Below are 123,750 nucleotides of genomic sequence, written 5' to 3'. Positions count from 1 at the left end.
GCTGTCCCGGTGGGTACGAGCAGGTACGCCTTTTATCTTGCATTTTATCGGAATATTTCACTAAAGAAACTTGAAAACCACAACAGCTTCCACCGGCCGTGCAGCACTGTGGTTGGGGGAGGCCCGCCAGAGCCAGGCCGCAAGGGTTCGAATCCCAGCTCTGCCACCTACGTGCTGTGTGACCTTGGACAGGTCGCTCTCCCTCTCTGGGCCTCAGTTCCTCGCCCGTAAAAATGGGCATGGTAATGGTACTGACCTCATAGACTTGTGGTGAGTAGTAGTAACTAGCACAGTGCCTGGCACACAGTAGGTGCTCAGTAAATGCTGACATTATTGCTGTTGGTGGTGGTGGCTTATTGAGTCGTAGGGACCGGGCTGGGTAATTTCTGGAAATTACTTCGCGGAACGTTCCGCCAATGGCTCTGTGGGGTTGGTGTGACATTAAGCCCATTGTGCAGACAGGGAAACTGAGAGCCGCATTCCCCACTCACTCACCCCGCAACCCCGTGAGGCCAGCTGTGGCTTTAATACCCAGTTCACAGACGGGCAGACTGAGGCCCCGGGCCCGGATGGGACCTTGTGGCTACTTTTTCCTTCTGGTTTTCTTAGCTTTGGGACGATGCAGCCACTCGAGGCCAGGAAGGGAGTCCCTTTCGTCCCTCTGTCACCAGCTGCCTCCAGCCCCCAGAAGCCCCCACCCCTAGGGCCCCTGGGCTCCCAACTGGGCTCTGGTCCCGCCTGGAGCCTGATTCTCCTGCCAGGCCCTCAATCCTGGGGCGGCCCCACGGGCAACTCATCCTCCTCTCGGTAGCAGGGGGAGCTTTCTAGAATTCCAGTCCGGTGTGGCCGTCCCGGGTGCTGCACCCGCTCCAAGTCGGGAGCGCCCCCAAGTCATGGCAACCATCCGTGTCTGCAGACACGTCCAAGTGTCCCCTGGAGGCAGAAGCACTCCGGTTGAGAGGTGCTGCTCTAAACCCTTCTATAGCTCCCCAGTGCCCTGGAACCGAGGTCCCAGCTCATCCCGTCCCTTCTGTCCCCAGCTCTGGGCATCTGCACATGCTCATGCTCTTCCCTCTGCCTGGGACCCGGCGGACACAGCCTTCGGGGCTCAGACGCCTCCTCCAGGAAGCCTTCCCAGATCGGCCCCCGGGCTGGCAGGGATGGCCTCCAGCTGCCCACAGTGCCTGTGTGTCCCCCGTGAGCGCCCGGCCGCCCTCGCCTGTAGCTGCCTGGTTGGCCGTCCTTCTCCCCACGGGGCTGTGAGCCCTGGACGGCAGGGCTGGGTCTGTCCTGTCCACTCGACTGTGCTCCCAGCACCCAGTGCCAGGCCGTATCCAGCAGGAGCTCAATGAATAACAAAGCCCTTTCGATGTGCCAGGCATTGTCATACGTACTTAAATTAACTCATTTAATCTGCACAGTACTCCGCCTCGCAAGGGGTGGATGCTCGAAACAGGCCCCTTATACACAGAGGGAAACTGAGGCACAGATAGGCGAAGTCGTTTGCCCAGAGTCAGGGAGCAGCAGGGCCTAAACTGGAACCTTCTCGGTTTTATTTATTTTGATGATAGCGCAGAACTGGGCTGGGTGCGGTGGCTCACGCCTATCATCCCAGCACTCTGGGACGCCAAGGATTGCTTAAGGCCAGGAGTTTGAGACCAGCCTGGGCAACACAGCAAGACCCCATTTCTACAGAAAAAAAATAGAAAAATTAGCTGGGCACGTTGGCGCGCACCTGTAGTCCCAGCCACTCAGGAGGCTGAAGCAGGAGGCTCGCTTGAGCCCAGGAGCTGGAGGCTGCAGTGAGCTGTGATGACGCCACTGCCCTCCAGCCCGGGCGACAGAGTGAGACTGTCTCTAAAAAATAAAACATTTAAAAAAATGCGATTTTTGCAGGGGGGTAGTCTAGACCACCTTCAGGACCTACCCGGATACCTGACTCCATTTTACCCTTGGTCTGGGTCGCCGGGGCCTGGGCGCTCCCGGGACCATCTGTTTCTCTCCGTGAAACTCGACGCGCCCCTGCCAGCAGCCGCCCGGCGCCCGCCTGCCCGGTGCGGCCCCGCCACCTGCCGGGCCGGCCGCCCTGCACCTGGCCACAGGGAGCCGCCACCCGCCCGGCACTGCAGGGGGGGCCGGCGCGTGCGCCCCACAGCACGCAGGGCTTTCTGTGCACCCACGTGTCCGCGTGCCCGTGGGGGAGGGGGCGCATCCCCGCAGCCCTGGGGACACGCCTGCGCGCCGTGGGGGCCGGAGGGGGCGGGACAGCCGGTCACAGAGCCTCCGCCTGACCCCAACTGCCGCTCCAACCCTGCGCGCCATGCCACTGCACAGATGGGGAGACTGAGGCTCGAGGCTGTGGGATGGAAAGGTCCTCAAGGTCACCCTGCTATGTGTCCCCGTCCTGGGAGCTCCCACCTGTCTGGGACCCTGGTCCACTCCTGGGGCTCCAAACCCAAACCCGTCTACACCCGACACGCCCACAGTCCTGTCCGCAGCGCCAGACTTGGGGCCCAGCTGCCCCCACATGGCCACTCAGGGGTCCCACAGGGCCTCTCCCTGAACCTCGCCGGGCCCCTCCCCTCCAGGGCCCCCCCGGCCTCGGTTCCTACGGCCCCGCCATCCTCTGTCATCCTCGGTGTGCATTTCCCACTGCCGGGCTGGCCCCGGCCCCGGCCCCCGCGCTCCGGGAGAGGGTTCAGGGCCAGCTTGCGAGTTCCGAAACAAGCAGCAAATACAGCAGAAACCTGCTGGCCCGCGCTGCGTCCGTAACGCAGCCTGGGAGAGTCCGGCTGATGGCCACGCCTGGGGTCCGTCCCCAGCTCTCTTCCCGCCGTTCCTGCGGCCTCACGGGCGACACCAGCACCCGCGAGTCCTGGGCGTGGGCCTTCGGATTTACCTGGAATCTCTCGGCTTCCCAGCCCGCACCCTGCCCAGCCCCATCGTGGCCCGCCTGGACCAGTCCTGTCCCCTCCGACCGGTCACTGGCTCCTGATCTCGTCCTCCCCGAAGCAGCCACCAGAGGGCGCCCGTGAGCACCGGAGTCAGGCTGGTCCCTCCTCTGCCCGCAGCCCTCCATGGCTCCCACCTCCCTCGGGGTCAAAGCCAGGTCCTCCCTGCAGCCCACCAGCCCCTGCACGACCTGCGAGTCCCCTCCCCGCCCTCCGCTCTGCTCACTCTGCCTCAGGGCCTTTGCACAGGCTGTGCCCTGGCCCGGCACGGCCTTCGCACAGCTACGCACAGAACCCACTTCCCCACTTCGGGTCTCTGCGGACCCGGCGCCACCTTCTCAGAGAGGCCCCTCTCGGCCTCCCCACGACCCTCGACACCCTCCCAGCCCGAGGTCCGCGCCTCCCGCCGCCTGCTTCCCCGCACTCGGTCCTCAGACCGACCCAAGGCTCCGAGAGGCTGTCGCGTCAGGACCGGCCTCGCCCGCCCGCCTGGCCGGGCCTTGCAGGTGGCCGCGGCGCTGCCCTGGCCGGCGACATGTCCCTGCAGGGGCTGGCATGCCATTGGCGCTCAATAATTGCTCGTTGTCCGTGAAGAGCGAATCGTCAGCATTGGGAGTTGAGTGAGCCCAGATGTGTCCCCCACAACGTTTCCCGCCTCCTCTGCGACACGCATGCACACGCGTGTCCGGCTGACCCCGCGCACACGGGCCCCAGAAGGCGGCTGCCTGGGCCCCTCCCCGCGCCCGAGCCTCCCCGCCCGCAGCCGGCCTCTGAGACCCCAGCTAACCGCGAACCACCTCCCCGCCCCGCCCGCCGGCCAGCTGGGGAAACTGAGGCCCAGACAGACAACGTGGCCAGCTGAGGAGCCCCCAGGCTGAGAGCTTTGACTCCAGAACCGCACAGCCTGGGTTCAAAGCCCGGCTCTGCCTCGTCCCAGACACGTGACCAACAGAGAGGCCCTCCCACTTTCCGGGCCTCAGTTTCCCCAGCTGTAAACTGTGGCGAGTGGAATGCCAACCTGAAAGCGTCGCGATTGAGGAGAACAGGACGTGACCTAAGCCAGCGCCATCGCACAGAAACCGCACGTGCACGCCCTCACCCCCTGCCGGGCGTTCCCGGTCCCACTTCCGGCCTGTGCTGGGCTGCCCCTCCGCCGGCCATCCCAGGATGGCCTGTCCACCACCCGGACGCAGGCATCGCACTCTCCGTCCTCGAAGCTGACCCTGCTCACCGGTCAAGGCCACGTGCGGAGGTCACCTCCCCCAGGAAGCCCTCTCTGGACCACTCAGGCTGTGCCTCAGTTTCCCTGCGTGCCCCCAGCCACGGCCCTCCCTTAGCCCCAGCCGACCTCGCCAACCTGGAAGCAACCGCGTCCCACCTGGGCCCTGGTGCCCCACGCTGGAAGCTATCCACTCGCTCACTTGCTCAGCACCTATTGAGCGCCTGCTGTGTGCCAGCCACCACTGTAGGCGCGGGGAACACGGCGGAGATGAGAAGGCCCCACAGCCCGCCCTCGGGGACGCCCGGTCCACAGGCAGACGCGGCACACGTGCCACCCAAGAACAGGACTCGGCGACTTCGGACGAGAGGCACCTCGGTGCAGACACAGAGAACGGCGGGAGTGTCCCCGAGGGGCTGCTGTGGCCGGGGCCGGGGCGTCCTGCAGGAGGGGACGTCGTGCTGGGGCAGGGCTGGCAGGGAGCCGCGTGGGGCGAGGCAGGCGCTCTGGGCAGGCAGCGCTCGGCGGCTGGGGCGGCCCACGGACGGCAGAGGGTCCAGGCGGGCGGGCAGCACGGGCAGAACGGGCCTGGGGTCTCCGCCTCCTCCGGAGCACACAGTGACCCTCGTTTTTTTTTTGAGACAGGGTCTCACTGTACGTCACCCAGGCTGGAGTGCAGTGGCATCATCACAGCTCACTGCAGCCTCCAACTCCTGGGCTACAGCGATCCTCCTGCCTCAGCCTCCCGAGCAGCTGGGACTACAGGCATGCGCCACCATGCCCGGCTAACTTTTCTATTTTTTGTAGAGATGGGGTCTTGCTGTGTTGCCCAGGCTGGTCTCAAACTCCTGGCCTCAAGCGATATTCCCAGCTCAGCCCCCCAGAGTGCTGGGGTGACAGGCGTGAGCCACCGAGACCAGCCTGAGCCTCGATTTTCTTGCCCATAAAATAAGGCACCAGAACGGGGTCCGGGGCACAGGCGTCTGCTTCAAGTTAAACCGCCTTGCTGTGTGGCCCCAGGCCAGCAGCTCGGCCTCTCTGGGCCTCCTTGTACCGTGATGAGGGACTCAGGGGCCTGAGCCAGGCCTGGAGCCGCCGTTTCTCCACCTGCCGCAGCGGCGAGGCCGGGGGCGGACGCCTGTCTCGTGTTCGCAGAAGGAGCCCGGGTTTCTGGCCCGGCTGCGGGGCCAGCGCCCCTGTCCCCGGGGGGATCGAGTGACCCGGCGGGGCGGCCGGCCCCTGCGCCACCCAGGTCTGGTTACGGGCTCTGCTTTCAGCGGCCTCCTCCAGCCGCCCCGCCCAGCGCCGGAGCCGGCCGGGCTGTCTAGGAACTTGGCAGGAAGGCCGGGGGGCCGGGCCGGCAGTCAGGGGCAGAGGGACGGCCGGTCCCTCGACGCCCGCCACATGCCGGCAACTCGTCCCTGCCCTGCCCGGGAGGCCCCACCCACGCCCGGCCCTCCTTCCCGAGCTCGCGCAGCCTCAGTTTCCCCATCAGGGAACCGAGTGAGATGACCCCTCCTCGGGTCCTCGAGAGGGGTAAACAAGCACAGCCTCAGTTTCCCCATCAGGGAACCGAGCGAGATGACCCCCTCCTCGGGTCCTCGAGAGGGGTACACGAGCACAGCCTCAGTTTCCCCATCAGGGAACCAAGCGAGATGACCCCCTCCTCGGGTCCTCGAGAGGGGTAAACAAGCACAGCCTCAGTTTCCCCATCAGGGAACCGAGCGAGATGACCCCCGCCTCGGGTCCTCGAGAGGGGTAAACAAGCACAGCCTCAGTTTCCCCATCAGGGAACCGAGCGAGATGACCCCCTCCTCGGGTCCTCGAGAGGGGTAAACAAGCACAGCCTCAGTTTCCCCATCAGGGAACCGAGCGAGATGACCCCCTCCTCGGGTCCTCGAGAGGGGTAAACAAGCACAGCCTCAGTTTCCCCATCAGGGAACCGAGCGAGATGACCCCCGCCTCGGGTCCTCGCGAGGGGTACACGAGCAGCGCCCCAGGGGCGCCTAACGAACTGTCGGGACTGCTGTGCCGTCTTGGGTTGGACGCTGCCCCCCTCTGGGCTTGCTTCTGCCTCTGGGTAGCAGGGGCGAGAGGACGGGCTCCAGGGCGAGGGGTCACCGCGTGTGCGTCCCCAGCACGCACGAGGCCCAGCTCACAGCCGTGCTCAGCAAGTCCCGGCCGAGCGAATGTCCCGGGAGGAGCCCCGCTCATGAAATGGTCGCAAGGTCGCCTTCGTCCCGACGTCTTGCAGACCTACTGCGCGCCGGCAGGGCGGGGGCCTGTGTGTCCAGGGCTCCCACAGAGCCCGCGTGCAGTAAGCGCTCCATTAATGCCGAGCGCCTCTTTTGAAGAGGACGGTGCTCAGAGCTGCCTTCCGCGCCCGACCCACGGCAGCCCGGGCCGGCGGGGTCCGCGACGAGATTTAGCAGGCCCACCTGCTGCGCGCCGGGCTCTTCACACGGACGAAGTCCCCATGCGCAGATGGAAGCGTGGAAGCTCAGAGAGGTTAAGCCACTGGGCTGAGGCTGCACAGCACGCGCGGGGGAAGCTGGGAGGCGCAGGCTACCCTGGCACAGGCGTCTGTCCTCTGCCCGTGGTGCGGCACAGCCCGAACGTCTTACAGAAAACCAAGAGAGGCTGCCCCTGTCCCCAGGCCACTCGGGAAACCAGAGGGGTGAGGCCAGGTGGCAGAGGCGGGACCTCCGGTGGGGACGAGGACGGTCCCGGGGGCCCCGGGGAAGGAACTCGAGGCACCGTCAGTAAACGGGCCGCCAGGAGCCAAGGGAAGGAAGCAGCGACTTGTAATTAGGAATGGGGCGGGGTCGCAACGACCACTCGGAGGAAACCGAAGTGTCACTCATGCCCGGTGGGGGCTGCGGGCCGGGTCGGGTCGGGGTCTGGGGCGGGCCTGCGCCTGGGCCGGTTTGGGGGGACAGAGAGGGGTCAGGCTCCGCGACAGGGAGGACAGAGAGAGACAGCCCCAGCTCTGACCTAGGGGCCCCCCTGCCAATGTGGGGTTCTGGGAGCCCCTCCCCCACCACTGCCCCGGGCCAGAAGCCACGCCAGGGGGACACGGGGGTCGCCCGGGGGGACCAGAGCAGAGCGGAGGCCCGGAGGGGAGGAAGGCGAGGGCCGCCAAGTGCTGCTGGGAAAGGGGAGACCCGGCGACGGGACTTGGAGAAGACAAAGGCGGAAACGGGTCCCAAGAGGAGAGGCCCTGGGGTCAGAGGGGACCGCAAGCCCTGGTGAGTCAGGGCTCAGGAATGGCCGGAGAGGCTGGCAGGGTGACGTGGAGCCGGGGGAGGGGCGTGGGAACTGTCCCGCAGTGGGGAAGGGGGGCAGGGGCAGGGCCCCGGCTTATGGGGTGCCTCAGGGAATCTGGGGCTCAGACCTTCAAAGGGGGAATAACGTCGAACACTTACGGAGCACCTGTGTGTGCCAAGCCCTGACAAGAAGTACCTGGCGTAGCCCAGTCCAGCCACGCGGGCCTCCTCGCTGGGCCTCCCACAGGCCAGGCGCCATCCTGCCCCAGGGCCTTTGCACGGCTGTGCCTCTGCCAAGATTGCTGCTCCTCCAGATCTCTGCATGACAGCCTGCTTCTCATCTCCCCCAGGTCTCCGCTCAAATGTCGCCTCCTCAGTGACACCCTCAACTAGAACCGCCCGGCCCTTCCCAGCCTCTTCACCCCGTCTTGCTGTCTCAGAGCGCTGACTGTACTTGATTTGCCTGGTGTATTTCCCTGGTTAGTGTCCCTGTCCCCACACTTGGCTGTGAATTTGACAAGGGCAGGACATGCAGTCTGGCCTCGGCCACTGCTAGGTCCCCAGCACCTGGCACATAGTAGGTGCTCATTAAACACTGGTCAACACATCGAGTAAGAGCAAACCCTCCCACCCTGTGGCCAGTTCCAAGTGGGATCAGAGCTTGCATCTTCTTGTTTAAATGATCAACCCTATGGCAGACAGAATAGCACCCTTGCTTTACAGGTGGGGAAACTGAGGCTCAGAGAGGGCATATGAGTGAGTGAGTACATGAAGAGATGGATTCCAACTCAAGGGAGTCTGAGTGCAGAGTGGTTATCTTAACTGCCCCAGGGGCTCTGACTCCTTGGCCTCCATGGAAGGGAGGAGGTTCTTATGCAACTATCAGAAAACATGCGTGAGGACTCTAGTGAACTCCTACACATCCGTCATGGCCCTACTTGCAATGCCCTTTCTCAGTGCATCTCTCCTGATCCATGTGACACAACGCAGCCTCCCCCAGCCCTAGTTGCTCACTCTGCCTCTGCCCTGACCCCTTGTAGCAAAGAGGGCCAGTGTCTGCCTCTGTTTCCCCTCCCCTAGCCTAGAAGCCCCTTGAGGGCCAACTAGGCACTGGGGTTGAGGTTCCCTCTCTGGGATCCCAGCATCACCCAGCACGGGGCACGGCACACAGCGGTACTGGCAGCGTTTGTTGACTGACTGACTGATCACGCTGTCTGCCCTGAACCAGGGCCCACCTGAGAACCCACAATCCTCCCCGGGGCTCCTGCATTGGGGAAGTCCCTTCCCAGGCCGGCCTGTGGAAGGAGGGCTTAGTCAGGCCACGGTGCATCCTGGGAAATGTAGTCCTGGGAAATCAGACCAGGCCGACCTCCCGGCAGGCCCCGGGCGGCCCCCTTTGCACCCGGGGCCAGATGGGGAAGGGACATCCAGGGTGGCTGGTGTGGGGGGGCATGTCTCTGCCCAAAGGGCCATAAGAGAGGCCCAGCCTCCAAGCCACGTCCTTGGGTCGTTCTAACGCCTGCCACTTTTCCTGACATCCCGGGAGGTGGCTTGGTGACGAGGTCTGTGGTTCAGGCCCCGCTGCCAGGGATCCCGGCTCTGGCAGCCCAGCCCGCACGGCTCGCCACGCTGGGGGTGACTGGGCCTCGGGTCTGTCCCGGGATCGTTCAGCCCCAGGGCCTGGGGCAGGGGGCAGGGCCTGGGCCCGGGCTGCACGGAGCCTCAAGTGTCCCACCGCTGCGGCACAGACAGCCAGGGGCAGGCACAGCCACGGTGGCCAAGAGAAAGCCGCCGCCCAGCCAAACCCCACCTGGGTCTTGGAGGCAGCCAAGCCCGAGAAAACAGCTCAGAGTTTCAGACGCTCGGTCTCCTAGACGTTCGGGAAACCTGCCGCACCTGGAAATCCAAACCCAAATCCAGAAGGTCACCTGGGTCTGACCCACAGCCTGATTATTCCCCCAGCATTCCGGAAAGATGGCTGTCCAATCCCCTTGCCTGCCTCCCGGAATGGGCAGCTCATTACCCCTGGAGCAGCGCACTTGGTTTCCAGGAGCCTGTCCCCTGGAAGCCACCGCTCCTCACAGCTGCTCAGGTCTGAGATGTCACTCACAGCCTGCCCCTACTCTCAAATCTTCCATGGCTCCCTACTGCCCTTGGAATAAAGTTCACTCCTCAGCTTGGCGTTCAAGGCCACTGTCCCCCTCTCAGGCCTCAGTGTCCTTGCCTCACATGCTTCAAATAGTGCAGCCACTCAGGGCTGCACCAACATGCCCCGCCATGGCCACCCTTGCCGTCCCCTCCACCAGGAATGCCTGTCCCCCTCGCCTCCTGGCCAAACCCTTCTCACCCTTCAAGCCCGGTGCCAGCGCCCCCTCCTCCAGGCAGCCTGCCCTGCTCCCACCTGTCCCGACCGACTGGCCTGGGATTTTCTCCCTCCAGAATCGCCCCCACTGGGCCCACAGGACAGGGCCACACCCAGGGTCAGCTGGGGACACCTTCCTTCCTGGGAGATGGGCAGTGACCGGCATATCCTTCAGTCCCCGGGGACCCAGCTCACCTGTCCGGCAGGCTGATGTCATGGTCACCTTTCCAAGGACAGTTTGATTTCTATCTTCCAGGCCCCGCCCCAGGTAACCCCAGCGAGTCCTGCCTCAGCCCTGGGTGGCCTCTGCAGACACCAAACCAAATCTCTAGCACCTTCTTCTCCCATGGGACAGAGGCAAGGACTAAGTAAGCTCCAAGGGGAAAGGGCCCCTCCCGGGTGACTGAGTGTCTCCACTCGGAGATGCCGTCTCACCTCGAAGCAGAGGTGGTGACAAGGACCCGTGGGTGCTCAGCCCCTGCAGAGGTAGGCGACAACCGGAGGAGGCAGAGCAGGGCAGCTACAGATCCAAGACAGGCTGCGTGCCCTCTCTCTGCCTCACTCAAGTCCCAGAGCCAGAAAGCATCTCCTGGAGACACTGCAGCCCAGAGAGGGACGGTGACCTGCCTGAGGCCACACAGCTAAGCCCCTCTTCTAAAGCTCGGGCTCTGATCCCTGCACAGCCCAGAGCCGAGGGGGAGGGGAGGAGCAGGGACTCCAGGGCCACCATCATCGGCTTTGGCACCCTGGGATGCGGAGAAGGGATGGGAGGGGCCTAGGTTTTAGCTGGCTCCCCGGGCCTCAGTTTCCCCATTTGCTTTTAAGAATGGGCCGGTTCCGGGTGGACGTGCTACAGTTTGATGAGGCTTACGCCAGCCTGCCGCCCGACTCCCAGCCAACTTCCTAGAGAGCTTGGGCCCCCTCCCCAGCGGGTCCTGACCCCAGCCTTCCTTGAACCCCCAGCCACCTCCCCACACCCCGCCCATACTGTCCCTGGACAGAGTTTAAAGCGATCGTATGGATACGTCCAGACATCCCGGCCCTGGGAGAAATAGGGTCTCCCAGCATGTGGGAAAAGCAGCAGGGGTGTCTATGGGGTGCGAGGGTGCCCCAGGGTCCTGACTTTTTATTTTGGAGAGGGAATTTGGACCTTTTGACAAGGTGAGTGAGCCCAGAAAAATATGAAGAAATGCACTTTGGCATCTGGGGCTGGGCGTCTCTTCCTTCTTCCCACTTAACCCCAAACCCAGACCCCCAAAGCTTGGGAGCGCCCCCTTAACTCCAAGTCCCAGTTCCGCCTTAGTCTGGGGGTCACAGATGACAACCGGAGGTGGACAATGTCAAAAAGACAGCCAGAGGGCCACGTGGGGGCGGGGGTAGGGGCATGCACCCCCCAACCCCAGGACTCTTGCAAACGCTCCTGGCTCTAGCATTTACCTCCCGGGCAGAGGTGGGGTTCGCTGCACTAGCGCCCCCTCTGGGAGGTGCCCCAACTCGGAGGGCGCCCGGAGGCGGAGAGCAGGACATGGGGGGGCACGTGACCCCCGCCCTGGGGACCAATCAGCGCCCGCAGGAGGGGGGCCACACTCGGCGCCCCCCACCCAGCCCAGCGCGCTTGGAGAGAGACGTTTTCTTTGTCCCTTTGTCAGCTCCTGGGGGGCTCCGAACCCTCAGGCCCCCACTGCAGCGGGGCGATCGGACTAGCTGGCCTTCTCCTCCCCCCATGCGGCCCCTCCCCCGCCACCAGGCCGGGGCCTCGTTCCGTTCTGGGCCGGGAGGAGGCCGGAGGGGACTCGGGCGCCCAAGGTGCGGCGCCTGGACCGCGGAGAGGGGCGGAGGGGCCCCGCAGCGCCGGGACCACCACGCCAGCCCCCGGCCGCCCTCGACTTAGCTCTGAGGGCCCCGCCCCCCAACACCGCCCCGGCCCCGGCCCGCAGGCCCCCAGCCTGCCCCGAACCCCCCACCTGGGCCCAAATCCAGCGCCCCAGCGGCGCAGCCGCGAGCCCCCATCCTTGTGCCTCCTGCCCCCCCCCTGGACAAAATCCCCGCCCGCTGCGGTGCCGACAGAACCCCCATTATAGCCTCGCACGCAGCCCCCGTCGCCGAGCCGAGCCCCCCCGCCCGGCTGCGGTGCCGCTGGACACCCCCATGATGGAGCCGCGCTCAGCGCCCCAGGCCAAAATCCAGCCCTGACGAGCGGTGGCGCCGGACCCCAGATGCCACTCCGCGCGGCGCCCCCTCTCCGAGCCGGCCCCTCCCCAGCCGCGCGGCGCACAGCAGCGCCCCCGGCCCCCTCCCGCCCGGTGCGCCCGCCGCTCCCGGCGGCAGGGCCCGCGGGCCCCCCGACCGCGCCGCGCCGCCCCCAGCCCGCGGCCCGGCCCGGCCGCGCACCGCCAGACCCCCGCGGCCCCGCGCGGACGCCCGGGCGCTTACCTCGGAGCGCGGCGGCCGCGAGTCGCGGGAGGGAGCGCGGGCGGCGGGGGGCGCGCGCACCTGTCCCGGCCGGGCGGCTCAGCCGGGCATCCCGGGCGGGGCGGGGGCTGGGGGCGCTCTCCCCGCCCCCGGGCCCGCGGCGCTGCGCTGGGGGAGGGGGTCAGCCCCGGCCCCCCGCGCGCTGGCGTCGGCTCCGGGGGGGGCGCTGCGCGGCGGCCGGACCGGGGGCGCGCCGCGGCCGCATCTCCTCCGCCCGCCGCGGCGGCCGCTGCGACTCGCGGCTCCGCCACCTCCGCCCCCCCTCGCCAGCAACCCCCCCACCGAAGCCGGGCTGGAGCCGCGCAAAACCCGGCCCAGAGCGGCGGCGGCGCGGAGCGGAGCGCGGAGCCGGGCGGGTGGCTCTCGGCGAGGGGCCTTGGGGGCGCAGGGGCGACCCAGGGGGTCTCCCTGCCTTTTCGTCCCGGTGTGGAGCTTCACTGGGCCGCCCCAACTCCCGTCCCCTCGGTCCGGCCTCGCGTCCCGGGTGCCCTTCCCTAATCAGATCACAGGCCCACGGGCTGGCGCAGTGCCAGGACCCCCGCGCTCCGGTGCCCCTTCCCAGATGGGGTCATTTACCCAACACGCAGGCACTCCAACCCACAGCACCCACTGGACGTGTGAGGAAACTGAGGCACGGGAGGCGGCTTGCCCGAGGCCTTGCAGTGAGACAGTGGTGGGACAGGGCTTTGACCCAAGCCAAGTAGCAGCAGGCGTCCCCGTGGTACCCCGTGCCCAGCGGGGCTGCGCCCAGAAAGCGGTTTCTTAGGGGCTGCACGACCCCCCACCTAAGGGGACCACTCCTGCCCCTGCCTCGAGACCCCAAGACAGAGCCCTTCCCCTCACCTCCCCGCCCCTCGCCTGAATTCAGCACAGCAGGGGCTGCTCCTGCCTCAGTGTCCCTCTCTGTCCCCCCACGTGCATGTGACCCTGTGTGTCTCCACCCCTGGGCTGGGTGCTGTCCTGGTCCCCCTGGCACCTCTGGTATGCACACAGTAGGTGCTCCATGAAGACTGTATTATTACGTACTTAGTGACTTTTCTTACAGCCTACCGTGTGCTGGGGCCACCAGGTCCCATGCCTGGCCCCCAACAGTCCCAGGGGCTCAGACTGGCTTTCCGCCAGCCACACAGCAGGGACGAGGGGTCAGGACTCGGAACCCTGCTCCCCCGGCTGGCCCAGACCTGGGCAGCCTGCAGGCTCCCTGGCACCCGTGGAGACAGGGGGGCCATGCTGGCGACCGCCACCTCCCAGAGCAGCCAGGCCTTCCTGCCGGTGGTTTTGGCCCTTTCACCACCTCCGGGCAGCCCCGCATGCCAGGCAAATGAGCCCGGCACCTGCCCGCGTCCAGCCCCCACCTTCTGTGCCCTGCCCGCTTGGGGACACTGAGGCCTGCCCCACAAGGGAGGGGCCGAGTCCCAGCAGCTGGGCATGGGCGCCAGGTTCTGCAGCCTCCCTCCCTGTGCTGTGCCCACCCCGTGACGTGCCCTCCCTGGCCTGTGGCCTGGGCTGTGCCCAGCTGGGCCGGGCTGCAACCCATTCATTCAACAAACATTTATTGAGCGCCTGTTGTGTGTCAGATGCCCGGCAGAGCCCTCGGATGTGGGCTGCCCGCTGTCTAGCCTGGGGGGCACAGAAGCCAGTGGCCGCGGAGCTCCGCAGACCCGCGCGCGGGGCGGGTGCGGCGGGTCCAGGAGGACCACAGGGATGTGATATGGGGGCCGCGGAGGGGCCACAGGCAGGTTTGGCGAGCGCAGCAGCGGGGACAGGGCTGTGTGGGGAGGGCACGTGAGGCTTGGACAAAGGCCCCGCGGGAGGCCCCACCCCTGCGCGCGGCTCAGCTGCCACCCAGGCTCCGTGGCCATGAATGGGTCTTTCATGCCCTGGACCCCGACAAGGTCAGGCCGGGCTGCGCCTCCCCCCGCCCGGGGCTCCGGCCTGTCTGAGCCCTGACCTGGAGCGGGTGGCAGAAGTTCACAGCGCGCCCTCCGGATGCGCCAGGGAGGCCCAGGCAGGGGCAGGGCCTCGCCGGGTGTCACCGGAGCCGGCAGCGCCCTCGGAACTGCGCGACTCTGGGAAAAGCCCCGCCCCGCTGGGCCTCAGTTTCCCCGTGCGGGCGTGCGCGTGGGCAGCGCTGCGCTCCAGTCCGGCTCCGGCCCAGCGGGCTCCGGGGCGGGTTTTGCGGGCGCCCGAGGCCACCGACACCTTCCCTGCGCGGCCGGGGCTGCGGTCCCGGGTCCGAGGGGGCCCTGGGAGACGCGGACGGGGTCGGGCGGCCTTGGGGGGGCCCCGCGATGGGGTGCGGCTGGCTCGGCGCCTGCGGGAAAGGAGGTCCCCGCCCCCTCCCTGCGCGCCCCCCAGCAGAGCTCCTCGCCCCGCCACCCCGCTGTGTGACCCCCGCCGGTCCCTGCCCCTCTCTGGGCCCGGCAGGAGCCAGGCCAGTGGGCAGCCGCTCCGAGAGGTCGCCTGGGTCCCGCCCCGTCGCCCATATGCCCCAGCCTCAGTTTCCCCGGCCAGGTGCGGGCCATCTTTAAGCCCAGGTTAGGGGTGGTCGCTCCTCGGTGGCGCCCCTGGTCCGGGCTGGGGCCGGGGAATCCCCCGGGGACTCTGAAAGGGCAGCTCCTATTGGCCGAGGCGCGTGTGACGTCAGGGCCTCCCCGACGCCCCCTCCCCCGAGGCACGTGGGGGCGGTCGCGGCGGGGGAGGGCCGGGGTCCGAGCGGGTGCGGGGTGTCCCCCAGCCCGAGCCGGCAGCTGGGCCGCGCAGACGCGCTGCTCCTCGGGCAGATTTCTCCTCGTCCCCACCCCCTCCCCCGAGCGGCAGCTGCCGCGGCGGCAGATGCGCCGCTAAATCCGCCCAGCTGGCCGCTCGGCCGGGACCGCGGGCCGGGCGGGGAGGGCGGCCGGCGGAGGCCGGGCCTCGCTCGGCGATCTCCGAGCCCTGCCTCTTGGCGCTGGCGTGGGCGCTCCTCTGGCGGGCCCTTCCTCAAGCCCAGATCTCCTCTCCGACTGCTGAGAGCGGGGGACCGGTGCCCAGAGAGGGTGTAGCCCTTTCCCGAGGCCACACAGCGCCCTGGGCCTGCTGCCCAGAAATTGCCCTCTGTTGTGCAGATTTTGATAATTATAACAATGATCTAACATATATTAGGCGCCTAGTCTATGCGGCCCCACCGTTCTAGGTGGGAATGGTGGAGCCAGGTTTTAACCCCAGTTTTTTGTTTGTTTGTTTTTTGAGGGGGGCAACGGCACAGAGCCTTGCTGTCGCCCAGGCTGGAGTGCAGTGGCATCGTCATAGCTCACTGCAGCCTCGAAGGCCTGGGCCCAAGCGATCCTGCCTCCTGCCTCAGCCTCCTGTGAAGCTGGGACTACAGGCATGCGCCGCCATGCCCGGCCTGAACCCCAGCTCTTAAGTGTGATGTGCTGTTGGCCTGGAAGAACTTCCAGGGACTCAGGGATCCCCTGGCTGGAGGGTTCTTAAGGCAAGCGGGTTGAGCTGTGACCTGGGACCAGTGAGTGGGGTCTCCTCAAGCTCCTCCCTGCCCCCTGCTTGGGTGCCCTGGAGCCTTGCATGGACCCGCCCTCCCTCGCTTCTCCAGCTCCCAGAGGATCCCGGAGGGCTTCCAGGAAGAGGAGGCAGCCGCATTCTGAAATGTCAGGCTACAACTGTATAGGGCCAGGCAGTGTCTCTGTGTGTGTAGTTTCTGTGCCAAGCCTGTCCTGCCCCAGGGCCTTTGCACTTGCTGTTTCCTCTGTCTGGAACCCTCTTCCCCCGGATCTCCCAGTGGCTCCCTTCCAGCTCCTCCAGGTCTCAATCCCAGCGTTCCCCCAACCTGCCCTCATTTAAATAATCCCCCCTCCTAGTCTGCCCTCACCCTGCTTTGATGGCTTTGCTGAACTTTTTGCCACCAGCAATTTCTCGAATCCATTTCCTTGTTTTTCTTCTCCTTCCTCTCCCAGGCCGTCAACTTTCTGGGGTGGGGCCTGGGTCTCAGATGTGTCCCGGGACTAAAACAGGGCGTGGTGTACAGTAGGCGCCCAACTAATGTGTCGAATGAATGAGAGAATGAATGAATGAGTGGGGGTCTGAGAGCTCGCCAGGGTCTGTCCTCATTGTATCAAGGGGGAAACTGAGGCCGGGCGCGGTGGCTCACGCCTGTAATCCCAGCTCTCTGGGAGGCCAAGGCGGGTGGATCGTTTGAGGTCAGGAGTTCGAGACCAGCCTGAGCAAGAGCGAGACCCCGTCTCTACTATAAATAGAAAGAAATTAATTGGCCAACTAATACATATATAGAAAAAATTAGCCGGGCATGGTGACGCATGCCTGCAGTCCCAGCTACTCGGGAGGCTGAGGCAGGAGGATCGCTTGAGCCCAGGAGTGTGAGGCTGCTGTGAGCCAGGCTGACGCCACGGCACTCACTCGAGCCTGGGCAATGAAGTGAGACTCTGTCTCAAAAAAAAAAAAAAGGGGGAAACTGAGGCCCAATTGAACAGGGGGTGAGCCCAGGGATACTGACTTTCCTTCTCAGCGAAACAGGGCATCATGGTGGCCACCCCACCCCCCAGGATGGAGCTGGGATGTCCAGTGAAATCATAACCCCAGGAGCACTTAGTAAGCACCTACTGTGTGCACTGTACAGCTCCAGGCACTTTGTACATTTTGAGTGGTTGGCAAGGATTCGAACCCCAGACGCCTGGCCCCAGAGTTTGCACAGAGCCCCCCTCCACGGCGCTGCCTGCCCCCCTCATCGTGAGAGGGGATGCGTATCGGAGGCCTGGGCACACAGTAGGCCTTCAGCCAGGCAGGCAGGGGGGAGAGGTTGGGGGTGCCCAGCCGAGACCCGCCCCCGTCTGCAGCCCCTGGGACCCTGTGTGTCTGGCAGGAGCTGTGCGCGCCACACTTGCACCGGGAAATATTAGATTAGAGACATAAGCAGCAGTATCCGCCGCCTGATTTGTAAGTGGAAATTAAAGAGCAATTATAGGGCTTCCTCCGGCTCAGAAATCCCCCAGAAAGGCCAGATGCCAGCTGGGTAATCCCAGAACCCCCTCCCGCAAGGTGTCATCTGCATATGCAAATGAGGCAAGTGGCATCCTGGTCCCCTACCAGGGAAGTGGGGTGGGGGAATCCAGGAATCTTCGAGCTCCCGTGGGTCTAGCCTTGGGTATGGACAGGAAACTGAGGCACAGAGGGCAGGAGGCGAATGTCACTTGGGTAGGAGGAGCTGTCACATTCTCTCTGTTCACAATCTCCCCTCCTCTGGGCTCCCCATCCCAGCTTAGTGAACAAAGGCCCTGCCGCAGGGCCTTTGCACTTGCTGTTCCCACTGTCTGGGAAGCTGTTCTCCACCAATGTCCCTTCCTCTGACTCTGTCCCCAATTTTGAAGGGACAACTCTTTCCTACCCCATTTTGTTTCCTCTAAGGCCGTCTTGCTCATTCATTTCCTCATCAGTGATGGAGTGGTGAGCCTCCCCTCGTCAGAGGCAATCAAGCAGGCAGGAGGATGCATGCGCTCTCTGCGGCTCACAGACTGGGGCCCAAACCCCGGCTTGGCCACTCGCCAGCTATGAGCAACTTGTTTCATTTTCAAAGATGCCAGGGCCTGGCATACAGTAGGTGCTTAATAAAGGTGGGTTTTCTTCTCTTCTCCTCCACTGGGAGGTTCTGAAATCCTGTTTCTTCCTCTGGGAGGCTTTTCCTGATTGTCATCCTCCCTTGAAGTTGCGAGAAGGGGCTTTGATGTCCCCGAGATTGTTTGGGGCGCTGTCAACAGAGATGGAAGCAGACGGGTGGGACGGACACATGTTGGCCGGTGGCGACAGCCCGACTGTCCACGGATAGATGGACGGACACACACGGCGCGGCCCAGCCACACGCTGGAATATCACGCAGCCATGAAAAGGGACGAGGCTCCGACGCAGGCCACAGGGTGGAGGGACCTCGAGGACATGGTGCTCAGTGAGAGACGCCAGACACAGAAGGACACGTCCCGTGTGACTCCACTCCCAGGAGGTCCCTGGAGGCGTCAGAGCCACAGGGACAGGAAGCGGGGTGGCGGGTGTGGGGGGGCCGGGGAGGGGGCGGGGAGTGAGTGTCTCGTGGGGACAGAGCGTCAGTTTGGGAAGCCGAGAAAGTTCTGGAGACAGAGGTGGCGACGGTCGCACAGCAGCAGGCCTGCGCTCCATGCCGCTGAGCTGTGCGCCTAGAAGCAGCTGAAACGGTGAATTTGATGTTATCTGTGTTTTGCCACAATTTAAAAAAGAAAGGTACAGAGAAAATCAGGAGTGTCACGGGGAAGGAACAACAGCAGCAGGAGCAGACAGCGGCGGTGGAGGGTGTGTGCGTGTGAATGACCTCAGCTAGCGGCACTCTGTCATTGCCACCAGGGCCGGCCACACAGGTGACGCTGACATCATTGTGCGGGGAGGCTGCCCGCGCTCTGAGCTCGCACCCCCGCGCCTCGCGCCCCACCGGGAACCAAACCTCCAGTGCCTTCAGCAAGCCTGGGTCTTCATCCCTGCCGGCCCATCTGTTCAGCTGACCTTACTGAGCACCTACTGTGTGCCTCCCGGCTCGTTCTGGCCACTGGGGACGCACAGCAGGGAAGACACAGATAAAAGTCCCTGGCCTCATGCCGCTGACATTCTGGTGGGGCAGAAGCAACATACACGGGAGAAATCGATTCCGGACCAGAGGATGCCATCAAGAAAAATGAAGCAAAGAAGAGGAGATGGGAGTATGGGGGCGGGGGAGACTTTACACAGGTGTCACCCCCCTGAGGAGGTTGCGGCTGAGCACAGAATTTGGAATTTATTCAATGACTCAAAGGCTCCAAGCTTTTGCCTGCCCCAGGGCCTTTGCACGGCCTCTGCCTACCTTTCCTTCCAGGTTTACCTGGTCAACCCCTCCTCCTTCATTCCCAAGGTGAACATCTCAGTTTGAATCCTACCTTACACCGGCCTGGGAGCCCCAGGGCAGGGACCCAGGACAGCCTAGGTCTCTAAATTTCCACCCCCATCCCCACCCACCACCTTTGGGAGCGTAGAGATTTGCTCACTTTGGGCAAACCCTGGAGGCCAGGGAGGAGGAAGGGGTAGGGAAGCCTCCGGATGCTCCCAGAAAGCTCCTCCTTAAGTGTGGGTGGGTCCCCAGGGGACTCGGGCTGAGACAGCTCCCCCCTGTCCCCAGCTTCGGGGATCCCGGAGGCCAATGGGAAATTTCTGGGGAGAAATAAACACACGTGTCATTTACATAAAATCTGCATCAATTAGCATATCGATTACGAGAGTCTACAGAAGCAGGCAGCAGTTCTCAGGGGAAATAGTAACTTTAATGACAAATGAGGCGGCGGCTTCCCAAAGGGAGCAACGTTTTGGATTCCCACCCCGGTTTACACGCGGGGAAACTGAGGCAGGGAGCCAGAGATGACAAAGGAGGTGGCAGCTCTGAGGAGGTGACGTTTGAGCTGAGACCTGAAGGAGGAGCAGGAGCTACTTTGGGGAAGAAATAGAGGAAGGGCAGAGGGCATGGCCTGTGCAAAGGCCCTGGGGCAGGAGACACAGCCAGGAGGCCCCAGGGGGAGGAGGGGAGGGCTGGGAGGGGACAGGGACATGGGGAAAAGTTTGCATTTGGTCTGAAGGGCACTAGGTAGCCATGGGAGGGTTTATAGCCAGGGTTCCGGGATCCCATGATTCGGACAACCTGGGAATGGTCCCCTGTAGCTTGGAATCTCATCTGCACCTCCCAGGGACAGCCGTGCCTGGTGGGGGAGGGGAGGGCGGAGGAGGTTGAGCGCACTGGGGGAAACTGAGGAGCCATTGGCTGTTCCCCTGCACTGCTTCCCAGTAAGGGGGTCCCCGGGGTCGGGGGGCTCCAGCCCTGCTCCTTGGGCGGGAGCCCTGCTGGGAAAGCTCTGCAGTGGGAGAGAAGGAAGACCGGGAGGGGCCAGAGAAGTGTCTATTTTTCCTCCTGCAACTGTATTTATAGATTCCCTTTGATGTCCCAGCGCTGGGCTGACCTGGTTCTTGGCTGCGGCAGGAGGAAGACAGGGTTCTCGGCGCGGCTTCTGGGAGTTGGACAGGGGTGGGTGCTTGGATGGCGAGAGCCAGGTGTGCGAGGACTGGCCCCCCCGGGCTTGGGAGGGGAGAGGCAGGGAGCTGGCCTCAGTTTCCCCATTTGCAAAATGGCGATGTCAACCTGAGGTTCTAGGAAAGTTGAAACCTTGACTCACCCAAATGTCAAGTAAACACGTGTCAGTGATTCATTAACTCGTTTAGGCAGCCAGTGAAATTGTCAGGCTGGCGTTAAGAGCGTTTGAGAAATTGGGTATCTATGGAGATTTTTTCTTTTCTTTTTTTTAAAAAATAATGTCAGAGGCCCGGTGCGGTGGCTCACGCCTGCAATCTCAGCACCATGGGAGGTAGAGGCAGGAGCATCACTTGAGGCCAGGAGTTGGAGACCACCCTAGGAAACACGATGAGACCCCATCTGTACAAAAAATAGAAAAAAAAACAAACACCAGCCAGGTTTGGTGGCGCATGCCTGTAGTCCCAGCTACTCGGGAGGCTGAGGCAGGAGGATCGCTTGAGGCCAGGAGCTGGAGGCCGCGGTGAGCTGTGACTGCACCACTGCACTGCAGCCCGGGCAGCAGAGCAAGACCCTGTCTCTAAAAATTTTAAAAAGAGTTAGGGTAAGATTAGGCTAGATAAAACTAGCTCCTGGTCTATACTGCAATAAAGTCATCACTGAGTCTCTCTTTTGTACACGACGGAAATGATCAAGTTGACGAGGCGTCTCAGGGCCGGGGTTCTCACCGGAGGTGGGAGCAAGTTCAAGTAGAAGCACTTTCTCCCAGAGCAAAGTCCCAGCAGAACTTTCTGCAGTGACAAATGTGTTTCGAGATCTGTAACGTCTAAGACAGTGGCCATCAGCCATGTGGCTCTTCAGTCCGGGAAACTGAGGCTAGTGCACGTGAGCAATTGAACTTGCGATTGTTTTCTCGTGTGGATCGATTTCAATTTCAATCTACATAGTCATCGGTGGCTGTGCCATCGGACAGCGAGGTGAGACGAAATAATCTGCGAGGGCTGTCAACACCCCAGCGAGGATTCGAACACCCCACGCCGCATCCTCTGCTACCCGATTTCTACGTTTCAGCTAAATTTTCTTTTACCAGGTGTAACGGTAACAACCACTGCAGCAACAGCGATCGAACTGACAGCCCCTCTTTGTGCAGTGCACGCCATGGGCACCACGAGCCCAAGAGACGTGCCCTGTTGACCCCACGGGTCCCTGATGTCCCACTGAATGGCTCCTGAGCCCAGCCCCTGGCCCACGATAAGCATGGAGGATGTGCTCGTCAGCTGGGATTGTTCTGGGTGGAAGTGACCAGAGAGGTTGACGACTTTTCCCAAGGCCACACAGCCAGGCAATGTCAGGGCTTAGGGGTCGAAGCGAGGTCTTGGCAGCTAATGCTGGGACAGTGCCAGGGCCTGGGTGAGGTCAAGAGACAGCAGCGTCGGGCCTCTGAGGACCCGGCGCTCAGGCTCCAGGGTTGAGCCCCTGCGGCAGCTGAACTTCCGCGGACCTGGCCCTGCGGAATCCCCGGAAGCGAGGCGTCAGGTGTTCCGGAACAGGGCCTCTCTTGACAGGCTGGGGGACACATGGTGGGACAGCTGGCCCAGGGCTGGCCGGCCAGGGAGGAGGGGCCCAGGGGAATGGGGGTGGCCTCGGCCAGAAAAAAAAAAGACGTCACAAGCTGCCCCATCCCACCTACCCCCAGACGGGAGCCACACACTTCCTCTGTCATGGTCATCTGCCTCAATGCCGTCACCAACAGCAGGCAAAACAATGTTTTTTAAGCGACAGGGTCTCGCTCTGTCGCCCAGGCTGGAGTGCAGTGGCGTCATCACAGCTCGCTGCAGCCTCCAACTCCTGGGCTCAAGCGATCCTCCTGCCTCAGCCTCCCCCAAAGTGCCGGGATTACAGGCATGTGCCACCAGGCCTGGCCCATGAGGTGACAAATATTTATTGAGCACCTACTATGTGGCAAGTGCCCTGTTGAGCCTTTTTGCCGAGCAATGTGTTAGGAGCGCCCTTTGCAGATGTGGAAAGTACGGCTCAGAAAGGCCCAGTCCCTTGTCCGGGACACACAGCAAATAAATGGCAGAAGTGGGACTGCCAGCCCAGCTGGCTCTTGCTCCTGCCCCAGGGCCTTTGCACTTGCTGCCTGGAACAGCCTCCCCCTCCCGCCCCTAACTCATTCCTTTAGCCGGAAGCTTAGCCGACAGCTCCAGTGGAAGGAAAGCCTTCCGGACCGCCAACCACCCGATCCCCCAGAGCTGCCTGTGCGCCCTGCCCCGCATCAGGGCGCCCCGACCCTCACCCACCGCGCCACACTGTGAGCCCCACGGCGGGGGGACGCTGGCTCTATCAGGGTCACTCCTAGATCCCCAGCCCCCAGCACAGGTTTGCAGACAGTAGGTGCTCACTAAATGTCTGTTGGATTATATGCAGGCACAGATGAAGGAATGAAGTCGGAATCTCTACGCCCCCCCCCAGCATTTCAAAGTTGGGGAGCCCCGGGCTCCTGTGGGGAAACCAGGCGGGGGGGGGGTACGCTGGGCTGTGAAGGGGGTTTGGGTTTGGATGGAGGAAGGCCCCCCTGCTGGCTCCTGCTCAGAGGAGCCCAGCCCAGGGCTGGCGCGTGGCGGAGGGGTCCCTGCGGATGTCCCCTGCGCCCGGAAAAGGCAGGGTCTGGGTCCCAGCGCCTCTGAGCCCCAGACTCTGAGGCCTGGCTGCAGAGATTCTAATCTGACTGTCCCAGAAGGGACACCCCTGAACGAGTGGGGTGACGGGGTGCTCAGCAAAGGGGTGGGGCTGTGGGGGGGCAGGGCTGGGGACAGGCGAGGCCTGGAGGGAGGGCCCCCCTAAGTTCTGTCCGCCCTGGGGTCCCAAGACGCCAGTCAGGAGTAGTGTCTCATGTCACTGGGTTTCTGTCCATCCCGAAACCTGACCGTGTCCCCAGGTTTCAGGGTTGCCCCCTACACCCTGTGCCCTCCCCACTCTCCCTTTTAGGTCCTCGAGGGTCCCTCGGACGCCCCCCCCCCATCAGCTGTGTCTGTTCGTATTTAGAGCAGCGCGCGACCGTGTCACTTCGCTTCCGAAAGGGATTGCGTTTGTGTTCCTGCCTGGAACCCCTACACCTGTTGTGGCCGGAGGGGGCGCGGTGCCCGGGGGAGGGGGCGTGGTGCCAGGGGAGGGGGCGGTTGCCAGGGGGAGGGGGCGCGGTGCCCAGGGGGAGGGGGCGTGGTGCCAGGGGGAGAGGGCGGTTGCCAGGGGGAGGGGGCGGTGCCAGGGGAGGGGCGTGGTGCCAGGGGAGGGGGCGGTGCCAGGGGAGGGGGCGCGGTGCCCGGGGGAGGGGGTGTGGTGCCAGGGGAGGGGGCGGTTGCCAGGGGGAGGGGGCGCGGTGCCCGGGGGGAGGGGGCGTGGTGCCAGGGGGAGGGGGCGGTGCCAGGGGAGGGGCGTGGTGCCAGGGGAGGGGGCGGTGCCAGGGGAGGGGGCGTGGTGCCAGAGGAGGGGGTGGTGCCAGGGGAGGGGGCGTGGTGCCAGGGGAGGGGCGCGGTGCCAGGGGACGGGGCGGTGCCAGAGGGAGGGAGCGGTGCCAGGGGAGGGGGCGGTGCCAGGGGAGGGGGCGTGGTGCCAGAGGAGGGGGCGGTGCCAGGGGAGGGGGCGTGGTGCCAGGGGAGGGGCGCGGTGCCAGGGGACGGGGCGGTGCCAGAGGGAGGGAGCGGTGCCAGGGGAGGGGGCGGTGCCAGGGGAGGGGGCGTGGTGCCAGGGGAGGGGGCGGTGCCAGGGGTGGGGACGTGGTGCCAGGGGGAGGGGGCGTGGTGCCAGGGGAGGGGGCGGTGCCAGGGGACGGGGCGGTGCCAGGGGAGGGGGCGGTGCCAGAGGAGGGGGCGTGGTGCCAGGGGAGGGGGCGTGGTGCCAGGGGAGGGGGCGTGGTGCCAGGGGAGGGGGCGTGGTGCCAGGGGGAGGGGGGCCGGTTTCCGGAGCCGCGGGGGGAGGAAGGGGCTAAACTGCGTCCCCTCCCCGCCGCCCCTCCCTTCGTGCACCCCCGCCTCCCCTGAGCCCCCCCAACTCGCCCCCTGGGGCCCGTCTCCGCACACTCCAGCCCCGCGCCTGGTTCCCAGGCCCCCAAAGCCCCCGAGCCCGCCGGGCCCCTCCTCCCCTGGCCGGCCCATTGTCGCGGGTCCCGCGGCTGGACGGGCAGGGGTCTGCGGGCGGGCCGGGAGCCGCCTGCTGCCCACGCGTCTCTGGGCAACGCTGGCAACCCGCGCGGCGGGACACAGAGGCGGCGCTGTTCGCTGGGAGGGGACAACGGGGGCAAGGTGACCAGAGAGACCCTAGGGCTCTCACGCAGGGGCGGCAGAGGCAGATCTAACTGCCCGCAGGTGGGAGAGAGGAGGCCATGGGAAACCTGTCCCCACGCTGTCCCCATTGCGACCCCAAGTCACTCAACGCCCCTCCTTCCTCTTCAGGCCCCACGAGGGTCCTCCAGGCCTGCCCGGAGGCGTTCGTCCTAACAGCCCTCTCGGCCGGGTTCTGCACCTAGACTCTCTTTACAGATGGGGAAACTGAGGCCGGGAGATCATTTGGCCACCGGAATAGTTAAGAAGCCTCATTTGGGGGGCCGTGAACTTGGCCTCAAGCCCTCTGTTTTCTCCCCAAATGACCCGCAGCCTCAGTTTCTGCATCTGCACAATGGGCTGACGGCAGCACCTGCTTCCCGGCTGTTCTCTCGGGACCCCTGGGTACCGCGTGCGCAGTGAGACGCTCGGCACAGACCAGGGCTCAGACTCAGGCTGCCATTTACCAGCTGGTAAATGCAACCGCCAGACCAGGTCGCCTCACCGTGCCTCAGTTTCCCCATCCACGAAATGGGGTTATAACAGTATCTGCTTTGTAAAGTCGAGTGACCCTAGGAGTTGGATCGTGTGTGCGCATGCGCTTGTAGGACGCCCGCAGTTCACGGAGCTGCTGCTGCTATTTCTCCCCCGGGTTTGTGCCTCCCGGGAGGGTCAGGGAGGCTGCGCGTGTGGGGGTCGTGGTCCCAGCTGGAGTGCAGTGGCATCGTCACAGCTCACTGCAGCCTCCAACTCCTGGGCTCAAGCGGTCCTCCCGCCTCGGCCTCCCAAAGTGCTGGGATCACAGGCGTGAGCCACCGCGCCCGGCAGGACTCTGTCTAGCTCTGTCCCATCAGGATTATCGGAGACGGGGCAGAGCCAGGCCCCCACCCCGGCCTGTGACTCGTGTGCAGACGAGCTGCAGGGTCTAAGCAGAAGTGGCAGCTTCTCCCTGCCCCCTCCACCTGCCCCAGTGGACTCCGAGCCGAGTGCTCCGGCCAGCTGCTTCCGTTTTGGAGGTCACCAGGCATCAGCCTGTGCCCCACAGCCGTGCCCTGCCTCCTGGGGGTACCCTAGCAACACGAGCAGCCCCTCAGCACTTACTGAACTGGACACACAGCACGTGGCATGTCATTCAATCCCCAAACGGTCCCCAGGGAGGCAGGCACTATTATGATCCCCATTTTACAGATGGGGAAACAGAGGCTCAGAGAGGTTCTGTCGCTTGCCCAAGGTCACACAGCAGGGGAGAGACACAGCAGGGATTCCAACTCCAGGCTGCGCTCTTAACCATGATGCGTTCCTGCCCGTCACTGCAAATTAACAGCAGAGTGTGGCCTGGGAGGTCTGTGTGTGATCCACCACGGCGCTGAGGAGGGAAGGAGGCCAGAGAGGGCGAGCGCCTGGCTCAAGGGCACAGAGCAACCTGGGGGAGGACGAGAGACAGACACAAGGCTCAGCCTGCTTCTGAGTGAATGAACGCAGGAGGTGGCAGGAAAGAATGCATGGATGGAGGGTGGTTACATGCATGGGTGGGTGGATGATGGATAGGTGGATGGGTAGATGGGTAGATGGATGGATGGGTGAGTGGGTGGATGGAAGGATGGATGGAGGGATGGATGGAGGGATGGATGGATGGGTGGGTGGGTGGATGGATGGGTGGGTGGATGGGTGGGTGGATGGATGGGTGGGTGGATGGATGGGTGGATGGATGGATGGGTGGGTGGATGGGTGGGGGGATGGATGGGTGGGGGGATGGATGGGTGGATGGATGGGTGAATGGATGGATGGGTGGGTGGATGGATGGAGGGATGGATGGGTGGGGGGATGGATGGGTGGATGGAGGGGTGGATGGAGGGGTGGGTGGGTGGAAGGAGGGATGGATGAGTGGGTGGATGGATGGAGGGATGGATGGGTGGGGGGATGGATGGGTGGATGGAGGGGTGGATGGAGGGGTGGGTGGGTGGAAGGAGGGATGGATGAGTGGGTGGATGGATGGAGGGATGGATGGGTGGGGGGATGGATGGGTGGATGGAGGGATGGATGGATGGGTGGGTGGAGGGATGGATGGGTGGATGGATGGGTGGATGGATGGGTGGATGGATGGATGGGTGGGTGGATGGATGGAGGGATGGATGGGTGGGGGGATGGATGGGTGGATGGAGGGGTGGATGGAGGGGTGGGTGGGTGGAAGGAGGGATGGATGAGTGGGTAGGTGGATGGAGGTATGGAGGTATGGGTGGGTGGAAGGGTGGATAGAGGGATGGAGGGGTGGGTTGGTGGGTGGATGAGTGGAGGGATGGGTGGGTGGGTAGGTGGGTGGATGGAGGGATGGGTGGGTGGGTGGGTGGATGGGTGGGTGGATGGATGGGTGGATGGGTGGATGGGTGGGTGGATGGGTGGGTGGGTGGATGGGAGGGATGGATGGATGGGTGGGTGGGTGGGTGGGTGGGTGGGTGGGTGGATGGATGGGTGGGTGGATGGGTGGGTGGGTGGGTGGGTGGGGGGATGGATGGGTGGATGGGTGGGTGGATGGGTGGGTGGGTGGGTGGATGGGCTTCTACCTTTCTCCTGTAGGGAGCTCTGAGTTTGGTCCACACTGAGATGCAGATGGCAGGAGTGGGCTGGGGATGGGAAGTGGGTGTGGTAGACTCTACGGGTGAGGGTTCCAAGTAGATCAAAAGCTTCTAGAATCAATTCCAGGACAGGATCTAGAAGAGCATCTAGCCATTCACTCCATCAAGAGACATTTATTGGTCAGGCGCGGTGGCTCATGCCTGTAATCCTAGCCCTCTGGGAGGCTGAGGCAGGAGGATCGTTCAAGGTCAGGAGTTGGAGACCAGCCTGAGCAAGAGCGAGAGCCCGTCTCTACTAAAAATAGAAGGAAATTAATTGACCAAGTAAAAAATATATAAACAATTAGCCGGGCATGGTGGCGCATGCCTGTAGTCCCAGCTACTCGGGAGGCTGAGGCAGGAGGATCGCTCGAGCCCAGGAGTTTGAGGTTGCTGTGAGCGAGGCTGACGCCACGGCACTCACTCTAGCCTGGGCAACAGAGTGAGACTTTGTCTCAAAAAAAAAAAAAAAAAAAGAGAGAGAGACACTTATTGAGCACCTGCTGCACGCCGGGTGCTATTCCAGACCGGGTGGGGGGGGGGGGATTGGCCGGGAACAGAGCAGACAAAGTTCCCTCCTTGGGGGCTGACACCCTCAAGGGGGCGCGGGGGTGCGAGAGCCCCCCGGAGTAGATTCAGGAGGGAACGGGGCAAGGGGAAGTGTAGACAGCAGGTGTAGACAGACGAATCTTGGAACTTCGCCGTGTGGAGAAGCAGAAGCGTGGGGTGGGCACGAGAGAGGGGCGCGGGGTCAGTGAGGGGTTCAGGAGCTGGGACGAGTCTCGAACGGCGCAAGCGCCCCCGCCAAGGGTGCTGCTGACTTCGCCTTAATTAGATAATAATTAGAATCATTATCCTAACGAAGCTTATTACCAGTTTGCGACGCGCCCGGGCGATTCCCGAGCGGCCCTGGAGTCTGTCGCCCCTCCAGCCCGCAAGGCACGTGGGGAAGTGACAGCAGGCGGCCAGGCACTGGCAGCCCAGGGCCCGGGGCTCCTGCCTGTTGCCCGGCAGTGGCGATGGGGCGGCGCGTCCAGGATGTCCGGGGGGACGGAACGCTGCAAGCGGCTTTCAGAAGTCGGGGGGCCGAGGCGGGAGCGGCCTGGCGTGAAGGCTGGGCACTGGGACCCCCGATCCCGCTTCCCGCAGCTTTACGCTCCCCACTTGCTTGCCGGCTGCACGAGGACAGGGACTGTGCAAGTTTTGTTCCCTGCTCTAACCGCTCGGCCTGGCACACGGCAGGTGCCCCATCAGCGTTTATAGCGTGGCCTGGGTGCGTCGGCTCACATCTGTATTCCCAGGACTTTGGGAGGCTGAGGTGGGAGGACTGCTCGAGGCCAGGAGTTCGAGACCAGCCTGGGCAACATAGTGAGACCCCAGCTCTGCAAAAAATAAAAATAAAAATGAAAAATACAACTTGATGAATGCATAAATAACAAGCACTCTAGAGCACCTAGCATGGGACAGACACCAGGTTCGGCGTTTCCTAAGTATGCATTTTTTTTTTTTTTTTGAGACAGAGTCTCACTTTGTTGCCCAGGCTAGAGTGAGTGCCGTGGCGTCAGCCTGGCTCACAGCAACCTCAATCTCCGGGGCTCAGCGATCCTACTGCCTCAGCCTCCTGAGTAGCTGGGACTACAGGCATGCGCCACCATGCCCGGCTAATTTTTTGTATATATATTTTTAGTTGGTCAATTAATTTATTTCTATTTTTGGTAGAGACGGGGTCTCGCTCAGGCTGGTTTTGAACTCCTGACCTTGAGCAATCCGCCCGCCTAGGCCTCGCAGAGTGCTAGGATTATAGGCGTGAGCCACCACGCCCGGCCTAAGTATGCATTTATTTGAAGACCCATGAGGAAGGTAGTAGTATTATTACAGACCCAGTTTACAGGTGGGAAAACTGAGGCATAGAGCCATTCGGTCCGAGCCCCGCCCAGGAGTCTGACACTGCCACGCTGCCTCTCCACCTGGACACCTGCGGGTTTGTCTGTGCGTGTTCGCAGCCCGACCAAGTGTACGATGGGATGGGGGTCACGCCAGCCCCCTGACTTTGAGCCCGCAGGTCAGGGGGTGCCCCAGTCCCGGGGGCTGGAGGCGGGAGCGCAGTGGGCGGCAGGTCCAGCCGCTGCGCCTCGCTGCTTCCCCTGGCTCGGTTTCCCTCCCTCCCGCCTCCGCCTGGATCCTGCCCAGCTGCCGACCTCGAGAACTTGAGTCCCCCTGGGGACGCGGCAATCAATTAGCATGGGCAGCGCCCGCCTAAGTAAAAGTCCTGCTTTAACGAGGAGGCCGCGGGGCCGCGGCGGGCGCAGGCTGGGGCAGCGCCAGGCGGGGGCCGGGGCTCCCCGGGGTCCAGCGGCCGCCTGCGCCCGCCTGCCTGTCAAATGGCCGGTCCCCTCTCCTGGCATCCTGTTCCCTGTCGTCCGGCCAGAGCTATTCACAGAGCCCGGCAGAGCAGCCTGAGCTCACACAAGCCGCAGACATTTATTGAGTGCCAACTGTGTGCCACAGCTTGTCCTGGATTCCAGGAAACAGCAGAGCAGGGGCGAGAGGCGCTCCCGTGGGGGGTAGAGGAGGCGCGAGGGCTTCCTGGAGGAGGCGGCGTTCAGGGTCAGATCTGAATGCATGCAGCCGGGGAGGGGACGGGAGTGTCGCGGCATGGCTAGGCATCCGTCCCCGTGCCCGGGTTGTCCGAAGCAGAATCACACGCAAAGCACCCGCTGCAGCTGGAATTCCACCTCGAGACCCTTAACCGCTTACGAGTGCAAAGACGCTATCTGCAAATAAGGTCATATTGGGAGGTCCGGGGTACACGCGATTATTTTTTTTTTTTACAGTGGGCGGCTTATTTGTGTCTGTTCCCCCTCCGGAAGGTCAACTCCAGGAGGACAGGGCTTTTGTCCATCCTGGGACATCACAGCGACCCCTGTGCCTAGATTCCTGCCTGGCACACAGTAGGCACTCCATAAACTCCATTCGTTCGGCAAACGATCACGAAGCGCCGCCGTGTTGGTCTTCCCACGCGGACGGGGGTGCGTCCCGTTCCAAGGGCCTGGGGCAGAGAGTGGAGTGGGAGGGGGAGCGCAGGGGAGCAGGACTTCTGGTTTTTCTCAGCAGCCCCGGGTGACAACGCGATGACAGAGCCCCTGCGGTGGGGCGGGGAGGTGCTGATGGGACTGGGACTTCGCAGCCGGACAGAGCCCCTGTGGGGACCGGATGCACCGCAGGGGCAGGGCGGGAGGGAAGGGGGCGGGCAGAAAATCCCACCCGAGCCCGGAGACCCCACCAGAGGGGCTGGCCGCCCGCCCCGCCCCAGCCCTGGCTGCCCCTCTGGGCCGGTGGGGACAGGCTGAAGCGGGTCCCTGTGTGGACCGAGGAGGGGTGGGGAGAACAATACAGAGGCTGGGAGGGAGGAAGCGAGGAGAGACAGAGAGAAACAGAGACAGAGAGAGACACACACACAGCAATGGAGCTGGGCACAGAGAAAAGGAGGCACAGAGAGACACACTTAGAGGGTGACAGAGAGACACGGACAGAGATAGAGATAAAGGGAGTCTCAGGCCCAGCGCGGTGACTCACACCTGTAGTTTGGGAGGCTGAGGTGGGAGGATCACTTGAGGCCAGGAGTTGGAGACCAGACTGGGCAGCATAGCAAGACCCCATCTCTATTTAAAAAAGAACTAAAGAAAGGACTATAAGGTGTATGATCTTGATACTCGTGTAGGAGCAGGTCTGGTTTGTTATTTTGAGGGCCCTTTGGGGTTTGTATTTGCCTGATAATTTTTTTTTTTTGAGACAGTCTCACTATGTCACCCAGGCTGGAGTGCTGTGGCATCATCACAGCTCGCAGCAACCTCAAACTCCTGGCCTCAAGCAATCCTCCTGCCTCAGCCTCCCGAGTAGCTGTGACTACAGGAGTGCACCACCACCCTGGGTTAATTTTTTCTATACAAGGTCTCGCTGCTACTCAGGGTGGTCTCGAACTCCTGGCCTCAAGCGATCCTCCCGCCTCGGCCTCCCAGAGTGCTGGGATCACAGGTGGGAGACACCACACTGACCTACCTGACAAAATCTTGTTCTATCCGTTGACTTTCAAACCTATCTGTGTCCTTCTTTTCTTTTTTTTTTTTTAACATTTTATTACAGGAAATTTCAAACATGTATCAAAGTAGAGAAAAGGATACAATGAACCCTTATGTAACTATTGTCAATGTCAATATCTATCAAGTCATGACCGATCTTGTTTCATCTCTCCTCCCACCCCTCCCCCATTTTAGTATTATTTTGAAGAAAATCACAGACATTTAAAAATTACAGTCATATTGTTATATTTTTACAGTTCGAAGCAGGATCCAAATAAGGTCCGCACATATATTAATAATTGGTTGATATGTCTTTAAGTTTCTTTTAGTCTGTAGGTTTCCATCTATCTCTTTCCCTTTTTTTCTTTTTTTCCTTGTAATTTATTTGTTGACAATGCATTGTTCTCCTTCAGGTGTGTGTCACTGAAAGGACATAGAGGCTGCCAGGTGCCGTGGCTCACTCCTGTAATCCCAGCACTTTGGGAGGCCGAGGAAGAGGGTCGTTTGAGGCCAGGAGTTTGGGACCAGCCTGGGAAACACAGGGAGACCCTGTCTCTACAAAAAACAAAAAACAAAAAAAAAAGAAGAAGAAGAACATAGAGATGGATTTTGTTTGTTCATTGCTGTTTCTATATATCCTATCCGAGAGTCCATGTCTTTTAACTGGTGAGTTTAATTCATTTATATTTATTGTGTTTACCAACATATTTGGATTTATTTTCATCATTCTCTGTAATTGTGTTTTATATTTAACATACTTTTCTTTTTCCTGTTGCTTCCTTTTCGCTTCCTCTTCAAACCTTTGCTGAATTCGTCGGATTTTCTTTATTTCCTGTTGTCTTGTCACTAATGATTTGGGAATCATTCATTCCATTGCTGTCCTTTGAGTAGTCACCCTCACACTCTTTGTCATGAACACTTAGCTTATCATAACAGAAAGTTAATCAGTGTCTCTTCCCTCCCCCCCGAGGAGACAAGGACTTAGGGCGTGTGCAGGGTGGGCCGACCCTTCCTCCACCCCGAACGTCACCCTCAGCTGGTATTTGAACGCCTCCTTGGCACACGCAAGGAGGGAGACATGGATGGTAAGGGAGGGTGGTTCGTGTGCCCAAGAGGGTCCCTGTTTTCCTGGAGGTTGGACAGAAGAGAGGCAGATGGATTCCGGAGACCCTCGCTCTCTTTGTGGCTTCATGCAGGTTCCACTTTGGGCCTCAGTTTCCCTGTTTGTAGGAAAGCACCGAGTCCCTCCAGTGCCAACAGCTGAGGGTCACAAGCCCCACCGCCCTGATCCCCACTGCCCCAGACCAGAGGCGAAAGACCCGCAGACAACCAGAGCAGCGGGGGACCAAAACGAGGGGGCCCCGCCGGCAGGCCGACCACAAAATGAGCTTGCGGAGGACGGACGCGACAGCTAATGTCATTACTTCCGCTGCTGAGCCAGATAATCTCGGGAAAGGTTCATCAGGGCCCGATAATCTGATCGGATTTCATGCACAATTAGGCCCTCAATGCCGAGGCGCCAGTCTTGAGCTCGGGGAAGATGCCAGACTCCCCGCCTGACAGGCTCGAGGTCGGGGGGCAGAGACGGGGTCCCCAGCCCCGGGGAGGGTCAGGTGTGCAGGCCAGAGGGAGGCCGGGGTCCCCCAAAGTCAGGGGGGTCCGGCCTGGGCTGGAGTTGGGGAGCCGCCAGGCAGAGTCAACTTGCCGTTGTTCATTTCTTGGTTGGTTTGTATCTGAAGAATTGTTTCTCAATAATGTAAAATTCAGAGAAGGAGATCACGGGAGGATCAGCCTCAGTGGTCGCGGTTAAATGTTTGGTCCCTTTTGCTCGAGATTTTTTTGTCCTTTTAACGTGAAAGAACTCGGAGTGATCAATTAATATAAAAGCGAAGTCAGAGCCAACCCTCCTTCCCTGCCCACAGCCCTCTGTGGCTCCCACCTTCCCCCATGTCAAAGCCCAGGTCCTCCCTGCAGCCCACCAGGCCCTGCACGACCTGCCCCGACCCCTCCCCGCCCTCCCCTCCTCCCTCCCCCTCCTCACTCTGCTCCAGCCACATCCTGCCCCAGGGCCTTTGCACGGGCTGTGCCCTTTGCCTGGGACGCTGTTCCCCCAGACATCCCATAATCAGCTCCTTCTCCTGTTGTAGATGTTAGTGTAACCGCCACCTCCTCAGAGAAGCCGTCCCTGACCATTAATGAACTAAACCCGGCCACACTCCGTGCCTCGACATCGCCTTGCTAAATTATCACGCAGGCCGGGTGTCCCTGATTCGAAAAAATCCAAACTCCAAAATGCACCAAAGTTAGGAACTTCCTGAGCACTGAAGAGAGAGCAAGAGAGATGCAGACACAGAGACACACTGAGGCTCTCTGTCTCAGGTCTCTGTGATCATCTCTCTGTCTCTCCTTATCTCTGTATATATCTCTGTGTGTCTCTGTCTCTCTGCCTGAGTCTCTCTGCTTCTGTCTCCCCTTGTCTCTGTCCCTCCCATGGGGCACCTGCTTCATTCACAGTCCCCCTCCCCTCCCCTGCCCTACTTTCTCCCTTCCCCCACGTCACCACGGATGGTGTCCCCCTCTGTCCCTCTCTGTCCCTGGCCACTGAGTGGCGGGGAGACAGGGCATGGTCTGACCTTCCTCCCTAGCCTCCCCCAGCCTCCCCCAGCCTCCCTCCCGCTCCTCTGACATTCTGTTTCCACCTCCATCCATTCGCGGATCTCAGACGAGCCAGTGCCTGTCTCCCGGGGGCTGTGGCGCCGGCCCCCCACGTCCCCTGCCCTCCTGGCACGGCGCCCCCTCCTCTAGCTCCAGGCCCCCCACCTGCTGCCAGCCTCCCCGGGGGGAGGGGGGGGCAGGGAGCTGCCAGATGGGATTCAGAGGCACCCTGAGGCTTCCCCTTCTCCCCGCCTGGCTGGGGGGACCAGAGAGGGGTGGGGGCTTCCCCAACGTCACACAGCCCCTGCCCTGGGACCCCGTGTCCTGCAGCGGGGGCGGGGAGACCCCACGGGCTTTGGATGTGAGCCCCGCAGCCACCGCTTGCTGTGCGGTGGGGGCCGTGGACTCTGAGTCTCTGAGCCCCCCCCACGTTGTGCAGGCAGGGACAATGACTTTGCCACCTCCCTGGCGACCACGAGGCAGGCTGACGCAGGAAGGGCGCTTCCGAGTTCAGAAGACGGGAAAGATGGAGCCACTGCAGACACAGCTGTCCCGAGGCGGGAGGGGCTGGCCGGGCGCGGGACCCCCTGCCCCCCATGCGAGGCCGCGCTGGGAAAGGGTGGCCCTGGCTGTCGCGGCGCAGGGTGGGGCCCCGGGAACAGCTTGTCTGTCTCAGCAAGGAAGGAGTGCCAACGGGGCGGGGGAGGCGCAGCATCGGGTTGCCTGGCAACGGGATGCAGCTGAGGGACGCAGGCCCCGGCCAGGGCGGGGGTGGCGGGAAGGGGCTGGGACGCCACATCTCGCGTTCTCTGGCCTGGGAGACCCCCTCCCCGCCGAACGCCGGCAGACGCTGCCCCAGCCTGGGGGGGGGGGCGTGGGGACCCCGGGGCTTAGCGGGGCAGGCGATTCGCTTGTGGGGGACGCAGTGGGGACCAGGACAGACCCGGCCCCACCTCTCAGCACAGGTGGGGAAGCGGACATCAAGCAAAAGAACCTGTATGTGTGGAAATTCATTCATTCCGTGGGCATTTAGCACGCCGAAGCCAGAAAGTCCCCGCCCTCGGGGGCTGACATCCCAGCCGCGGGGACGGCGCGGTCACAAGATAAATATGAAAGATGGAGTGGTGGGACGCGCTCTGGACAAAACAAAGTAGGGTGAGGATGGGGCGATTTCAGACAGAGAGTGGTCAGGGAGGGCCTCTCAGAGGAGGTGTAGACTTTGGGTGTAGCCTTGAAGGAGAAGAGGGAGGGAAACCGTGCAGAGATCTGAGGGCAGGGTGCTGGTGGAGGAAACAGCACGTGCAAAGGCCCTGGGGTAGGATTGAGGCTGGCATGTTGGGGGCACAGTGCGGAGGCCCCTGTGGCTGGAACAGAGGGAGGAGGGAAGGGCAGGGAAGGGGTGGGGGCGGAGGGGAAATAGAATTGACTCTACGGGGTCTGTAGGTTTCAGTGAGGGCCCTGGAATTATTCTCACTGCAATAGGGAGCCATGAGAGGCTGTTGAGCAGGAGGGCAAGGGGCTTTGATTTGCCATTTTGTTTCCATTAAGAGAAAGAGTCTCACTCTGCTGTCCAGGCTGGAGTGCCGTGGAGTCATCATAGCTCACTGCAGCCTCCAACTCCTGGGCTCACGTGATCCTCCTGCCTCAGCCTCCTGAGTAGCTGGGACTACAGGCATGCGCCACCATGCCCGGCTCATTTTTCTATATATATTAGTTGGTCAATTAATTTCTTTCTATTTTATAGTAGAGATGGGGTCTCATTCTTGCTCAGGCTGGTTTTGAACTCCTGACCTTGAGCAATCCTCCCGCCTCGGCCTCCCAGAGTGCTGGGATGACAGGCGTGAGCCACCGCGCCCGGCCTCATATATACATTTTTAAACAGTGACCAGATAACATCACACGTCAAAAGCTCCCTGCTCCCTTTTAACAGCTGCGTAATATTCCACTGCATGATCGCAAATGACATCCTTAACGAAGCCCCAATTCCTGGGCAGCCCGGTGGCTTACAAGCTCCTGCTTTTACCTCTGGGGCTGGTGGAGCTCCCTCGGAGGGAGTTGCCCGAGGACATGTGGCAGCCAGACTTCCGTGATGGCCCTCCAAGGCTCCCGCCTCCTGGCATTCAAGCCTTTGTGTCAGCCCCTCCAGCTGGCTGCGGGCAGCGCCGTGTCTCGCGGCTGACCGATAGAACACAGCGACAGTGACCGCCAGAATGCCAGCAACTCGCGCGGGCGTGCGTTCCCCAGCCGAGCCCGCCCCAGCCGAGCCTTCGGATGAGACCACAACCCCGGCTGCCTCCTCGGACCGCGGCCTTGGGAGGCCCCTTGTGAAATACGAAAAACATTTACGTGCTGCTTTGAGCCTCTGCCCTTGTGGGTAATTTGTTATGTGGGGGATGGGAAGGAGTCTGGATTTTCCGCTGGCCACTCTGGTCCTGGCTGCGGGGGGACCGAGCTCTCGGGGGGCGGTGACAGGGCGGGAGGAGGAGGAGGAGGAGGGACGGGCTGGGCGGGACCTGGCCCTGGGCAGAGCGGAGAGGCGGGGGCCGCGGGGGCGTGGGACCCATGGGGAGGGCGGGGCAGAGGCCAAGGGCCTGGCCACCCCCCCGTCCCCACCGCAGCGTGTCCCTGCGTGTGACACTTCGCCCACCCTCCCGAGTGCCCGGTCCCTCCCTGCCTCCGCTGCCCTTCACCGAGAACGGAATTGTATTTTCGCAGCTCCTTGTTTTTCCCCAGCCGAGTTCCGTGTGCACTCGGCTAAATTTAAGAAGCGGATGGATGTGTGGAGATTCACGTTCACTCTCACTCCCTGGGAAGGAAAGGAAGGAACACGCCGCTTCAGGTGCCGTTTCCCGTGGGGACGCCGGCGGAGGGGGACGGCGGGGTGGCATTTTGGCTCACCAGTGGCAGGGGCCGGAAGGGGAGAAACCCTACCTGGATTTCAGTCGCCTCCTCCCAGAAGCCTTCCCCGAGCCCTGCCTGAGACGGGGCCAGCTCTGCGGTCTTCCGATGCCCTGGGCGTTCCCTTGTCTCGGCTCTGGTCCCCTGTGCTGGAACCACCTGTTTCTATGCTTGTCAGCCCGCTCAGGGCTTTTCCCCTCACTGTTCCCTCTGCCTGGGACTCCTTCAGGTCTCAGTTCCAACATCACCTCCTCCAGGAAGCCCTCCCTGACCACCCGGCTAATGAAACTGCCCAGTCACTTTCTATCTCATTATCTGCTTGCATTTTCTCTAGAACACCTGTCACTGCCTGGAATTCTATTAGGCTAACGACGCCAATTCGTTAAGTACAAGGAAGACAACTGGATCTTGGCTTCCCAACCTCTCCCAAGTCCACACTGCAGGCTGGCAGAGGCCTTCCTTTAGCGCTCCCTATATAATCCAATCACCACTCAGCAGACACGTGGCTACTGCACCGGACCGTGTATCTAGTGGCTCCCAGCTCTGCTTGCATATTATAATCACCTGGGGAGTTGTAAAGTCCAGCCACCACCTCCCACCCCACCTCCGGGAGATCCCGAGTTAATTGGTCTAGAGCTGGGGCCTGGGTGCACGGCTGGAGCGTGCCACCGGGCCACGCGACAACTGCCGCGGGCTTCCTCGTTTTCCAAAGAGGCTGAGCTCACCGCTGCCTCCGAGACTTCGCTGGAGCTGGTACCTCCGCCTGGAACGCCTCCCACTTCCTCTCTACCTATTTAAATCCTCCTCGACTTTCTCTCTTTGTTATAAACATTTTTTTTTTTTTTTAATTTTGGGGAAAGTGAAAAAGAAAGTGCAAGACAAATATAGCAAACACCTGCGTAGCCTCTGCCCGGGCTCGGCAACGGGTAACACGTGTCGTGTCGGCTTCAGGTGTTTCTCGTTTCCTAAGTCGGAATTAAAACATTAGAAATAAAGGTAAAGAGTGTCGTTTGACCTCCACCTCGTTCACACATTTTTATACGTGTAGATATGTATTTATAAACCGTCACACCCTGATATCCACGAACAGCGAATAGTGCAATGTTGTGTGCTAAAAATATACCTTAATGTGCTCACAATCCTGCAGTTTGACATTTTCACTCGATATTTTATTTGTGCCCGTCTGGGTTGGAATCCAAGCTCTGCCACATCCAAGCTGTGTGACCTTGGGCAAGTTGCTTAACCTCTCTGATCCTCGGTGTCCTCATTAAGTATATTAGTCAGCCACTGCCAAATAGCAAGAGACTCCCCCAAAGTGCGGCTTAAAACAGCAACAGTTTGTCATCTCACGCCATTTTTGAGGGTGACACATGTAAGAGTGGATGATCTGAATGGGTCCGGGTCCTAAAGGCCCCCCTGGGGCTGGAGGAGGGGCTTCCACGGCGGTTCGTGGACCTGGCTGTCGGGGGCGGGCAAGGCTCCTCAGCACGTGGACTTCGCCACAGCGCTGCTTGGGCTTCCTCACAGCATGGCGGCCGGCTGCCCCAGACAGGAAGCCGCGGTGGCCTTCCGACCTGGTCTCAGAAGCCGCACACGGCCGGCTCTGCCCCGTCCTGCGGGTCAGAAGTGAACCACTCAGTCCAGCAGCCCACACTCGAACAGAGAAGAATTAGATGCCGTCTCTTAAAGGAACGTGCCAAAGGACGCGTGGACATATTTTAAATCCGCTGCACTTGGAAAATACAGGTGCTGATAGTTCCTGCTTCTTAGGGTGGGTGTCCCAGGAATTCTGTGTTGTCGCGCGTGGTGCCCGGCTCACACCAGGGGCTCAGTGAGTGCCACAAAGTGTTATTGCCGCGTGGATCTGATTACTTCCTTTGTGGTTGCGTGGCGTCATTCGTCGTATGAATATGGCTCCGTTGACTTGTACTTTCTCCTGTTGATGGACTTTGAGGTTAATTCCTGGTTTTCAATATTGCAAACACTGTTGCTATGAAGAGTCTTTACATCTCTCTCTCTCTCTCTTTTTTTTTTCCAAACTCCTGACCTTGAGCGATCCTCCTGCCTCGGCCTCCCGAGTAGCTGGGACTACAGGCATGCGCCACCATGCCCGGCTGATTTTTTCTACATATTTTTAGTTGTCCAGCTAATTTCTTTCTATTTTTAGTAGAGATGGGGTCTCGCTCTTGCTCAGGCTGGTCTCGAACTCCTGAGCTCAAACAATCCACTCACCTCGGCCTCCCAGAGAGCTAGGGTTACAGGCGTGAGCCACCGCGCCCGGCCCCCAAAACTGGTCTTGAACTTCCAGACTCCATCGATCCTTCCCCCTCGGCCTCCCAAAGTACTGGGACCATAGGCGTGAGCCGCCGCGGGTGTGCGCGGGCGTTAGCTGACTATTTCACACTCAGCCACTTTCCACGGTGGAAGCTCGCCTAATCCCACGTGTGCTGAACCCTCTGATTTTTCAGGGCGTCCCTCCACATTCCCGCAGTCTACTGTGGGCTTCTCGGGTCCTCCAGACTCCTAAATTCTGCCCCGTCGCCACCCCGCTGTGCCCCCACGGAGCTAGGCACCCCTACTCCCAGTGCCCCGTAACTCCCAGTGAGAGCAGAAAAGAACCCATTGACTTCGGCTTCAGACTCTTAGAAATTAGGGTTCATATTGTCCAGGAAATGGACTCGTCAAAATTCTTATGCCAGTAATTAAAAACAACCACCGGCTCAATAATATTAATAACAAAAAAAGGGAAAATTGCTGCCTAGAGTCAAGTGCAATCGAGACAGCTTCAGGTAGGGCTGGATCTAGGAGCTGAAAGGACATAAGGGATTTTTCTCTTGCCATCTCGCCACTCCACTTCCCTTGGGGTTGGCCTCAGGCCCAGGTGGGCTCCCTTTTCTTAGTGGAGACGCAAGGCTGCCCCTCCGTTGTCCAAGCTCAATGTCCTGGTTGGGGAGGAAGAAGATGAAGACCCTTCTTCTCATTCTCACTGGCTCAGCCCTGAACCAATCCCAGCAACCCCGAGGAGATGTAGTGCTCTGATTGGCCGGGCCAGCTGGGGGAGGGTGGAGTCAGCTAACTACTGAGACTGGACAGAGCAAAACCAGGAAGTTCAAGGTTAAAGAGATCTCAAATTCCTATCACCCACTGTCTCCGTGACCTTGGGCACAGCGTGTCTACCTCTGCAAACCTCCTGTGTAGAACGGAGCTCAGGAAAGCCACGTCCCAGGACTGTCACAGAGACACCTAGAACAGGACCAGCCTCAGTGAGCATTAGTCCTCCCCCCGTCCCTCCATCCATCGCCTCACCGGAGTTGGCACCACAGGACCTTTGCACATGCTGTTTCCTCTCCTGCGTATGTCCACACAGCTCCCTCCTCCCCTGCTGCAGGTCTCCCCTTAAATGTCACCTCTTTTCTGTGGATACCGGGTCCCCTCTCTGTCACTCCCTAGAACCTGCTTCATTTCTGCTTAGACCTCGTACCACCTGCCACTATGTTACACACCTTATTTGATCGTTTATTGCCTCCCCTCCCCGCTCCAGGAGGACAGGGATTTGTGTCTGTTTTCCTGGCTGCTGTCTCCCAGTCCCCAGAGCAGCGCCGGGCACGTGTGGGGGGGGTGCCCGGTGCCCAGGGGCCACCAGGGCTGGGCCGGGCTCTCCAGAGTCCTGTCGACGCCTCTGTCCCCCTGGGGTTCAGTCCTGACCCCTCTGAGCTGAAATGGAGGTGTCAGCAGGACTGCATTCCTTCTGGAAGCTGTAGGGGAATTCCTTCTAGGCTCTAGGGCCGGTGTCCTCAAACTACCGCCCGAGGGCCACATGCCGGCAGCTCGGCACGTGGCACGTTTATCCGGCCCGCCGGGTGCTTCTGCCGCTGCCTGTCCTGCTTAGCAGCCGTGTCCCGGCCCACAGTGCGCATGCGTGGAATGTGCGCCGCGCTCTCCAAAACTGGCCCCTGTTTAAAAAGTTTGAGGACCCCTGCCCTAGGGGGCCCCTGCATCGCTTAGCCCTCCGCCCCCTGCCGACACCCTCAAAGCCAGCAGAGGCTGATCGGATCTGTCTAAGCTGCGTCCCTCTGGTCCTTTTTTTTTTGAGACAGAGTCTCACTCTGTTGCCCAGGCTAGAGTGAGTGCCGTGGTGTCAGCCTCGCTCACAGCAACCTCAAACTCCTGGGTTCAAGCGATCCTCCTGCCTCAGCCTCCCGAGTAGCTGGGACTACAGGCATGCGCCACCATGCCCGGCTAATTTTTTCTCTACATATTAGTTGGCCAATTAATTTCTTTCTATTTATAGTAGAGACGGGGTCTCGCTCTCGCTCAGGCTGGTTTTGAACTCCTGACCTCGAGCAATCCTCCTGCCTCGGCCTCCCAGAGTGCTACGATTACAGCGTGAGCCACCGCGCCCGGCTCCCAGCTCGTCCCTCAGGTTCTTTGCTTCTGCCACGTGTCTCCCTCTGGGACTCTGACATTCCCGAGTCCTCCTGACAAAGGCCTCCGGGATTGCACCCAGCGGCTCCGGATGATCCGGGATAATCTCCCGCCGCGACGTCCTTAATCCCATCCGCCAAATCCATTTTGCCACATGCGCCCATCGGGGATTAGGACGCGGACGGCTTGGGGGCGGGGAGGGGCCATCATTCCGCCCAGCACGACCGTATGTGGACGTTGCATACGTCCGTTCCTCCCGCAAGCATTTATGGAGCGCCTACTGTATGCCAGCCTGTGCTAGGCCCCGAGAACACGGGACAGACGAACACCCGGGCTGCCGGGGAGCGCGACGTCTAGAGAGCGCGGCGGATAGGAAACGGGACCCACAAGGAACCGAAGCCGCGGCCAGCGCCCCCAAAGCCCCTCCCGCCTCTCGTCCACAAATGCCGGGACTTGGGGGGTGTTCATCGTGGGGCGGGACAACCTTGAACCTCACTTGCACGGTGACCCCTTTGAAGTGTCCTTTCCCTCTTTTTAGAGTCTTGGTTGGACCCTGGGGCTCTGCAAGTCCTCCCCACCTGCATGCCCCACCCCGGCTTCAGTCAGTCAGCACGACTCAGACCCCACCGCACCGTCACTGCCGTGCGTCCGCGGCTGGGGAGGCTGGTTTGCCTTTTACCCTTGTGGTTAAGGGTGGAGATCTCCAGGGAACCGCCCGTGCAAAGGCCCTGGGGCAGGACCACGCCTGCCGTGCTGGAGGCACAGCAGGGAGGCCAGTGGGGCTGGAGCAGCGAGGAGGGGGAGAGAGGGAGGAAAGGAGGGCGGGCAGGGGACGGGGCAGGGCAGGTCGCTCAGGACCTGGTGAGCCCCCCGGGGAGGACCTGGGCTTGGACCGCGAGGAAGGTGGGAGCCATGGACGCCTGTGGGCAGAGGAGGGGGCCGACTCGGTGTTCGCAGGCGCCCTCTGGTGGCGGCACAGAGAATGCGCGGAGGGCTGTGCCGGCGCAGAGAGGGCCCAGCCCCGGGCTGGACGCTGCGGCCCCGAGCACGCGGATCCCTCCCCGCTGCTTCCTTGCCCGCGGGCGGCGGAGCGGAGACCCGGGCGGGGGATGAGGTCAGCGGCGCCGTGCTCGGGCCTGATGACGCCACCGGGACAGCTGCTGGGTGCGAGGACAGGGTGGAAATAGATTTCCCGCCCGTGCTTGAGTGTGGTGCGCAGGAGCGAAGTGACAGGCGCATCGCGGGCGCCGGGCTGCAGCCCTCCCATAGCGCTGCCGAGGAGCCCCTCCTGCGGGAAGCCCTCCGGGATTGCCTTGGCCCTCTGGGGTCTCCCCGGACTCCGTTGAGGGTGGGGGTCTCAGGGAGATGGTGAGCGGAGAGGCTGGCCAGCCCTGGCCATGGGGAAAGGCGGCAGGGAGGACGGGGGAGTGCCCCGAGGGTGCGGGGAAGTCCTGAACCCAGACTCATGCGGGTCCGGGTTCGAATCCCGACTCAGGTTCCCACCTGCTTTGGGGGTAAGTCTGCTGCCCTCCCCGAGCCCTGGCCACAAACGGAGGCGAGAACTCTCATTTGATTGCTTAACACTGAGTGAGCGCCTACTGTGTGCCTGGCCCTGTCTGGGGAACCAGGGGCACGACAGGAACAAGGTAGGGTCTGCTCTCCCCTCCTAGGGCTCGTGGTCCGGTGGGGACGCAGACGTGTCACTGGGCTGTTAAACACAGGGCGATTATGGCTGCTGGGGCGCACAGGAGCATCCCCGGTTTCTAGGGGCAGGGCCGGATCCTCCTGCCCCCAGCTACACGCTCAGCCAGTACAGGGCCCGGCACAGCAGGTACTCACTTTACAGATGAGGAAGTTGAGGCTCAGAGAGTGCAAGCAACTCGTCTGGAGTCAAAGAATAGGTAACTGGTAGAGCAGGGATTTGAACCCATCTAGCGAATGTTTGTGGAGTGAATAAGTGATGGTGGGTTGATGGGTGGGATTCTACTTCTGCTGGAACCCTCTTGCGGCTCTCTTTCTGGTTGGGATTAAGTCTCAGGTCTTGATTTTCACAGGCCCTGAGGATCCTCCGACTCAAACCCCACTCCTCCCCCACCCTTCCTGCTCTCACCAACTCAGACTGGGAAACTCCTATTCAGCCATTGAAACCCCAACTCCAATAGCCCCTCCTCCATGGAGCCCACCTGGACTGTCACAGGTAAACTCTCACTCCCTTCTGCTCCCTGAGCCATGGGGACTCCCTTTCCTGGGAAGGCCTACATCAAACTCTACTTTCTCCCACCCAGACTGGGAGCCCCTTGAAGCCCAGGACTGCAGGATGAGGCAACTCTGGGTCCCTGATCTCCCAGCACGAGGCTGGTGCACAAAAGGGGAGGAGAGCTTAGGCCGTGAGCATGAAACATATAAATACAATTGTAAGGTGTTTTATTCTGGAGTTCTGTGGAGCTTTGAAACTTCTACCCTGCCTCCTACGAAGTGTTGTGAAAGAGATGTCCTTGCCTAGACCCAGAGGTTACCAGAGCTAGAAAGTCCAGGGGCTTCAGGCACAGCTTGATCAAGGGGCCTCAGGGTTCAGTCTCCCTCCAGGACTCAGCTCTGTCGTCCTCCTTTGGTGTTGGAAGAATCCCCCTCTTACACCGGCCCTTGGCAGAGCCCCAGCCGATATTTCCCCGGCTTAGGGCATCCTTCTCTGTGGTTCTAGAACAAGCCCTACCTGGGGCTGGCTCTCCGGAGCCCACGTTGGGCCGCGCTGCAGCAATTGCTCTGGGGAAGGTGGGGGATCAGCACCCCGTCCCCGCTGTCTGGCGGGGCCACTCTGCGTCCCGAGCCTCCCTGGCTGTCCGGCTCTCTGCCGCGCTCCCGGGCGGGCTCAGGTGCCCGTGTGGCCCGTCTCAGCTGAGCACGGGCGGCCTTGCGGTTCTGCCCCGCGCCAGGCCAAGCCCCGCGAGGCCGCGGCCAAGCGGCGCCCCCTCCCCGCGCGCCGCGCCGCCCGCGCGAACGCGCCACGTGTCGCCAGACGCCCGCCTCCCACGCGCGGCCGGCTGGCGACTCCGCGGCGACACCCTCCCCCAGCTCCTCCCCCCGCAGCAGGGGCGACGGCGGAGACTGAGGGGGGCAGGGCACCGGTTTGGGGGGGGAAGGGCACCGGTTTTGGGGGGAAGGGCACGTGCCCCACCCTAAGCCCAGAACCCCGACGGGACGGGGCAGGACGAATGACAGCGCCGCCCTCCCGGTGCCCCAGGGGAGGTTCCGTGAGAGCCGCCCACCCCATCCCCTCGGGCGGGCCCTGGGCAGGGGGGGGGCGGGGGGGTCCTGCAAGCTTCGCTCCCTCCTCCCTCCCACCACCCCGTTTCTCAGGCGGCCGCGGGAAGGGTCCTGCGGGGACAGACGATGGCGGGCACGCGGCAGTGAGTGGGCGTGGGGGAGGGGGCTGGGTTCTGGCCTCCAGGACCAGCCCCCCAGAGAAGGCGCCGGGCGGGGGAGGAGGCGCTCTCGGGGCTCCCGGAGGCCGCGCTGCCCCCCAGAGCCCCGGCCGCGGTCCCGTGCGCAGGTGCGCAGGTGCGCGGGCACAGAGAAGGGGGTCGCACGCTGCGGGTCACAGCCCGGTGGAGGTGCCAGGCTTGGTTTCGGGGTGCGGGTGCGGGGGACGCTGGTGGGTCCAGAGGCTGGGGCGACTTGGGCCCCCGGGGACCCCGCCCCGCACGCAGGTCCCGCCCGCCCAGGCGACCCGGTTCCCGGGAAGCGCAGCGCCGCCCGCCCGGGCTGTGGGCAGAGCGCGCCCCCTGCCGGGCACGGTCGGAACCGGCGCGGCCGCGACCCCGGACCCCGGACCCCGGACCCCGCACCCCGGACCCCGGACCCCGCACCCCGGACCCCGCACCCCGGACCCCGGACCCCGGACCCCGCACCCTGCACCCCGGGCGGAGCCCCCGCCTGGAGGGCCCGGCTGTACCCGGGACAGAGCCCCCAGCTCCGGGGCCCCCAGCTGAGCCCCGACTCCAGGTGAAGCACCCGACTGAGCCCCAGTATCAGCTGAGACCCCATCCCCGCTGACCCCCCACCGGGGTCGAGCACGAGCCGGAGCTGAGCCCCCAACCGTGGGTAGCGCCATGATCCTGCCCTGAGCCCCCAAACACAGCCGGGCCTGACCCTGGGTTGAGCCTCTGTCCCAGTGAGTGCCCATCGGGCTGGCCCCCCACCCCAGGAGAGCCCCCATCGCAGGGCTGAGCCTCGTCCAGGCTGAGGCCTGACCCTGGATAGAGCCGGGGACCCCAGCTGAGCCCCGTCGGGCCCTCGGCTGTACGACCCGGCAGAGCCCCACCCTGGGTTAGTGACCCGGGCTGAGTACCCCGACCCCGATGGGCCAGCCAGCGTCTAAGTCACCGTCATCCCTTCCCCACACCCCACACTCCCGGCTGAACCCCCAACCCTTCTGAGCCCCAACGTTCTTATCTATGCGTGGGCTTTTTTTTGTTTGTTTGTTTTTTAATCAAAAACTGCTTTGTTGAGATACAATTCACCCATTTAAAGTGTACAAATCAGTGTTTTTTAGCATATTGCATTATTACTTTTTAAAAAATTGGCCTGGTGTGGTGGCTCATGCCGGTAACCGCAGCATTTTGGGAGGCCAAAGTGGGAGGGTCGCTTAAGCCCAGAGTTAGAGACCAACCTGGGCAACATAGCAAGACCCCACCTCTAAAAACAATTTAAAAAATTTTACAATTAGCCAGGCACCATGGTGCCCACTTCTTGTCCCAGGTACTCTGGAGGCCAAGGCAGGAGGATCGCCTGAGCCCAGGAGTTCAAGATTACAGTGAGCTGGGATGACGCCACTACTGCAGCCTGGTGACCGTGAGACCCCGTCTCCAAAATAAAATAGTTACCATTTTGCCCATTTTTTAAGTGTACAGTTCAGTGGTATTAAGTACATTAACACTGCCGTGAGCCATCACCACCTTCCATCTCCAGAATTTTCTTATCTTTCTAAACTGGAACTTTGTCCCCATGAAACACTCACTCCCCGTCCTCCACCCCCAGCCCCCGGCACCCTCGAAGCCACGTCCGTCTCTAAGGATCTGCCTGTCCTGGACATTTCGTATAAACGGAGTCTCACGCTGTGTGTCCTCCTGTGTCTGGCGTCTCTCCCTGAGCACGACGTCCTCAAGGTCCCTCCACGCTGTGGCCTGTGCCAGAGCCTCGTCCCTTTCCGTGGCTGAGTCATGCTCCACGTGTGGATGGGCCGCGTGTGTGTCCACTCACCTGTGGACGAGCACCCAGGCTGTTCCTACCATTTGGTTACTGTAAATAATGCTGTTATTACGAACATGGGGGCACCAATGTTTCTTTTAGTCTCTGCTCTGGGTTCCTTTGGGTGTATACCTGGGATGGGATTCTGGGCTGCGAGGCTAAGTCTATGTTTAGCTTTTTAGGAGACCTGACCTCCTGAGCTCAAGCGATCCTCCCGCCTCAGCCTCCCAGAGTGCAGGGATTACAGGTGTGAACCACAGAAGCAGAAATTACCAGTCCCCCCCCAACAGTGACAGGCCCTGGGGCGGACAGAGGGCTGTAGGTGGGGGGAGGTGGGAGAGGCTCTGGCTGGGGGCAGGGAACTGCCTGCCAGTCCCGGGTTCGAATCCTGACTGCCACTGGTGCCTGCGTGGCCTCGGGCGAGTTTCTTCCTCTATCCGCTCCTCCGTTTCCTTCTCCAAAATGAAATAGAGACATTTTATTTATTTTTGCCTCCTGAGGCCTGTGCCAGGGTCCTTGTGGATCCCCAAGGCACAGGTCTGAACTCAGCGCACGACAGGCCCTCAACTAACATTTGTCGCCCGGCTTCCCAGAGGAGGCGGCCTGGCTGCCGGGCCCCTGGGCCCTGGCTACAACGCAGACCCGGAGTTGGGGCTGCAGGGAGGAAATCGCGCAGGGGAGCTGGGAGCCGCGCCAGGGCCCGGTTCCCAGGACTCACAGCTGCATCCTCTTGGGGGGCCGCAGCTGTCCCTGCTGTCCCGCCCGCTGGCAGCCAGCAGGCTCCTGTGTGTCCCGCCAGCTCAGTCCCACGGAAATCGGGGCTGGACCTGGGGGGAGGGCGTCCTCAAACCTCACCCCAAAGAGTTATCTACAACCCCGGGTCAGATTCAGCCCTTCTGGGGGCGCAGGAAACTGCATTTTCTAAGGGACTCCCAGGTGAGTCTCATGTGGAAAGTTTCCTGGGCTGCACTTTGAGAAACATGATTTTGCCCAAATTCCTATTACCAAGGTGGGTAAACTGAGTCCCAGAGGAGAAAAGGGCCACGTGGTCGGTCAGTTTTGCCTTTTGGCGGCCGGGGCTCGGCCCGTCAGGGTCTCTGCGTCTCCCCCTAGGAGTTTTAACTTCTTCCTTCTCTTCTCTGCGCCCGCGCCCCGCATCCGGCCGGGTCCGGATTCCGGAGGAATCCCCCCAGCGAGCCTCCAGGCCCCGCCCCAGGCTCCGCCCCTTTCCCCTCCTACCTCGGTGATCTGCTCCTATTGGTCTCTTCGTACATCGCCCGCGCTGCCATTGGCTGAGCCGAGGCACTCGGCACGCCCACCCCCGCCCGGCCTCGCTTTCGTTGTTTCCTGGTGGGCGGGGACGGGAGAGGGCGGAGCCTGTGAGGGGCGGGGCGGTGGGGCGGGGCCTATCGCCCCGCCCCAGCCCGGCCCTGGCCCGGGACCCGGCCCCGGCGCTAGTCCCAACACTGCGGCTGGACGGGTCCCGACCGGCGGACGCACCGGACTCCGGACTCAGGTGAGCGGTGGTGCCCATCTCGGCGCGCCCCGGGGGCCACCGGGCCGCCCTATGTCTCTCCCGCCCCTCATGCCCTGGTCCACCCAGGCTGTCGGTGTTCCTGCCTCAGTTTCCCTCTGTCTCTCTGTCACTCTCGCTGTGTGGGGCAGGCAGACACAGACTGGGTCCGAACTGCCCCTGCTGGGGTGGGGCCGTGCTCTGGGACTGGCGCCCGTTCCTCCATGTGGACTCTGCCCCTTTAACAGAGCAGGGGGCAGGTGCCCGGGCCAGATCCCAGAATCGGGCGGGGGTTCCAGGTGGCGGGCAGCCGGCCACCGTGTGGAGGTGGCAGTATGTGTGGCTGCTGTCTAGCCCGGGAGGCGGGGAGAGCCGGGGCCAGGCCCACCCAGACTGGCCACCAGCGAGTCCCGAGGTGGCCCCCAGGCCAGGCCTCCGTGTTGCCAGCTGTGGGCTGGGACCACCGCTGGGGCAGGTGGTCTGACCCAGATCTGTGGCCTCCTGTGGCCTTTTCTCTGGAGTCTACCTGGGCCCATTTCCTGGGAAGGTAAACTGAGGCCCAGAAGGGAGGTAGCGCTTGTCCAGAGAGGCGAGGACGGAGGCAGAGCTGGATCTGCTCCCACTCGGGACCGACATCGTGTGTGGCGGGGGAGGAGGGGCAGCGCAGCCCCCCACTTGCTTCCTGAGCCTGTCCCAGCGCAGCGGGGGCCGCGAGTGACCCGGGACGGGCTGAAGGCAGTTCAGCCCAGTAGTTGGGGACTTGGATACACCTGGGCTCTGGTTCTGCCAACCGCTGTGGCGCCTCAAACAAGTGACCCTTCTGAGCCTCAGTTTCCCTATGTGTAAAACGGGAGGGAATATAACTCCCTGGGTTGAGGGCTGGGGGGATTAAATGCAGGAATGTGGACACTGGTATCACCTCCCTGCTCACTCTGCAGGGCCACGGGGGTCTCCTCCTGGTCGTCCCACACTGCGGGCACGGGCCTGCCTCGGGGCCTTTGCACAGACTGTGCCCCCCCTGCCGCCGCCGCAGCCCAAGGCGCCAACTTTAAACCATAACAAGCGGCCTGGACGGGCCAGGACCTGCGCGGGCAGGGCAGGGCGGAGGAGGGGCCGGGCCAGGGACGCGGTACCTATGGAAACGGTGAACAAAGGCTGTCCCCGCCACACACACCTGGGCTGGGCTTCCCGCTCCACTGCCCAGGCGGATCGGGATCGGGAACTGGGCCGAGGCTGGCGGCCTGGGATGCCGGAGCTGCGAGTGCCCGACCCCTGGGGCGTGGGACGGGCCGAGCCCTGAGCCCTGCTGCGATGTGGGAACAGACTAGTCAGGCAGGTGCCCAGGGTAGGCCCGCGGTGTCCCCCTCCCGCTGGGTGCCCTGAGTACCCGTTCCATCACCTCAGTTTCCCCAGGCGGCAGCCGTCGCGGGCAGGCGAGGGGCCTTTTGGTTGCTTGACACTTCGATGTGGTGGGTTCAGGAGGCCTCAGTGTTCCTGTCTGTCAAATGGGCCCCAGAGAGGGTGCCTCGAGGACAAAACTCCAGCCCTTGCAGGGAAAGGGCCCCGCCGGAGAGAGGTGGACGCTAAATGATGACTCGCACCTGCCCAGGTGCGGCCCAGCTGCTGCAGACCCGCGGGCGGGGACCGGGGGAGGGGCAGGATGGGCCCAGTCACACCCGGTGCCCGCCCCTCCCCGCAGCCCCCCGACAGACGCCCTCCCTGGAACCCACCCACCTGAGCGGTCCCGAAAGCACCTCCGGCAGGGTTCTAGGGACCTTCTAAGGCCCTGCTGTCCAGGCCTCAGTTTCCCCATCTGTCCAGCGGGACTGGTCATCTCTTTTTTCTTCTGGAAAGGGGCCGAGCTACCCGGGGGCAAGAAGGGTACTTTGCAGGGTAGGGAGGATTCCGCAGGCCTTCACCACGAAAGGGGTTACAGGACACATTGCTTCTAGAAGCTTCCAAAAAGCTTAGACCATTCCCCTTCATGGTGCGCTCTCAGGGAAAGGAGAGTTGAACCCCAAATTTGAGGAAAGGATCACCCTGGGTTCAGGGCTGGGTTTGAATCCCGATTTTGCCCCATCATTGCTCTATAAACTTAGGCAAGCTCCTGGCCCCCTCTGACTCAGTTTCCCCTTCTGTAATAACTGAAAACTTGCAGGTCCATCAAGGGAATTTGGCAATGAAGCCCTGGAGGTAAAATGCCTAGCAGGTAGTGAGCGCTCCCTGCAAGGTAGCTGCAACACGTGACCTTGTGGTCGAGGCTGGGGGGTATCTGAGCCCCCCTCTGCCCAGGCAGGGCTGGCGCGGAGGGTTTGTGCTGTGCTACCACACTGTGACTTTGATGTATCTGTTTGTCTCTCTGCCTCAGTCTCCCCAGCTGGAAACAGGGCCTTTGCATGAGATCGCTGACATTATGCCTCTCTGGTGCTCGGAGGTCATTTATTCATTCAACAAACAGATACTGAGCCCCTACTGTGAGCCAAGCCTGGCACAGGGCACCAAGGACTCAGCAATGACGAAAGCTGATCTGGTGCCCACCCTCACTTGGCTCCCAGCCGGGTCGGGAGAGATGGACCTTGTTCATCTAGAAGAATCCTTATGCTTGGTTGTAATTGCATGAAGGTGATGGATGGACAGACAGACGGAGGTTAGTTTAGATGGGGGATCCGGGAGGGCCTCCTGAGGAGGTGGCGAGTGAGCCCAGGCCTGGATGAAAAGAAAGAAACAGCCACGTGGGGACCTGGGGAAGAGCATCCTAGACAGAGGGCACAGCCCGTGCAAAGGCCCTGGGGTAGGACTGCGCCTGGGATGTTGGAGGCACAGTGAGGAGGCCCATGTGGCTGGAGCAGAGTGAGGAGGGGGAGAGGGGACGGGGCAGGTCGTGCAGGGCCTTGTCAGCCCCAGGGAGGACTTGGGCTTTGGCCCTGAGGAAGGTGGGAGCCATGGAGGGCTGTGGGCAGAGGAAGGACGGGCCCTGACTCAGGCGCCCTCTGGCTCTTGTGGGAATAGACTGGGGGGTGAGGGCAGGACCTGGGGGGACCAGGACGGAGGCTATGGAGCGGTGAGAAGTGGGTCACTTTGGGACACCTTTAGGGGCTGCGTCTACACTCCTGCCAGGCCATCCCCACCTTCTGCTCGCTGTTCAACGTCTTTGGCCCGGGCTGAGAGCCGGGGCCTCTCCTGGCCTCTGCAGAGTGGAGGACCGCGGCCTCCCAACATCCATTTGTGGGCCCCGAGCCCTCTCCTCAGTGGAAATCTGACACGGTCGGAAATGTCCCGGCTTCCAGGGCAACCCGGCTGGTGGCCGGACCCGGCCCATCCTTAGGGTGTTCCCTGAGGGCTCTGGGGAGCCCAGTTTGAGAACCACAGGTGACACCACACCTTGGCCCAGCGGATTTCCCTCCATAACTAAAATGGTCGCTGCCCTTTTTGAGGCCTCAGTCATGTCATCGTAAAGGGCTGGAGTCGGCGGTGGGCACGGTCGGATGAGGACAGTGGGGGCGGGGGCCGTGGTGGGCGGAGACCCGAGGCCACCCCGGCTGCTGCAGCCAGACCGGGACCAGAGAGATGGCGTGGCCCTGCCGAGCGCGCCCATCAATTATTGACACCCTTTGTGTGGGGCATGAAGAATTCATGCGACGGGGCAGGGCCGCCAGGAGCCAGCTCACGGGAGCCACTCTCTGTGTCCCCGGGAACGCTGCCGTGGGCGGCTAAACACAGCCGTCACTTAAGGTGGCAGAACAGAGACGTGCAGCTGCACAGATGACGTGGGGCCAGCCACAGAAAGGCGCGAAGTAGGGAGCCATTCACCCTCTGCAGCGTGAGGGACCCTGAGGACGTCGTGCTCAGCGACAGACGCCAGACGCAGAAGGACACGCGGCATGAGACTCCGATTATAGGAAACGTCCAGAACAGGCCTCACGTCTGGCGTGGGAAGCGTAAGTCGTGAATCAACAGGCCGATAACAATTAATTGTCAAAAATCAACAAGGAAATTAAAAAATTAGCCGGGCATCGTGGCTCAGGCCTACGGTCCCAGCTACTCGGGAGGCCGAGGCAGGAGGATCGCTGGAGCCCAGGAGTTGGAGGCTGCAGTGGGCTGTGATGACTGAAGATGCCCCTGCACTCCAGCCCGGGCGACAGAGCGAGACCCTGTCTCTTAAAAAGATAAAGTAAAAACAGCCCACGCCTGTAATCCCAGCACTCTGGGAGGCCGAGGCGGGCGGATTGCTCGAGGTCAGGAGTTCGAGACCAGCCTGAGCAAGAGCGAGACCCCGTCTCTACTATAAATAGAAAGAAATTAATTGGCCAACTAATATATATATAGAAAAAATTAGCCGGGCATGGTGGTGCATGCCTGTAGTCCCAGCTACTCAGGAGGCTGAGGCAGGAGGATTGCTTGAGCCCAGGAGTCTGAGGTTGCTGTGAGCTAGGCTGACGCCACGGCACTCACTCTAGCCTGGGCGACAATGCGAGACTCTGCCTCAAAAAAAAAATAAAAAAATTCAGGAGCATTCCTGGAGTGCGGCCCCCGAGAAACTGAGTGAGACGAGCCCGGCGCCCGGGAATTTATAGCCGAGCGTCCGCTGAGCCGCGTCTTCCAGGACAGCTGGGCCCGAGCTTTTCAGGAAGGAAATTCTGTTTTAATGAGATGTGTGCAGAGTCCCCACTGTGCGCCTGGCAACCTGGAAGTGGTTACGAGTCTCCATTTGTGTCGCCCGTTTCTTTTCTCGTTCGCCTCACAGTTGGGGCCGAATCCTGACTTTTAATTTGTTCAATGTATTTATCCTTTCACATTTGTTTTATTTAAAAATGTATTTATTTTATCTATCTTTTTTCTTCTTTTTTTCTTTTGAGACACAGTCTCCCTCTGTCGCCCAGGCTGGAGTGCCGTGGTGTCAGCACAGCTCACTGCAGCCTCCAACTCCTGGGCTCAAGCTAGCCTCCTGCCTCAGTCTCCCGAAGAGCTGGGACTACCGGTGTGTAGCACCGTGCCTGGCTAAGTTTTCTATTTTTAGTAGAGACGAGGTCTCGCTATGTTGCTCAGGCTGGTCTTGAACTTCTGGCCTCCAGCGATCCTCCTGCCTTGGCCTCCCAGAATGCTGGGATCACAGGCGTGAGCCACCGCGCCCCGGCCAAAATCCACTGTTTTAGAGTACAGTTCAGTGGTTCACAAGGTTATGTGACCATCACCACTAATTCCAGAACATTCCATTACTCCAAAAAGAAACCCCATCCCCGTTACCAATCACTGTCCATTCTCCCTTCTTTCCAGCCCCTGGAAACACCACTAATCCACTTTGTGTCACTCTGGCTTTGCCGACTGGGGCCGTATCCCACGAATGGACTCACGCCACGCCTGGTCCTCTGCGGGTCACTGAGCGTGACGTCCTCGAGGCGTGTCCGCGTGGGGCCCGCGGCACAGCTTCTGTCCTTTTAGGGCTGAGCGACATTCCATTGTCTGCACGAGCACATTTTGTTTATCCGCTTGCCCTCGGTGGCCGCCTGGGCTGCTTCCAGGCGCTGGCTGCGGTTTAAGCTGCTCTCTGTGAGCGTCCGTGTGCGCGTTGTCACAGGGATGCGCAGTGTCACTTCTGCTAGACCCCGAGGGCGGCATCGCTGGGTCGCACGGTGACTCTAGCTGTTCGGGCAGCCGCCAGACTGTCTCCCCAGCGGCTGCCCGGCCACTCCCCGCCAGGGCGTCAGTGCCCCACGTGCCTGACCACACTTGGTACCGTCTGTCCTCGAGGTTCCGGCCGTCCTCGGGGGGACGCAGTGGCGTCTCACTGTGGTGTGGTTTGCATTTCCGCGATGGCCGACAGCACAGAGCATCTCTCCGTGTGCTCATTGGCCATTTGTATGTGATTTTGGGGGAAATGGTATCTTTTTATTGGGCTGTAATTCACACCCCATAAGGTTTGCCGTTTTAAAGCATCAAATTGCCTGGTGCTCGGTGTCGTGGCAGAGGTGGGCAGCCGTCTAGTTCAATGACCTCTGACATCTGCATAGACCCGGATCAAAACATGGAACATGGCGCGGTGGCTCACGCCTGTGATCCCGGCACTCTGGGAGGCCAAGGCGGGAGGATCACTTGAGGCCAGGAGTTCGAGACCAGCCTGAGCAAGAGCAAGACCCCATCTCTACTAAAGAAGTTTTAAAAAAAACAACAAAAGAAAGAACATGGAACATTCCAGACTTCCTTCCACTCTCCCTCAGGTGGTGATCTGTTAATCTGATTTTTTTTTCTTTTTTGAGACGGTCTCGCTCTGTCACCCAAGCTGGAGTGCAGTGGTGTCATCATAGCTCATTGTATCCTTGAAGTCCTGGGCTCAGAGGATCCTCCACCTCAGCCTCTCGAGTAGCTGGGACTAACTACAGGTGTACACGCCACCACCACCACGCCTGGCTAATTTTACAAACTTTTTAGAGATGGGGTCTTGCTGTGTTGTCCAGGCTGGTCTGAACTCCTGGACTGAACCAGCGATCCTCCTGCCTCAGCCTCCCAGGTAGCTGGGGTCCCTTTTGATTATCTCTGTATCCCTGGTGTCTGGTACACAGTTGGTGCCCCACAGATGCTCTTGGCTGGACTGCACTGAAGCGTCAGCAGGCTGGTTTTGCTTGAGATGACAGTGGGATGCCCTGGCATGTCGGGCAAGAACCAGCGACCCGGGGCCGTCCCTGGGAAGGTCCCTGCCTCGGAAGGGCCGATGCGGCAGGAAGGAAGGCCCGGGCTTATTTTGGTCCCTGGCCTGTCCCCTGAGACCGCAGTCATCCGCCTGTCCGGCCGCTGGACGGGGCAGTCTCTGCAGAACAATGGGCAGAGCGGAGGGAGGGCAGCGCACAGCTGGCCGCCTGGCCAGGTGTCGGCAGGGCCGGGCTGCCCTGATGTCTGGGAGCGTGGAGGCCACCGCTGCCCGGCCGCCCCTTTCCTGCGGCCTTGCAGGGCGGGGAGCCCAGGCCTTCCTGCCGCCTGGGCCGCCCTGCTGGGCCAGCTCGTGCCGCCTGGGGGCTTGCGCGGGGAAAGCCCCGGCTCCAGGGCCCCCGGGCTCCAGGGCTGGGCCTTCTCCTCCCCAGCCTCAGTTTGCTCATCTGTGAACTGGGGAGGCTGCACCGGGCGGCGTGGGATTCCCCTCGCGGTTCCGGCCGAGCCCTGGGCTGGACCGGCAGACAGGGCGCCGGCGGTGTAGACGCAGCCCCTGCCTGCGCGTCCGGCAAGGGAGACGGGCTCAGGGCTGCCAGGGAGGACGCCGAGGGCACCGTGGGAGCGCGGGGACACCGGGCCCTGCCTGGGGCATCCGGGAAGGCTTCCCGGAGGAGGTGGTGGCGACGTTGAGAATTGAGGGGTGGGCAGGGATTTGCCAGATGAGTAATGGGAGGGGGTCCAGGCAGAAGGAACGGAATAGATCGTTCTAGAAAAACTGGAGGGGCCTTGGGGGGCAAGGCTGGCGGCCTTTCTGTCTCACGGAGAACGTCACAGAGATAGAAGTGGGTCTGTGTGTCCGGGCGCCGAGCCAGGGGCTCGAATGTGGGATCCTAGGATGTGGACTCCAGCCTCTCGCCCAGGGGACACTCACAGCCTGGGGGACACTGGGGTCGGCCACAAGCTTCTGGCCCCGTACAAAGTTGCTTCTGATCTTCCCCATTTTACAGATGGGGAAACTGAGGCACGTGGTGGTATGTTGCTGGGAGCAGGCTTTAAATATCGGGTTTGGTTTTGTCACAGGGGACAGCTCCTGGCCCTCCAAGACCCCAGCGTGGGTAGTCATTGTGTTGCTGTGTGGCCTTGGGGAAGTGGCTCAGTGTCTCTGAGCCTTTGTGTGCTCGCCCACAAAACGGGCAGCCGGCCCAGTGCCCGGCGGGAATGACGAAATGGGCACAGGGCGCTGGCTCGGGGCCTGCCACGCGGCGCTGAGTCAACAGAACCCCTGTCCTGGCCCCGGCCTGTGCAGAGCCCGGGTCCGTGACCGGGCGGGGGCGGGAGGCCCCTGGCAAGGCCCGTGCCCGCCCTGGCCTCTGGGCGCAGTGGGCGCCGGGGCTCCCCCGGGCCTGAGCTCACACAAAGACAGGCTCTGTGGGGCGTCGGGGGTGGCGGGCGCCCACGTGACCTCGCGCCTGGCCGTTGGGCGGTGGGTGCTGACCGGGGCCGGGCATCGAGAGCCGGGCTCGTCTCAGGCCATCCCCTCCCGGTCTTCCAGGCTGTCCTCACTCACACAGAAGTCTCTGGAGCCTCCAAGGACACAGGGTAAGGAACCAGGTCCGTTCCCTCCCCACGGCCAGGGAAGCAAAGCAGTGAGGGGGACGCTGGGGATGCTGTGGCTCAGAGGAGGTGCCTCCCTGGCTGGCTCGGGAGCGCAGGGATGGCTTCCTGGAGGAAGTGGTGTCCGGGCTAAGAGTTATGAACGTGCAAGGAGAGGAGGCAGGGGTTTGGGGACCAGAGTATTGAGGGGTGTATAGGAGTCTACCAGGGAAGAGGCAGAGACTTGGGAGCCAAGGTGTGGGAGGTACAGGACTCCACTAGGGAAGAGGCAGGGGCATGGGGACCAGGGCTTTGGGGGATGCATAGGAGTTCACCAGGAAAGAGGCCTTGGGGTCGGAGTACTGAGGGTCCACCAGGGAAGAGTCAAGGGCCCAAGTGAGGCGTGGGGCTTGGTTCTAGAAGCCACAGGAGCTGTGGGCTGGTCCTGAGCAGGGAAGGGCTACGCCCAGCACTGCGATTTAGGAAAATTCTGGAGCTGCTGGAAGGAGGGGGTGGGGGGGAGGCCGCAGAGCTTGGGCAGTCCGGCAGACTGTAGTGGCAGGAAGGTGTGACAGGGGCAGAGGGACTGTCACTGTCCCGAGAGCTGGCCTGCCCTTCACCTTGGCACCTCCCCGGCCCCTCCCTGGACAGGAGCTGTGGCGAGTCAGTGTTTCCGTGTTGGAGGAATCACCGGAGTGACCTGTTTCCGGAAACCCCACGGATGTCGCCCACAGCCCGGGCCACTGTCCCTGGGGCTCATTCCCGGCCTAAGGCCTCGGGCATTTGCTGGAGGCCTGGTGGGGGTGGTGAGGCTGGGGGTGGCGAGGCTGGGGGCGTCGGTCATAGTAACCGGGCGCCTCCACCCCGAATGCCCAGGGCCTGGGCTCGACAGCCCGTCACGCAGAGCCGTGGGACGAGGGTGGGGCCAGGCTTAGGGCGATGGAACCCGGTCCCGACCGCCCTGGCCCGTTTCCAACTCCCGGCGAAGATGCGCTGGGTCTGGGGGGGCTGGTGTTGGGCCCCACAAATACTGGGATCCCGAGGGCCCTGCCTAGGTGGGGGTATAGCTCCGTGGCGGAGCATTCGACTGCCAGGTTTCACCATTACGCATTCATTCCTTTGACTTAACACACCTTTCCTTTAAAGAAACAAATTCCCCTTAGGTCCCTTCGGGTCTGTCGGGCTTTGTCCCTTGGGTGAAGGCCGTCTTCCCAGGAGCCTTCGCCGCACAGGCGTCCTGCCTGTTTGGGCGCTCTGGGCTGCGACGTCGGGGCGTGCCGGGCTCTCGGGTCGGGTGGGGAGGCCGCGGCGGCGCAGGGAAGGGGCGGGAGGGCGGGGGCGGGCGCTGACAGCGGGTCTGTCTCTGCCCGCAGGCCCGATGGACGGCTTCAGCACCAAGAGCCTGGCCCTGCAGGCCCAGAGGAAGCTGCTGGGCGCGGTGCCGCCCCGGGCGGTGGCGGCGCTGGTGGACGACGCGAGCAGCGCGGTGCTGGACGAGCTGTACGGCGCGGCGCGGGAGTTCACGCGCAGCCGCAAGGAGGCGCAGAAGCTGCTCAAGAACCTGGTCAAGGTGGCCGTGAAGCTGGGCCTGCTGCTGCGCGGCGGCCGGCTGGGCGCGGACGAGCTGGCGCTGCTGCAGCGCCTCCGCGAGCGCGCGCGCCGCCTGGCCATGACCGCCCTCAGCTTCCGCCAGGTGGACTTCACCTTCGACCGGCGCGTGCTGGCCGCCGGCCTGCTGGAGTGCCGCGACCTGCTGCAGCAGGCCCTGGGCCCGCGCCTGTCCGCCAAGTCCCACGGCCGCATCAGCCACGTCTTCGGCCGCCTGGCCGACGGCGACTTCCTGGCCGCGCTCTACGGGCCGGCCGAGCCCTACCGCTCCCACCTGCGCGGCATCTGCGAGGGCCTGGAGAGGCTGCTGGAGGACGGCAGCCTGTGACCCCAGCCGCTGTGGCCCAGCCGCTGTGGGCCGTGCCAGGGAACCCGCCGCCCCTCCTCTCCCCACCCTTGGCCGGTGGGGAGAACTCGGTCCCCTGCCTCTTCACGGCCACCTGCCGCTCCTGTCCCTGTCCCGCCCCGTGAGCCAGCGGGCCCCGTGTCAGCTTGATGTCAGCCAAAGGCCAGCGCGCCCCCCACGTAACCATGTCGCCTGGGTTTTGTGCCTTCAGACAAGGTCGTGGGGAGCTGTGGCCCCCACGAAACCTACTTGAGCACATCCAACCCCTAGAACCTTCTTCGGACTCATCTGAGTCACTGCAGATGTCACTAGCTCAGCTGATGTCCTTCTGGAGCAGGGCGGGCCCTAAGCCGATGGCTGGGGTCCTATGGAAAGGGACATTTGGACGCAGACGCGCACGCAGGGAGAACGGCGGTGACGGCGGAGCAGAGATGGGGCGACGCTCCCACAAGCCAAAGAACACCAGGGATGCGGCCACCATCAGCCCTGCCACACCTTGAGCCTGCGCTGCGGCCTCCGCGGCGAGCCAGGACAGACACTCGTCCAGGCCCCGGAGTCCGCGGACTCTGTCCCGGCAGCCCGAGTTCGAGAGGATTCCGGCGGATGCTGGTGACTTTGGCTGGAGACGCGCAGCCCCGCCTCGGGAGGGGACTGGGTCAGACCCAGCGACCCCCACGTGGGAGGGGACGGGCGTGGCCCGCTCAGGGGCGAGGGCAAAACCACGGCAGGCGCTCGCCACTTCCTTCCTTACGGCCGCATGCCTCGGGAAGCACGTACGTTTGACGGCGAGGATTTCAGGTCTCCAAAACCAGCCGCCGACCGCGTCGCTCTCGTAGGCGAAGCTCCACGCGTCTCCTCGGAACGCGCGGCAGCGCCCCACTCGGGCGTGCGGACGTGGGGGTCGGGGGGCTGTGCCGCAGGGCAGCAGGGTTCTGGGGCACCTGGCGGGAGGCGACGCAGCTCCACGGCCCTTTGGTGGACCCGGGTCTGCTGAGGGCAGCGGCCGTGCATGCCGGGAGCCCGGCGGCGTCCTGGGCGAGGAGGGAGGCTCGCTCGGCCCCACCCAGGATCTCAGACATTTGGAATTAGCTGCCAACATCTTAAAAAACGAGGAAATGGCACGTGCCGGCCTGGGTTTGGAGTTTCTCTTGAAAACCTGCCGGCTCCAAAGCCCTGGTCCGCCGGGAGCCAGCGGGCCCTGCCGCAGCCCCGCCTTCCAGGCACCTTCTCCCCACCTCGGGCGGCGTTCGAGAACGAACCCGTTCTGATTTTCCCCAGAAGACCCCCGCCCTCGGCTGTGGCGTCTTTTAGGCCCAAGCGCGTAACTGTGCCTCTCCGGGCTGGCCGTGCGTCCGGTCTGGACTCTTCCGTGAGCTTGAGGTGTAATCAAACCAAAGAGCAGCACCCAACTGTGTACACAGACCCGCACGCCTCCCGTGTGCGCGGTGCGCAGCGGCGCCCGGGCCGCCTGGCAGCCTTGCTCGGGCATGCCGGGCTCTGGCCTTTATAGCTCGGGTGCACGCGGGTGTCAGGCATCCGCGGCCCCTGCAGACGAGTTCCATTTCCAGATGGTAGACAGGAGGCTGCAGAGGACGGCGCCTGCGCGGCCACACGAGGGGCGGCTGCGGCCCTCGTCACAGCCAAAGGCGGCTTTGTCTCCGAGTTCCCTGAAAGCTACACTAAGGTGCGCGTGTGCGCCAGGCGCCGTGTGGCTCGCACCTGTATCCCAGCGCTGCGGGAGGGGGAGGGCCGCTCGGGCCCAGGAGCTCCAGACCAGCCCGGGCAACATGGCGAGATCCTGTGTCTGAAACCATTTAACTCTAGCCGGGAGTGGTGGCACGTGCTGTAGTCCCAGCACTTTGGGAGGCCAAGGCAAGAGACATTACTCGAGGCCAGGAGTTTGAGATAGGCCTGGGCAACATAGCAAGACCCCATCTCTAAAAAAAAAATTTTAAAATTAGCCAGGCATGGTGGTATGGGCCTGTAGTCCCAGCTACTCGGGAGGCTGAGGCAGGAGGATCGCTTGAGCCCGGGAGTTGGAGGCTGCAGTGAGCTGTGATGACGCCACTGCACTCCAGCCTGGGCGACAGAGCGAGACCCTGCCTTTGAAAACAAAAAGATGCTTCCTGTACACACCGACATCGGCGCAAGTGGGAGGCTTGTTTGTGGCCCTAGGTGCCCCGCATCCTGCCGCGTCTCTGGTGTCAGCCAGGGGTTCGGACGCGATGAGTGATTCTGGGCCGAACAGCAAAGGATCCCTCCCTCGGCCAGGTCCGGCCCACGTGCGGTTTCAAGTCTTCCCTGCGTGGGAGGCTGAGGGAGTGATGCCCACCCCCCCACCCCCACCTCCGGGCCCTGGCCAGCTGCCAAGGTGACGGGGGGGGGCTCCCGGCCCTGGGAGGGGTCCCTAGGGCACGCAGGTCACCGCGCCCCCTAAACCTCGGAGCCGCACCGTTCTTGGTCCGGGCCCTCCCATGGCCGCAGCCGTCAGGAACTTCCTCCCGAGGCTCAGAGTGCACGCGGGGAAGAGGTCGAGGCTGGTTGAGTACCTGGGGGCCCCGGCGCCCCTCTGGTCACTCTGGTTTCTGGGAACGGTCGTTCTCCTCCCGCACTTCTCACCCTGAAGGCGCGTCTGTGCCAGGGACGGCCGCGGGGACAGCAGGGCGCGGGCCTCACTCCGTTTCTTCTAGGGTGTGACCCCGGGCAGCAGGCCTGACGCCTCGGCCTTTCTCCTCTGGGAAGTTGGGGGGCAGCAGCGCCCCCTCCCAGGGCTGGCGTGGGAGGGTCCGGCAAGTGAGGGGTCCCCGCCAGCCCGTGCCCAGCGGCAGCCCCGCTGCGGGGCCAGGCGGGTGGAGCCGGGGGAGCTGGCCAAGGGCATATTTTATTTAAATATGAAAAATTGTTTCATCTCTTCCTAGTTCGTGTGAGAGGAGCCCGGGGCACCCTGTGCCCAAACAGTCCCAGAGGCCCACAGAGGTGGCCGCCGGGTCGGAGGGGAGCATGGTCCCGGCCGGCGGAGCACGCAGGGCGTGGGACCGGGGAGGGCGGGACGGCCAGGCCGGGTGAGCCCCGACAGGGTGACGTCGGCCTGGGCTGAGATCCGGGAGTTCCCCTAGAAAACCAGCAAGGGGCGCCCTGGGCGGAGATGACGAAGCACCACCTCGGCGGGGCTGCCGGTCACAGCTCGGTGCGGGACGCCCTGGCCACGATCACCAGCTTGGACAGCTCGGCCTTGAACGCGCCAGGCCTGTGGGCCACTGCGGGAAAGAGACACACAGTCGGGCCCTCACGCGCCACGGTTCCTCGGGGCCCTGGGGACGTGGGGTGGGGGCGCAGTCCCTCAAGCGGACGCCCACGTGGAAAGGCCCCAGGCTCCGAACGTCTTACGGGTGAGGGCCGGAGGAAAGTGGCATGGAGGGTGACAGGTCACTGGGGCAGCGAGGAGGCCTGAGATGGCAGGAGCCCTGGTCACTTGTGCCACATGGAGAGGGGGTCGGGGCAGGGTGCAGGCAGAGCCCAGGAGGGGAGCCCCACGCTGAGCAGGATGGGCGGGGCCAGGCCCACCACCTCCCACTGGCATGGACGCCTTCCCGCAGGGTCAGGTACTCTGGCTTGCTCTGCCGTCCCCAAGTCACCTGGCCCCACCTGCCACTCTCCTGCCTCCCACCCTTGCCCCTTGGGGGCTTTGCTGCCCTCTTTCTGCTCAGTGCTCCCTGTGCGTCCCAACCCCAACGTGGCTCTGACGTGGCGGGCTCAGGCAGCGCCCAGCCCCCACTCCGCACTGTGCGGTCCCCACCGCTAGGCCGCCCTGACACTGTCTACTTCTAAGCTGCTTCTAGTCACGGCGAGAGACAGCCCGGGGTGCAGGCGTTCCCTGTCCCCACCCGCCACCTCTGCAGCCCACACACTAAACGCCCTTATGGACACGCGGCTCTGGGCGTGAACTTTCCCGCTCTTAGATCTCCAACAGCGGTTAGCACAGTGGGGCCCACCGCCTGCTTTTGTGCAGCCCCTACGCTAAGGGTGGCTTGTACATTTTTAATTTTTTTTTTTTTAGAGAGGGGTCTCACTATGTTGTCCAGGCTGGACTCAAACTCTTAGGCTCAAGCGATCCTCCCTCCTAAGCTTCCCAAGCAAGCTGGGACTATAAGTGCGGGGGTAGGGGGGAAGTGTAAAGATAAAATCAAAGAAAAACAGTATTTTGTGATATGGAAAGCTTATCTGAAACTCACATTTTAGTGTTCATAAAATAAAGCGTTATTGGCACGGGGCCACGCCTGTTCACGGACGTACCGTCTACGGCTGCTTTTGTGCTACAACAGTGGACTTGAGTCGCTTAAAAAAGAGCCCGTATGTCCCACAAAGCTGAGAACGTTCAGCGTGTGGCGCTTGGCAGAAGCGGTTTGTGGGCGGACGCTGGTCTATGATCTCGGGGACCCCCAGGGGACCCCACCTCCACCTCCTGACTCCCACCACGTCGCCCCCCCGATGGGGACGATGCCACTGCCCTCGGCCGCTTTCTCTGCTCTGTGCCCACAGCCCAGGTTTCCATACCTGCTGTTTTGGTGACTTCGAACTCCTCGTTTTTCAGGGGGACGTCGCTTTCTCGTTCAAAGGCGGCTTTAGACTGAAAGGGAACAGGTGGGAGCTTCACCTAGCGCCATCGCATGGTTGAGAAGAGGACTCAGTCTGCTTCCCAGAGCAGCAGAGACTGACGCCACGTGCTTTTACTAAAGACGCGTTTCTAAGCCCGTGAAGAGCAGCGGTAGCAGCGGGCTGGCGCCTGTAGCCCAGAACCCATCAGCTGCCTTCGAACCTCAGGCCCCCACTGCAGATCCCGGGAGGACAGACCTGACCCGACTTTTCTCCTTTCAGTTAATAATTTATGGAAATAATATAAGCGCTGCAGCCTCTTAAAGGTCAGTTAAAAAAATCAGGAAGGCGGGCCTCTTATCTAAATGGTGAAAAGAAAAAAACCCATCAGAATTGTCTTTTTCTTTTTCAAATCAGCCAATAGAATAGTGGTTTTCCTGTGTTGTTTCTTTGAGACAGGGTCTCGCTCTGTCGCCCAGGCTGGAGTGCAGTGGCGTCATCACAGCTCACCGCAGCCTCCAACTCCTCGGCTCAAGTGATCCTCCCGCCCCAGCCTCCCAAATAGCTGGGACTACAGGTGCGCACTACCACGAGGCTGACTTTTACATTTTTTTCTTTTTTTTTTTTTGAGACAGAGTCTTACTTTGTTGCCCAGGCTAGAGTGAGTGTCGTGGCGTCAGCCTAGCTCACAGCAACCTTCAATTCCTGGGCTCAAGCGATCCTCCTGCCTCAGCCTCCCGAGTAGCTGGGACTACAGGCACGTGCCACCATGCCCGGCTAATTTTTTCTCTACATATTTTTAGTTGGCCAATTAATTTCTTTCTATTTTAATAGAGATGGGGTCTTGCTCTGCTCAGGCTGGTTTTGAACTCCTGACATTGAGCGATCCTCCCACCCTGGCCTCCCAGAGTGCTAGGATTACAGGCGTGAGCCACTGCGCCCGGCCTGATTTTTATAATTTTTGTAGAGACCAGCTCGCACTATGTTATTCATGCTGGTCTCAAACTCCTGGCCTCAAACCATCCTCCTGCCCCAGCCTCCCAAAGCTCAGGGACTACCAGCAGGAGTCTCAGAGCTGGGCTGGGACAGCCAGTTTGATGTGTCAACTCAGCGACGCCAGAGTCCCTGATCCTCCAAGCGAACGCCAGCAGGGGTGGCTCTGAAGGTATTTTGTGGATGTGGTTAAAGCCCATGGCCAGGGGACTCAAGGAAAGGAGGACACTATTCTGGGAGACCTGGGACATCCGGATTCAATCAGCTCGGGGCCTCTGGGCAGAGCGAGGCTCCCCTGAGGAAGACGTAGCCTATCAACAGTTCCTGGGCCGGGGCTGTAGGTGCCACACCTGCCTGGCCCCTCCCCGTGGCGTGAGCCCGGTCCCGCTATCAGTCTCCTAACACGCCTCTCCTCCCGGCCCTGCTTCTCTGGTTGCGTTTCCACAGTGTTTCTGACCCCAGTGTAGAAGTGGGGTGTCTGCAGTGTGCTCGGCTGGGCCCCCCACGGTGGAGGCTGCTCCTGCCTGTGCCAGGAGTGCAGAGGTCTGTCTGGCCGAGGGGCGCCGGGTCCTGTTCCCCACCAGCGAGCCGCCCCGCCTGCCCCTGCGGGTTGGCTCTGGCCCCCGCTGTCCCTGCCCACGTCCCAGGGGCCGAGCACCTCCTGGTGCCCTCACCTCCTGGTTCCTGGTGGCTTTGGCGGGAGACAGGCAGGGGGGCCGGGGTGTCAGGAGAGGAAGGCCAGGGTGTCCATCTCCTGCTCCACCCGCTGGGTCACTCGGGGTCAGCTTGGTCCCCCTCGGGACACCAGACACACCCTCCCTCGGCGCCTGCAGGCCGGGGAGGCCTCTGCGGTGACACTCCACGATCCTCCAAGTCACAAAACCTCCCTCTGAAGGGTCCGGCACCCTCTCTCCTCCCGGCCCCGTGGTCGGCAGGTGCCGTCTCAGGCAGGACATGGGGCAGCCGCGCCAGCTCGACAGCCCCCAGCAGCGCTACTCACGTAGGCCATGGCGTACTCGATCTCGGCGCCCCGCACCTCCGCCTTGAACTGGGTGAAGTACAGGTAGGACTTGCCCTGCGGCCTGCAAAGCAAGGGCAGCCGGGTCAGCCCGGGGCTGGGCTGCCCGTCTGCGTGGAGCCGCTCCCCAGCACCGCCCGCTCTGGGAGGGATGCGCGGGGTCTCTCGGGGCCTCAGCATGACGCCCTCCTTCCTCCCTGCTGGAACACCCTCCCGCTGGCTACTGCAGATGGGCCTCTCTCCCGTGGCCGTGAGCTGAGCCCCTCCCTGCCTGCTGCCGGGTCGCAGGTCGCAGTGGGGCAGGGCAACGAGTGGCCAGCGGAGGCCCCCAGCCCCGAGGCTGAGCAGTACAGGAGTTAACTAGGCAGTGGGGAAAGAGCTCTGCCCAGGTCCCCAGGAGGTGCAAACGTGGCATTTAAGGCACTGGAGTGGTGGAAGGTGCTGGAAGGTGCCAGCGGGGGACTGAGATGGGCGGTGGGGATGCAGGGGGAGGGAAGCGGCCATTTCTGTGGGCGCCCCGGCTGGGAGCATCAGGGAGCCTCCAGATCATTCTCTAAGCCCCAGTGGCTGCTCCAGGCCTGGCCGGTGGAGGGCCCAGGGGTCAGCAGGTCTCCGGGGCTGAACGTGTCCTTGGGGAGCCCCCAGGAGGGCAGGTAAGAGGGTTCGGGCACAGGCAGGGCCCACCCCAATCCTGGCCTGTGTCTGCGCCCCCGGTGCCACCCTCGCCCCGCGCCAGGCTGTGCTCTGCAGACGGGAGCTCGGACCGCGGGCTTCCCCGTGACAGGGGTGGCCGGGCTCGGACCCCTGCCCTGGCTCTCTCTGGGCTGGGACGCGGCACCAACAGGGTCCCCTCAACGCAGCTGCCAGTGGCCCCTGGGGCCTTGCCCGCCTGTGACGTGGCGGGGGTCGAAGGTCGGAACCCCCACCACTCGGCAACTCCTGCTGTTTGCGAGGCAGCCAGCAGGAGACTGCGACCACGCCCACACGCAGCGTGACATCACGCCCCGTCCTTTAATTAAACGCCGCCACTCGCTGCTCTCTCATCGTCTCTGCTGTGTTCCCTGCACCCGAGTCAACCAGGCGCCAGGACCGCGCCCTGGACGTTTGTCGAGGTCCCTCCCAAGCGCCTGCGCCGTCGGGCACAAGATAAAGGCCCCAGGAACAAGCAGCCCCGGCCGCGCGTTCCAGCTGCGAGGACGAGGACCGAGGACGGAGAGAAGGGCCGGACTGCTGGAGCTCCCCGGCCCTCTGCCCGGCGGACGCACCGCACACTCGGCGGGCTGTGCTCGCGCACGGGGACAAGGAGGAGACGACTGGAGCTGGGCAGGAACCTGACCGAGGAGGACGGGGGGCAGGACCCGGGTGGCTGGGTCCGCCTCGCACGAGGCCGCGCCACACAGGCCACACGTGGAGGGACTTCGGAGGGGCCGAGCTTGTGTGTGGATGCCGCGGGCCGGGCCGTGTGTTTGGGCATTTCAGGGACGGTGGGGCTGGGGGGCACACTTGCTGTCTGATTCCCAGGGCTGTGTGACCCACACAAGGTTGCAAGCCATCTGGCTCATCCTTCAGAGAGAATGTTCTAGTGGAAGAGGCGCCTGAGGGAAAGCAGGAACTGAGTGATCCAGTTCCTGGGGCGGGGAGGACGCTGGGGACCTCGCACGGTGCGTGGGTCCGTTTCTATGCAACGTCTGGGACAGGCAGAGCCACAGGGACAGGACGAGGATGCACGGGTGCGAGGGGTGGGGAGACGGACAGTGATGGCTAATGGGGGCCGGGCTTCCTTTCAGGATGTTGAGAAAGTCCTGGAACTAGAGAGGTGGCAGCACCACCCTGTGAGTGTGCCAAACACCAATGAACCGTGCACTTCAACAAGCTATGTTTTATGAGAATTTTATCTCGATTAAAAAAGTTGCCCCAAAGCCTTCTGGTGACTTTGTGCCCCCCTCAGGGCCCTCCGGGCCCTTGCGCTGGTGCTGGGCCCGCCCGGCACACGCTCCCGGGCCCCAGCCTCTCTGTCAATGTGCCTCCTTGGGGACACACCTGCCCTGTCCCAGGCGCAGTGTGGAGGCCCCTCCTGCCTGCACTTCCCGAGTCTGTGTGCTGCCCTGTGTCCCCTCCAGGGGTGCGGGGACCTGTCCCTGGCTGGCTGGCTGTCCTCTTCCTCTCTTTCCCCGCCTGGAGTGGGCGACACCACAGCAGCCGCTGTCCCTCCAGGCCCGTGCTCACCTCCAGATGGTGCAGGTGAAGTGCTGGTGGTCCTCGCTGGTCCCCAGGCTCATCTGCCACTGCTGGGGAGAGAAGACAAGCGCGGGTCAGCCCAGGACACGCGGGTCAGCCCAGGACACGCGGCGCTCTGGGAGAGTTCTGGCTTTGCCTCCCGTCCCGCAGAGCTGGCCGCGCCTCTGCTGTGCCCTGGCTCGGGGACCGCCACCAACCCCCCTGCCCTGCCCTCTCTGTGGCCCGCGGTTTGGTGTCCGTCTGTGCTGGGGGACTTGCCGGTCAGTCCCACGTCCTTGCCATCGAATGTGGAGCCTCTCCCGGAACCACCGCCTGGCTCCCAAGCACAGGAGAGCCGAACGGCTCTTCAGTACATGAAAAGATGTCCAGTTTCGTGTATTGAAAATGATCAAAAACTGAACTACAAGGAGGGGCGCGGTGGCTCACGCCTGTAATCCCAATACTCTGGGAGGCCGAGGGGGAGGATCGCTTGAGGTCAAGAGTTCGAGACCAGCCTGAGCAAGAGCAAGACCCCATCTCTACTAAAAAAATAGAAATTAGCTGGACAACTAAAAAATACAAAAAAATTAGCCGGGCATGGTGGCGCATGCCTGTAGTCCCAGCTACTCAGGAGGCTGAGGCAGGAGGATCGCTTGAGCCCAGGAGATTGAGGTTGCTGTGAGCTAGGCTGATGCCACGGCACTCTAGCCCTGGCAACAGAGTGAGACTCTTTTTTAGAGAAAAAAACCACACACAAAAAAACAAAAAACAAGAAAAACCCTGAACTACAGCGAGGCCCTTCTCTCTGAGGTCAGAGGGGCAAAGGCCCCCTGCTGGGGAGGGAGGTCGGGGGACACTGGGGCTGTCCCGTGTCATCAGCGGGGCTGTGACAGGTACAGCCAAATGGAAAATGCATGAACCCAAGGAGGAGGGAAGGTTGGCCCCATGTCCACATCGATGTCCTGCTGTGACAGTGACTAGCGTCACTGTCACTCCTGGGTGTCACCCCTGGGGAACCTGGGTCAAGGGTGCTTGGGACCTCTCTGCGTGATTCTTGACAACTGAACGTGACTCTGTAATAATCCCAAAACAGAAAGCTTAACGGAAGGAATAACAGACACTGGAGACCCGGAGGGGCGGGAAGGAGCGGGAAGGTGGCGGGGCTGAGAAGTCCCTTCCTGGGTACAATGTACACTGTTCGGCTGATGGATACAGTTTTTCCAGACTTCCACAGGGAGAGGAAGCACTTCAGGGAGGGTACAGAAAAATCCTCAGGATACAATGTTGCATAAAATAACAAAACCGAGCAGAACTGTGAGTTATCTCGCTTAAATAAACAAAGAAGGGAAAACAAAACAAACAAAATATGCTTTTATCCTTTGACCCAGGCACTGGGCTCCTACGTGTTAACCCCAAAGGAGCTGAAAACCCGTGCACGGATATTCATAGCAGCTTTATTCACAACGCCAAGAGCTGGAGCACCCAGGTGTTTCGGGAGGGGAGTGGGCAAATCAGTGGGGGGACATCGAGGCAGCAGGATGCTCCTCTTGCACTAAAGAGAAAAGAGCCGCCGGGCCACGCGAAGACGGGGAGGAGCCTCGAAGGCATGTCGCCAAGAGAAGGGACCAGTCTGGAAAGGCCACACGGCGTATGATGCCAATACAGGACACTCGGGAAAAGGCAAAACTATGGGGACAGTAAGAGATCAGTGGCTGCCGGGTGGGGGCAGGGGGAGGGAGGGACAGGCGGGCACGGGGAGGTCTAGGGCAGGGCAGGGGCACTGCTCTGAATGACGCTATGATGGTGGAGACATGTCACCGCACTTTTGTCCAAGCACACAGAATGATACCACACGAGGAGTGAACCTGGATGTCGACTATGGACTCTGGGTGAGGACGACACGTCCGTGCAGGTTCACTGATCGTCCCCAATGCCCCACGCAGAGCTGACAACGGGAATGCTACCTGTGGTGTGTGTGTCGGGGGTTGGCAGGTATGTGGGAATCCTGTACTTCCTGCAGAATTTTGCCTGAACCTACAACTACTCTAAAAATTAAACCCTATTAATAAAAGAATAAAAAGACAACATATTCACGCTTGCTTCTATGAACAAAAAGTCCTTGAACAAGACCAAGATTTTTCTTTTTTTTTAAGAGACAAGATCTCAATGTCACCCAGGCTGGAGTGCAGTGGCATCATCACAGCTCACTGCAGCCTCAAACTCCTGGGCTCAAGCGATCCTCCTGCCTCAGCCTCCCTAGCAGCTGGGATTAGAGGCACGTGCCACCACATCTAAGTTTTGTATGTTTTTTTTTTTTTTTTTTTTTTTTTGTTCAGTCTCCGTAGAGACTGTCTAAAATTGCCAATGCCGACTATATTTCAAGTCGTCATGGCGGGGTATTGGGAAAAGTTTTCAATTAGCAATAATCGCGCCTCGGATAAACCTCATTGGCTACGATACTGCCACTGCGCAAAGCTAGTTTTGTATGTTTTTTAGAGACAGAGGTCTCGCTGTGTTGCCCAGGCTGGTCTCAAACTCCCGGCCTTAAGTGATCCTCCCACCTTGGCCTCCCAAAGTGCTAGGATTACAGGTATGAGCCACTGCGCCTGGCCCAAAACACAAGATTTTAATAATCATAGTTACATGGAGAGTGCTACAAATGTTTTAATACTTAAACATTTTTTTTTTGAACAATGTGAGGTTTAAGATTAAATTTTTAAAAATTAAAATTTTAGTCTGGGCGAGGTGGCTCACACCTGTAATCCTAACACTTTGGGAGGCCGAGGCGGGAGGATGGCTCAAGGTCAGGAGTTCGAAACCAGCCTGAGGAAGAGTGAGACCCCGTCTCTACTAAAATAAATAGAAAGAAATTAACCGGCCAACTAAAAATATATAGAAAAAATTAGCTGGACACAGTGGTGCATGCCTACTCCCAAGTAGTCCCAGCTACTTAGGAGGCTGAGGCAGGAGGATTACTTGAGCCCAGGAGTTTGAGGTTGCTGTGAGCTAGGCTGACGCCATGGCACTCTAGCCCAGGCAAGAAAGTGAGACTGTCTCAAAAAAAAAAAAAAAAAAAAAAAAAAATTAAAATTTTAAAACAGTTCCAAAGCACACTATATCTTGATTTTCACAGGCCTCCGAAAACCTGGCCACATGGAAATGGAAAACCCACTGTAGTGTTCTGGGCTGCCCCTGGCAATTTTTAGGTTGTGCTAATAAAATGAGTTTACAGGCCTCTCCCAAGAGTAATAATGGACTCTGATTGCTGGGATTCCCGGTTTAACTTGGGAGCTTTTTCATTAACAGAAACAAGGCCATCTTTATGTTAATTATAATGGGAGTAAATGGTCACTTAGTTGCATTTTGCCTGGAAGCACAAATGTGGTCACCAATTATACTCCAATGACAAGGACAAGGGACAGCTACAGGGGATACCTGCCAACTCAACATATTTTTTTTTTAATTGAGAAACACCGGGCCATGGCTCCGGGGCCTCTGAGCACCACAAACAGCTTTATCCAGTGAGCTATATCTGCGAAGCTTTCCCACTGCTCTCAACGGGTTCCGGAACACAGGTCCAATATTTAAACATTTTTGAAAAAATTATGAATGCAAACAAATTAAAAGCCAGAATGTTTTTTTTTTTTTTTTTTTTTTTTTGAGACAGAGTCTCGCTCTGTTGCCCAGGCTGGAGTGCTGTGGCGTCAGCCTAGCTCACAGCAACCTCAAACTCCTGAGCTCAAGCAATCCTCCTGCCTCAGCCTCCCGAGTAGCTGGGACTACAGGCATGCGCCACCATGCCTGGCTAATTTTTTCTATATAGATTTTTAGTTGTCCAGCTAATTTTTTTCTACTTTTTAGTAAAGATGAGGTCTCACTCAGGCTGGTCTCAAACTCTTGACCTCGAGCGATCCTCCCACCTCGGGCTCCCAGAGTGCTAGGATTACAGGCGTGAGCCACCATGCCCTGCCTAAAAACCAGAGGTTTTTTTTGTTTTGTTTTGTTTTTGAGACAGAATTTCACTCTGTTGCCCAGGCTAGAATGTCAAGGAGTCAGCCTACCTCACAGCAACCTTAAACCATAGGTGTGTGCCACCATGCTAATTTTCTATTTTTTATAGAGACAAGGTCTCACTCTTGCTCATGCTGGTCTTTTTTTTTTTTTTTTTTTATGAGACCAGGCTAGATAGAGTGAGTGCCATGGCGTCAGCCTAGCTCACAGCAACCTCAAACTCCTGGGCTCTAGCGATCCTCCTGCCTCAGCCTCCCGAGTAGCTGGGACCACAGGCATGCGCCACCATGCCCGGCTAAATTTTTTTTTCTATATATATTAGTTGGCCAATTAATTTCTTTGTATTTATAGTAGAGACGGGGTCTTACTCTCGCTCAGGCTGGTTTCGAACTCCTGACCCCGAGCAATCTGCCCGCCTCGGCCTCCCACAGTGCTGGGATTACAGGCGTGAGCCACCGCGCCCGGTCCTGATATGATTTTTATTAGTTGTTGGTGACAAATACATATGCCTGGCAGTAGGCATCTGCCCCTGGGGGCATTCTAACACTTCCTAGCTATGGGAGCCGGGGCCTCACTCAGCTTCCGGGCCCCAAGTCCTCACGAGTGAAGTGGGGAGAGGAGCGGCGCGGCGTCGGCCTCGGGGTTGGGGTGAGGATGAAAGGTGTGCTCGGCTCTGCGCGGCCTGCGGCTCCCACGAAGCCCATGTCAGTGGTGCCACTGTGATTTTACTGTCCGAAACATCTGTTATCCACAGAAACTAAGATGCAGTTTGGGGCTGAGGCGTGGCAGAGGGCGCTCCTGGGGGACTGTCATCAGGGAGAATGTTCCACCACTGGGGGCACTGTCCCACAAGGGGGAGGAAGGTTTGGAGAGCTGTGAGGCCTGGAGGTATTTATGGAAAAGTGGACAATGGCAATATGCCCACTGCCCGGGGGCCAGGCAGATGGTCACAGAAGGGGGGTGACGTTCCACAGCAGAGCTATGACCCCTGGCGCTGCTGGGAGGGAGGCTGCTGAGGGTTTGCTGCATTTTATTAAAATATTGAACTTGGGAATTGCAATGGGCTCGATGTTTCTGTCCCCCTGAAACTCCTGTTGAAACCTAATCCCAGTCTCATGGGCTTAGGAGGTGGGACCTTGGGGAGGTGATGAGGTCATGGGGTGGGGGGGTAGGGCACTCGTGCTGGGATTACTGCCCTTAGGAAAGGGACCCCAGAGAGCTCTACTGCCCTCTTTCTGCCGTGTGAGGTCGCAGCGAGAAGGCGGCCGTCCACAACCAGGAAGGGAGCCCTCACCAGAACCAGACCCTGCTGCCACCCTCATCCCTGCCTCCAGAATTTCAAGGAAAAGATGTTTGTTGTTTGAGCCACCCAGCCACCTACGGTCATCTGTTACAGTGGCCCAAATGGACTGTGACTTTCATCTACAAAGTATACCTGAAATTTTTTTAAAAAGTGGAGTTCCCGGCACTGGAGCCCTGTGGTTTTGGACTGGCGTCCCTGAGGGGGCAGCTGGCAATGTCTGGGAACATTTTTGGTTGTCACAACTTGGGGGAAAGGGCGCTCTGGGCATGGAGAGCGTGGGGGCAGGGACGCTGCTCAGCGCCTGCAGGCCCAGGACGGCCCGCCCCAGCCCCAGTCCGCAGTGCCCAGGAGACGACCCGGCCTCAGAACCAGCCTGCACCGCTCTGAGAACGTTGCTGGCGGTGTCGGGGCTCCCACGCAGCCCGTCTCTAGACTACACCGCTATGGGACTCGGTGCCATGGGATGTTCTGCAGCTGGAGCATTTACCACCGTCTGGGTGTTGAGGAGGACAGCCCTTTTAGGTAAACGAAAGGTGTTTTTTCTGATTTCACAGCAACAGTTCGTCCTTTTCCTTTTGTTCTTTCTAATAATTCCAAGGAGAAGCTCTGTCTTGTGCTTCTTCTCAAACACTTGCTGCTCTTCTTCCAAACAAAAGCCAAGCAGTAGTACCTAGCTAGAATTTAACAAAAGTATTTCATTCACAGAGCACTCATTTGTCACGGTGTAGTCCCAGCTGCATCTGTTTTCTGCCGATGCGGTGTATTCATTGGGACTTTATACCACAGATTTGGTGGCTAACAACAGAAATTCATGCTCTCCTGGTTCCGGAGGATGGAAGTCCAAAATCAATGTGTCAGCAGGACCATGATCCCTCTGAAGGCACCAGAAGAGCTTCTGTTCTTGCTTCTTCCAGCTTCTGGTGGCCACAGGTGTCCCTTGGCTGTAGCTGCATCTCTCCAAGCTCCGCCTCCATCTTGGCATGGCTTTCTCCCTGTGTTTCCTTTTTTTGTAATTTTTTTTTTTTTTTTTGAGACAGGGTCTTCCTCTGTCACCCAGGCTGGAGTGCAGTAGCCTCATCATAGCTCACTGCAGCCTCCAACTCCTGGGCTCAAGTGATTCTCCCACCTCAGCCTTCTGAGTAGCTGGGACTACAGGCACAAGCCACCAAATCCAGCTAATTTTTTAACCTTTTGTAGAGAAGGGGTCTTGCTGTGTTGCCCAGGCTGGTCTCAAACTCCCAGCCTCAAGTGCTCTGCCCGACTTGGCCTCCTAGAGTGCCGAGATTACAGATGTAAGCCACCACGTCCGGCCTCTCCTTGTTTTTTCTCTGCTTCTGTCTTATAAAATGTCCTTTGCGAGTCTCTTATAAGGACACTTGTCACTGCATGTAAGGTCCACCTAGATAATCCAGGATGATATCTTCATCTCAAGATCCTTAACTAAATTACATCTGCAAAGATGCTTTTTCTAAATATGGTCACATGCACAGGTTCCAGGAATTAGAATGTGGATATATCTTTTGGGGGCTACCCTTCAACCCACTACACTCCATAACAAATTGCCACCTATTTAGTAGCTAAAAAATAATCCCCATTTAAGAGCTCCCAGTTCTGTAGGTCCAGCACGGCGCGGCTGGGTCTTTTACCCAGCATTCACAGGTTGGAATCCAGGTGTTGGCTGGGTTCTCATCTGGAGCTCGTGTGATTGTGGCAGAATTCATTTCCTCCAGGTTGTAGGACTGAACTGCTCACTTCCTTGCTGCCAGCCAGGGGCCGCCCTCAGCTCCTACAGGCCTGCTGCACTCCTGGCCACATGGTCCCCTCAAAGCCAGCCAACACTGCATGTGTTCTCACACTTCAAATCTTTGTTGCTTTTCGGTCACCAGCTAGAGAAAACAGCCAGCAAGGAAACAGGGACCTCGGCTCTTTTTTTTTTTGAGACAGAGTCTCACTTTGTTGTCCAGGCTAGAGTGAGTGCCGTGGCGTCAGCCTAGCTCACAGCAACCTCAAACTCCTGGGCTTAAGCAATCCTGCTGCCTCAGCCTCCCGAGTAGCTGGGACTACAGGCATGTGCCACTATGCTCGGCTAGTTTTTTCTATATATATTAGTTGGCCAATTAATTTCTTTGTATTTATAGTAGAGACGGGGGTCTCACTCTTGCTCAGGCTGGTTTCGAACTCCTGACCTCGAGCAATCCGCCCACCTCGGCCTCCCAGAGCAGGCGTGAGCCACCAGGACCTCGGTTCTTCAACCACAAAGAATTGAATTCTGCCAACCACCTGAAATTGCTTACAAGAGGACTCTTTCCCAGAGCCTCTAGCTAAGAGCCCAGCCCAGTGACACCTTGATCTCGATTTTATGAAACACCCAGCTGAGCTGACCCAGACTTCTCACCTACAGAACTGGGAGACAATAAATGGGTGTTGTTTTAAGCCACTAGGTTTGTGGTAATTTGTTAAACAGCACAGAAACCAAATACAACACCCTGAGCAGAGGCTCTTGGGAATGGTAGATTTATAGCTCACGTCCTTCCTTTTGTCCAGACACTTGCCCCCTCTGTGGAATAACGGTGGTGGAATCTGTGGTCACTTTTTAAGGTGAGCACTTTCCCTTTTATTGGTTAAGCGGGAATAGTTGAATACCTTGATGCATGCATGAACCAACTCCACTGTCTCCTGGAGAATGTCTCTGTATGACAATGAATACCGTCATAGTAAGCTAAGTGGAATTCTGAACGACTCACCTCATTGGTTCCTCCTTGAGAAGCGTACGTGAACTTACAAGTATACTTGTCCTAGAGAATGGAGAGAAAAGAGGCTTGGTAGAAGGTAATCCTTACTGCTAAAGGTACAGGGTCTTGGGACATCTAGACTCAATACAATCCCTCTGGCTGGTGACTCTGCAGCCCAGCCTGCAAGGCCTCTACGTCCCTGCCTGTCTCCCTCCTGTGGAGCTCCTGGGTCAGGACAGACAACCCACGTGGCTTCTGGGACACAAAGAACAGGAAAGGGGAGGTCACACCCCGCCAACACCCACCCCTCTACCCTCTAGGAACATGGGCTTTGGAAGCAGTGACAACTGGGGACCCTGAACAAGGGAAAACCTTTCAGAGCCTGTATTTCCTCATCTGTAAAACGAGTCTGACATACAAACAACTTGGCGCCGTATCTGGCTATAAGGAAGTAAGTACTCGACAAACAGCAGCTACTGACGCTACTGTGATAGGTGGTGAGAGGGAAGTTGGGAGAGGAAAGGACTTTGCTGACAAGCTGGGGACAGAGCTGGGGAACTACCCGTCAGCCTCCGTCGTTCTCCTCACTGGCCTCGCCCCACCTCTCGGGCTGCCCGGCAGGTGACAGGTGAGACGGGCGCTGAGGCTCCTGACCACGCCCCCTCAACTTCGCCAGCCCCCAGGACGCCCCGCCTGCTACCAGTGCAGCCACGACCCCACCCCCACAGTGCCGCACCCCCTCCTCAGGCCTCGCCCCTTCTTCAGCCTCCCTGGACCACCGACCAGCACCATCCCTCGCTTCCGATGCCCGGGACGGCGGTGGCACGTACCCCTGGGCCCACGTTCTGGGAGAAGGAGTGCACGACGCCGCCGGGTCGCACGTCAAACGCCACCGTCGTGGGCTCGGACACCGCCTCCGCCGGCCTCAGCGCCACGGCGGCAAGGAGCAGCACGGCCCACAGGATCTCGCCGCCGCCGCTGCTCCCTCCGCTGGGCGCCGCCATCTTGGAACAGCGTTCTCAGGGCAGGGGCGGGCGGACGGGGCGCGGCGAGGGACACGTGGGGCATGCGCCTGAGGCCACGTCGGCGTCGGCGGGGTGACGTCACCAGGCGCGCCCCGCTCCCTGCGTCCAGCGGGGACACCATACTGGGGCGGGGCTTATAAGGGGCGGGGCCTCCCTGTCCCAGGGAGCCCGGGTTCCCTGCAGTGTCGTCTTGGGTGGTCGCGGAGGTCGTTCCCGGGACTCAGGGGACCCTCGTCCCTCACTTGCCATGCGTGTCACCGAGTCTGAAGCTTTTCCAGTTAGTAAATGTAGAGGGAAATCGAAGGTCAGCTTTAGGCAAACATTTCACAATTGTGGGCTGAGATCTCTGGGTTGAAGTTCAAAATTAGTGGGGGAAAGTAGGATGAGAAACAGGATATTTGCATGGCCTCAAAGTATTTCCCCCAAGATACTTAGAAACTCTTTTTTTCTTCAGAAACGAGGTCTTACTCTGTCACCCATGCTAGGACTAATTAAAAAAACTTTTTTTTTTTGTAGAGGGGCCTCGCTATGTGGGCCAAGTTGGCCTTCAAATCCTGGCCTCCAGCCATCCTCCTGCCTCAGCCTCCCCAAGATGACAGGTGTGAGCCACTGCTCCCAGCCTTCCCCAAGATTTCTAGTAATTACAAAGAGGAAAGTAGACACCATCTTAGCCCAGTGAGCAAAGTCAATGTCACCGAAAACGAGAGTGTGACATTGTGGAACCACTGATAGGACGCAGTGGGAGAGGCACAGCACTTCAGTGGGATCCACAACCTCAGCCTAATCTTGAGCTAGTCACCAAGACAAACCCAAATTGAGGGACTTTCTACAGAATAACCGGCAGGACTCTTCAAAAGTATCATGTGAGACAGACTGAGGACCAGTCACAGGAGGAGAGGAAGACAGCTAAACGCCACGTAGGATTCAGGATTTGCTCCTAGGCCAGAAAAGGGACATGGGAGGGAGAACTGGCCACATCCTGTAGATTTTCTAGGAGTGTTAAATTTATTAAAAAACAAAACAAACAAACAAAAAACAGTTAAAAAGAAAACCATCCCTACCTTAAGGGGTTGTTGGGAGGGTTAAGTGAGGGGCTGCAGTTAAAGTTCCTGCCACAGAAGGAACCAGGTGAGAATTCTAATTACTAGCTGTTGCTCTCATTCGATCCCAAGCTTTCAACTGCAGAAGATGTCAATTTTTTTAAATCATAAAAGTGTTTAAATTTTCAAGAAAACGTCAATGGCCATATCTAGAGGGACAAGAATTGAGCCGGTGTTCCTACTCCTTCCTGACTGGAAAGCACAGAATCTCAGGAATATGTTGTAGGTTATCCCCAGACTGGGCTCTTTGTGGTTTTTTTAGGAAGTAAATCAGGTATTTCAATTGTGAGCTGTTGGAGCCTCCTGCTAAACACAGGCGTGTGTGTGTGTGTGTGTGTGTGTGTGTTTTCTTTCCAGAAAGACTTTGAGCCCCAGGCCTCTTTTGTTGCCTTTTTGCTTAGAAAGAAAAAAAAAAAAAACATTAGCACACTAAAGGGACTGAAAGAAAACCAACCTTCCTTCCAAAGAGCCTGCTTTCCAGGATCTGGCAGTCCTAAGGGAAAAGACTGGATCACACAAGTATGGCAGACTTTTCTCTCTATGGGCAAGACACCGTAAATGGGGGTGGATGGAAATATTAAAGGGCAGTGTGAAGGCGTTCCTTTGTGGTGAATAAACAGTTGTGTGTCTCGATTGTGGTGATGGTTACCAGAATCTGCGCAGGCGAGAATGTGGAATGGAATCACACACACACGGAGAATGAGTGTGTGTAAACGCTGGCAAAATCCAAATAAGGTTTGGAGTAGGGTTTTTTAAGAGATGAGGTCTTGCTATGTTGCCCAGGGTGGCCTTGAACTCCGGGCTCCAGTGATCCTCTCACCTCAGCCTCCCGAGTCACCGGGACTAGACATGAGCCTCCGCACCGAACAACAGTTGGGTTCATTGTATTGTTCCAGTGTCAAGTTTCCATGATTTGGCAATGAGACGTTAGCCTCCCTTTCCTGGCCTAGGTGTCAGGGGCAGGAATGCAAGTGACCTCGGTTTGGCCAGTGGATACTGTCTCATGACAATTTGAATCTTGACTCAGTGAGGCAGTATAGAAGGTTCTGGTGAAAGTTGCACGTGTCCGGCTACCAAGCCTCCTGGGGCAACCCCACTAACCCCTTTCCCACCTCTGTCATTCTGTGCTATCTGTCCTCTTTAGTCAGAGCCGGATTCTGTGGCTTATGGCTGGGTCTCCTGCTGTACTTGGTTTTACAGTGGATTAAGGGAATGACATTTTCTTGTTCTCGACAGAATGATTTTAAAGATTCACTGGCTGAGCTTCCTACCAATAAAATACATTGAGATTGGAAACATATTTCGATTTGTAACATGTATGACAAAGGACTGATTTCCTTCATATATAAAGAGCAATTACAAATCAATGAGACCAACAAGTCAAAAGGAAGGTGGGCAAAAGACTTCAACAAATGATTACCAGAAAACAGATGACTTAAAATGTGAAAAAGAAGATCCACATATGTAAGAGAAATGTGAGTTCAAAGTGCAGTGAGATGCCACATTTCTCTTGTATTTAATAAGATGGGCAAAGAAAAAACTGATAACACATAATACTGAGCACTTGAGAAATAGGTACACTTCTCTCTTGGTAGGAGTGTACTTTGAGGCATTCCATTTGGAAGGTAATTTGATATAATAATATTCTTCAAAATTAAAAGTGAATATGCCTTTTGCTAAATTCTAGGAATTTATCTTATGAATATATATGTATGCACCAAAAACACATATAAATCTATTTGCTGCAGGATCATTTATACAGGAGTGGGCCAAATCTGGCCAGCTGCCTGATTTTGTAAATAAAGTTTTATTGGCACACCCATTCATTTACATTTTATCTAAGGCTGTCTTTGTGCTACAATGGCAGAGCTGAATAGCTGCCACAGAGGCTGACCCACAAAATCGAAAATATTTACCATCAGGCCCTTTAAAATTTGCTGTTCCTGACTTACACTAACTAAAAATCCAGAATGGGCTGTGTATTAGGGACTGGCGAAATAAATGACAGCACATTTGCACAACGGACTAGAATGCAGGCATTAAAAAAAATAAGGCAGATCTAGCACAATAATGAGGCATAGCTACCAAGATATATTCAGCAAAAAAACCACGATATAGGTGAACACAATCATTACCTACCTGTGTGTGGACATACACGCGTGGGCTGTTCCTGGAAGAACATGCTAGATGGGGGGGAGAGGTTATCTCTAGGGAGGCAAAAAGATGTCTTTCCCCTAAATATCCTTTTTTGTACTGAGATTTATTTCTCTTTAAAACCCATTTTTTGTTTGTTTGTTTGTTTTTTGAGACAGAGTGTTGCTTTGTTGCCCAGGCTAGAGTGCCGTGGCGCCAGCCTAGCTCACAGCAACCTCATACTCCTGGGCTCAAGTGATCCTGCTGCCTCAGCCTGAGTAGCTGGGACTACAGGCATGAGCCACCATGCCCAGCTAATTTTTTTCTATATATATTAGTTGGCCAATTAATTTCTTTCTATTTATAGTAGAGACGGGGTCTCGCTCTTGCTCAGGTTGGTTTCCAACTCCTGACCTCGAGCAATCCGCCCGCCTCGGCCTCCCAGAGTGCTAGGATTACAGGCGTGAGCAACCACGCCTGGCCAAAACCCATTTTTTTTAAAGGGGAGCTTTCCAAAGGATGGAGAGAGTGGACTGGGTCGGGCAGTCCCTCCCTGCTGTCAGCAGCACAACTGCACGCCCTGAGTGTGGTCACCGGGGTCTCCCTTGTTGGTGTCTTGCTGTTGGGACAGATGTGAAGGGGGCTCGGCCTGCCCTTCCTGGCCGAGGCATTTCGTGATCCTGGAAGTGCTGGTGGCTGACGGGTGCTTCGGTTCCGGCTGTGCCGTGGCGCTGGGGGAGCAGAGACCACACCCGACATCCTGTGCTGGGTCCCTAGAGACCAACCGACCTTCTGGACCTCTGAGGACTCAAAATGCTCTCACCAGGACAGCTGGGACTGTGCTCCCTGGACCAGTGTGATCAGGGGTGGGGATCTGCTAGGGGCTGTGACAGCCCTCCTGGGCCCGTGCCAGGGCAGCCCCAGGTCCCCAGTGGTCCCTGGTGACTGCCAAGACCTGGGAGGTGGTGATCACTGCCTGGGATGCCCCTGCCACTCAGAGGAGCCCAGGATGTAGAAGGAACCTGAGGCAGGGGCACGTTTCCATCTGGAATCGTTTAATGAGTCTACTTCTTACACGCATAATTATAAAAGAATAAGAATTGACAAAAATATTTTCTTTCCATAATATGTAGAGGTGGTTTGTTTCTGTATTTTTTTTTCTTCTTCTTCTTCTTGTTTTTTTTTTTTTTTTGGCCCACCACTGGCAGAACTCTTGGTGGGAGGGAAAGGAAGGGGACAGTATAACCCTGAGGTGGGGGCGGTTCCAACTCCCAACCCCGGAACCCCTGGTGGGCATGGGCCGGACAGACATGTGGCCTGACAGCTGGGCTGGGGAGGGGACAGCGGCCGCTGACCAGCAGAGCGCTGAAGCTCGACGAGTTTCAGTCCCTGCCTGAAAGCTCGGGGGAGAGGCGGGCGTGGGAGGGTGCGGTCCTCCCAGCAGGCCCTGGCCGCTCCTCCTGCCGGGCCCTCACGACTCTCCGACTCTCCGCTTGGGCTTTGGGGCTCACCAGGGGCTGGGTTGAAACCCCACAGCGAGTCTAGATATAGGCACCCCTTGCTTTCTGTCTTTTAAATAGTTATGAAAAACACCCCCTAAAACAAACCACAAACATGAAGTGGGGGGCTGGTGGGGAGGACAGGCAATTGCATGCTTCTGTGCTGGGGACGGTGGCTGGCCGGGTCAGGAGACCGAGGGCCACCGGGAGTCACAGGTGGAGGGCCCTCCGCTCCTCCGAGTCTCTTCTGGCCGGGGTGGCCTGAGCTCCGGCTTCCCCCGTGCCCAGCGGCGGGTGGCTTCCTCCTTGCAGAAGGTGCGATGGCCGAGGCCAAGCCTCGGAGGGACCGGCCACCATCTCTCTGTCCTGACCACCAAGCAGTAGCAGGCAAAACCCAGGAGCAGTAAGAAAACGATAAAAGGCGTCAGGGTGGCGAAGGCGGCGGCTCCTCGGGGCAGCAGGGCTGGCCAGCGGGGTAGGAGAGGCGTCCCGTCCGGGCCCGTGGGGCCACTCGGTCCCTCCCGCCTGGTCCCCGGGTGGTGGTGGCGGCCTCAAAGCCACTTGTGCTCTGCTGTGACGGCTCCGGGCGGCGGGCAGGCAGCCGAGGCGGCGCGGCGGGCTCAGAGGTATTCTTGCAGAAAGTGCAGCAGCGTGACTTCGTAGTGCTCGCCCGACTCCGGGCAGCGAATACTGTGTCTCTCGTTGGGGTAGATCTGGGTGAGACACGAGGCAGGCTGGGGGTGCTGCGGGACCACCCAGGGCTCCCCCCCCACCAGGCACACGATGCCGACAGGAAAGGCTGAGGCCCGTGAACCTGGGTTCGAGTCCCACCTGTACCACTGACTCGCAGCGTTAACTCTAGCCCTTCTCAAAAACGACATGAGTGCGGACTCCACAGGCTCGCTGGGAGGATCTGGCAAGACAAGCTCTATAAAGTGCCACGCACCCGCCAAACCTGCCGAGGGACAGACCCGTCTCTGTGGAGGAGGCCGAGGCCAAGGCTGCAAGCCTCAGAGACACCTGGGGTCCTCGTCCTAATTTCCTTTCACCACAAGGCCATGTTTCAACTGCACTCGACAAGCTCTAGGCCCCCATGGCCGCCCCGCAAGCTTTGTGTTTTCTGGGTTCTCTTACCACCCAAGGGGGATTAAGCCAAAAGGGGGACAGTGACAGGGAGCTCCCTAGTGTCCTGGGACCTGGCCCAGTGACATCCAGGCCCTCGGGTGGAGGGACACGGAGTGCGTGTCCTGCCCCTGGCCGCAGAGCGGGGTCTCCCAAGGTGCTGATGGGCACAGGAACAGCGCCCCGCCCTCTGGGGGCTGGCGGCCGGACTCCCCCGGAGAACACTGGCGCGCCGGCAGCAAGGCGGGGCGGCCCGTGCGGCGGAGATGGGCTCTCTAGACATGCCCTGGCCCACGGCTGCCACCCTGGCCCGTTGGCCTGGGAGCGCACCAAGCCGCCCGCTGCTCTCCCCCTACACCCTTGCCTTCCTTATCTGGTTCCGGATGAATCTAGAGTTGGACGATATGGTCCCCAGCCTGTGCGAGACTGCGTCGGCCTGACATGGACCCATGGCCTGACTGGCCTCGGGTCCTGCAGCCCCTGCCACCTCACGGGCCCTGTCTGCCCCAGCCCAGGCACTGGCAGCACCCGGGACAGATCCCGTGAGCCCACCACAGCCATCGCTCATGCTGTGCCCGCACTGCCACGCCACCCTGGGTCCTGGCTGCTCCGTCACTTGTCCCTCCCCGAGCTGGGAGGGCAGAGGGAGGGGCTCGGGTCTCTCTACTGAACTCTCGGCCCCCAACCCAAGGCCTGGCACGAGGCAGATGTGATTTGCGAACAGAGAGGGCCTGTGGCTGCCAGCCGCCAGTCCAGCTGTTTCGGGGTGTCTGAAGCAAGGCGGGGTGCGCTCCATGCATCCCAAACACTGCCCTGCTTCCACCCCGGCCCCACCTCGTGTGCTAAGCGCTTTTCCTGCGAGGACTCATGTGGCCTCCAAGCACCCAGGAGGCAGGGTTACAGTGCCCATTTTGCAGATGGGGAAGTGCGGCCGGAGGCTGCTCAGAAGGGCCACCCGAGGTTCCGTCACAGATCCTCCTGACCCTGTCCCCACCTGCGCCTGTTTGTGAGGAACGTGCCTCCAGGGCAGCTTGGGATGTGGGGGCCCAGGGGAGTCCTGCTGAGGGTTCAGCTCTTCACCCCACAAGGGGGCCCTGCCACTTTAAAGAAGCCTCACCCGTCACCAAAGGCCCCGCCCCTCAATGAGCTCTGCCCCTTTAAAGCCACACCCCACCACTGAAGCCCCGCCTCACTGAGACCATCCCCATTCTGCAGAAGCCCCATCCTCCTAACCAAAGGCTCCACCCCTCATCCTCAAGGCCCACCCCCTTGCCACCGAGCCCCGCCCCCACAGCCAAGGCCCCGCCCAGCCAGCCCTGCCCCTTCCTCAGCCCCCTCTGGCTGGTCCCCTGTCAGGAAGCTGCTCCCTTTCCACGTTTCTGTGTCCACATGTGGGTCCCCAGCCCTGGTGCCTCCTCACTCACGCCAGAACCCTTAAATGTTACCCGCCCCGGGAGTTCCTCTAGGGCCACTGACCCCTTAGCAACGGTCTTGCTAGATGCCTTCAGCAGCCTGTGGTTGCTTCTAAGTTTGTGTCAAAATGTCAATTTCAGCGACCTCCCTCCCAGGCCCTGGGCTGGGACAGTGCACCCCACCCCCACCCTGTGCTCCCAGGTGTGATCCACCCACGACTGACAGATGAAGGGACCGTGAGCAGGGACGCTCAGGAGCGCAGGGCAGCAGTGTTGGGAGCAGGGACCCTGGAGCCTCTGCCTCTGGTGGGAAACACCTTGGACCAGGCTGCCTTGCCACGCCCGGGACCACCCAGTACAGGTGCCCCCAGGAGCCACCCACCTGGAGCTGGTAAGGTTTTCCCGCTCGGATCAGCTGCGAGACGAGGAAGTTTGTGTGGAAAAAGTGCACGTTTTCATCCAGGAAGCCGTGGAGGATGAGCAGGCGGTTGGGCCTGGAACGCAGTGAGGGTGAAGGGGGTGTGAGGCTGGGCTCGAGCCGGGGCAGGAGAGGGACTGGCGAGTCCAGAATTCCGCAAGCCCCGAGCGGCTCCAGCCACTGCCCATCGTCCCAACTGGGCTGAGTCTCTCCCCCGCCCCGGCTCCGTAAGCCTGGGCCACAACTGGCGGGTCTGGAAGACCCCCTTGCTCCCAGGCAGGGAGGGGACAGGAGCATGTGTCTGTGCGAACAGGTCCCTGAGCTACAGGAGAGGCTCCACAGCACGCTGGTCCACAGCACAGCCGGCAACAGAATGTTCTAGACTGGACCACCCAACGCTTGAAATGTGGCAGGAATGACTGATGAACAGAAATTGTTTTTGTTTTTGGGGACAAAATCTCTCTCTGTCACCCAGGCTGGAGTGCAGTGGTGTCATCATAGCTCAATGCAGCCTTGAACTTCTGGGCTCAAATGATCCTGCCTCGGCCTCCTAAACTGCTGGGACTACAAGTGCACACCACTGCATACAACTAAATAATCTAACTGTGGTAAAATTCACATAACCTAAACGTAACCAGGTAAAAGTACAGGATTCAGTGGCATTTGGTGCATTCACAATGTGCGACCACCACCTCTCCCTAGTTCCGGAACATTCCATCACCCTGAAGCCAAACCCTGTTCCCATTAGCAGTGACTCCCCATCCCTGGGCAGCTGCCAATCTGTGCTCTGTCCCAACGGATTCATTCGTTTAGTTGATCTGGATGAGTGTGGCGACCGGCTCTCACGCTGGACAGCCAGGTCCAGGGTGCTGAGTCCCGGGAGATGCCACGCTACCCTCGCCGGAAGCCCAGGCCACTCTCCAGACCCTGGGGAGAGCGACGCAGGGGGACTAAAGCATCCCCGCAACTGCGCAGGATCCCGGCTGACGCCAACCTGACGGAGACACCCAGGAAGTGGCAGTGCCCTTCTCTCTCCATCAGAAAGTGAGGCCAAGGCCAACGTCAAAGTGTGAAACAGGACATCTGAACTGGTCCCATAGCCCTGGACGCTGTCACCATTTAGGACACCACTTAGGACAGCCGGTGCATGACAAGGGTGTGGCTCCGGCTCCCTTCATCTTTCTGAGGGTAGGGCCAGGGCCTCCTCCCTCCATGAGCACCCTTGGGCGCCCCTTCCCGGGGGGGTGGTGAGGAAGGAGGACTGGCGGGGGGAGGGGATGGCGGCTTCAAGACACACACAGGCTGATGCCAAACCTGCCAAGGCCACAGGGCACCATGGGGGAGGTGTGAGGGTGGCCTGGGGTCCGTGGCTCAAGCCAGCTGGGGCAGAGGAGTATGCCCGATGGCTGGAGAAGCAGCAGGCCCCTGGGGTGGCGGGAGAGCCCTCGAGGGCTGCAGGGTGCGGTCCTTACTCGTTGGGCAGCTTCTCCACGTGCAGGGCCACGGAACCCGCCTCGTAGCCCTGCTGGTTGTTCTCTGGCACGTCCATGTAGCGCTCCGTGTACCCTGTGTCATAGGCCATCCAGACCGTGACTGGAGCGCCCGCGATGGCCACCTGAAGGACACAGCGGACGGGGACAGAGAGAGAGACGGGGCGTCGGTCAGGGAGCCTGTGCCCGCCGTCCCGGGGCCTCCCTGAGCACAGGAGCGGTCATGCACTTGGGGCTGGCGGGAGGGGCCCTCAGACCGTGTCCCCGTGGGCCGTGAGCTGCTCCAGGGCGGGCAGGGCACCACGGGCGGGTGGGGGCCCTGCTCCCCCTGCCCTTCCGCCGCCTCCTCCTCCTCATGGCCGCGCCCCGCAGCGCCCTGGCGGTGCCGCTGGCCCGGGGCCCCTCCCGCCGCTCCTCACACCATGCCCCACCTCTGCCCATCCGAGGCCGGGGTCCCGGGCTCAGCCTCCCACAGAGAGCTGCTGGCAGGGTTTTGCGCAGCCGGATGCCATCCTGGGGTCAGCGGTGGCGGGCAATGAGGAGGGGGGCTCGGCCCCGTGGGGCTGCTGCGGGGAGAAACAGCCACGTGGCAAGGCCCCTGCCGAGGCGCCTCTGGGGGCGGCGGGCGGGCACGGACGGGGAGGGGTGGGCGCGCAGCGGGCTGGCCGGGGGTGGGACCCACCTTGAACACCTGGGGCTTGTGGATCAGCCCCATGAGCGAGAGGAAGCCCCCGTAGGACCAGCCGTGGATGGCGACGCGGCTCAGGTCGATGAAGCCGTACTTCTCAGCCACGAACTGCAAGCCCTCCACCTGGTCCTCGATCTCCACCTGGCCCTGGGGACGAGGCCGGGCACCTCTCAGCGGCCTCCTCCCAGGCGTACCGCTGCAGTCCCACCTCTGTCTTCTCCCTCTGGGGTCACGAGTGGCTCTCTGGGGGCCACCTGGCTCCGCAGGGCCTGCCAGACCCGGCACCAGCCCTGCTCTGCCACCTCCTGGGCCAGCACCTCTGGGAAAGGCCCGTCCCCTCCCTGGGCCTGGTCTGCTCAACCCTGAGACAGGCACACTGACGTGGAGAGGGCGCCAGGGCGAAAAGAGACCTGGCGCGTCCTGGCAGGAGCTAGGGCTCAAAGACTGGCTGATGCCGTCACTGGCACCGTCACCACTACCACCCTCAGTGCCACTGCTAGGGCCTGGGCGTCTGCGTCCTGTCCGCAGCTCCACCCAAGGTCGCCACGAGGCCTTTGTCTTGGAAGCAGAGAGCCACCCCACCAGACACCAGCCCCGTTGGCACCTTGCTCTCGGACTCCCTGCCCACCCGAACCCCGAGAAATAAACGTATATCCCTCATAGGCCCCCAGCCTGGGCGTTTGTTGCAGCAGCAAAACCGGACTGAGACGGCAGCCATCGCCACCACTGCTATTAATGACACTGCTTCTATAGCCACCAGCCCAGCCCTCGGGACTTCCCGTGGACAGGGCCGTGCCGAGAGCTCAGGCACCGGATTGCACGCGTGTGTCCCCATGTCTCCACAGGGCACAGCTCGGAGCTGAGCAGCAGAGCAGATGCCCCCTTGAGTCCAAAAGGCCACCTCACTGTGCCCAGGCCACCCCGGCCGGCACTGCCCGCGCCCCACAGGAGCTGGGCCCGCGAGACTGAAGGGAAGTTACCATCTGGTTCTTTAGGGCCCCCTCGAAGCGCAGCCCCCGCTGACACGAGCCCCTGCCGTCGATCACGACCACGGCGTAGCCCAGCGACGCCAGCGTGTTGAGCCGCAAGTACTTGATGCCCTTGAAGGAGTTATTCACCAGCTGCACCTGCGGGCGACGGAGGACGTGGTGCTCTGGGCCCAAGGGACAAGTCCAGCCAGGGACCCAGCGGGACAGGGACAGGACAGGGCCTTAGAGCTCAATGAACGTGCCTATGCTTTGTCTTGAGGCTCTGGGGACACTCGGAGAGTGACAGGGTCGGAAGTGCCCTGGCCCTCCCTGGAAGCCACTTTGACTCCACTGATATGAGGGGCAGGTGGCTCTGTGGGGAGGGGCCGTCCTGGGCGCTGCAGGGTGCTGCGCGGTGTCCCTGTCTCCTGCCCCATGCCAGGAGCTCCCCTTCCTCAGCTGTGACAACCACCAATGTCCCCAGATGATGCCCAGTGCTCCCTGAAGGGGGGGCAGAGCTGCCCTGGGTGAGACGCCCCACAATCAACGGATCCACCTGCCTGGTCCCGGCCCTGCTCAGGGCAGTGGGCCCAAGGCCTCCTCTGTTCTAAGCTGGTGACAGGGGGCTTCCCAGAGGACAAGGGAGACCGGGCAGGCGGAGGGGGAAGGGAGGCCATCCGGGAGGGAGCCAGGGCTGGGGGGACAGACGCAGAGCAGAACGAGCGTGCTCAGGACAGAGCGGCGGGGAGCAGGGCGCCGGGAACGTGGCCGTCGCCTCCCGCTGACCCTCCCCCACCGGGCACCCACCTGCGGGCCTCCGTACACAAAGAGGACGGTGGGGTGCTTCTTGCCCGGCTGCACGGCGTGCGGCTTGTAGATCATGCCGTAGAGCCGCACGTCCGCGCGCGTGTGGAAGTGGAAGATTTCCGGGGGCACGTAGTCCGGGGGGCAGCCTGCGGGAGACGAGCGGCTGTGCTGTGGGGCCGAGGGCGCCGGGCGGCCAGGGCAGCCACGTCCGGCCAAACCACGTCCACCTGACCCCTCGCTCCGCGGCCTTGCCCCAGGCCTGGCGGGCAGACCCCAGCACCCACCGTCCGGCACTTCCCGGGGTGCAGAGGCAGAGCCCTGCCGTGCGGGATGCCGCCGCGGGTGGACGGCATGGAAGCTCAGACAGCGGTTCCCCAGGCCAGAAGGCGATTCCCCACCACTCTCTCCTGCCATCCTCCTCGCACCCCAGGACCAAGGACTGTCCTCAGCAGCCCTGATACCCGCAGGCCCCCATGGAGGTGCTGACGCCTCTGGAATTTGACCAAGAGCTAATCTGAAGTCGACTTCTCATGGATTTTTCCTTAGTTTCCTTAGGTAAATGCAGGTGAGTCAGTTTACAGGAAGACCAGTAAAGGGCAATGAGGTCTGAGGTCGGGAGCAGACTACTCTGAAGGCCAGAGAGCAGGCATCTTCGGCTTGGCGGGGCCGACGGGTGTCGTCTGCTACTATGGCCATACGCCACGTAAATGACTGTGTGGACGGATCTGGCCACAGTGTGCTGACTCCTGACACAGGTGGTCTTCAAACGCGGCACAGATTAGGAGTTTGCTGAAACCCAGGGTGCCCAAGTGCCAATCCCTGCCCCCATTCCCAGCCTCAGTTTCTCCATCTGTAACACCAGGGCCAGGCACTGGCCTGTCTCAGGGCTGACAGGGGAGTCGAGGAGAGCGCCAGTGGAGAGGGGCCCAGGATCCATTTCTGCTCCAGGTGGTGAGGGTATCATAAAATGCTCTCCAGCCCACAAAACAGCCCGTATGTGCCAGGGACTATTTTCTAGAATGTTCTAGAAACATACCAATAGAGTAAAGTCAGAACTAGGGTAGGTCGTCCTTTTTATGGAGTGATTTTGGGGCACCAGGCAGTATGTTGGCCATAGTTTTTCATTCTACATGCTTGTTCATATCATTTTACTGATGAAAAAAACAACTTTGCTCTTCTTTTTGAGAGACAGGGTCTTAGGCTCGGTCACCCAGGCTAGAGTACAGTGGCCCAATCACAGCTCACTGCAGCCTCCAACTCCTGACGTCAAGCAATCCTCCTGCCTCAGCCTTCTGAGTAGCTGGGACGACAGGTGTGCACCACGCTCAGCTAATTTAAAAATTTTTTAGGTAAAGACAGAGTCTTACTATGTTGCCCAGGCTGGTCTCAAACTCCTGGCCTCAAGCGATCCTCAACCTCAGCCTCCCAAAGTGCTGGGATTACAGGCATGAGCCATCGTGCCCAGCCCAGAGAAGGAAACACTGAAGAGTGATAAACTGACGCCTAAGGTCGTGCATCCTGTGTGTGCTGGAGCCAGAATTGGAACCCAGGACCACCCGTGCAGTGTCCCGGCTGATCCTAGGCTCTTGTGGTGTCCGGAGGCCTCTTGTGTCCAAGGAGCCCTCTCATGACCAACCCCGGCTTCTTTCTCAGACAAAGGCTTTGGGATGTCTGCTCTGCACAGGCTCCGACATGGCCGGCCGCTCTGTGCACGGTCGCCTGTAGGGGCCCTCTGGGCGCTGCCCCAGCCAGGACGCCAGGGGCAGGGACGAAGGTGAAGCAAAAAGCCCGAGCACCAGGGTGGGCTCTGAGTGGGCTCAGGCAGACACTGGTGTCCCATCTGCACTGACTGCCCTTGTTCCAAGTGTCACTCTCCACCTTCCTGCCAGCCCAGAGCTCCCCAAGAACAGGGTCTGTGTCCCACTCGTGACAGGCGGGCACATAGTTGGCCCAGAGCTGAAGCCCTGCCGGGTTCCCTGCAAGGGACAGTGCCCTAGTGCAGCTCAGACTCGAGACTGTGACAGATGGCAGGGCCCTCAGACGGTGGTGGGGCCACTGGGTGTGTCCCCTGTCGAGTTCCTGGGCTCCTGGGAAGGGCCTGGGTGTCCGGGACTGGGGGGTGGGGACCGGCTGAGGCTCCCGAGGGGACAGGGCCGGGTACTCACTGGCGGCCTCCATCATGCTGGCCCAGAACCGCGGCTGCTTGTGCAGGGGGTCGTCGTCAGGGCCGCTCAGCTTGTAGACGTGCACGCAGGGCGGCGTGCTCACGCTGCTGTAGTGGCTGATGAACATGTCGAAGTTCTGCGGGCGGGACAAGGGGCTGCTGAGCACCTCGGGATGCTGCTAACCCTCCCGCCTGGGCCTGTCACCAAGTTCTGGCCTTCGACTGTGTGCCACACCCACTCCCTGCTCCATTACTGAAACCTCAGAGCGCCACCCACCAAAGGAAACTGAGACCAGGAGAAACCTGTCCCCTGTCCAGCGGCCCACGGGCCTGCCCATCTTGCTGGTTTTGCAGCCCACAAACTGCTACTGACTCTTGCCCTGGACTTGGGGGCCCCTCTGCACACCTAGTGCCTGAGGTTCTAGGATATTCCGAGGGACTAAGGGACGTGGAGAGGCAGCCCCAGCTAGGTGCACAGGCCCCAGGGCTCCATCAGTCTCTACTGTGTGTGGGGGGGGTGCACCATCCTCTTCCTCCCTTACCAGGGAGGTGGGGGGCACCTTGGGGCGGGGGAGCAGCCCACCTGGCTCATGGAGCAGCTGTGGGAGAAGCCGGGCGTGGTGAGGCGCACGATCTCCCCGGCAGACTCGTAGCTGACCACGTAGAGGTGGTGCTCCAGCGGCGTGTCCTTTGTGCCTTGGAAGTACACCAGCTTGGTCTCCTCGTTGACCCAGATCTGTGGGAGACGGGGGCTCCTGTGACACACACGCCCTGGACTTCCCACGCCTCCCTATCCCAGGCCCCTCGCCCTGGCCCGTAGGATGGGCCTGGCGCTCTGTGGACAGGAGAGCGGATCGCCCCCCAGCTGGGAAGGAACCGCCTCTGGGAGATGCGCTTATCCGACCCGCGGGCCAGGGCACCTCTGATCTGGCTGGCTGGCTGCAGGCAGTTCTCTGGTACCCCGACCCCACATGGCTGGTTCCAGGCCCTGAGCCGGGACAGAGGCTGAGGGAAGGCCCCTGTCCCCGGTCTGCTCAGCCCCCTTCCCCCACCCAGGTGCTCAGAGGCCCACCCGCCCATCTCCTGGGGGAACGTTCCCAGGGTGGCTCTCAGGTGAAAGCCCAGGAACGGCAGGAAGGAGGCTCGAGCTGCTCCTGCCTAGAGGCGGCTGCGGCTTCTCCAGCAAGTGCCTGCACCCCCACAGTCTCGGGAGCAAGCGCTGCCGCCGAGGAGAGAGCCCACTGTGACCGATTGCAGAAAAGAAAACGGAACCAGCCTGCAGAGGCCAGCAGAGGTGGCTGGAGCCTGGGGTGGGGACAGGGACCTCAAGAGAAGTGAAGACACTGAGGACAAACGGCCTCATGCATGGGGGACAGTGGGGCAGACTTGCAGGTGGGGCCCACACGCTGCTGCGGGGATGTGACCCGCTGCCGCCTGTCTGGGCCACCCTGGCAGCTCGGGGGCCAAACACCTCCAAAGGGCACATCCTCTGACCCAGGAATGGCGTTCTCGAGGAATCGCCCGCGAGGCCCCCGCAATCCGGACACGGGGCCCTCAGTGTTTTTAAGACTGAAAAACTGGCAGCAAGTTCAATGCCCAGACAGGACTGGTCCATCGTTCCAGCACAATTCTCTGTGGCCACACTCAAACCGACACAGGGAGGTGATGACACCGGCTCGTGGGGGACAGGGGCGCAGACGCCACGTTGAGGTCTTCAAGTTACAGTACTTTGGGGCCAGGCGCGGTGGTCCCGGCACTCTGGGAGGCCAAAGAGGGGGGGCTCACTTGAGCCTAGGACTTGGAGGCTGCAGTGAGCTGTGATAATGCCACTGCACTCCAGCCTGAGTGACAGAGTGAGACCCTGTCTCAAAAACAAATGTATAAAATAAAATAAAAAAAACCCACCTCCCAAAATTACAGTACTTTAAAGCAGGGTCCCTATGGGTGTCTGTGTGAGTGAGCGTGTGCGTGAGACTGCGCTGTAACGACGAAAGGTTTGGAGCTATCTAACACCCCCATTTCACAGGTGAGTAGAGTGAGTCTTAGTGCCCAGCCAGCCAGGCCCGAGCCGGGCTGTGAGATGGGGTGACTGTGGCCCAGCAGAGCAGAGGGGACCAGGTGACCACCAACTGCTGCATCACCTTTTGGGGACAACCTTCTCCCCTCCACTCACTCGTAGCGGTGTGGACGTGAGATTATACAGAAAGGGGCTGCGCTCTCATTGTATAACTTGCTTCCTTCCTGGAAATTTGGGATGCCATTCCACGTCTGTGGTGGGAAGTTTGGACGGGACTGGTTGTACCGGGACCCCCGCGGCTGTCGGCTGTCTACACAGCCCAGACCAGGCCACGGCACCCCCGCTCGCTGGCTCGGGTGTTTGCTGACAGCCGTTCTCACCGTGTGAACGCATAGTTCTGTGCAAACATCTCCCAAGGCTCTGGGACCTTGTGGGGTCCACGTCCCGTCTGCCTGGTCACATGAGGTGCATACTAACGATGTCACAGAGCCCATCTCTGCCCCCCAGGAAGGCTGAGCCATGCTGCCCCTCTGTGCTGCGCTGGGGTGCTCCGCTCCCCTTCTCTGGCCAGACCCCCAGACTATGACTCTGGGCTGAGGTCAGGCCTCGCCATGCTTTTGTGACGCCGCATCTGGGGCAGGTGAGGAGATGCTGTCATCTCTGCGGCTGTACTTGTTTGGGAACCTCCTGGGGCTGGCCGGGGTGGGCTGTGGCCAGAGGCAGCCTGTCAACTCTACGGTAGGGAGGGATGACCCCGCCATGCACACCTGGGGAGCGTGGTTTCCTGGAGCGCAGGGAAGCTAATGAAACGGCCCAGGTGGCGCGGGGAGCCGCGAGGCCCTCCCCGCCGGGACCTGCTGGGCAGAGAACAGGACAGAAGCGAGGGAGCCGGGGACAGGCCCTGCTTCCTCACCTGCGCCTGGCTGGAACCCAGCCCCGGGGGCGGTGTGGTGGGAGCAGCGGGAGGGAAGAGAGAAGCCACAGGCATGCAGGCCTGGTGTGGGCTGGGGTGCACCTGTGCGTGTCCCGTGTGTGCGACACACGTGTGCGACACACGTGCGTGGGACACACATGCGTGCGACACACGTGCGTGGGACACACATGCGTGCGGCAGAGGGGCAGCAAGCAGACTGGTACCTTGGAGCCGTGCCTTGCCAAAACCTCCCATTCGCCGCTGGTCAGGGCGATCTCCTCCGCGATGGGGCACTTAAATTCATCTGGAAGCGAGGAGAGGACGAGAGGTGAAGGAACGCGGGGAGTGACACGGAACCCGCAGGCCAAACACCACGCAAGAGGACTTGCCACGGAGCCGCCACAACCCAGGTTTGTGGCAAGCTCGGATGCCAACTCAGGCCACGAGGAGATGGGAGGGGTGGCTGGCTGGGCCCGAGCCGCGGGACGTGGTTGTGGGGCCGATTTGCGCCATGAGGACGGCAGGTCCAGCATTTCCCAGGTTTTCCACAGTTTTGGGGGGTGGAGAGAGACCTCAAGTGAGGGTTTTCACCAGGTGACTGGGACCAGCGCACAGGACGGGTGTCGACACGTATGAGAATCTACTTGAGACCAGCCTGCGCACGAAGGCTCATTCTTCCTCCTTAACCTTCCGTGCCTAGAGCACACTGTCGCGAACGACTCCCTGGGGTGGGACGACGGCCCAGGAACAGCGATGGAAGCTTCTCCTGGAGCAGTGGTGCGGCCGAGTCTGGCTGCCACAAGGCTGGCGGGAACCCGAGTCCGGCCACAGGGGCTCCAGCCCGCGTCCTCACTGTTTCCTTGGGACCCAGCATCACTTCGGTCCCGTCCCCACTCTGCGCTCCCCGTCAGGGACATGCGTGGCACAGACACAGCCCCGGAGCAGGGTACTGGGGAACCCGGGCACCCACCTCAAAGGCTGGGAGGTCCCCCGAGGGGCACTGCGGCACCCTGGAAGGTCGGTGTCCCCGGCTTAGTGGCAGCTGCCGCCAGCCCCACCCTGTGACCGCCTGGCATTAGCAACTCGAGCACAACTCCCCACTTTCCAGGGGAGGCAGAAACGAGGACTCTGAATGTCGGGGGTGGTGGCTAAACCAGACAGACTAGAGGCAAAGCTCTGACCAACAAAGCAAGGTCCCTTCCTTCTGAGATGGCTCAGCCAGTCCGACCTGCGGGAGGACCGTCACCCCTCGCCCGTGCCTGACTCAGCAGCCTGGCGATGGCCTCGGTCTGGTCTGTGGGCTCTATCTCTACACTGTTGGCTCACTTGGGGCAGTCCTGCCCTCTGGGCACACTGAGCAACGTCTGGAGACATGTGTGGTTATCAGGGTGGGGGCTGCTCTTACATGGGGTGGTGGAGGCAGGGACGCTGCTCAGCACCTGCAGTGCCCAGGACGGCCCGCCCCAGAGAATGATGCAGACCAAAGTTCTCAGTTCCCAGGGGAGGCCCTGGTCCAAACCACAAGAGCCCCAACTGGGCTCTCTGGCCACACGGCCACTCTGCCTGGACGGTCCCTCTAGAGCTCCGTCCCGTCCTAAGGCTGAGACGCCATCCATGGGCAGGGCCACCCACGTTCCCGCTGTGAATCCATCCTGTTCTCCTGAACACCACGCACAGGACCGGCCCCCCCCAGCACTGCCGCTGGCGGGCACTTCACCCTGAACACGCCCAGCCCGACTGTGGGCTCCTCTCTTCTAAAATGGCCCGAGTCTGTCCTAGACTGGCCTCAGGCAAACTGCATCCACTTGGCTGTCAGAGCATATCCAAGATCCTGTGGACACGGCTCAGCCACTGCCACCGCCCCAGTCCTGCCCCTCAGCCTGTGTCCACGCAGCAAGCAGAAAGATCACCTTAAACCAATGTCAGAGCAACGACTTCCTGTTTCCCTCATAGCCCAAGTCCTCCCTGCAGCTCTACAGGCCCTGCATGACCTGCCCCGTCCCTTCTCTCCCCTCCCCTCCTCACTCTGTTCCAGCCACACGGGCCTCCTCTTTGTGCCTCCAACACACCAGGCCCGGTCCTGCCCCAGGGCCTTTGCATGGGCTGTGTCCTCTGCCTAGAGTGTGCCGTGTGGCCCCATCACCTCCTCCAAACCCTGGCTCCATGCATGTTACCCAGAGAAGGCTCCTCACTCCCTTCCCTGTCCCCCTACCTACCACCCTTGCCCGTGTCCCTTTGCCACGCACCTTAGACGGCATCTTTAATTATTTTGGGGTTACTGTCTGTCTCCTCCACTGGAATGTTCCACACTAGCGAGAACGTTTCTTTTTTTTTACAATTATAGCCTTAGCACCTGGAGTGGGATTGGCAACTTTTTCTACAAAGGACCAGGAGCAAATACTTTCTCTTAATGGCTTTTTGAGACAGTTTCTGCTGGGACTCCTCAACTCTGTGGTCCGAAAGCAGCCACCATCTGCGAACCAGTGGGTATGGCTGTGTGCCAATAAAACTTTACTCATGAAAACAGGTGGCGGGCCGGACTTGACCTGTGGACCATAGTTTGCTGACTCCTGGTGGTACTAAGGGCCTAACACGTAGTAGGTGCTCAATAAATACTGCTGACTGCATACTCGAGCACTTAGCTACCTTCACCCCTGCCAGGTCACAAACACTCCTCAGGGAACTGGCCTCTTACTCCTCCCTGTGTCCCCTCCCCCCCGCACCCCCGGGGCCAAGCTCATCAGCAGGGCCCATCCGAGAACATGCGGCACACGGAGCCACAGATGCCACTCAGGATGCCACGAGTCAGTGGCACTCATCACGCTCTGCTCACCTTCCCCAGGGGCGAAGGGCTCACTCCAGTCGTAGCCCTTGGGTTTTAAAACGGCAGTGACTTTGTACAAGTGGCAGAAGCCGGTCTTGCACTCGTTGGCGCGGAGGAAGCAGAGCTCCTCGTCCCCCTCTGACTGCGGGAAGGGGTAGAAGATGTCGTGGACCTGTGTGGGCGGCAGGAGAAGATGTGTCAGCGGTGGGGAGATGCGGCTCTGCAGCCGGCCAGGCTACCAGCCCCCTGGACTCTCCCCCTGCCCGGCCGGGGGACAGCCAAGAACTTCCCCTCGCGGGGGCAAACCCCACCCGTCACTGGCCTTCTGCCCCACTGGGGCCCTGGGGGTGGGGACGGCCTGACCCCAGGGGCTCAGATGGGGCACAAGGCTTACATTGATCCAGACGTTGGTGACCTCTTCGTATACCACGTACGGCTGGACGTTCTTGGGGACGGCTCTGGCGAAGGCCAGCCGCTGCTCCTCGTTCTCGGTGGCCGGGATGAACAGGGCCGGGGGAAGGAGGACCAGCTGGAGCCGCTGCTGCGGCCGGTCCAGGAACATGGCCCAGGCACTGCGAAGAGACGGAAGGAAGCCAGGAGCCTCAGTGGCCGTCAGAGGTGGGCAGGGGACACAGAGTCCACCTCTCCAAGTTTGGTGCTGTCCTTTATTTCCCCTTTCCCTCTACACGGACAATCTTTTAACTTACATTAATATAATTAATTTTTTGAGACAGAATCTCCCTCTGCCACCTCGGCTGGAGTGCAGTGACGAGGCTGTAGCTCACTGCAGCCTCCAACTCCTGGGCTCAAGCAATCCTCCTGCCTTAGCCTCCCCAGTAGCTGTGACTATAGGTGCTCACCACCGCACCTGGCTAATTTTCTCATTTTTTGTAGAGATGGGGTCTTGCTATATTGCCCAGGCTGGTCTCGAACTCCTGGCCTCAAGTGATCCTCCTGCCTCAGCCTCCCAAACGGCTGGATTTCAGGTGCCACCATACCCAGCCTAACTTAAATTTATTTTATTTAATTAATTAATTAATTTTTTTGAGACAGAGTCTCGCTTTGTTGCCCAGGCTGGAGTGAGTGCCGTGGTGTCAGCCTAGCTCACAGCAACCTCAATCTCCTGGGCTCAAGCAATCCTGCTGCCTCAGCCTCCTGAGTAGCTGAGACTACAGGTATGTGCCACCGTGCCCAGCTAATTTTTTGTATATATATTAGTTGGCCAATTAATTTCTTTCTATCTATAGTAGAGACGGGGTCTCGCTCTTGCTTAGGCTGGTTTCAAACTCCTGACCTCCAGCAATCCGCCCACCTCGGCCTCCCAGAGTACTAGGATTACAGGTGTGAGCCACCGCGCCCGGCCCTTAAATTTATTTTAAAAGGAGACACATGAATACCATAAGCAGAAGAGAAACAGCAGAGGGACGCACACTGTTTCCCTATAACAGGGCCACACAGCAAATATTTCAGCTTTGTGGGCCACACAGCTTCTGGACTCTGCTGTTACAGTGACACAGCCGCCACTGCAGCCAGCGGGTGAATGACGGTGGCCGTGTGCACATAAAACTTTTATTTATGGACACTGAAGTGTGACTCTCGTAGTGTTCTCATGTGTGATAACATCATCTTCTTCCAATTTTCTCCTCCCCCATCTTTTAAAAGTGTGAGAGTCCGTCCGTGCCCACGGGCTGTACAGCCAGGCGGGGGACGGATCTGGCGGCCGGGGTTTGGGGCCCCTGGTTTAGAAGGCGTTAAAGAGATGTTCCACCTTGACGTGGGCTGGCGTGTTGGAAAACAAGCACAAGGGAGCACCTGGGCTTTGTGACTCAGGGTTTCTTACTGCCTGGGGCCACCTGAAACCCCCTCTCGGGTCTGAGCCCCAGTTTGGGAAACTTGGCCACCATGTCTGGTGGTACCAACCACGGGACTTAGAGATCCAGCCTGGTGTCCCGACTGGCTGAGGTCAGGAGAATCTCTGCAAACCAGGGGAGGCAGGGAACAGAGCCATGCTGGGGGGCCGAGACCCGCCCTGTTCGTGGCACCACAGGACACCTGAGCAGACAGAGTGGCGAGGAGGGTGGGAGGCGGCTCTTGTGGCCCACCCAGGGTCCCCGGGCCCCGAGTGTGAACTCCTCGGGTGGCACCAGACGCAGACACTCACTACTTGCCGTCTCGCGTCCAGCCAGCCCTGGCGACGTACTCCACCATCGGGAACAGAACGCTGAAGGGCTGCACCAGCTCTTTCTCCTGGCTGGACACGATCTGGAGGGAGACAGACGTGGGTGACACTCTGGCTGCCGTGGAGGTTGGATCCTGCCCCTCCCTCAATCCCAACACTGCAGTCCTAACCCCCAGGACCTCAGCAAGTGAGCTTCTATGGAAACAGGGTCACAGTAGATGGAATCCGGTAAGCCGGGCTGCACTGGGCCAGAGGGCAGGCTCTACGACAGGTGTCCTTATGAGAGGCGGACACGTGGACACAGACAGGCCCAGGGAGACCGTTTCGTGAAGAGACGCAGGGAGTGGGCGGCCACCTGCAAGCTGAGGCAAGGACCCGGAAGGAGCTACCTGCCAACTCTGTGACCTTGGACGTTTAGCCTCCGGGCAGATTCCTCTAGTCACCCTATGAGGGCAAGTGGGCCCATGAGCCAATTGCAGCACCCCAGCTGCCTCGAGACACCAAAGGTGCTGGCTGCACTGGCCCTGCGAGCCAGGTGGCCTTGGGCAAGCCCGGCCTCTGGATGTCCTGGCTTCCTCGCACCTGCCGGACAGCAGGGAGAAAGGGAGCCGGGCACCCGGCTCTACCACTCGAGCAGGTCGCGAGCACGGGGCTGCCTCAGAACCCTGCGCGTCCTTGAGAGTGAGGAGCCGTTTAAAACAGCCTGGCGGGACTCGCGGGCGTCACGCAGACCGCCAACAAGGCCATTGAGGGCAGATCCCCCTAAAATTTGCCAGAATGTTCCAGTCACGAGTGTAAAAGAGGTTTGGTGAGGGCCTGATCATGCCAAAAATAAAACCTAGACCCCAAAATGATGAGAACAGAGGCATTTCATCTTATACACCCCCATAAAACACCACACAAGATGTCATTTTTGCAAAAGCAGGCGATGGCCTCCCTGGCTTGTCCAAAACTCTTACCCCCGGAGTGGGGGGTTTCCCAGGACGCCTGGCATCCCCACGGTCCGCCACTCTTCTCCGTCCCAGCCTCTGCGCACAGGGCTCTGTCTCTGAGCGGTTCTCTAACGAGAGGCTGGCTAACTTCACAGCGCCCCGTGTCTTGTGGAATTTGCGATTTCTCAAGAGGCCCGATCGGCCCGTGGCTACCAAAGGCCCCGGGGGTGGGGGGTGGGCAGGAACGTGACAGACAGAAGGGATGTGCAGGGCTGGCGGCGGACGGGCACAGTCACAGGGGCCATTCGCTAGTGGCCGCTTCCCTTTGCAGTGACGACGTCTGTGCTGCTGGGGGCTGCGAGGCCCTGTGCAGCATGAGACTCACTCCCCGGGTGATGAGGGCCCCTTGACTCGATGCTGATGAGGCGACACAAAGAAGGATCCAGAACACTGCCCATCCCATGACAGTTGATGGATCTACTGCAGTGACCCATGAGGACTTGCCCAAAATGCTGGGGCAGGGGAACAGGCTCGCTGAGGTTGGGGTCCCACTGAGTTCTGTTTTAGAAGCTCAGAGACGAAGGCATGGCCCACGGCCGGGCAGACAGAGGGCAGCAGGGTTGGGCCAGCATCTGGTGCCCGGGAGCACCTGCCAGAAGCGGGGAGGGTGGCCTGCTGGTCCCATCCAATTGCCTCCCTGGCTCCTCTCTCCTTCATCTGGAAGCTTCTGTAGGACACACCAGGCCCCCTTACCTTGCCCTGACTGTCAGTCTGGAACTCGGCCAGTTTCAGCGCGATCCTGGGATTCTTGCTGCCTGCAAAGACGGAACTGAGCTGAGTCGGCAGGTGTGCCTGTGGGTGCCGAGAGCTGGGTGTGGGTCTGGGACTGTGGGGTGACGTCTGCAGAGAGGAGGCACAGCCAGTGGGGCGAAGGGCGGGAGACGGCAGGTGTCCCAGGGTCTCTGTGCTGGCGTGTCACCCTCCCTGGTACAGGCTCCAAGCCCTCCAGGTGGGGATTTTCTGATGTTGGGTCTAGACCACGAACCTGACAGTGACATGCCACCTGACTGTATCACGTAAGGACACAGGCCAGACCCTATGCTGGGAGTTAGAGCTGTGGGGGACACAGTCACCAAGAGGACACCTTCCCTGCCCGCAGAAAACTTGAGAGATGGTTGCAAGGACGGGGTGCGTCACAGTGGTGCATGTCCTGTGCAAAACGAGGGCTTGTGCCGGACGGCTGGGCCTAAGCCCTTGGGAGACAGGTGGCCACAGGCCAGCCCTGCTCCACGAGGCCTCAGGCTCCAGCAGGGGGTGCGGGTCACGGCAGAGTAGAGAAAGCTTATTTGTTCAGGCAGACTTAGGACAAATCTCAACTTTGGCCCCCTGGGCAAGTGACATCCCTGAGCCTCAGTTTCCTCATCTGTGAAACTATGGGGGAAGAGCGACGTAGCCCACAGGCGGCAGGGACTGGACGCATCACATGGGAAGCTGCGCCCAGCACAGCCCGGAGCAGACGCTCGGCAAGCGTCGCAGCGATGACTCTGTCGCCCCTCCATGGGGTGCACGCGGGTGGCCCGGCGTGGCGTCTGGCCCGCACGTGCGCTCTGCTCGACTCAGAGGGTATTAAAATAACCTGGGAGACACTGATTTCTCATGTGAGTCCGGCACCTCTTCCAGAACTCGGCACGCTCGAGTCTGTGCTCTCAGGGAGAGGCGGGTCAGCCCAAGGGACAGAGTGGCTCCCAGGCCCTGTCACGCTGAGGCCTGGTTTTGCTCTGTGAGGGAGCTGAGTTGGTGCGACAGAAACGCAGGTGTCACAGAGGGTTGAGAAAGTCACTGACAACACCAGGGCAGAAGGGGAGGATGAGACAGAGCGCGGAAAGCCAAACCCCGTGTCCCGTCTGGCTGTACCAGGGGTTGATAAACCACGGCCTGTGGGGCAAACTCAGCCGGCCTGCCGCTTCCGTGCAGCTAAAAAGCCATCTTACATTTTCAAGTGGTTAAAAAGAAAATCAAAACAACAGTGATATTTTGTCTAATTTGAAAATCATATGCAAGGCTGTGGTTTTCTGTTTGCTTGTTTGCTTTTTAAAGACAGACTCTGCTCTGTGGCCCGGGCTGGAGTGCAGTGGCATCATCACAGCTTACTGCGGCTCCAGCTGCTCCCGAGTAGCTGGTACTACAGGAGCACCGCACCCGGCTAATTTTTCTATTTTTTTTTTTAGTAGAGACGGGGTCTTGCTCTTGCTCAGGCTGGTCTTGAATTCTTGGCCTTAAGCCATCCTTGCACCTTGGCCTCCCAGAGTGCTGGGATTACAGGCATGAGCCACCGAGCCTGGCCAATTCGAGTTTGAATTATTGCAACTCAAGCTTCAGTGAAGTTCCACTGGCCACGCAGGACAGCCCTGTACCTCCTTCTTTCGTGACACAGTAGCAGAGTCCAACAGTTGGAAGGGACTGTCTCAGCCACCAAGCCTGAAATTTCTGCTCTCTGGCCCTTCGCAGAGACAGTCTGCTGACCTCTGAGCTAAAGGGTGGTGGGGCCTAGGTAAGCCAGGAGTGGGAAGTGACCCGCAAAGGGCAGAAATCCCCTCCTGAGATCCCACAGGTGCCTGGCGAACAGCCCGGGTGGCCTTGGGCCTCTGGCCGAGCCCGCTGCCCTGTCCCAGGTGCTCACCTGTCCGGGGGTACCGGTACGAGTCGGTCTTCCTTTCCTCCAGTGCAGGAGAGGGCACGTGGATGACCTCGACCTCGGACTCGTCCACCTCCTCGTACAGCATCCGCAGTGTGGTCACACCCTCGGAACCTGCGTGGGGGCAGGGCGAGCTGCGGAGGACGCCCCCGCCCGCTCCCTCCCCCCTGCCCCGCCCGCTCCCTCCCGCAGCGTGAGAGGGCACAGGAGGGGCCACATGGGGTGAAGGGGCTGAACTGCGTCCTCCCCACCCTCGTCCAACAGGGGTGGCCACAGTCGCCAAAGAGCTTTCTGGGCTGGTATGGAAAGATCGTGAAGATGATTTAAGGGAAAGGAGCAAAGCGCAGAGAAGTAGAAACACTGTGATTCTGGTGTAACAGAAAGCGTGAGTAGGAGCATTTCTGTAAGAGGGAAAGGGACCTACCTTCCCAGGAGGCTGTGGGGCACCACCAGTACCCGGTGAAGCGGTCAAACTCTTCCTGAATGACAAAGGTGGCCACGCCCGCAGACTTGGGGTCCTCCAGGACGTTGGATAGCCCTAGAGTCGGGGAGGGAGAACAGCCTTCTAGCAACGGGGTGCAGCTGGGGATGCCCTGGGCGCATGCACAGGAAACCAAGGGACTCAGAGCTGCCCGGTTCAAAGCAGGGCCCCCCAACTGCACGCCACGGATGTCAGGGTGGCCCCTTCTCTGCAGTGGGGCCATCCTGGGCGCTGCGGGGCACTGAGTATGTCCCTGCCCCCACCCACTCCAGGCCAGGAGCAGGCCCCCACCAGGTCTGCCCACTTTCACAACGTCTCTGGACGCTGCCACGAGCATAGATTTAGGAAGAAAGGGGGGGCTGGGGCCATGGGACAGAGGAGACAGGGACCGACAATTTGATGCCATTAAACAGAGAGCTCTGCAGACACCCCAGGAATGATGAGGTCACCTCTAGCAAGCAGGGGAGGGAAACCCAGCAGGCAGGTGGGATCGGGCTGGGGGCGGACACACAGGGTGGAGGTAGGAGGGGCAGAAAGAGTGGCAATGCACAGTGAGACACACACACACCCCCCCCGACTGGGCTGCTGCCTCTGGCCGGGTCAGCACGCGGGAAGATGCCTGGAGGGGGAGGCCGGTGGGTTGGGAGCCGGGGCCTTTCTAGAAGCCAGACTGACCCTACAGACCACAGCCATGTGCGGGTGTCTGGGCGTCCTGGCCTCACCTTGGTGGCAGAAGGTGAGCCGCCGCTCCTCGCCCGTCTCGATGTTGGCCACCCACAGGTCGTTGTTGTTGATGAAGGAGAAGAAGGCAGGGTCGGCAGGGCAGATTTTGGGGTCCATCCGGGGCCCGGAGCACTGGGTCTTGATTTCCAGGGGTTTCATGGGGGACACCTGAGGACAGAGAGGCCCGACTCAGGAGGGGCAGGAGCCCACAGCTGACCCCCCACGCGCAGCCGGGGCCGGGGCTCACCATGAAGCCGTTCTTGCCCCCGTCGCGGCAGTGGAAGAGGCTGTTGCTGGCCTGGAAGAGGAAGAGGCCGCTCTCGCTGTGGAAGTCGTAGGACGTGATGCCGAAGACGCCCAGGCGCTTCCGCTCCCGCAGCAGCTCCTCCTCCCTCGAGTAGACGCCGTGGTGGGGCGTGGCCTGGGGACACGCAGGGGACGGGCGGCAGCGTCAGCAGCAGAGGCTACGAGCTCTGGAGTGACGGGATCCCCCACCCGCAGGGGCAGAGGTCCTCCAGCCGGAGCATTCGGGGACAAGCTGACTTGGGGCCCCGACAGAGAATGTTCCGTGCCGGGCGCCGGCAGCCAGAGCCCTTGACCCTGCACGAGAGCAGGGGCTGTGCCAGGAGGCAGCGCGATTGCAGGGCTCACCGGAAGCCTCCCTCCTTCTTGTGCCCCTTCCTTGGAGCCTCTCCAAGGCTGATGGGGGCCCTGGAGGGGCAGCCCCCAACACCAATCCTACAGCCCCCCGACCCTGTTCACAACACCTTTCTGCCAAGAACATTGGATCTGAACCCACCCAACACCAAACATGTGTCCTTTCTGCAGAGGTGGGGTCCAAATTCAGGACCACCGGGCACCCAAATGCCGGACCTCCTAGAAGCGAGGTCTGCTTCCAGGTCATTCTGCCAGGGGGCTCGGGTAGGTAGCGCACACCACTAGGCAGTAGAATTCTGAGGCCACGTGGAGGTACACCACAGCGAAGAAACACGTTGTTTAAAAATCAGAACCAAAAGCAAAATTATCCCTGCGTTGTGAGGAAAGCTACATAAACACAAGTTCCTTGCCTGGAACTCACGGGGACAGGCCAAAGTTAAGAGCTATTGATCTAGCAATGGATAAATTCAGAAAGCACCATCTTCCCGGCCACCCTGGCATTGTTACATTATTTCAACAACCTAAAAGAAAACCACACCAATGCATCCCACTTCTGACACCAAATAATAACCCCTCCACCCATGCAAAAGGCTCTCTCCCTGGTCAACCACGATCTCCCCCTCCCCAAGAGAGCCGATTCAGGTGAGATTATTGGCCCGGCCCGAGGGCGCAGCTCACCTGGAAGTGATCCAGCATCTGCTTCCAGGACAGGAGCAGCAGAGCCTCCTTCCGGACTTTCTTGGGAATCTCGGAGTAGAGCAGGGAGTTTTCTCGGCTACCGTAAGGCATTCCTGGAGGGAGGATGGTGGGAACCCGGAATGGGTGACCTTGCCTGGGAAGGGGCGAGGGTCTTGGCCACGAAGCTGACTCCCTCTGCTTCTAGGCCATTCTGCCAGGCTGCTGGCAGCACACCCCTCCCCAGAAAGGCACAGACCCCGAGTCTGAGTCTGTCGGCGACGGGTCTCCCAGCTCTAAGACGTCTGTGCTGAATATCGTGGCTGCGGTGACTAAGTAGCAGCACACGAGGGAATGAGAAAAGGGTGGTCAACAATATCCAACCCTTGGCAGGCTGGGCTCCGCTCGCAAAGTTCCTACTGTACCAAAGGGGTTTGCAAAGGTGGACAATTAAATTACTCTAGGATTAGAATAAGAGCAAAAGCAACATACAGGAATTGAGAAATGCACCTAATCCCGAGTTTCTCAATGTCACTACTAATGACGTTTGGGGCTGGACTGATGCCTAGGGAGGGACTGCCCTGGCACTGCAGGTGCAGAGCAGCGTCCCTGGCTTCCACCCACCCCATGCCAGGAGCAGCCCCCAGGCATGACAACTGCAGATGTCCCCAGACATGGCCCGACATCCCTTGGAGCGCAGGAATACCCCTGACTGGGCATCACTGACTTAATCTAACTCTCCCTATAAAATGACAGTAGTGACAGCAGCTGCCGACTGAGGATTTTGTATGGATTAAATGAGGTAAGAAAAGCAAAGCCCTCAGCACAATGCGCGTGTCATTCAGAGCTACCAGCACATTTCGCTAGCCAGCTTTGGTTTTCCATGTACTCATGTCTCTGAAGTAGGGATGCGTCCTGCTGTCAGAGGTGCCGCTGTGGTCATTTTGTTTTTTATTTGTTTTCATCTCCCCCACTCTGGGATGCTGCCGTGTTCTTAGCAGCAGGTAAAATAATGGTGTACCTTACAGCTGGCTGTGTCTCAGATCTGACGGATGATGGGACAACTGCCACTAGTGAAGGGAATGGCAGGAAGCAGAATGACTATCTCCGGGAAGCCTCGGCTTCCCCTCTCGTGTCACAAGGCTGGGGGACTAGGACAGGGCTCCTCCAAGAGTGGAGCCATCCAGCAGCACACGGGAGCCTGACGTGGCAAATGACAAGTCACAGAGAGCTCGGGGCCCTGAGTTCCTCCCGCAAGGAGACTCCAGTTGGGACTGCCCCTCCCCATGCTTGCCTGCTTGTTTGTAAGAGAGAACAGCAGGCCAACCCACGAGCTCAGCACCCGCAGGGTCACAGCCTCACGGACAGCGTCTATGCCATTTATATTTACTGTAATAGGCTGCTGTTATAGGCCTCCCCAGATTCCCCCACCCCCGCTTTCCTCCTGCATCCTGCTGGGAGATCCCATAGTGACCTGACCCTTCTGTGACCCAGCCAGCTGCAGGCTATTCCCAGCAGGCTTGAACCCAGACCAGGGCCTACAACATCCCCAGGCACTGATAACGGCATCTAGGTTGTTGCCCAAAACCCTGAAAGAAACTGGCTCGGACCCTGATCTGAATTCCTTAAACCCTCCTGTAACCTCCCCATAGCCTGACCTGTGGCTGGGGACACACCTAGGTAGGACACCCCTTTTCACTTGCTGTCTGTCGTGAGGACACCGTGGCCCACTCTGTACGTACATTCCCCTAATAAATGCTTTGGCCTGATCACCCTAGCATAGTTCAGTAACGGAAGAGTGTATTTAAAGAAAAATATTACATGATCAGGTTTCCCTTCAAAGTGGATTTAGGAGAGATGCGAAGTTAAATTAGTAGACACGTGTGGGCAGAGAAAATCTTCAAGGGCTTGAGGGGTTGGCAAACGGCCCAAGTGCTGGAAACACAACTCGATCTCTAAGGACCCTTGAAACTGCCAAGGTCCGATTCTCTCATTCCCGGCTGGGGGCAGACAGGAGCCCACCCATGCAGGCCGCCTGGAGTGGGGGGCCTGCCCTTGCCAGGGTCACGAGACAAGTGTGGACGGGAATCATGCTGGGTGACTGTTTATGTGAAATGTCCAGAACAGGCAGATCCACAGAGACAGGAAGTGGATTTGTGGCTGCCAGGGACTGGGGGATGGGGAGTGACTACTGATGGAGATGGGGTTTCTTTTTGGGATGATGGAATGTTCTAGAACAAGACAGTGGCGAGGGTTGCACAGCTCTGTGAATGTACCATTAAACACCACTCAACTGCACAGTTTTAAAAGTGTGAAATTGTGGCCGGGCGCAGTGGCTCCCGCCTATAATCCTAGCACTCTGAGAGGCCAAGGCGGGTGGATTATTTGAGCTCAGGAGTTCGAGACCAGCTAGAACAAGAGCAAGACCCTGTCTCTACTAAAAATAGAAAGAAATTGGCTGAACAACTAAAAATATATAGAGAAAAAATTAGCCGGGCATGGTGGCGCATGCCTGTAGCCCCAGCTACTCGGGAGGCTGAGGCAGGAGGATTGCCTGAGCCCAGGAGTTTGAGGTTGCTGTGAGCGAGGCGGATGCCACAGCACTCTAGCCCAGGTAACAGAGACTCTATCTCCAAAAAAAAGTGTGGAATGTGAATTATATATCACAGGGAGGAACAGGGGTCTTGATATACTGCCCAGGCTGGTCCTGAACTCCTGGCCTCAAGCAGTCCTACTCTTCAGCCTCCCAAGTAGCTGGGATTATAGGCGTGAGCCACAGCGCACCTGGCTAAATTTTTTTAAAAAAGATAGCTTCCTGGGGCAACAGGGAGGGCTGGGAGGGCGCAGGCAGCCGCTTTTTATGGAGCAAGCTGTGCTCTGGGCAGTCCCTGTCCACAGGGACTCTCCAGGAGAGCCGGAGCCTTCCAAACAGGAAGTCAGGGGTGTGGCCTTGCCAAGGACACTGTAGCCACCTCCCCTCCCTGGCTGGTTAATAAGTGATCACACCAACAGCCCCAGCCAGCCCATTCCTTGGCCAGGCTGCTGTTGGCACCAGTGACAGCGACGACTGGCATTAGAGGCACAGGGTGGAGGTGGCCAACGACAGCCTCAGAATCCTGCTGCCCTGTCCCTCCTCTGACCCTCTCACCAGTTCTGCCACCCACGCACTCCTGCTGCCAACCTGCCAGCCACCCCGCCCCATGGTGTCCCCAGCCTAGGCAAACACTGCTCCCAGGCACTGTGGGCTATGGCCTCCGTGGCAGCCCTGGCGGGGGCTGGGCTCTCTCCACGGACGCATGGGGACACGCATTTTCGACTTCCCCTCTGAGGGGTCTCAGAGCTATTGGGGATCCTGCGGCTGCCTCTGGCCACAGAAGTGGGGAGAAGCCAACCCACATGGGCAGGAGAGCGAGTTAGAGTGTTTCCTGACGCTGCAGTTTGCGTCCTGGAACAACTAAGCTGGCTGAGCTATCACCAGCCAGTCCCTCTTGCTGGCATCAGGAGCTAGCATGTGCCCTACATCCTGTCTGTGCACCCCAGTGACTGGCTCCTCGTGTCCCAAACTCGCCAACCTGGTCCCTGCCAAGGACGCAGGGGTCCCGGGTAGGGCAGAGGGGCAGGTCACATGCTGGGCCTTGCCTGGAAGTCTGCTGAGTGCCAGCAGTGGCCCTGGGCACCGTGCTAGCGCCAAGACAGGTTATAAATACCCTGGGGCTACAAGGAGGCCGGCCCCAAGAACTTGGACATGAAGCGAGGTTGGTGCTGCCCTGCTAGCATTAAGTGACGAGGACTGGGTCAGCTGAACATCACCCCAAAGGGAGGGCGTGGCCTCTGGGCCGCTGTGGGCACACTCCGGGGCCTCTGCCAGGTCCCGCCCTGGGGCCCGCACAGGAGTGCGCCCTTGCGTGTCAGACAGGACCAGGCGGCTGGGACTAAGTTAGGGATCTTGAGCCAGCGAGATTAGCCTGGTCACCCGGGTGGGCCTGACGTCATTGCAGAGGGGGATTTGAGACAGGCAGACAGGAGGAGCCTTGTGACCATGATCCCAGCACCGTGGCTACAGGCCTGGGGACGCCAGTGGCCACCAGAAGCCGGAAGAGGCAGGGGACAGCTCTCCCCTACATCTGCCAGGGGAGTGTGGCCCCACCATCACCTTGGTTTAAGCCCGGTGAAACTGATTTCGCACTTCCTGCCTCCAGAACTGTGAGATAATAAACTTCTATTGTTTTAAGCCACTGAGCGGTGGTCACTTGTTACAGCAAAAGCCGAGGCAAACTCTGCCAAGCACGCTGACCACAGCGGCAACTCCGACACGAGCAGGTGGCCTAAGAATGCATTGACACAAAGGGCTTGGGAGGCCACAGAACCACAGAAAAGAAAGAGGGGCAACAGCTCGCGACAGCCTGGGTCTGGGATGGCGTCCTTCCTCGCAGCCAAGCTGCTCGCAGGGAAATGGAACCTGAGGCCTTTCCATCCCAATCTCCCCTGGAGCTGGCGCACGTTTTTCTGTCAAGGGCCAGAGTGTAAATATTGTTGGCCTTTGGGCTATTATCATCCCTGTCACAGCGACTGCTCGCAACAGCAGGATGACGACAGGAACGAAGGGGCCAGGAGAGCTCGATTTCTGAAGGCGGCTGCCGCTGCCAAGCCCTGCTCCATGCTGGCCCTCTTCTCAAATTCCGTTTGCCAAACCACCATCTGATTTCCACGCAAGCCTGTCTACGAAGGGGACAGCCATCTGGTGTTCATCACAGTCCCCTTGTCATTAGCGTGGGGCCAGCCCGAGGCAGAGGCTGACACCTGTTCATTCATTCACTCGAATACTGACCGAGGGCCTGACACACAGGGACGTCTCAGGCTGAGGCCACCCCCGGGGGCCGTGTGGACAGATCCTGCCTGCCCAGAGAATAATCCTGGGCCACCCTACCCCCAGGGTGGCTCTTCTCATGTAGAGTTGATTCTGCCACCCAGGGGACACTTGGCAATATCTGGGGACATCTTTGATCACCACAGCTGGGGCGCGGCTGCTCCCAGCATGGGGTGGGTGCAGGCAGGGCCACTGCTCAGCACCCTGCGGTGTGCGCCAGACACCCGCCTGGGCCAGCAGCCCCGTGTCGCGCTGCTGTCAGAGCACGGGCCTGGCCGGCTCCCACAAGGCCCTCTTCCCCCCGCTCTGTGAGGCCTTTGGGTGCGGCAGGACGGCGTCCACTCACTCGCCAGGAATTTATTGTCTCGCCCCCGGAAGGCCCCATCTGGCTGCGGAGCACTGAGGCCTGCTCTGGGCCCTGAGGGCTCTCGTGGCCCCGTGGGAACACGGTCCTGCACGAGCAGCTGCAGACGACATGGAAAGTGCGGCTCACGGGCCGTGCGCCCAGAGGAGGCGTGACTGTCCCCGGATCTGGGGCAGGAGAGTGAGCGTGTGCAGAGCCACCCCTCTGCTGTCGGCCCTCGGCAGACGTGCATGCGACACCCAGGAGGCCTTCCTTGAGCCTCAGGATCCTTCTTAACACACGGCTCCACAGCCAGGCCCTACTGGGGGTGCCGTGGCTCCCACTGGAGATCTTCCTGCCCCCTCCTGTGTGTCATGGGCCCCACCCGGCCCAGCCCGGGTGACTGGGAAGTGACTCAGGGGGGTGGGTCCAGCTGACTGGTGTTGGAAACAATTTCCAGGCTCGGAGCCACTCGAATCAGCCTGAACCACGGCGCCCTGGTGGCGCGGAGGGGCTGGCCTGTCCTGTGCCCGGCTCACCTGCACGGACGGCCCGAGCCTTTCCCTCTCCCCTTCCAGCTGCCCGGCCCTCCCTGCAGTGGCGCCACGGCACTCGGGACAGCGGCCCCAGGCGCATCTTCCCACTCACGGGACCCGCTGCCGTCTGCAGAGCGGAGGGCCCGGGAGGGCGGTCCCGGGACGCATGGCCGGGCTCACCTAGGTAGTAGAGGCGGTGCGAGTGGGGGCCCGACTCGTCCGTCTTCTGCACGAACTGGAAGTCGTGGGGCGCCTTGTTGACGATGAGCCCCGAGTACTTGCGGCTGCCGTGGATGATGTTCCGCAGCCCCTCCCAGGAGTGCTTCTGCACCTGGAAGCGGGACGCCGGCTCGTCCATGTCCACCGCGTCGCCCCGGTCGGCCACTGGGGCCCCGGTGGTGGCCGCCATCCTCTGGGCCCCCTCGGAATTCAGCGAGAAGCTGTGAGGAGGGCGAGAGACCGTGAGAAGAGAAGATCCTTTTCCCTGCAAGCTGCCCCCGTGCCCCGTCAGGCACCCCGGGCCCCCTGAATGCTCCCCAAGTTGCTCCAATGCTCTCCGCGCCACTGTCACCCCTCTGCCGAATGACTGACGCCATCTCCCACCAGGACTCCCCATCTCCACTGCAAGTGTGATCCTGGGACTGAAAACCCTCCCTGGCTTTCCACGGCCCTGGGATAAAAGCGTCCTCACCGTGACCTTTAAGGCTGTGGCTGACCCGCAGCAGCCCTGCAGCCCATCTAGCCTCCTCTCAGCTCTTCAAACAGGTCAGACTCCACCTTCCACCCCCGGGCCTTTGCACACACTGTCCCTTCTGCCTGGAACACTGTTTTCCTTTGCTTGACTAACTTCTAATCAGATCTCAGCTTAAGTACCGGCAGGTCCTCAGAAACCTTCTGTGATCGCCTATGCGCACCTGTTTTTGTGAAAAACAGGTCTCCCTGTTTTTCACAAGCCACCTGGCCACCCTTCGCCCTGGCAGACTCTGTCACAACGGTTGCTTGTAAAACACCTGCTCCCTCGTGTTTGTCCCGATCGTGGCAGTGTCTGAAGACACTCGCGAAGGGCCTGGCACCCAGTGGGTGCTCCATGAAGAGCGGTGGGTGCCTCTCATTGAGCCCCGTGGGGGTCACACTCGGCCACCGGCAAAGGTATGAGTGTGAGGAAGAAGAGGCTGACCTTGGTGGCCTGCCGTCCAGCAGGGGACACCTTGTGTCTCACTGGAAGTCCCACGGCAACAGTCACATATTAGCCGGGCATGTCAGAAATCCAGGCGAGAGGGAGAACACATGCGCCATTCCCCAACACCGCCCCACTCTCTCCTCCCGCCGGGCCGCCCCACGCCTGCAGAGCGGCCCCGCACTGGACCGGCCCGGCAAATATTTGTTTTAAGGAAATCTAAACATGGCTGCAGTGACCCAGTTCTGGAAGAGCCAGAGTGGCCTGGAGGACTGAGCCGGTCGCTTCCCTCTGTAGGCACCAAGGGGCTGACGGCCTTGCCGGATGCTCCCAGCCAGGCCTCAGACACCTGTTAGCGGGGACTCACTTAAAGGACTTGGGGACTGAAGCTACTTCTCCACCCGAGGGCCAGGACAGCAGGAGCTGGCTTTGGAGAAGGGCAGGGGGTGGGGGTCTCCTCAACTCCTGGTGCCTTCAGTTCCCAGAGGACCTTGCCCCTTGCCAATGAGAGACCCAGACAGCAACCACCGTGAGAGAAAAGACCCCGGCCCGCTTCGAGAGGAAAGGGGAGAAAGGGACATGCGGATGTGACCAAGCACCTTAAAAAATATCAGGCCCTGCAGCTGTCACTTCACTTGAGCTTGTGACAGCCCATTCTACAGATGGGGAAACCGAGGCTGGGGGGTACAGAAGGGCTCACTCTCAATCAGAGCCGAGTGAATGAGAACGAGGGGTTGGGGTGGTGGCCTGGCTCCCAGCCCAGCTGGGCGGTGGTGCCAAGGGCCAAGCGATCACAGCAGGCAAAGTCCTCTGCGACACCCTTGTCCTGTGGGAAGGCCCTGGAAGGAGAGCGGAGAAGGGGCCTCCCCAGCACAGGGACGTGCAGAAGACCCGAGGGGCAGGAGCGCAGTTAGCTCAGCACTTTCTGACACGGTCTGAAGACCAGAGGCCACCAGTGCTTGCGGGCCCCTCGGGTCAAACAAGCCAAACCCAGAGCGGGGGTGACTTGCTGTGGGCCACACACAGGACACCCTGGCCCAGTGCAGAGCCCTGCCATTTCCCTCCAGGGCAGCGGGCAGCCCTGACAGGTGTTAGGCAGGCACCGGGGCCAGCGCCGGTTGAGCCACCAAGAACCTGCACAGCCCCAAGTGCTGCTGGCCACCAGCCTGGAAAAACCAAGCCGGGCAACTCCCCCAACCAGTGCAAGCGGCACCCCCAAGCTGTGCCACCCCAGCTCCAGCCCTGCCCACAGCAGGAAATCAGAAAGTGACCTCCAGCACCCCAGAAGGGGACCCCACAGGCTGAGCACCTGGCGGGGCATGTGCAAGACCACGTGGCTCACGTCCACAGCGAAGAACAAAAATCACCTTGCCTCTGATCGCCACAGACGGCCCAGGAAGCAGAAGTGCGACCCAGGAGGTGGGAGATGAAATGAAGCATTGGGAGGAACTTCTAGGAATCTTCTAGACGTGGCTGTGATCTTTAGCTTGAGCTTCTAGGCAGGCTCGGTGCTCAGAGCCCGGACTGCGCTGGGGCTGGGCCGGAGCAGGTGAGTGGAGCCAGCGTGTGCCGCCTTTTTCCACCCAGTGCCAAGTTTACACAGCTGGGAGATGAAAGCGGATTCCAGGCCACTTTACTCAGGCCCACCTACACCTTCCTTCCACCAATCGGCGGGGCGCCTCGGCCACCCCGACGCCTCCAGCAAACAGCCCCAGGCCTCCTGGCACAGTCACTTGTCAAGGCCGAGTGGAAGAGCTGTGTGTGATCTTTGTCTCAGCCTGTGCTTCGAGGGTGGGGACCCGGCGCCCGCCCTGGTGTCCACCAGAGACACAAGGGGCGCAGTGATGGCAGATGGGGACGTGTGCGCGTGGTGAGGCTCGGGGGTCCTACCCACGTTCAGGGGCGGGGGGATCCCCCAAAGTGGACATCGGGCAGCTGGCCCAGGCGAGGCAAGTGTCCCTGTAAGTGGGGGCTGCTGGGGAAAGAGCATGCCACCCTCGGTTCCATGAGCGCCTCCTGCAGCGTCCCCCGGGCCTCCAGCTTTGACAACCACCTTCAACACAGAGTCGGCCCGCAGCCTGGGCCCAGCGGGGACCCCAGGCGTGTGCAGATGGGAGGAAGGAGACCGACTGCCCCTGTATCCACCCCAAACGCACGTGCACCGGGACTGCCTGTGTTTAGAACCTGCGTCTGGGGAAATCCCAGCACTTGACGTCATCCTCGTCTCCCCAGACCCCTATCACTTGTGCTCCATAAAAACAAGTGAGGCTGAGAGACGAGAAACCCAACACGAGATGGGTTCACTTGGTCGAGGAATTCCGAGGTTCTTTTCAACTCGTGCCAGGCCCTGGGATGTGGAATTTATCAGCTGCCCCAGGCCGTGTATAATCACATTTATTGCACACTAAAGACTTGGGAGGTGAGTTCTGGGATCTTCACCGTTTTGGGGACCAAATATCGGGCTCAGAGAGGTGACTGGCCTGCCCAATGTCACCCAGCAAGGAAGGGGAGCAGAGCCCAAGTCTGTTGGACCCTGAAACCCACACCCTATGGGCAGGCCAGTGGTTCTCACCTGGGGGCGGGTCTGCCCCCAGCAGACACCTAGCAGTGTCTGGGACACGTGTAGCTGTTAAGAGTTGGGGGGCAGCTTCTGGCATGGCATGGGCGGAAGCCAGGGATGCTGCTCAGCACCCGCAGAGCCCGGAGGGCCGCCACGTCCCCTGCACTGAGAAACCCTGCCCTAGCCGTGCTGCCCTCACGCAGAATACCCGGAGCTCTGAGAAAAGAAATGCTGGGAAGACGAAGACAGTGCCTCCCTGATCTAACTCTGTTGAGAATTCTGGAACCTTCACCCCATCCCCACCATCCGGGGCTCCCAAGGCCTGCCTTACCTTCTCCAACTTCCGGTGTTCTCCTTGTCCAGCCGCAACTTCTTAACTTTCCGCATTAACCGCTCAGCCGGCCTCAGGAGGGTGGGGGGCCTGCGGGGGAGGGGGAGAAGAGACCACAGGGCTGCAACTCCTGGCAGGGGGGCTGTCACCTCACATCCCCTTTGCTCCCTCCCCATTTCCCCAGGCAGCCCCTTGAGCCTCCAGGGAGCACCCCGAAACCACGGGCATCCTGACGAGGCAGGTGCTTCAGGCCCCACTCTGAACTGCGAGAGGTGCGGGGCATTTGCTGGAAACCCGCACCTTACTCGCCAGGAGGTCATCCAAGGGAAGAAATCCCTCAGTTTCCAGTAACTGCAGGGATGCCACCCAAGGGGCACTTGGGGAAACAGAATCATCCTAAATTCCTCACTGTGGCTGCTCCTTGGTGGCCTCATGGCCATCTTCCCTCGCCCTTGGCCGAGACCTCCAGCCACAGTGGCCTCCTTACTCTCCCCTAAGTACACGGGCTCCTTCCCACCTCCCAGCTTTTGCACCAGCGGGTCCCTCTGCCCTGGATGCCCTTCCCCTTCTGTATGACTTGTCCCTTATTCTTCTGGTCCCAGCGTCACCTCCTCAGAGATCTTTCCTGAGCACCCAATCCAAAGTCACCCCCATCACGACACCTAGACAAGAACCCTCCCGCTAGGAGAGTGCTTCTCAACTGGGGGCGACTCTGACCCCAGGGCACATTGGGCAATGTCTAATGACATTTATGGTTGTTATAATTGGGGGTGCTTCCAGCACACAACGGGTAGAGGCAGGGACACTGCTCAGCACCTAGCAGTGCCCAGGACGGCCCCACCCCAGAGAGTGACCCCATTTCAGTGCCAAGGCCAAGACCCCTGCATTCATTATTTGGGGAACAATTTGAGCTCCAGTCCCAGGCTCACACCAGACACTAGAATAAATTCCCGACAGGGCAGATGGTACAGACCAGGGGACCCCCAGGCCCTGGGACTCCCCTCTTCTCTCCCTCCCCACTCAGATGTGGATTTTAATGTGTGCAGCCTCCTAGGACCTCAGCAGGGCAGGGGATTGTGGGACACAGAATCCCCTAACCTGGCTAGGGACGGGTGGCACCTCCAGGGACATTTTTGGTTACCGTGACTTGGGAGGCTGGGGACGGTGGAGGCCGAGGATGCTGCTCACCACCGTGAAACGCACAGTCGGTCCCCCCACTACAAAGAATGATCCGTCCCCTGATAGCAGCAGTGTCCAGGCTGACAAACCCTGCTCCGGGGGCGTGGGCACTCCTCACTGGGACGGCAGCCCCACAGGGCCAGGCCATATCTATCCCGTTGCCACTGTACCCCGTGAGCCCAGGCTGTGTTTGGCACACAGGAAGCACGCAATAAACATTTCAGGTTGTATGAGCAAATCGCTGTGCCCTCCTGAATGCTGTCTATAGCCACAGGGACCTCTGGTTTGGTCAGTGCCCAACCACCTTCTCAGATGAGCCAAGATCCATGACTGGCAGTCGCCCAGGTGCTTAGAGCAAGAGAAGGCAGCAACTGGGACAGAGATCCTAATGAAAGAGGTGAAGTAAAAACGTCACCACAAAGCAGCCCTGGCTTCACTCTCAGTCAAGCCGTGCAAAGTACAGGCACTGGTGTCACAGAGATGGGTTCAAATCCTGGCCCTGCCGCACCTGGGCTGTGTGACCTTGCGGAAGCCACTTAACCTCTCTGTGCCTCCATTTCTCCGGCTACAGAATGGAACTACGGTATCTATACCTGGGGTTACTGTTAGGGTTAAATGAGAACCCTCCCACTAGGGAATGCTCACGTGAAGCTCTTATGATATGGTTCCTGACGGGGCACAGACTAAAGGAGAGCCAGTATCGTCAACTAAATAACCGATTTAGAAATCACACCAGGGGGAGAACGAAAGGAACTAAAGTCCCTTTCAGAGCTGGGATCCTGACCACGTGCTGATGGACTCAGGCACTGTGTTACATGTCGGGGGACCCAGCTACACCCTCACCCAATCCAACAGGAATCAGCGTGCTCCCCTTCCTCTCCCCGAAGCCTTCAGGAAGTTCTTCCCAGGGGCGGCTGGAGGGGAACATGGATGGAAAGAAAACTGCACAGAAAGCTGCAGCCACTGCCCTGGGGCTGAGCCAGCTGTCTCCCAGGGCGATAAAAAACCATTTCCTGCCCCACTCTGGAGCAAGCAGGTAAATGCCACCAGCCCGCACCCCAGCTTTCCTGGCTGCCAAACCCGAGAACTCACCTTCTAACGGGTCCAAGAAGTCTCCATTCCAGCTGCAGACACGGGACACAGACCTCGACAGAACAAACGTGTCATTAACGTGGCGGGCCCTGGAGAAACGACAAGCCTCCTTCACTCAGGAGCCGCAGACCGTGGGGCCCGGATCTACCTGGCTAGGTTCTAGCTGTGCCTCGCAGCCGCGCAGCGCCGACTGCACGCCCCGGACAGGACCTGGGAGAGGGGCCATCCCACGGGGCCCAGGTCCCCCAGGACCCAGCGAGGACGGCGGGGATTGGCGACTAGAGTCCACCCCTCCCGGGCGTTAGCCCCAGCTCCTCGAAAGCAGGTTCGTTCTTGCCGCCCAGGCCAGTGACTTCCCCCCAGCCCCGGGGGACGCGGGAGCGGGGCCAGGGGGAGGGGAGGCTCCGAGGGCCGCGTCGGGGCCGGGCCGAGCGCGTGCGGGAAGGCGGTGGGCGGCCGCGCGGGCGCGGGGAGGGCTCTGCGCGCCACCGGGGGCGCACGGCGGGAGGGCGCAGGGCAGGCCCTCGGCGCCCGCTCGGCGGGCAGAGGCAGCCGCGAGAGCGAGGCCGGCCCGAGCCGGCGAGGGAGCTCCCGGGCGCGGCCACCCCGGAAGGGCGGCCGGGCGGGGGTCGGGCCGGGGCGGCGCGGCCGGCGGAGCGACTGCAGAGGCAGCGCGGGGTGAAGCGCCGGGGCGGGGACGCGGGCGGCGGCGCGAGGGCCCCAGGGCCGGCCATGGCGGAGCCGGGCCGGGGAGGCTGAGGCGCGGCCGCTCCATGGCGGGCGCGGGGTCGCGGCCGAGCGGGACGGGGCGCGCAGGCGCTGCTCACCGGGGCGCGGGGCGGCGGCCGCGCTGGGCAGGGCGTCCCGGGGCCGGCAGCGCCTCAGGCTCGCGGCTCCATGCCCCGGACTGCGGCCCCGGAAGTGGCGGGCGCGGGGGGACGGCGGTGGCGGCGGACACTGGGGACCCGCCGGCTCAAGCCCCTTTGACCCGGAAGTTGAGCGGCCCAGGCGGCGGCCTGGGATTGGACAGCGCCAGGCCCGCACCAAGGGGCCCGCGGCGCTGGGGGGGGACTCCTGGCGCGGCCCTCGCGGCCAACGGGTGGAACGCTCCGTGGGGCGATGTGTTCCCGAGGACTCTAGGGAAAGACACCCCCTACCTAACTTGGTATCACCCGGAGGAGCCAATGTCTGTCCTCTTAAGGTCGTCCGGCAAACGCTGTGAGCACCGCGGCGTTGGTGGTATAGTGGTTAGCATAGCTGCCTTCCAAGCAGTTGACCCGGGTTCGATTCCCGGCCAACGCAGCCGGTGGTGTTCCCCTTTTTTGCCTTTTCTAAAAACTGCCTAATAAAGTCATCGGGCAAGAATTTCTGTTACTTTGAAGTCACTTTTAAAAGCCCATCAAAATACCTGAAAGGCAGGAGGAAAAAGAAGAAAAAAGAATCAGACCAGAATCGTTATTAATATTAGTTTGAAAATCGGTGAAATCCTATAATGGAAAAACGAAAAGCAATTGGAGTTGTGTTTCCGCCCGGGATCGAACCGGGGACCTTTCGCGTGTGAGGCGAACGTGATAACCGCTACACTACGGAAACCGATAAAGGACACAACTCTTTGAGATGCTAGATGTACTTAACAGAAAGTAGACCTTGTTTTTACATAGTGACAATGGGAGTGTTACATTGTAGTTCTTCGTGGGAACATTGTTTCGCCGTGGTCAGTATTTCCGCTCTCGCAGAATACCCATCACTCTGCGTGATGCAATGGAAGCTGAACGAAGGAAAGTACAGAAAAATAATCCTATAAACACCCTCCCAACACACACACACACACACACACACACCTATTGCTTTACTACCAATGCCCCTTCCCTTACAACAATCCAAGACGAGAATGGCCCCAAAACCCACCCTGAAGTCAAATCGGCCCTTCTTTGGTTCGTCTCCTAGGTGGAATCTGTACTTACAACGTCTGCTAAGTTTCCACAGGTGGTCACTCTTTTGCTTAGATCAACCCCCTTTCTAAAAGAACTCTCTAAAACAACAACAACAAAAACCCGTGTGTGTGTGTGTGTGTGTGTGTGTGTGTGTGTTTGCATGCTAGGCACAGGAAATTTGGAAGGAAAAACAAAATTTAAAAACAAGCCAGACACAGAAGATAATGAAAACAGCTTTCATCATCCAGCCCTCATTTATTACATTTTAGACCTTCTTTTTTTTTTCTTTTTTTTTTTTTTTTTTAAGAGACAGTGAAAGGAGAGAGGGGGCGGTGGCAGGAGTTTCGGGCCCCGCTGCTGTAAAACTGGACAGGCCCCACAGGGCCGGCGTCAGGGGTGAGCCGGGGCCTGCAGGAGCGCGGGGCTTTGCCAGGGCGCATTGGGGCCTGGAGCGAGATGGAACGCTCCCCTCCACGTCTGTGTGTGCGGGTTTTCGTGGATATTTCCCCCCAGGATGTTGTTGGAGACATATTGAAACATCAAGAATAGGTATATTAGAACTCGCGACATCAAGAATTTATCACAATTTTTACTTTTCTGGCTTTGGTGGAAGCAAACGCGTCAATAACATTTTCCACGTTTACTTCTGGGGGGGAATTAAGAAATTGCATGAATGCATGTGAGGAGGGGCCACTCCTTTCCCCTCTTCCATTAAAGTCCGAAACGTCTCGGCAGGACACCGTCACTCTGCAGTATGTCCGTGTTGGTTTGCTAGCGCCGCTCTGATAAATTAGAACGCACGTGGTGGCAGGAAACTGTAGATTTATCATCTTTCAGATCTGGAGGTCAGAATTTAAAAAAAAAAACACACAAAATGTGGTCTTAGAGGATCGAAATCCAGGTGTCAGCAGGGCTGTGTCGTCCGGGGCTGCTGGAGGCTCCAGGGGAGAGTCACTTCCCGCCTTTCCCAACTTCCAGAAGCTTCTCGCACCCCTCAGCTCGGGCCCACGTCACTCCCAGCCCTGTTTCAGTTGCCACGTCTCCATGCTTAATCTCGACCCCCTTGTCACCCTCTTATAAGGCCCCTGTGGGCACATGAGGCTCCCCTGGGTGACCTGAAGCGATCCCCGTCTCAAAGGTCTTTAGCTTAACCCCGTCTGCAAAGCCTTTTTCTTTTCTGTTTTCCTCGTGAAGCGACACATCCCAGACGCTGGGAACGCGGAGGTCCGTGTCATGGGCCGGGGTGCCGAGGCCTCGCCCAGCTCACAGCGACCTCCCGGGCTCCAGCCATCCTCCCGCCTCAGCCTCCCGAGGAGCTGGGGCCGCAGGTGCCACCAACACCACACCCGGCTCGTTGTTTTGTTTTGTTTTTCTATGTTTAGTAGAGACCGGGGGTCTCGCTCTTGCTCAGGCTGGTCTCGAATTCCCGACCTCGAGCGGTCCTCCCGCCTGGGCCTCCGGGGTGCTGGGCCTCCGGGCGAGAGCCGCCGCGCCCCGCCCTTGCCGCCGCCCGGCGCGCAGCGAGGCCCGCGTGTCCCGCTCTCTCTTCGCGGCCAAGCTCGCTGGGTCGGGCGAGCGGTGTCCGTCCCCGTCCCTGTCCCCGCGCCCGCGTCCCCGCGCCCGTCCCCGTCCCCAGCCCCGTCCCCGCGCCCGTCCCCAGCCCCGTCCCCGTCCCCGTCCCCAGCTCCGTCCCCAGCCCCGTCCCCGCGCCCGTCCCCAGCCCCGTCCCCGTCCCCAGCCCCGTCCCCGTCCCCAGCCCCGTCCCCGCGCCCGTCCCCGTCCCCAGCCCCCGTTCCCGTCCCCGTCCCCGCGCCCGTCCCCGTCCCCAGCCCCGTCCCCGTCCCCGCGCCCGCGTCCCCGTCCCCAGCCCCGTCCCCGTCCCCAGCCCCGTCCCCGTCCCCAGCCCCGTCCCCGTCCCCAGCCCCGTTCCCGTCCCCGTCCCCGCGCCCGTCCCCGTCCCCAGCCCCGTCCCCGTCCCTGTCCCCGCGCCCGCGTCCCCGTCCCCAGCCCCGTCCCCGTCCCCAGCCCCGTCCCCGTCCCCAGCCCCGTCCCCGTCCCCGTCCCCAGCCCCGTCCCCGTCCCCGTCCCCACGCCCGTCCCCGTCCCCAGCCCCGTTCCCGTCCCCGTCCCCGCGCCCGTCCCCGTCCCCAGCCCCGTCCCCGTCCCTGTCCCCGCGCCCGCGTCCCCGTCCCCAGCCCCGTCCCCGTCCCCAGCCCCGTCCCCGTCCCCAGCCCCGTCCCCGTCCCCGTCCCCAGCCCCGTCCCCGTCCCCAGCCCCGTCCCCGTCCCCAGCCCCGTCCCCGTCCCCGTCCCCAGCCCCGTCCCCGTCCCCGTCCCCGTCCCCAGCCCCGTCCCCGTCCCCGTCCCCGTCCCCAGCCCCGTCCCCGTCCCCGTCCCCGTCCCCGTCCCCAGCCCCGTCCCCGTCCCCGTCCCCAGCCCCGTCCCCGTCCCCGTCCCCACGCCCGTCCCCGCGCCCGTCCCCGCGCCCGCGTCCCCGTCCCCAGCCCCGTCCCCGTCCCCGCGCCCGCGTCCCCGTCCCCAGCCCCGTCCCCGTCCCTGCGCCCGTCCCCGCGCCCGCGTCCCCAGCCCCGTCCCCGCGCCCGCGTCCCCAGCCCCGTCCCCGCGCCCGCGTCCCCAGCCCCACACGGGCGCCGCCGCCCCGCCCCTCGCTCCAGAGCGCCCTGCTTTCCCAAGCGAGTTGCACGGTCGCCCTGAGACCGAATGCTGGACTGTCTACACCGCCGGCAGCCGCAGCCCTGTCTGCACACCCGGCCTCCCTGGAGGTCCAGGCTCCGCGGCCGCCCGCCCCTCGGCGTGTCCGCACGGGCCCGGGGGTGCCACGCTCCACGTGCCACGCTCCGCCCGACCAGCCCCCCAAGGCGCCCCACGTCCCCGCCGTGGCGGAGGGCGGCGCGGCCCCTCGCTGTCGCCCTCCCCGCCTGCAAGCTGCTTTCCCAGGCCGCCCGGGGCTGGAGGCCGCTCCCCGGGTCCCGCCCCGTCATCCTGGAGTCGCCCGGCCCCTCCCGGGGCACCCCAAGTCTGTCCTCCCGCCGCAGCCGCCAGAGGGCGCCCGTGAGCACCTGAGTCAGGGCCCGTCCGACTTCTACCTACAGCCCTCCATGGCTCCCACCTTACCAGGGATGGAATCCCAAGTCCTCCTAAAAGTTCACCAGGCCCTGCACAACCCGCCCTGTCCCCTCCCCTCCCTTCCTCCCTCTCTCCCCCTCCTCCCTCTGCTCCAGTCACAGCGGCCTCCTCGCTGCGCCTCCGACACACAGACCTGGTCCTGCCCCAGGGCCTTTGCACGGGCCGTGCCCGCTGGCTTCCTGCAAGTATTCCAAGGCTCGCTCCCTCTCTGCCTTCAAGTCTTGGTTCCAACTGTTACCTCCTCAGTGGCGCCTTCCCTGCCTGAGCCTGATTAACTTGCAGCCTGTCCCCCCCTCTTGGCACCCACAAACTCGGTCCCTGCCACTTCAGCATGCTCTTTCAGTGGTTCATTCGTTTCTGAAATAATCACACGTGCAGAGTTGTTTCCTCATTTCTCCACCATCTTCCGCACTGGGCTATAAGCTCCACTGCCGCTGTTTTATTGATGTTTCTTGGAGTCTGTTTTGTCTCCTATTGTGTCCCTAAGTCTCAGGAAACATTTGTGAAATTATGAACAAATGAACAGGCAGCCAGAGGAGAGAAAAGGCCTGCAGGGTAGGAGGTGGCAGTGCAGCAATGCGGGAGGACTTCCTGGTGGCGGGGGCAATCTGGGAGGACGAGTTACCTGCCACAGGAACCCCATCAAGGCCTGGGAACTCACTTCTCTGCCCAAAACAAACACATCCAAACACTCCCTTAAAATGGTTTCTTGGGTCCTTCAAACCCTCTCGGGGCAGCCAGTGTGCTGTGTGACTCCAGGCAAGTTGCTCCATCTCTCTGAGCCCATGTTTGCCTGCATGAGGTTGGGTAGATGTTTCAGGGGTGTAGGGACCAAGCGCCGTGGCCCCCGAAAGGTCCATTGTGAAATCACTGACATGAGGCAGACTAAAAGAAAAAGGCTGGGGAGGTGGCTGAGGAGGGAGGATCGCTTGAGGTCAGGAGTTCAAGACCAGCCTGAGCAAGAGTGAGACCCCAATCTCTACAAAAAATGGAAAAATTAGCTGGGCGTGGTGGCATGTTTGATTGTAGTCCCAGCTACTGGGGAGGCTGAGGCAGGAGGATCACTTGAGGCCAGGAGTTGGAGGCTGCAGTGAGCTATGATGATGCCAGCCTGGGTGACAGAGTGAGACTCTGTCTCCATGGGGAAAAAAAGAAAGAGAGGGGGAGAGAGGGAGAGAGAGAGAGAGAGAGAGAGATACAAACATACTTAACATGTACACACAGGAGCCTTCAGAATGGAGACCCAAAGAGACAGAGGAAATTGTTTATTTTATGCTTGGGTTCAACAAAGTATGGACGGCCATGTAGAAACATGATCGGACAAAAAGGGCGTGACCCAATGCTAACAGGCTGAGTGGGGACACCCAACAAGGCCAGTCTGTCTAGATTCTTCTCGGCCTCTCTGAGCGGCGGCCTTCCTTCTGGGTGTGGGCCCGGCCCGCTCAGGGATGGGGGTCTGATGACCTTGGGTCACACAAGGTAGGTGAGAGAGGCCAGGTTTTCTTTTGTTTTTTGTTTTGTTTTGTTTTTTAAGACAGAGTCTCGCTTTGCTGCCCAGGCTAGAGTGAGTGTCCTGGTGTCAGCCTAGCTCACGGCAACCTCAAACTCCTGGGCTCAAGTGATCCTCCTGCCTCAGCCTCCCGAGTAGCTGGGGCTACAGGCACGCGCCACCATGCCCGGCTCATTTTTTCTCTATATATTAGTTGGCCAATTAATTTCTTTCTATTTATAGTAGAGACGGGGGTCTCGCTCTTGCTCAGGTTGGTCTCGAACTCCTGACCTCGAGCGATCCTCCAGCCTCAGCCTCCCAGAGAGCTAGGATCACAGGCGTGAGCCACCGCGCCCAGCCTGAGGGGCCAGTTTTTACACGGAATAATTTCAGGTTTCCTGGCTGGCTTTGGGGACAAGGGGTTCTGGCTTTCGTGACCTGCCTCAGGGAAGAGGGGCCCTAGTTTCTGTGGCCGGCCTGTGGGGAGGATGGCACCGAGAGGCAGGAGGACAGGAGAAGAGAAGAACTTTAGATGTTGAGGCTTTTTCACTTTGGGGCTTCCGAGTTCCATCAGGGCAGGCTGGGACCTCCCAGAGGCGCTTGCGGGAAAGGGGACGAGGGTTCCCAGTTCCCACTAGGTGTCAGCAGGAACATAACTGCTCTCACGTGGCGTCCCCTCCCCCACCTTGTCCCCTCCCCCTCCCCCTCCCATGCTGCCGCCCCCCCCCAAGTTAGACGCTTCCCTCCCCCAGTGGCCTCCCCGTGTTTGCAGACATGTGTCTGTCCCCACCCAGGCCCTCCTGTTCTACCCGCTGTCCAGCCATCGCAGGGGCCTCAGCGAGGGCTCCAAGGAGGAGGAGAAAAAAAGGAAGAAAAGGAGGAAAGCGTGCAGGAATCGGTGTTGTCAGCCTGGGAAACATTTCGTGCACGCGCTAGCCACAGCAAGGATGTCTTTTTATGTCTGAGAAGAGCAGGCGTGGAATTGTGGAAAAGCGTGTTGAAAACTGTTCTAAGAAA

The 123,750-nt window shown here is 60.5% G+C and overlaps 3 protein-coding genes and 3 non-coding genes across 9 annotated transcripts; 2 read left to right on the top strand and 4 right to left on the bottom strand.

Annotated features, from left to right (window-relative positions):
* The first annotated feature begins 48,026 nt into the window (after positions 1-48,026).
* TNFAIP8L1 (TNF alpha induced protein 8 like 1) lies at positions 48,027-62,579 on the top strand. 2 transcript variants are annotated; one of them, XM_012769245.3, is made up of 3 exons: positions 48,052-48,104; positions 56,296-56,342; positions 57,710-62,579. In XM_012769245.3, the coding sequence occupies exon 3, from the start codon at positions 57,715-57,717 to the stop codon at positions 58,270-58,272; it is 558 nt and encodes a 185-aa protein (XP_012624699.1). In that variant the 5' UTR covers positions 48,052-48,104; positions 56,296-56,342; positions 57,710-57,714; the 3' UTR covers positions 58,273-62,579. The 2 variants fall into 2 exon arrangements, with proteins under 2 accessions (XP_012624702.1, XP_012624699.1); XM_012769248.3 differs by lacking the exon at positions 56,296-56,342 and having other exon boundaries at positions 48,027-48,104.
* On the bottom strand, positions 61,153-76,225 carry MYDGF (myeloid derived growth factor). The gene is made up of 6 exons (XM_012769242.3): positions 75,988-76,225; positions 75,170-75,220; positions 67,121-67,182; positions 64,877-64,958; positions 62,845-62,917; positions 61,153-61,547 (listed from the first exon to the last, which is right to left on the bottom strand). Exons 1-6 carry the CDS (start codon positions 76,159-76,161, stop codon positions 61,468-61,470), a joined length of 522 nt encoding a protein of 173 aa, XP_012624696.1. The 5' UTR covers positions 76,162-76,225; the 3' UTR covers positions 61,153-61,467.
* Positions 69,448-69,588, bottom strand: LOC142864947 (U4 spliceosomal RNA). The gene has a single exon (XR_012915241.1). It is a non-coding gene; the product is annotated as a U4 spliceosomal RNA (small nuclear RNA).
* A 4,224-nt stretch (positions 76,226-80,449) lies between the features above and the next one.
* DPP9 (dipeptidyl peptidase 9) lies at positions 80,450-117,138 on the bottom strand. 3 transcript variants are annotated; one of them, XM_012769237.3, is made up of 22 exons: positions 116,992-117,138; positions 116,165-116,217; positions 113,894-113,983; positions 110,006-110,265; positions 104,083-104,195; positions 102,995-103,168; positions 102,747-102,915; positions 101,968-102,081; positions 101,529-101,657; positions 99,602-99,663; positions 97,899-97,999; positions 96,132-96,309; positions 95,747-95,909; positions 93,138-93,217; positions 90,567-90,719; positions 89,985-90,120; positions 87,820-87,965; positions 87,025-87,171; positions 86,039-86,191; positions 85,339-85,481; positions 83,831-83,942; positions 80,450-81,627 (listed from the first exon to the last, which is right to left on the bottom strand). In XM_012769237.3, the coding sequence occupies exons 3-22, from the start codon at positions 113,947-113,949 to the stop codon at positions 81,535-81,537; spliced, it is 2,682 nt and encodes an 893-aa protein (XP_012624691.2). In that variant the 5' UTR covers positions 113,950-113,983; positions 116,165-116,217; positions 116,992-117,138; the 3' UTR covers positions 80,450-81,534. The 3 variants fall into 3 exon arrangements, with proteins under 3 accessions (XP_012624691.2, XP_075854414.1, XP_075854413.1); XM_075998299.1 differs by lacking the exon at positions 116,992-117,138 and having other exon boundaries at positions 116,165-116,232; XM_075998298.1 differs by lacking the exons at positions 80,450-81,627; positions 83,831-83,942 and adding an exon at positions 85,788-85,922 and having other exon boundaries at positions 85,349-85,481.
* A 256-nt stretch (positions 117,139-117,394) lies between these two features.
* TRNAG-UCC (transfer RNA glycine (anticodon UCC)) lies at positions 117,395-117,466 on the top strand. Its single transcript has one exon. It is a non-coding gene; the product is annotated as a tRNA-Gly (tRNA).
* A 218-nt stretch (positions 117,467-117,684) lies between these two features.
* Positions 117,685-117,757, bottom strand: TRNAV-CAC (transfer RNA valine (anticodon CAC)). Its single transcript has one exon. It is a non-coding gene; the product is annotated as a tRNA-Val (tRNA).
* Positions 117,758-123,750: the final 5,993 nt, after the last annotated feature.

Source organism: Microcebus murinus, chromosome 27, assembly GCF_040939455.1.
Source record: "Microcebus murinus isolate Inina chromosome 27, M.murinus_Inina_mat1.0, whole genome shotgun sequence".
Lineage (NCBI taxonomy): Eukaryota > Metazoa > Chordata > Mammalia > Primates > Cheirogaleidae > Microcebus > Microcebus murinus.
This window is presented reverse-complemented; position numbering and strand designations above follow the sequence as displayed.

What these genes read in the sequence shown, in the direction of transcription:
- TNFAIP8L1 (XM_012769248.3), top strand. Translation starts at nt 57,715, where the DNA reads ATGGACGGCTTCAGCACCAAGAGCCTGGCCCTGCAGGCCCAGAGGAAG.
- MYDGF (XM_012769242.3), bottom strand. Translation starts at nt 76,161, where the DNA reads ATGGCGGCGCCCAGCGGAGGGAGCAGCGGCGGCGGCGAGATCCTGTGG. An exon ending in TTCACCTGCACCATCTGGAG is followed by an intron (nt 64,959 to 67,120) that starts GTGAGCACGGGC and finishes CTTGCTTTGCAG; the next exon opens with GCCGCAGGGCAAGTCCTACC. An exon ending in CGAAGTCACCAAAACAGCAG is followed by an intron (nt 61,548 to 62,844) that starts GTATGGAAACCT and finishes TCTTTCCCGCAG; the next exon opens with TGGCCCACAGGCCTGGCGCG.
- DPP9 (XM_012769237.3), bottom strand. Translation starts at nt 113,949, where the DNA reads ATGCGGAAAGTTAAGAAGTTGCGGCTGGACAAGGAGAACACCGGAAGT. An exon ending in ACAGCTGCTCCATGAGCCAG is followed by an intron (nt 90,121 to 90,566) that starts GTGGGCTGCTCC and finishes TCCCGCCCGCAG; the next exon opens with AACTTCGACATGTTCATCAG. An exon ending in GGGCCCTAAAGAACCAGATG is followed by an intron (nt 86,192 to 87,024) that starts GTAACTTCCCTT and finishes CCTCGTCCCCAG; the next exon opens with GGCCAGGTGGAGATCGAGGA.